Source organism: Cuculus canorus, chromosome 5 (assembly GCF_017976375.1).
Source record: "Cuculus canorus isolate bCucCan1 chromosome 5, bCucCan1.pri, whole genome shotgun sequence".
NCBI lineage: Eukaryota > Metazoa > Chordata > Aves > Cuculiformes > Cuculidae > Cuculus > Cuculus canorus.
The window spans coordinates 164,966-308,236 of record NC_071405.1 but is presented as its reverse complement, the minus strand read 5'-3'; the positions used below and the strand labels follow the sequence as shown (position 1 = coordinate 308,236).

The window sequence follows — 143,271 nt, the reverse complement described above, 5'->3', positions numbered from 1 at the left end:
ATTTGTAAGCTGGAGCTGGCAGATGGCTCTTCAGGAGGATGCCCTCTAATGGGCTGCACGCCCAAGGAGATACTCCTTTAATTGCAGGGGCTGATAGGACTTATCACACTACTTCAACCACCAAGGCAGAGAGGACTCCGACCTAAACCTGGCAATGCCGTGCAAAGTGTTCAGCCACAACCTGTACAGCACAAATCCGTGCAGTGCGTGCTGATGCAAGGCCCAGTGTGTGTCAGACACAGAAGCATCAAACATGAATTACATAAAACAAAGATAGAACCCCCAGCCCACCTGCAAGAACAGAAAATCACACTGGAGTGGTAATCAATTATGAGCTTTAGCTGAATCATAGAATCATGGAACGATTTGGGTTGGAAGGGATCTTAAAGATCATCCAGTTCCAAACCCCAGGGACACCTCCCACTGGATCAGGGGCTCCAAGCCCCATCCAACTTGGTCTTGAACCCCTTCAGGGATGGGGCAGCCATCACTTCCCAGGGCAACCTGGGCCAGTGTTTCACAGCCCTCAGGATCTCCTGTGTTGGCCTGGCTCTAGGAGAGCTAACGCAGGGTGAGGAGGAGAACTTGGGGGTTACACAACAGAGAGCAAACAGGAAGGGGCCCTCCAGCTCATGAAGGACACCATCGTTCTCAAAACTGGGAGAAAGAAGCTGAAGCAATCAAATATCATCACCACGTGGTTCAACAGCAACATTTGCAGAAATGTTACTGCCAGCAAGAACTGCAGTGGGGAGTCACGGGAGGACAGTCCATGGCCACCGCAGAGGATGTCCATTCTGCTTTTGGCTTGCTGAGCTGTGTTTGCCTCTAGATGTCAGCTATTTCCATTTGCTCATACATAGCTGCAGAGTTAAGCTGAAGTGAAGCCTCTAGGGAGTGCATCCCAGGGACTCGGTGACCCAGCAGACCTGTCATTTATGTCCTTAAAGCTGCTCAAAGCTTCTGGGAATACAGGATTTCCTCCTATGCAGCCCTGTAGGAGGGCCAGAGGCAAACATGGAGTCAATGGAAGAGTTTGGATGCTTAGCAGACTTTTACAAACAAAAATAGAGAGTTTTTAAAATAGAAAGATAAAGAATAGACAAAGAAAATGGCAGAAATAGAGACAGAGGTTAGTGAACAAAAGATGGGCAAGAAAATAGTGGTTCTGGTCCTAAGATGAGTATGGAGCAGGAACAGACCTGAAATCAGAGAACTCATTGTCCATGAGAAGGCCCCCACCAACTGTCACCGAGCTGATTTGTGTGCAGGGGACATTACAATCTACAGGTAACTGGTTATTAAAGACAACTTTTCCCAAAGAACTATTGAGCATCGACAGTGTAGTGAATCACACTGATCCTTGTTCACACGTTTGATTGGTTACAATAGCAAAAAATAGAGCAGAGCTTTCTGGATGAGGGAAAGAAGCTGAAAATCTGTTGTATAATACAGCAGAAGCAGAAGATACCCAGGGGCCACCACTAGCTGTGTTGCAGATCTCTCACCCATACTAGGACAGAATAACTCTGGGGAGCTGCAGGCACCAGCCCACTGCTCCTGCTCTTCAGCATGGTCAGATGGGGAGTCCCAGGGATACGGGAACAGCATGGATGGAGGTGCCAGTGTGCAGGTGAGGAGAGGCATCTGACACCTAAGCTGACCTGGTAGCTTCTCCCACCCAGCACTGGAAGCAAGAGCCAAAACCAGAGAGAGGTGAGCAAACCTGAAGTCCCACAGCCCCTTCAGTCCACCGCCTCCCACAGCCCACCGCTGAAAGCTGTTCCTCCTCTTACCTCATTTTCTGTTCTCTTTTCTTCTCCCAAATGACATCCAAATACTTCCTGTCTGTCTGAAAGACTTAAAAAAACCAACCTCTACCAAGTCAGATCTCCCCTCTAGCGTCTCACCACAGAAGAACCAGAACATGAAACTGCAAATGAGGTTGCTGACGCCCATGAGATAAGTGTTGCCTGCTGAAATCCTCCCCTCGCCTTGGCCTTGCTGGGAAGAGACAAGCACTGAGCCACAGAGCTGTGGAATAATGTAGGAAGGAGGGGACTTCTGGGGTCTCCAGCCCAACGTCCTGCTGGGAGCAGAGTGGACATCAAAGTTGGTTCAAGCAATCACAATTCCAATGCTTCCAGCTTTCCTTGCTACTGTTAACAGTAAGAAAACTCTGAACACTGATTCACACATTCGTTGTTGATGCTTGGCAGATTTCTTTTCAATCAGACAAGGTTATTTCCTGCACTTTACTGGCGAGGTGGTTATTTGAATGGTTCTCCAATTTCGTGCCCACAGCACTGACACTCTCTTGCTTGTAAACCTGAGCGGTGCTGAACAAGTCAGCCCAACAAAACGTGCGGGCAGCGTTTGCTGACTGCTTTCTCTTTACAGCTCCCTTTGCTCTCCCTGTTTGCATTTTGCTGGGGCTTTTTCCCTCTAGTCATGTATTTTATGTGTGAGAAAAGAAGGAAGTATCTTACTGGGATGAACTGGTTTCCATTTATAACAGAAACATGGCAGAGCAAGTCAGAGGAAGGTGACATTCTGTGTTTTTACATTATCAGAAGAGCAAGCATCAGCTGACTGGAAATTTAGTGATCACTCGCAAAGGAAGAAGAAGACACCCTTTAAATCCGACCTTGGCTCATCAAACACCTCCTTCCACAATTCACTCACTGGAGCTGTGAAGCTGTAAGAGAGGCCGTGTGTCAAATACTGGACAGAAAGCACTTTATTGCAACTGGGACACAGGGTAAGACTAAACACTGTCACTTCTGGAGGAAAAAAAAACCTTTTAAAAGGAGATAATGGACCACTCATTTCTTTAATTTTATTTTATGTATAACTACTTAACTTGCTAGATATTTTCAATTACTTCATCATTTAAAAATTGCTAAAGAGCAATTACACATATCAAGGCTTGCAGCTGTATCTGTAAAGAACTGCGCTGTGCAAGGCTCCTGTTCATCTCACCGACAGTTGAACAAGAATCTTGTCATGTCTGATATTGAACAGTGCTTACCTTAAATCTAAATGAACTGTACACTTGAGCATACTAAAAATACTGAGTTTAAAATGGTAAACGCAGTTGAGGCTGAATAAGCTTTGTTTCCTAAAAGCTTTCTAATTAGCTGACTGTGATTTTCCAACTTTCTCTGTGTGAGATTTTCATGGAAACTTGATTCTCTATAACTTTGTTGTAAGAAGAGAAAGCAAACAAGCTCACATTGTAAAATATATTTTCAAAGACGTTTTGTGTTCCTCTCCTTTTGTGGAAGCATTCTCGCACAATCAAGGCCCTCTGGGTGCTCCGGGGGGTGGGGAGACAAAGCCCTCGCCTGGAGATGCTCACCCCGTCCCCTCCTGCACATTTAGCAAACATTCATTTTTGCTGAATATTTCTCTGTGTGCGAGAGAAGCATTGGTGTCCCCAGTGCCTCCGATGGTTCCCAGCGCTGGGTGCGGGTGGCACGGCTGCTGGCGATGGCAGCGGCAGCCTGGGCAGGGTTTCAGCCTTGCTAAACAGTGGCCCAGGACTGAGACACAACAACCAGGAAAGGAAGGAGCTCCTTTGGAATGTGTTTCTGGTTTCAGACATCCTCACCAGCATCCTAACCGCCGCTGTGATGGACTGGGGCCAGGAGGAGGGCAGGGCTGCAGGGAAGGGTGATAAACTTCATTAGGCGGATTGAAATAGCCAGGAAAAACGGCTCAGCTTTCCAGCTCAATGTCTTTTTGTCAGGTCACCTGAACTGATGTTAAATATGTAGTGGAGCATGCCAGAGGCACATAACTCTAAGCAATGAAGGCTTTAAATCAAGCCCTGTGGTGGAAGGACGCCAAAGGAAGACTGTTCATTCTCCTGGAGACTGACGCACGCTGATGGATGTCCCTCTCGGTGCCAGGCGGCTCTCAGGGCAGGGCACGGCGGCGCTGGTGCAGCTGGCACAGCCTGCTCGGATCACCCCAGTCCCGATTCCTCCTCCTCCTCTCTGGCAGCAGGGTCCCATGCCGTTCCTTGCTCCCACCAGGTGAGGCTCAGGCTGGGCATCAGGAAAAGTTCCTTCCCCAAAAGGGCTCTGAGGCCCTGGCAGGGGCTGTCCAGGGAGGATTTAAAAAAAACAGGTAGAGGGAGTGCTCAGGGATGTGGTTTAGCAGTGGACACGTACAGTTGGACTTCCAGATCTCAAAGGTCTTTCCCAACCAAGCGATTCCACCATTCTATTGCTGCGCCCTATGGAGACAGTTCAGCTCAAAAAGACGGCAGAAACCCATTCACCTTTTGTTGTCTCGCTCACCTCCAGCTGCCAGAGGCTGTTCCCACCATCCCACGCGCCCCTGGCTGGGATGGAGCACCGTCCGGCAGCCCAGGTCTGCCCAGGCCTCAAGGGACGGGGCTGCAGTCGGCATCTGCTTTTTGTGTGAGAACATGCTCTCTACATTTTGAGAACACTGAAGCTCAACAGTCTCGCACGGGGTTTACTTCAGCACACGCTGTCAGAATGTTTCTCTTTTTTTTGTCTCTGAGAATCTGCTGAATCTTCACCAACACCTGGAAACCCCTGAGGAGGCTCCACCGTGGTTGCCTTGGCACCACACTCAAGGGAAGGCTGGGAGAAAACATGCAAGCGAATACTGTCTTTGAAATTCCTGTGAAGTTCATCAGGACTTTGGGCTTTGGCAAGGTGATAGTGCTCAATTTGTGTAATCCATCTAGCCAGCTATTAATTAAACTGTCTTGGAAAAGTCTGACTACATCCTTATATTAACAGCAAAAGTACTTGATTCTCAAGGCTGCGTAAAATTAAGTATAAAGGAGAACTAGATGATACATTATCCATGGGAAATAAGAAAACCTCTCAGCAGAAGCAATAGCAAAATCCATACAAATGTTCAGAGGAAGATGTGAGGGAATAAAATATTTAAATCAGAAAATAGTTATTATAAAAGTAAGTTTAATGATTCATTAAAAGTAGTTGGGCAGAATAAAGCCCATCCATGTACACTGGGAGTAAGACATTCCTGAGGGACTCGAAGCAGTAGAGGTGCAATAGGAACCTGGCAGCAGGACTCACGAGGTCTCAGAGGAGCTGGGAGGCTTTAGGACTCCAAAGGCCAAGAGCAGACCTCCCCCACAACAGCCACGCTCTGCTCTGCAAAAACAGATAAGAGGACACTCTCTCCACTTCCTACCATCTGTTTCAATAGCCAGGGTCAGCCACAACATATCTTGTAGAAACATCAAAGACGAAAGCACTTCTAGGAGAGAGGATCGGAAATAAAACGAGATTGGCCTGGGAGTTTCAGCAGTTTGAAGCTTTCCAGATCCAGAAACAGATTACAAATATTAAAACTGGAAAAGGATGGAACATTAAAAAGCAATTTTCGTTACTGCTGCTGATTACAGGGGACTGAACTTGAGGTTCCACTTGATGTCTCTGGTCCTCTGCACCAGTCAGTGCCAAAGGCTTCAGGTGCCCTTCTTAATATCATCATCAATAGCATCCTGGCTTGGATCAGCCAGGAGCAGGGAAGGGATCATACCGCTGTACTTGGTGGTGGTGAGGCTGAACCTCGAAACTCGGGTTCAGTTTTGGGCCCCAACATCATGAATCTTCCATCGCTCCTTTAGGGAAAGCAGCTATAAGCATGAGAGGTGGTGAGTGGCTCGGAGTCTGGGGGAAAAAAACGAATTCTGAAGCAGCTTTGTGCCTGTCTCACTACCACAGAATTTAGAAGTCATAAATGAGATATATAAAAGTGCATATTTTAAGCTGACCAGAAGATAAAGCCTTATTTAATGAAACAGCAGGGCTGTCTGCAGCGGTGTCAGGGACTCTCATCCACAAACAGAGGTGAGTGGAGGCACGTTTCAAAAGCTCGGTGTAGTAAATCTGTGCCGCTGCACACACCGTGACATTCATGGGGAGGTTTCCCCTGCAGAAGATGTGATAATTGCCAACACTGTGCGCTATCCTTTCAAGTCCACATGGCCCAATATATCAAAATGCATGCACGTCTCCACCTCCCAACAGCAGAAGTGAAGAGCTGCAGGGACACACAGTGCTCTCCAATTCAGTTTGCCATGGAAGCCAAATGAATTCATCCCTTACGTCAAGAATTGGTCCCTTCCATCACAGCACAAGCAATGCTTGCTGCTTTTTTAACTTCCCATACCTTCGTGGGATTTTACAGCCTGTGGCAGCGTACGAGAGGATTCCCTGCCAGTGCACATAAAACCATTGCACTTCAGAGTGGATGCTCTGTGCCGGAGCTGCCTCCTGATGCAGCTCTCAGCAGGTGGAACAGGGCACATCTGCTCACTCCGACTCCCTTTGCTGGGCACACAGCCAGCCCAGTCCAACCCAGTCCAGCACGGCATCCTTCCAGCAGGTGTCCTGGCTGGGGCTCCGTGCCACAGGAACCATCTCTATGTCTGGTCTGTCCTCAGAAGCCACAGGGCTCACGTTGGCCACCAAGCGTGCTCAGGGCTGGGATGAGAGCTGGGCTGGAGAAGCACAGCTTCTCCTCCAGCCCCTTCACATACAGGGGACGTGGCTGCAGGAAACACCTCAAAGTGTGTCCTGCCAGATCCCCGCAGCTTCTGTTCCTCTTTCCCTTCCTGCCTCAGTACCACAGGCACAGGATCGCTCCTCCTTGTGGGATCTTCCTCAGACCCACGGGGATTAACAGGTTCATCAGTGAGAGCGTCATTGCGTGACACAGCCATTAACAGTACACGAACCACAAGGATGTTTCCTTCTGCCCGGCAGAAGGCAACGGCCCTCTTGGTCACCAGGGGCCTCAAACTCTGCTGTTTTCGTTCTGAATGAGAATGAAATTATTGCTGAAAAATAAAAAGGGAGTGAAATTCATGAAGAAAAAAAAACAGGATATCTGAAAAACCCTACATGCACAGAAAAATTCTCTCATTTGAGCTTTCAAATCAATGTTCTCTGATGTCTCCTGCAAAATCAAGCCATCTGGCTTTTTCAAAACAATTACGACATGCATAATGTTATAGGTTTTTCACGTTTAACAAGTACGGTGAATCAAAAAGAAACACACATAGCTGTTTGCTGAAATTACAGGTGTAGTCTGTGCAAATAATAAACGTGCATAATAGGAACAGATATTGGCACATGTACAACAAAAGTAGAGATGAAATTTTCAAGTACAACGATGTTATTAAACATCATAAAATTCTGAAGAAAATGTTATGAAATAATCACAGCGAAACAGGAGAAAGGATAAGGCTTTCAAGAAGCCCCCACACCAGACGCCAATGCACATGCCTCGCTCTTGAGGTTTCCTATCAGCAGCTGCCTCGACTGCCTGTAGCCTCTCCTGCCTCCATCAGACGTCCATGCTCACCCTCGAGCTTTCAATAACTTGGCTGTCCTCAGGCCTCCAGGAAAAGGGCTGCGTTTGGCTGAGCATCCCCTGGTCCTCCAGCACGGAGCCGCTGACCATGAACGATGGTGAAAGCTTCTCATCTCATCCCCATCACTCTCATGTTCAGGTGTTCCTAGCGCTGTGCTCCAGGGACGAAAGGTACATGGTGCAAAGCCAGGGCGAGATCCTGGTGTGACGCTGGTCCCTTGGCAGGTCGTCAATGAGGAGCACATACACGGGGAGCCCAATGGGAGCTCCTCATGCTTGGCATGCTCTTCAGGGAACACTTTTCCATCCATTACTGTGTATGAATGGGTTTCAGAAAAAAAGGATAACCGTGCCCTACAGAGTCTTCTTCATGATGCCTGCCACCAATTGCTGCTAACAGCCTGGAGTAATCGCAGGAATGGGGTCTCCCCCACCCAAAACAGTTTATGAGAGCAGGAAGGATCATATCCTTTTTGAATGGAGCTTTCAGCTTGGCCAGGTGTCCAAGATTCTGATCTTCACACATCTACTTTGTGGTGTTAACCAGACTCAGCACAGGTTACTAATTTAGTTCAGTGTGGATACACTTATTTATCAATACATTGCCACTGCCATCCTCCCCTGTCTCAGCTGCACTGTCTGCCCACTGCTGTTAGCTCGGAACCAGGCAATGCCTCCCCAAAGCCCAACATGCTCAGGAAGGCTGGTCTCTCTTGCCGGTGGGTTTGGGTGCACTCGGAGGCAGGGAAGCAGGCTGACAACTGTCGGCACCAAGCAGCTGGTTCGTCTGCCCCAGAATCCATCAGGACTCTCAGAATGGTCTTGTTCTTTTTAACTAAGAAAATCATTAAAGCTGTTTGCCTTAAGATCCGGTTAATGGACTGCACGGATTATTTATTTATTTATAAATGAACCACTTTATTTCCCCAAAGTGCTGCTGCTGACTTTCTTTTAGTGCTGCCATCTGGCTCCTCTGCCTAAAAGGGAGAGATAGGTGGTGTAATAATAAATAAATAAACAAACAAACAGATAAATAACAATTTTTGATCTTTTGCAACTGGAGCATCACCCAAGCATTTGTATATGGCTGTGTTAAATTCAATAATTGTCTTGCTAATGCTTCTGAAAGAAACAAGTGCAATTGTGCTAACAGCCTGTAGATTGAGAATTGCAAAATCAATCTCCTTGTCTGAATGTCTCTCCTCACAGAGGAGACATTGCTGGAGACAACCCTCTCTGCAGGAATGCCATTACTACTCTGGGAATCTGCAGCCTGGCTTTTATTTCCCTTTCCAGAGGACGGCTGGCTCAGCGCTCAGAACCACAGCCTTGCTTTTCTTTCCTTTCTTTTCCTTCCCTTCCACCTCCCAAAGACCACTTTGTAGCCTCTTACACCACATGAAGCTTCACTTTCCAGAGCAACATGAGATGACATTTAGTGTCGGGGGGAGGTGCTCAGCAGCCTCAGCACCGCTTTGCATGGGCTGCACTGTGGCAGAGCCAGCGGCCAAGAGCCACGGAGAGGGCTCGGTACCAAGGAGGGCGTCTCTGTCAATGCTATCCAGTGGCAGAGCCCTGAAGACCCTCGGCGAGGGCTCGGTACCAAGGAGGGCGTCTCTGTCAATGCTTCCCGGCGGCAGTGCCTCTGCTCTGGCCAGCTTGCAGTGTCAAGGGCTGTGACAACCCCAATAACAATGCCACACATAGGCCCAACACAAACATAAGCTTTGAGATTTCACTGAGGAATTGTTTCATCTTAGAATAATAGCTTGCTGCCTTTCCCACCCCAAGACGGGAGCAATAAAGTGTGGAAAAAGTAGGTTACGGACAAGGATATTGTTCTAAATTACTAGAAAAACCACAGATCTTTCAGGTAATTGCACAGCAAAAGGGAGCTCACAATCCATCACTCTCTTTCTAGCTGCAAGAGCTTTGCACATTTTTACTTCCCACGTCAGTGAGACAGGTAATCCTGTGTAAGGTACCTGTGAAACCAATTAGGACCACACAGGGTATCAAAATGTACAGCGAGCGATATTGGAGCTGCTGACAGGCACTTTCTCTAAAAGCAATCCCCTGTAACTAGCTCAGGCACAAGGACAAGGGGACAAAAGTTCCTCTCCCAGAAAGCTGTGGAAGCCCAGCTGCCTCTGATCGAGCGCTCACTGCTGCTTCGAGCAGACAGAGCAATGCCATCTTCATGCCAGCATAAAGCTCTCATCACCTTTGAGCTTGGGCTGTGCAAGTCCAGCAGCTTTAGAGAGCACTGCTGACCAAAACCACACCAATTCTAATTCCCTGCACCCTCCATCAGCAAGAAGACAGGTAGGCAAAGCATCCTGGAATGCAAATGAAGTCACTGGAGGGTGCTGTCACTGTGCTTTGGCATCTGCTGGTGGCACCAGGCAAGAGGACAACTGCCTGGGAAGGGTGAGGTCAGGGACCTGCGAGCAGTCAGGAGCTGTGTCTCTGCCTGCACGGTGCTGGCTCCAGCTGAAGCCGATGCCGAGGGAGCCACCCTGCTGCCTGTGCTGCCCGGCCTTTCCCTCCACACCGGGCACCACAGCCGGCCCAGCTCGGCCGCCCTCCACCACCATCCTTCTCCGGCCATCTCCCGTGTTCCTGGCTGGCAGTGCACACCAGGAAGCAGAGCACTGCCGGGCCCTTGGAGGTCCTTGCTCTACTCAAATGCCTTGTCCTTCTCTCCCACCCAGTGCCTGGGTTTCTTCTGTGGGTTGGAGCTGGCTCCCGCCCTGCGTGGGGTGCTGTCCCACGGAGCACCACGTTCCCAAAAGCATTAGCCAAAGCTGTTCTCTGGATCAGCCAGACTGCCTTCTGGAGATGGCGTTCTTCCAGGGGCCCCACCAGAGGAGCCTCATGAGTTGATTTGTTGCCCACTGAGAGCATTGGCTGCTTTAATCTGGTGCAAATCTGTCTTGAGGAAAAGACATTTCACGGATGAGGACATTTCAGAACAGGGTTTAAACAGCGAAAGCACTCAATTGATGATAGAAGCTGTGTATTTAGAAAAGAATTGTGTCTCAGGAGATAGCAAGTACTTCTGGTATCTGAACTAGGGACCGCACAGAGCTGCGACCTACGGACTGTTGGGCTGGAAGAAAGTTGTGTCAAATCTCCACAGGTAGAGCAGAGCCTCTGCCCAGTGCTCCGAGCAGCAGCGCAGCCTCGGAGGCTACTCCTGAGGACTCCAAAGCCTCATCATCTGTTTTCAAAAATCCATCCCCTCACGCTGGCAGTGTAAATAAAATAATGATAGCCAAAGCAAAATAAAAACTGCCCAGTTACTTTGCTTTCCTGTAGGGCAGGTAAACAAAGCCTTAAAGGTTGTCAGAGGCATCATAAAGTCCTCTTCAGCATGACTGACACCTACCCTGGGAATGCTGCTCCCTAAATCATCAGCCTGAGGCTGCTCCACCAGCCTCTCCTCAGGTGAAGGCAGAATGGGCCGTATTTCCAGCAGAGAGGCCGGGAACACACATCCCCAATATTTACAGCAAGAGAGATTGGAGCAAAAGCTTCAATGTACTCATTGATTTGTGACTGCATTGCTCCTTCCTCTAACAGTTGTACAAATAAGGGGAACCATCATTCCTGTTTTGTTTTATTTGAAAGGGGTTCATAAAATCAAAGAATCAAAGAATGGTTTGTGTTGGAAGGGACCTTAAAGCCCATCCAGTCCCACCCCTGCCATGGGCAGGGACACCTCCCACTGGATCAGGGGCTCCAAGCCCCATCCAACCTGGCCTGGAACCCCTCCAGGGATGGGGCAGCCACCACTGCTCTGGGCACCCTGGGCCAGGGCCTCCCCACCCTCATCGTGAAGAAATTCCTCCTGATGTCTAATCTAAATCTGCCTCTCTCCAATGTAAAGCCATTGCCCCTTGTCCTATCACTAAAAGCCTTTGTAAAAAGTCCCTCTCCAGCTTTCCTGTAGCCCCTTCAGGTACTGGAAGGTCCCTATAAGATCTCCTTGGAGCCTTCTCTTCTCCAGGCTGAACAACTCCAACTCTCTCAGCCTGTCCTCGGATGGGAGGTGCTCCAGCCCTCGGATCATCCTTGTAGCCTCCTCTGGACCTGTTCCAACCGTTCCATCTCCTTCTTATGCTGAGGATTCCAGAACTGGGCACAATACTCCAGATGAGGTCTCACAAGAGAGGCATAGAAGGACAGAATCACCTCCCTCAACCTGCTGGCCACACTGATCATTAATCTTTAGCATTTCAAATTTATTATTGCTGGTTTTTTCTAATGATGAAGCAAAGTCGAGCACAGTGAGATGGATTGGCTTTAGCTGCCCTAGTAGCCCTAACACCGGCCTGCAAAGCAACCACATCAGTTGTATGAGCCAAAAACTACCCTTAAAAGAGCTTCTGGGTGTTTCTTTGAAGACTTTCTGGTTCTTTCTTCTTTTTATACTGGTGGCTGCAAATCCTCCCATGCATGTGCTCTTTTTACACAGATCGTGAGACATCCCCACTGAGACCAATGCACTCAGCTCCTGCATCTTCTGAGTCAATCAGCTTTTATGACTCTCAACATCAAGTTCATCCTCTTGAATGGACCCTGTGTCTTTGTTCCCTGCCAGGATGGGAGGTGTGGGGTGGCAGAGCAGAAGCAGTGCCTCAGCAGCACCTCAGCAATGTCCCAAGGGGCAGGATGGGGCGAGGATCCCCCACCCAAGGATGGTACTGCTGCCAGGGCTGCTTCCCACCAGATGCTCATGCAGAGCCAATCTTCTGGCAGGCAAAGAACATCGTTCCCTCTGCTCCACGGGCCGAGTCCCCCACAGACTCTGGGCACAGAGACCTCCTCCAGCCCTGGGTGGGGCACTGAGACAGCAGTAACCCAGATGGGGCAGAGAGCCAAGATCCCGTATTCAACACACGGGATCACTGAGGTGTACGGCAACCAGCCAGGTCAGAGCCTTCGATGCCAGAGATGCCCGCGCTGCTGACCAATGAGTCAAGAGCAAATCTCCGATACGAGTCAGAGCTGCAATTCAGAGTGCGTGGCTGCAGTGTTTCTGGCACCGCGCTGGCAGCAGCCCCTTGGTGTAGGTGAGGAAAAAAAAGCCATCCCAGGGTTTAATGCAACACTGAATATTTATATAAATATAAAGGCTGCTTCTTTCCCGTGACCTCTGCTGCCGGCCAAAGGATTCTGTTGAATTTTTGTGACAATTAACCCGCAAAAAGCCTGAATTATTTGTCTGATGCAACATTAGAAAAACAGCTGTCATTTGTTATAGATGTCGTGTTTCTGCCCCAGACTGGGCATTCTGAGTTTTTGTATGGCAGCAGTGGCTTTACTTACCACTTATTGATGATTAGGATCCATATAAAATATAATAGTTGCAATAATTCACCAATAGCCTATTATTCTTATACACGAAATCCACAAGTAAAATGTAAATGTGCAATTTTGCTATTGTTATTTCCATCTGAAAATACTTCTCACACTGTTTTAATAGATCATTCCACATTTTCTCCTGTTGTTAACGGCTATGTCATGCAATAAGCCACACAGGTTTGTTTGCCCGCTTATATATTTACCAGTACTTTTTAAATCAGTGTTCCTTATAAATGCTTTTTCATGCTTTATAACCTTAGCTGTATAGCTTTATCTTTAAAGAAACTGCAAGTCAGAGGTAAAGCACATAGCGATCATCACCTTTACAAGGTGATGAAGATCTCGCAGCTATTTTTTAACCTTTTATTTTTATATAGTGCTCTTTTTCACTGTAAACACTTGCTTGAGCATCTCAGTGATGGGCTGTACAATTGCCCATCTCCAGAGAAAGAGGAGAAGAATTACACTGAGCGACTCGGTGTCCTTGCAGAAGAAGATGGGATTTTAAGCCCCTGGGATTGCAGGCATTTTTCCTCCCTCTTATAAAGGGAGAGGTTCAGCGCTCTGCCACAGCAGCCAACATCCAAAGTTATTCTGGGGACATAATCAGTTCTACACTTAAATGCATTTTATCAGCTGGTTTCCTTAGTCAAATATTCACAGAATCACAGAATCACACAAGGTTGGAAAGGACCCATTGGATCATCGAGTCCAACCGTTCCTAACACTCCCTAAACCATGTCCCTAAGTACTTCATCCACCCGTTCCTTAAACACCTCCAGGGAAGGCGACTCGACCACCTCCCTGGGCAGCCTGTTCCAGTACCCAATGACTCTTACTGTGAAGAATTTTTTTCTGATATCCAACCTGAACCTCCCCTGGCGGAGCTTCAGGCCGTTCCCTCTTGTCCTGTCCCCTGTCACTTGGGAGAAGAGGCCAGCTCCCTCCTCTCCACAACCTCCTTTCAGGTAGTTGTAGAGAGTAATAAGGTCTCCCCTCAGCCTCCTCTTCTCAAGGCTAAACAACCCCAGCTCTCTCAGCCGCTCCTCATAAGACTTGTTCTCCAGCCCCCTCACCAGCTTTGTTGCTCTTCTCTGGACACGCTCCAGAGCCTCAACATCCTTCTTGTGGTGAGGGGCCCAGAACTGAACACAGTATTCGAGGTGCGGTCTCACCAGTGCCGAGTACAGAGGGAGAATCACCTCCCTGGACCTGCTGGTGACCCCATTTCTGATACAAGCCAAGATGCCATTGGCCTTCTTGGCCACCTGGGCACACTGCTGGCTCATGTTCAGTCGGCTGTCAACCAGCACCCCCAGGTCCTTCTCTTCTGTGCAGCTCTCCAGCCATTCTTCCCCCAGTCTGTAGCGCTGCATAGGGTTGTTGTGCCCCAAGTGCAGGACCCGGCATTTGGTCTTGTTAAACCTCATCCCATTGGTCTCGGCCCAGCAGTCCAGCCTGTTCAGATCCCTTTGCAGAGCCTCCCTACCCTCCAGCAGGTCGACACTTCCTCCCAGCTTAGTGTCATCTGCAAACTTGCTGAGGGTGCACTCAATGCCTTCATCCAGGTCATTGATAAAGACATTGAACAGAGCTGGACCCAGTACTGAGCCCTGAGGAACTCCACTTGTGACTGGCCTCCAGCTGGAGTTAACTCCATTGACCACCACTCTCTGGGCCCGGCCATCCAACCAGTTTTCAACCCAGGAGAGCGTACGCCTGTCCAGGCCAGAGGCTGACAGTTTCTGAAGCAGAATGCTGTGAGAAACTGTGTCAAAGGCTTTACTGAAGTCCAAGAAGACTACATCCACAGCCTTTCCCCCATCCAGTAGTTGAGTGATTTTGTCATAGAAGGTGATCAGGTTAGTTTGGCAAGATCTGCCTTTTGTAAACCCATGTTGACTGGGCCTGATCACCCGGTTCTCTTGCGTGTGCTTCATGATAGCACTCAAGATTACCTGTTCCATGACTTTCCCTGGCACTGAGGTGAGACTGACAGGCCTGTAGTTCCCCGGATCCTCTTTGCAACCCTTCTTGTAGATGGGCACAACATCAGCCAGCCTCCAGTCTAGTGGAACTTCCCCAGTCAGCCAGGACCTCTGGAAGATGATGGATAGGGGTTTGGAAAGGACATCCGCCAGTTCCTTCAATACTCTTGGGTGGATCCCATCCGGCCCCATAGACTTGTGGACGTCTAGCTGGGCAAGCAAGTCTCTAACCGCCTCCTCTTGGATCACGGGAGCCTCAATCTGCCCCTCTAACTCTTGGATTTGTAAACAGAAGGAACAACTTTCTTTGCTATTAAAGACTGAGGCGAAGAAGGCATTAAGTACCTCAGCCTTGTCCTTATCCCCTGTCACTGTTATTCCTTCTGCATCCACTAGAGACTGGATATTCTCCCTCGTCCTCCTTTTCCTGTTAATGTACTTGTAGAAAGCACATTCCAAGCATCAAACCTCACACCCCCTCAGCTAAACCTATGAGAACGGCTTCCCCGCTCTAGATTGATTTAGGTTGGAAAGGCCTTTTAAGATCATAGAGTTCAAGCATGAAGGTGAAAGGAGAGAGGAGCTCCGAGCAGAGCAGCAGGAGCCATCAAGCAGAGGCTGTCGGGACCCGTTCCCACAGGGGCTGTGGCGCGGCTGTCGCCCACAGACGGGAAAGGCGCCGCCAGGTTTCGACAGTCACTGCTCCGACGGGCGGGCGCAGCTGAGCTCCGGAACTCGCCGCCGCCTCCTCGGGTGTTTTTGCAGACAGCCTGAATAGTGTCACTTGGGTGTGTTTCAGCCCCCGAGACGGGCTGCCTGTCCTGGGGCACCAGGTGACACACGAGGGGCACCGTCCGTCGCGGTGCGCTTCCTCCCGAGCGCTGCCGAGCATCTCCGCCGCAGCCACCCTGCGGGGGGACGGGGATCCGAGCGGGGTCTGGGAACGCTGAGGTGGTATTTCTTTTGGCCTTTTATCTGAGCTGCTTCTCAAATTAAATAGGAAATGATAATATATTCGTGTTAACTTAAGAAGATGAAATGGGAAGTGAGTGGTGCGGGTTTTCTCCGGGCGCCCTCCCCGCCCCTTGCTCTGCAGAGAGGTCAGCGCGGTGTCCGGCCCAGAGGCAGCAGCCCCGGGGGAGGAAGGTGACATCCTGTGACTAAAGACCCTCAGCACACTTCAGACTCCACGGCCACATCCACCATTAATCCTTCGCTTCCAGAGTCGTCCCTCGCTGTCCTGCGAATTCGCCACCGCAGGGCAGGCTGTTTACATCCCGGGGTGCTGCCGTCACGGAAAGCCCGGGCTGCGCGATATTGAATTTTCCATTCATTCCAAGTCCGTTTGATAACTGCAAACCCCGCGTCTGCAGGGTGAGTGTGAGACGACTGTGTGACCTTCACACACGGTCGTGTCCGTGAGCAGCCACCGAGTTTTATGGCGGTGTTCGGCGGACAGGGCTGTGCCCCGGGGGCGGACAGGGCTGTGCCCCGGGGGCGGAGAGGGCTGTGCCCCGGGGACGGACAGAGCTGTGCCCCGGGGGCGGAGAGGGCTGTGCCCCGGGGGCGGAGAGGGCTGTGCCCCGGGGGCGGACAGAGCTGAGCCCCGGGGCGGACAGGGCTGTGCCCCGGGGGCGGACAGAGCTGTGCCCCGGGGACGGAGAGGGCTGAGCCCCGGGGGCGGACAGAGCTGAGCCCCGGGGACGGACAGAGCTGTGCCCCGGGGGCGGACAGGGCTGTGCCCCGGGAGTGGACAGGGCTGAGCCCCGGGGGCGGACAGGGCTGTGCCCCGGGAGCGGACAGGGGACACTCGCACCGCTTCCCCCGTGTTCTCGGGGCATGGCCTTAAAGGCAGCTCACAAGGGTGTCGGGAATGCCGGCGCACGGGGTGATGGAGCAAATCAGCGTACAGACTCACCCGAAATTCCACTTCCACTGCCAGCAAAGAGGTTTGACAGTGGGGTGCCCGGGATTAGGCAGGTACCTCACCAGCACCCTTCCTCTTCCAGGGCTGATTTTCTGAGCTCCAGGTTGCGGCACCGTAAAGCTCTGCAGAGCGACCCCGGGGCCTGGATCCAGTGTCCCACCAACCCGGGGAACCGCTGGGGCCGGGATCCGGGCCCACGCAGCTCCGTACCCCGCCGGCACGGACAGCCCCCCGGGTGCCGGCTGACCCCCCCCGGGCAGCAGGACCTGCTCGGCTCCCGGCAAGGCTTTCCCAGTTCGGGTGTTCGCATCGCGCTTTGCCGCAGTGGAACTCGTCCCGGCGGAAAAATCAAAGCCCTCAGCAGCGCTCAGGGCTCGGGACTGGGTCTCCGCATATTTCCTCACATTTCTACAAACGGCACTATTTTCGGTGCCAAGATTTTCATCAAAAAAAGACAGCTTTTCCTAATGTTGTTAGGGGTTTATTAGACATCTTGGGAAACGATACTCCTAAGTGTGACTCCATCCAGCTGAGGACACGGTGTTAAGCAGGGGCACTGCCAGTCCGGCAGCAAAGCCACGGGCGGCGTCAGACCGAGCACCAGCGCCTCTCTGCCGCGACCCAGGGCGGCAGCAGCGGCCCCAGCCCGGCCCCAGAGGGACTGCTGCGGGCCCTTCCGCTGGAGCGGTGCCCTGCGGTGCAGGGGACTGCAGGTGCTGTACATGATGTAAAATGATGTAAAATGATGTAAAATGATGTAAAAATATGTAAAATGTAAAATGACGTAAAATGTAAAATGATGTAAAATGTGAAATGTAAAATGACGTAGTATTGTAAGGAAATTGTGGGTTGTAAACAAGAGATAATTGTAGGGCAGTTGAGGTCGTCTTAATTGCTGCAGCTGTGGGATGCTGAGGAGCGGCCAATCCCCGGGGCAGCTGCGGACGAGGCGAGAAGGGGGTAAAAAGCCCGTCCGGGAGGAGCAGTTACTGAGAGTGCTCCAGGGAGGAGCTCAGATTGGAGCAGCCGGAGGGAAAGGGCAGGCTGTTAGGGTATTCCAGGGAGGAGCTCGGGTTGGAGCAGCCGGGAGGGAAAGGGCAGGCAGTTAGGGTATTCCAGGGAGGAGCTCGGGTTGGAGCAGCCGGGAGGGAAAGGGCAGGCAGTTAGGGTATTCCAGGGAGGAGCTCGGGTTGGAGCAGCCGGGAGGGAAAGGGCAGGCAGTTAGGGTATTCCAGGGAGGAGCTCGGGTTGGAGCAGCCGGAGGGAAAGGGCAGGCAGTTAGGGTATTCCAGGGAGGAGCTCGGGTTGGAGCAGCCGGAGGGAAAGGGCAGGCAGTTAGGGTATTCCAGGGAGGAGCTCGGGTTGGAGCAGCCGGAGGGAAAGGGCAGCAGTTAGGGTATTCCAGGGAGGAGCTCGGGTTGGAGCAGCCGGAGGGAAAGGGCAGCAGTTAGGGTATTCCAGGGAGGAGCTCGGGTTGGAGCAGCCGGAGGGAAAGAGCAGGCAGTTAGGGTATTCCAGGGAGGAGCTCGGGTTGGAGCAGCCGGAGGGAAAGGGCAGGCAGTTAGGGTATTCCAGGGAGGAGCTCGGGCTGGAGCAGCCGGAGGGAAAGGGCAGGCAGTTAGGATATTCCAGGGAGGAGCTCAGGTTGGAGCATCACCCAGGCAGAGGCCGGGGGTCGGCACGAAGCCGGGAGGCGGCGGGGAACAGAGCCGGGAAGAGGCGCGGCTGCCCGCGGCAGTGCCCGCTGCCGTGCAGGGATGTTGGTCTCTTCTCCCAAGTAACAAGTGATAGGATGAGAGGAAACGGCCTCGAGTTGCACCGGGGGATGTTCAGATTGAACATTAGGGAAAAAATCTTCACCGAAAGCATTATCAAGTACTGGCAGAGGCTGCCCGGGGAGGGGGTGGACTCCCCATCCCCATCCCCAGAGGTGTTTAAAAGATGGGCAGATGAGGTGCTCAGGGATGTGGTTTAGTAGTGGGCAGGTGTGGTTGGACTTGATCTCAAAGGTGTTTTCCAACCAAACAGTTCTATGTTTCCACAACGTCAGTGATGCTTCTCCCCACCTGCTGCTTCCCTTGCTGCGTGGCCCTGGGCTGGAAGGCTGTAAATCACTTTTGTGAGGAATAGTGGGTTCTTATGAAGGGACCTGACTGCATTCCCAAATAGATTTGGTGGTTTTGACTTCCAAATCAGGGTGCACAGGCATAGTTGCTCTGCAGTTCCATTTCAGATTTTGCTGGTTCGAACGTCCTGAGTGGTTCCCATACATCAGAAGTGAGTTCACACCCTACACGTGTGTGTGATGGGCTTTGCCATTTAAGCCAACAGCTCTTCTCAGTGGTCAGGGTTGTGTCTGGACGGTGCTTTTTGTTTTGCTCAACTGGCTCGCTGAACAGAAGAGCTCAGCCAGTCCCGATGCTTCTGCCCTCACAACAGAGGAGGAAAATAAATAGCGCCTGTGCTGCTGGCAGGCGGGGTCGGAGTGTTACCTGTGCCACTCGTGGGGTGAGGCTTTGTGAGCTTTGCTACTTCTTCCACACTCCAGTCTTTGAAGAGCACTGAATTCCCGGCCAGGAGAAGAAAGGGCAGTTCAGGATCAAGGTGTGATCTTGGAGCATTCAGCTGAGGTATTAAACATGAGCTGTACATACATGGTTTAGGAAGAAGGAGCCTATTTGACTTCAGCCTAAAGCCTAGAAGTGTCACATACTTTGTAATGTTATGCTTAAAAACTTCTGTTTTCCCTAAACAGAATTAATTCTGCAAGAGATCATATTGTAAGCACCATGTGTTATGGAGCCAGTGAAATGCTTGGGGACACCCTCTGAGGTGCCTGGTGTCCTCCTTAGAGTATGTCAGCACAAGGCTCGCCTAACCATGTTCTACGGGTCATGACCGAAGCTGCGGGACTGTGGAGGTACTCAAATGTTCATTTGGCTGCTCTTATCAAACCTGTAGGAGGATTTACTTCATCAGGCAGTCAAGAAGATGTTATTGACTCTTACCCAAATTCCTCTTCTTTGAGGAGCATTAGCAGAGGCAAAACACAAACAACATCCCAGCCTTCCTGTCTCTAAGAATGGGCTCTGGCTTTGGAGGAGGAGCACCGTCTCCTCTCCAGGGTGAAATCAGAGCAATAATTGCCATGTACAATGCTTGGAAATGAGGTAGCCCAGGAAACTGTCTCGTTAAACACTTCCCATGCTTCAGATCTTGTTTTCTGCTCCCTAGTGTGTCCTTGTCCGTAGCTAAAGGATAATCAATTCAATTCAGCATCCCTTCATTTCTGGTTGGAGTGTCTTCTTCCATGCCAGCTTTCTCCCAGGTGACTTTATAAAATGGAAGACTACAAGCATGGAGTGGTGATGAATCGTAGGAGAAAGGCAGCACAATAAATATTTGTTTAGGAGAGAGCGGGCATGAAATTGGGTGAGAAATCATGGAGTTGAAGGGGCGCAGGGAGTATCTGTGCCCTGGTGAAACTGCAGAGGACAAACTTGTGGTGAACCTCGCATCACGGGGAAGGGAATTGCTGGCCATGCATAGGCTGATGCTGTGAGATGAAGGAGTCTGGTGGAAGATACATAGTTCTTTGAAAACAACAGCACTTCTACACTGAACGTGGTGCCAAAGGTTCACTGAAGGCTTTCTCTGAAGTCTGTAGCCCTGCAGTACAACATCGCCGTGGTTTGTCACAGACCATGAGCTCTGTACTGAGTTGCAAGGCCTCAGCACCAAGACTTGACCGAGAGGGTTTCCAAGAGGTTAATCCTACAGAAGGTTTAATTGTAACTTGGGGGGGGAAAGAGAGAGTTCTAAGCTAGCAATAAGTAAATTTAGGGAAAGACATTGTACATCGGCGATTACAAAGGGGGACAAAAGGAATATGCAATAGCAGAGGTAGGATATGGGAGGATTGGAGCCCAGCATGGTACTGAGGTGCTTTGCAGAAGACAACATGAAAGGAGACCTTTGACAGAGCAGCCCTGCAAGGCATTCTGCTCCTGTTAGCAGGTGAATAAAGATGGGACTCTGCAGCTTGTTTGGACAATGGGACAGTCCAAACCTTACAAACAGCAAATCTGTTGAGTCGAGATATGTGTATAAAAAGGCAACAGAGAACCAACACGGAGAGCCTGTGCAAGACACAAGATTGTGCTGGAGATGAGGTAGCCATGGAAATAACGGAGAGAAAAGGACCCTGGTGTTGATGTTAATAGATTCTTTTCCTGGAAGCTGTTGCTGATAATAGGAGCCAACTCCAGAAAGAAACTGAGGCACCAGAGCGAGCTGCGCAGCGGGACAGGGACTTCGGGCCAGCAGAGGAGACCACATCACACCGAGGAGGAGGAAGCTTTTCCCTCACAGCCAGGCAGAACCCACTGTTAAACCTGGGGAGGAAGGGACCCTGGTAAGGGAAAACACAGCTCCTCGGCCATTTCTGAGATGGGTGAGGTAAGAAATAACATTTAAATGAAGGATGTCTTGTGTTCACCAGAAATATGTGTGCAAGGGGAAAGGTAGAAAGCAATGCTGAGCGGCACACCCCAGAGAGGCAAAGATCCCCGTTTCATTTGAAGAGGGCTTTCGCGCACCAGGGAGGAGAAACAGGAGATGTACAGTTCACAGGCACAGACCCATAAAGCCCATTCACAAAAGCACTTTCTGCTCCTGTCAAAAAATGCCATTGGATGTCAGAAATACATGTATTGTCTTGGAAAGCTCCGTGTGCATAACTTGTGATTCCGCCAGCAGTACTTTGATACACACGATGTTCCATCACTGCACACCTACTTGGTACTCATTTCAGAAACTACACTAATAATTTTGCAAGGAAATTTTCAAAATATTGGTCATTTTAGTAAAAAGAATAATAAGAGGAGGTATCTAAATTTAGTTTTTGATTTGTCTTTAAATAATACTGCCCCGAACTAGACTTTTGTGGAGAAATCCTCAGTAAAGGGAAGAAAGCGGGGCTTTTTTCCACTATAGGCTCTTACTACTCTTCTATTTCTAGACCTGGTAGTAAATACAAACAACCCACTAATGATAAATAAAAACATCACCTGAAATGCAGTATATTTTGATTTTCAATATGAAAGCCTTAAATATCAATTTATTCCCCTGTCTTTTGGGTGCTTTTTCTTTGTTAGTTGCCTTTGGAGCACAGAAGAAAAAGACATTTTAAGCAGCAAATCATCATCCTATCTTTGCAAGAAGAAATGTGTGCGCTTAGAGACAGCTGAAGGCTGTTATCACATCTCTCTCTGTCTAACAGGAGAATTTACTTCCTGCAGAATCACAGCATAGGCTCTGGTCATTGCAGACAGGTCGCTGGTGAGGATGCTGAGCGGGGTCCCACTGCCAGGTCCTGCTGCCCGGCGGGTCGGGGCTGAGGGAGGGCAGGGACACAGCATGATGTGCTCCTGCAGCTGCTGCTGCTCAGTGGTTGTGGTGGGGTTGTATGATTGAATAGTTGAGTCCCCATCCCCGGAGGGATTTAAAAGATGGGTGGATGAGATCTGGTTTAGTAGTAGATGGGTGCGTTTGGACTCCATGATCTCAAAGATATTCTCCAACCAAGCAAGTCTATGATTCTATGCTCTCCAGCATCCTAAATGCCCTTCCCAGCCAAGGGCTGGCCACCGCCTGCAGGAGGGCTCTGCCAGCCAGGCTCTCGCTGCAGGGCACAGCTGAACGATAAACGAAATGTTGGAGCAGTGTAAGAGAAGAACTGGAGGTTTTCAAGAGGCTGCGGGACTGTGGGGGTACTCAAATCCGGAATGCTCCCTGAAAGGGACCGGCACTTAGCAGGGGGTCAGAAACCTCTCAGAGCTCTTCTGGTACCCGCATTAATCTGAGAGAGCTGGTCACCAGCGGTGGGTTAGCAGGGACCCTGTGTTTTCCTTCAGGGAGACGGAGAAGGGAGGAACGGCTCATGCTCTTCAGTCAAGAAGGGAGAAAACTCTCGAAGCAGCCTGGCTCTTGCTGCAGCTCAGCGTGGAGTGTGTCTCAGCTGCAATTAAAGGGAAACTGGCACAGATCTCCCGGGGTCTCCACTGCACACCTTCCAAGCAGCCACCTCTGGAGTAGTCGCACTCCTGCTTTAAGCATTCCCTTTCTCACAGCTGGATGGGAATCATTGCTGGTTTCAATGACCTCTTTTGTTCTGCAGAAAACTTTCCCTTTTCTATCCCACTTGGAAATTAGCAGTGGAAACAAATCCTGACCGGGGTGGTGAGCATTATGGGAACGGCAGCGCAGGGCTCGGTCCTGGCAGAGGAGCCAGCATTCCACCCGGATCCTCCCAAGGAGACGAGGGCTGTGGAGGATGCTGACGCTTGCCGGTTCAAAGGGGACACCGAGGTATTTGTGTTCTTTTACCTCATGAATAGCTCAGCACAAAAGGTTCTTGCAGATGCTTTTTTTTGTTGTTGTTACTGAAATCTCCATTAGAGAGTGTTTCTTTCAAGCGCGCAGGCGAACTTCATTGGGTTCCTCTTTCATCTTTCCTGTTCTCTAGCATTTTTTCTAAACCCTCTGGGTTTCAATTAGCAGCCCTGGGAAACTCCAGGCGCCTCCTTCCCTCCTGCGCTGCATTGTAAAGAGGCGCAGTGCTGTGCAGCCCTCAGTCTCTCTTGTGAATAATTCACAGAGCTCTTCAGGGTAGGCTACGGTTTCGCATTAGTATTGTGGACTGCTTTTCCTAAATTTTTCATGCTTCGGGTGGAAATCTTACACGCGGGGCTGGCATCTAGGTGTGGTTGCTCAGCTAGGGCTGCAGGGCTGTGCTTGGGAGCAGCAGTACCTGTGTATTACCTGTGTAATGTGTAATACACATTACCTGTGTATGTACCGAACACTGAACATTTTGTAAGAGCATTTAGAGATATTCTTGTCAAAATGTTTCAGTTCTTAAAGATATTTCCTGCTCACTTTTAGCAACATTTAGATAAAGCAAACACACCAGAAGTGGTTTTGGTATTTGATAGGTGTGCAATTAAACCCAGAGCCACCTCTGCTGATCCACTGAGGTTGCCAGGGATGTGATTCAGAGCATGGCATGACTTTGAGTGTGAAATCATCCTCAGTGCCTGTCGGGAAGCAGAGTTGGAGGTACACACAGCTGGAGTGTTAAACTTCCCATCACAAGGCATCAAAGGTCACTCAGAAATGTGTATTTTCTGTTCAGTGATCAGCAGTGTTTGCTGCGCCGTCGCTAAGCAGCCGCTGCCTAAAGCTGTGGGTGCCGCTGGCAGCAAACACCGCTACCAGAGGGGTTTTCTGTTTGAGGAACACATTAACAGAGACAGTCACATGCACATGCCGTTAATTCATAGATGCTACAGGTGGAAGAGACCTTTTTAATCTCCCTGGAACAAGCCCAGTTAAGTTTAGGTTTCTCTTGGATCAAGGAGAAAGCTACAAGCAGAGGTGTGAAAAGCAATTAACTTCTTAAAAGTTCAAATAACTTTGACTGACAAAGGTAATGTTAAACAAACGTTGAGGATGCCCTGTGAAGTACTCTAAAGTAAAAACCATCAAATTCTAATTTCCTGGGGCCTACAGGAAAGCTGGGGAGGGGCTCTGGATCAGGGAGTGCAGGGACAGGACCAGGGGAAGGGTTTTCAGCTGAAAAAGGGGAGATTGAGATGAGATCTCAGGCAGAAATGTTTTGCTGTTCAGGTGGGGAGGCCCTGGCCCAGGGTGCCCAGAGCAGTGGTGGCTGCCCCATCCCTGGAGGGGTTCCAGGCCAGGTTGGAGCCCCTGATCCAGTGGGAGGTGTCCCTGCCCATGGCAGGGGTGGGACTGGATGGCCTTTGGGATTCCTTCCAGCCCAAACCATTCCATGTTTCTGTGATTAAATATCAAAGTAGCACAACCAACTGTGTACAGTGTCGCTGTTCCTCTGATTCTGGAACAGATTTTAAATGTTTCACAGTCACTCAACAAATAATGTAGATCAGGTGTGAGGTTGCTTATGGTGCATCATAGCATGAAGCTGTCTCTTTAGGAAATCTTTCTGATTTGGCAAAGAAACAGTAATGTGTCTGATATGAAGGTGGGAAGAAGCTCAGAGGAAGGCATGGGAAAAGCTCACCCTCGTGAGCAGAAGCCCTGGCCGGGCAGCACTGCTGGTTATTCTAACATGTGTCTGTGGAATACCTCTTCACAGGTGAGGGCAGGCAGTCAGGCACACGGGCAACACCGTGCCCCGAACTGTGGCAGCAAAGCTGCGCAAAGCAGATCACAGCTCTGGGTTTGGAAAGAAAAGGTGCAAAGGCACTGAGCATGGAAGTGCAACATAACCGCTTCAATGGGAATCATCAAACAGTGTGCAGAAAAGACATGTTTGATTGTTTGAGTATCAACAGCACAAGCTTGGATAACACACAAGAAAAGTAAAAACTCAGCTGCTAAACAGAACCCTCTGTTTGGTGACACCGGCCTCTGGAAGACGCTTCCCAAAACTCGGATGTTACAAATACACCAACTATAATAAACACAGACCTGAACAAGGCAAGAGGGGAACGTGGAAGGTGTCTGAAGACTTGCCCTAATGAATAATCACAGGCAAAATGCTAGAAGGCGTATGAACTGATTTCTGATGCAAACCACTGAAACATCGGTAAGAATGGTGTGCATGGGAAAGTTCATTCTACCACTACTGACTTTCTAAAACTAAACTATGCTGCACCTCACATGGAAAAAGAGATATGTGTATATATATAATGCAACACTGGGAGTTTTTTTAAGAGCTGGCTTAAAATCTTGCTGCGAATATCTGGCACGAAGTGAGAAGAAAGGAAGTATACTGGTATTATAAACCAGAATAAGCAAGATGGCCCAGATAATTATAGCCTTGTCAGTCCAATATCAATGCCGGAAAAAATAACAAAACAGCTGTTATGGAAGTTAATCAAGAGAGAGCTAAAAGAATAAAATATAATCAGGGCCTGTTTGCAAAACTAATTAACTTCTTTTCGAACAAGATCCCTGCCTCAAAGGTTGTTCGAGTTGATTTCAGCAGCATCCACCAGCCAGGCCAGCATCCTGGTGCCCTGTGGCCATCCCTGCAGCCACTGGCAGTGTTATTTCAAGAGTTTTAATCAGCTGCTTTTTCATCCGTTGGTTAAGTGCCGTGATGGGTTTTTTTAATTAATACTACTGAGTGTCCCACAGCGTGGTGCCACCATGTCTGTAGGTTCTCGGGCAGCGCCCAGGGTCTGCTGCCGCTGGATGCCTGGCAGCTGCTGCCGGTTCTGCCCCGTGTTGGGCTGACGCTGCACAGATTAGGGAGAAGTGACAAAAAGGTTGAGTAACCCATGCAGGGAAATCTGGACTGCATGGTCAGCTAATCACTTTCGTGTGTCCACGTGCAGCCCTGTGGCTGAGAAGATACCTGCCTGCATTATATTTGGATCTCTCTTTGGAATTGGCTCAGCAGGTGCTTGCTGGTGAGTAGCTGAATGGAGCTCCCAAGGCGGTACTGGGGACAAGGACAAAGGATCCTCAGCACACCCTGAGTCAGAGCAGAGAGGTCCCACCAGCAGCCCATCTCCTGATGGGAGAGGTAAGAGGAGATGTGACCATCTGGGGACGCCTGCCCAGGGAGCAGAAATGTGGTGAAAGCAGGGGGATCTGCTTCGCAGGGGCGCAGTGAGGTCTGTGGAGCCGCTGCCTGAAGCTGACCACGGACGGTGAGGGGCCCGGCACGCTTCTTTACAGCAAGAGTAATTAAGACTCCAACAAACTTACCCTGGACCTGGGAATTTCTAAATCAGGCTGAGATCGATTTTGCTGCTGTTCTTGTTCTTCAGCAGAACTCCGGTTCAGTCAGGAGTTCACTGAAGGACGTCTTGAGGCCTCAGTTAGGAAAAAGGTAACCCTGTCCCTTCTGGCTTGATAATCTATAAATCCATTAATCTGTGGATAAATCCCCAGCAGTGAATCTGAACTGTTAGCAGGCTAAGCAGACACAGAATTATTGTGATTTAATTGAGAATGAGGAAAGAGCACAGTTATTATGAGAATTAAACTTGACTTTGAGGAGAGCAATAGAGATTTTTCAAGGCGAGACAACTGCTCTTCTCTTCTCAGACTCTCTGCAGGCGGCGGTGCACCAGCAGCAAGGGATAGACCCACAGAGAAACCAGCACCACTCCAAATAAAATCCAGTTCCTGTTCGTGGGAAATGAGGAAAAGAGACAGAATGTGGATTAATGAGTACAGTTTCTAACGAATCAAGGTAATTACAAGGCAGCTTTCACATAAGGGAAAGCAACAGAGGGAAAAGTACAAGCCGAGCAGCAGTTTTCTTGGGCTCATCTCACTCCTAAATGCAAAGGCTCCTAGGAATACCTGTTTGCTGAGCACAGCACAAAAATATCACGACATTGGTGATGTCTTCAGCAGTACGCCCTGCTCAGAGCAGGCGGCGGGCAGGGAGCAGGGACTGTCAGCACCTCCCTGCCCACCAGGGAGGCATCACCCGGAGCCCCCCCAGAAGAGATGCCTGTGGGCCCCTGAGCTCCATCTGCATATCAGAAGCCACAAACCACAGGTTTGAACAGAGGAGGGAAGGGTAAGTAAGGAACAGGATTAGCATTTCAAATTGCTGTGAGACTGCAGAAAAATACCTTAGTTTTTATTATCACTATTAAGGAGAGGGGGGAAACAACAAAATCAAGGCAAAATAAAGCAAAACACTTAGCCTGGGATGTCTCCTCTACATTCTAAGTCAGTGGTGGATTTGTTAACCACTACTGGAGGGTCCAGAGAGCTTTTCAGGCTCTGCTGCACTGTGAACGGCTTGCCTGGCCAAACTGTGATCTTAATGAGCCAAGGGACAAAATGCAGCCTTGCTGGCTTGTAGTCGTGCCTCCTTATAAGAGAAGACCTTAGCAGACAATAGCCCAAGGAGGTGTCCTCCACCTTATCACATACACATGTGTTTTTGTAGCAGAATTCATGCAACAAAGCTTCTGGCAAATCCCCTATTTCTTTGTATTCCTGAGCAAAACTAAATGCGAGTCAGACGAGGTCACTGGAGGTAAAGCACTCATCGGAGGGTGCCCAGAACATCTGGTTCCCGCTGCAGTCAGGTGAGCATGGCACCATCAAGGCAGCCTCTCCTGCTCTCTGTGGTGTGCAGAGCCATCTGCTCGGTGTGCCAGCGCCTGCACCGGTAAGCGCCGCTCGGCACCGTGGCAGCACCGGCCGGGGACTCGCGGTGCAGCCACAGGAGTGCATCAGGCCCTTTAGTCATCCAGTTTGTGTCGGGGTGGAAAGGCACCATATGGATCCTGAGGACCCAGGGTATGTTTTTCGAAGTGTCCTCCCTCTTACAGTTTCACACATGATCAGAGTTCGGTGTTGGGAGATTCTTCTACTGGGAAAAACAAAATCATTTTCTCTCAAAATAATTATTAGGCTCAGCAATTTGATATAGAAGTTGTTCTGGTGGTTTGGGGAGGGATTTTCTTTTGTAAGTGAAAATCCATTGCAACAAAGTATTTTCCAAGAAAAAGTATTGGGTTTCCCCCTGTTCCAACAAAGCTCTGGAATTATATTGCAAGATCAGTGACTTTCTGCTTGAATAGCTCTACTTAACTAATGAAAAAAAACTTTCTGCACCAAATTCCCTTACAGCCTCACATCCCGTAGCGCAAAAGGACAAACACTCCATTCTGCCTTGCAGTTCTCTCAGTCACATTCCTGAAAGGGTTTTACACCATTACTAAACACACCAGACTTCCGGGCAAGAGCCTCGTCAGGAAACTGGGAGTCACTGGGGTGATGCCTTGAGTCTGATCTGCCTTTTTGGTTCAGTGTCCAGCATGAGTGGAGGTGTCTTAGTACCAGCACCATGGCTCGATGCAACTCCTGGTGTCTCGTCTCTCCTCTCCTCTCCTCTCCTCTCCTCTCCTCTCCTCTCCTCTCCTCTCCTCTCCTCTCCTCTCCTCTCCTCTCCTCTCCTCTCCTCTCCTCTCCTCTCCTCTCCTCTCCTCTCCTCTCCTCTCCGAACATAAGCCTCTCTGCAAAGCAGGGTTTATTTCTGGAAGCGTAATCAAGACACCTGCTAATCCTGTCTAAGTGCTGCAATTAAGATTTGACCTGATAAATAAAAGGTGTGGGGGTTGTCCTGTTGCCATGTTTGTTTATTTTGCTCTTCCTCCCGATGTCTGTTTTGCTCTTTTAAAATTTTAATCTGTCTTGGTAAATTATACCCAAATTCCCTTTTGCAATATGAGTAGAAAGGGTGGGAAGGCAGCACTTCCCAGATCCTAGGGCCTCCAACAGGGAAATTGCCATATATTTGCAGGGCTGAAACCCAGATCAGCTGAATAGCAGGGTGCAGAGAGAGCTGGAGGCCCAGAGGAGAGCATACAATCACAGAATCACCAAGTTGGAAAAGACGCACTGGATCATCAAGTCCAACCATCCCTGCCTTTCACACACAGCTGCAGGTCGTGCGTGGTGCTCCACAGCTTCTCATGGCTCTCAGAAGATGCCTGTACCCCAGCACACGCTCTTGCAAGAGGTGTTTTATCACACATCCTGTGTGTGACTCTGCAGTGACTTTGTCTGGGATGAAGGACAGTGTCCCTTAGCAGACAGACAGGACAGCTCGCGATGGAATGGTCCTGGCAGAAAGTTAATTAATCCTGTTTTACGGAGCTGTGCCAGCTGAATCCTCAGTACAATGGCTGCAGAATTGTCATCACCAGAGTTTCTTTTTATTATAGCCCCAGAGTAATGAAAACATAATTACTTCACTCATGCAAACGTGGATTGCCTCATAGTCTACCTGAAATGCCTTTCATTTCCAGCTGTTCTCCGCAGGCTGCGGGAGCGGCTCATCAGCCAGGCTTCTCCAACGATGTTGTGGGATATTATGGACGGGCTGAGGGTCAGTCAGGCTGGTTGCCTTTCCAGTAGATCTGTTATTATCACTTACTAAATTTGAAACACTCATTCCTTCACACTTGTGCTTGAATGAGACCTCTGAACTTGCAGTACGGCTTCAAATCAATAGCACAGCCAGCGGCGAGGATTACCTCCTGCCTTTTCACCCTTGCGCAGAAGCCGCACCTTCATTCTCTACTCAGAAGCCACAGGAAGAAATCAACTATGCCTTCTGTGAAAAACAGCATCAACAACAGCTGTGCAACTGCTTCTGCTCCAGCGCAGCACGTGGTTTTGCACCGATGGAAGGGCTCACACTGGTGCTGCTTTAGGTGCACATTGTCTGTGCTCGAGCGAGTGCTGAGCAGAACACCCACACTGTGCAGAACGAGCAGTTGGAGTGCTGAGATACTGTCGTTGATTTTCACTTCCTTGCAAAAAATGTTTTAGGATATTCACAGGGTAAAGAAGCAAAAATCCCACTTGGGTCCAGCATTTCTTTTCCAGTATTAGTCTGGGTGAAGTGTAGCTCTTAGTGCAGGAGCCCCTGTTGGCACACGGCTGCCCCACGCGCTGTTCTGCTGAGCACTGCGTGGCTCGGCACTTTGTACCTGCTGCACCAGTGCCGCTGCTGCATGTCTCGGTGTTGTCTTACCTTTGTGTTTGTGAGTTATTTTACCCCAGGAATCAAGCGCTGTCATTTTTCAGGCAGCGCTGGTAGATAATTGAAAGCCTTGCGGCAGTGTGACTGCATGTGCAACACATGTGGGTCCTTCGGAGATGCTCGGCGGGAGGTGATGCTTCCCAGCTGCAGCCTGGCCAGGCTCCCGCCCTCCGTAAAGAGCTGCAAAGATGATGGGCCACAATGTCACTGTGTGCTGAGCTCTGTTCATGGGGTGTGTCTGACACCTCATCTCCTGCCTCCGGTGCTGTGCCTGGGCTTGGGGACAGCCACCCACACCACCCATCTCCACCTCTCCACAGGGACCAAGACGGGCCAGCTGCTCATCCCACCATGCGCTGGCTCTCCCACAAATAACCACACCTACAAAAACCTGTTTGCAAACCTGGGGTTTCAGGCAGGTAACAAAGAGGCTCCTGAGCAGCTGCTTTAAAGGTCTGTGATTCCGCAAAGGCAGAACTTCTTAAATGGCACAGATAATTCATTTATTGCCACTTTCAGATAGACCTGAATTTTGCTAAGAAATTCAGATGACATACATAATAACCTCGGTGCTATACATGATTGAAAGGATCAAAGACCCTCAGGGTGAAAGGGAAAAAAAAATCAGAGTGAGCAAAAAGCAAACAGAAAAAGCTAAAGTAAATAAAGAATAAAGGAATGTTATATTTTCAACCTCATAAAGCACAAAGCATTCATAAATAGAAGCTTAAGGCTATAAAACAATAAAAAGATACAAAGGCACAGCGATTTCATTGCTTTTATAACAAAATAATTAATGTTACTATTCTATTGGCCTCAGCTGAACTTCCAGGGACTCTGGCAACCACATTCCTCAAGCTGTAACACCTTTCCAGGGCAAACAGGACAGTACCACCTGGCAAGGCTGCTGCTTCCTTTGTAAGCAATGCATCAGCTTCCTTGCATTTTATCCCCGGGTAATGAGACAAACTGTTGTGACAGCGAGACATATGCCTCTTGATTCTAAAGACTGAAAACCACCTGCTTGGGTTCCTTCATCATTAAATGGGTTACAAAGGAAATAAAATACAATGCTTTCTCCAGACAGAGTGCCTCGGAAGGTGTCAACAGTGCGGGAAGTTTGATTAAACACGGTGTTGCGATTCTAAAGCTGCACCAGATCAGATGAGCAGGGTCGATCACAGCTGTGAGGAGTGGAGATGCCGGCAATGTGGGGCAAGGTTGGGCCCTGCTGCAGAGCAACGATCAGTTGAAGATCTCAAGAGAGGTTCTTGGCCACGTTTGGAGAAAAGCAATGATGAAAAAGCCACCTCCATCTTCTGTTTTCTCCCTGGCCCAAGGAATAGTGTGTTCCGTGGAGCTCCGAGAAAGGGTTGGCGGGTGGCCAAGGACACCTCTGCCTGGGGAGTCCCCTCCTGTGGTTGCAGTTCACTGAATCATTGAGTGGTTTGGGTTGGAAGGGACATCAAAGCCCAGCCAGTTCCAAGCCCCCCCTGCCATGGGCAGGGACACCTCCCACTGGATCAGGGGCTCCAAGCCCCATCCAGCCTGGCCTGGAACCCCTCCAGGGATGGGGCAGCCCCCGCTGCTCTGGGCACCCTGGGCCAGGGCCTCCCCACCCTCACAGCAAAACATTTCTCCCTGAGATCTCATCTCAATCTCCCCTCTTGCAGCTGAAAACCCTTTCCCTCATCCTATCCCTGCAATCCCCAATCAAGAGCCCCTCCCCAGCTTTCCCAGAGCCCCTTTCAGCATTGGAAGCTGCTCTGAGGTCTCTTTGCAGCCTTCTTCTCTCCAGGCTGAACACCCCCAACTCTCTCAGCCTGTCCTCACAGCAGAGGGGTTCCACTCCTTGAATCGTCTCTGTGGCCTCCGACGGAGCAGGACCATCGCTGCCTTTGCAATAGCGAAGAGACACAAGATGGGAAAGTACTGGATTCGTTGACCTCAGGTATGATTTTTCACTTGGTCAGGCAAGGCCCAGGTATTCTAAAAAGGGAACGTAAATAAAATAACAAGAGATGGAAAGCATTCTCTCCATGATCTGTTATTGGTGCAGCTGTTCACCAGGAGAATGGTAGTGAGACATAATGCATCTCCTGAGAAGCCTTTAGGAGGATCTTCCAGGATGGCTGTGTCTGAGGCTTCTCTTTGTAGCTCACGTTCAGGCAACACAAATCATCTCATTGCAGGTAAAGAGGGACAGAGCCAGCAGAGGGACCTGCATGGGGTTCAAGGAACACATTCAAACCATCGGCCATTAGATCATATGTGAGCTTTCTTGGGTGAAACAGCCACAGGTTCACCTTGGGCTGTGGCCGGATCAGGGCTCTGCTCCCGGGATCGAGCCCAGGGGGAGCATGAGCAGATTTTAGTGGAATTAGTTGTATAATCAGCTCTACTGAGGATCAATTCTGCTTTGATATGTGATGTACGTATCCCTAGTGCTCATATATATGTGTGTATGTACAAGTATATTTATACACCACACATATTTGATGGCAAGAGCTGAAATTCTGCAGTCTGTGGTGCAGTGGGTGGCAGCAGCTGAGAATTTCAGAACACTCGAGAAGTTTCTATTCAGCAATCACTTTATTCCCTGTTTGGGATAAAAGGTCACGGGCCCAGACACAAGAATCATGTATTATGCATGCTGAGGCTTTAGCTTTTATTCAAAATATATAATTTTATAGTGAGTGACATTTTCTAGAGAGATTTATTAAACAGCAAAAGCAGCACCACTTGGACTCGTGTAGAAACACACTGGAGCAATGTATGGCTTTGAAGCAGGTTATTTGATTTTCAGCCAGAGATGCATAATTTCCTCCTGGGTGCTGAGCAGCCCCAGGTTTGGTTTAACTCTTCATTTCTCTTGCCGCAGCGACCTTCCCCCAATCTGAGCTCAAGGTTAGGTATCGCCTTGCCTTAAGGCTTTGCCTCTGGCTGCTGTGCTGGTAACTGCAATACAGTGCTGTACAGCCATCCACTGCCACTCTATTTTAGACTGGATATTAGGAAAAATTGTTCTGCTTGAAGAGTGGTGAGGCACTGGAAGCAGCTGCCTAGAGAAGTGGTGGAGTCTCCATCCCTGAAAGGGTTCTAAAAAACATGTAAATGTGACGCTTAAGGACATGGATTAGTAGACACAGTGGTGGTGTGTTGATGGGTGAACTTGATCTTAGGTTTTTTTTTCCAACCTTAATAATTCTATATTCTTTTCTCCGTAATTATGGATTAAAATATTCTGAAGCGGACATGAAGTATTAGAAACAGAGACTTGCCTGGTGTACGCCATGATTTTCAAAGAACATCAGACATATTGCAGCTGAGGGCATCTTTTCCATTCCCCAGTGACCAAATATTTTTCATAGCAGTGTTTCCTCCAGGGCCTGAGTTTCTGCACCATCAATTACTCTTGCTCCCACACTTCTCATCTCTCCAGCCAGGTCCCCAGCCTGGCCACCTCTCCAGCACGGCCTCACCAGCGGAGAGGGGGCTGGAAGGGATGTTTGCTCTGGCACGCAGACTGTGCTTCCCTTCAGAGGCACCCACGCACTTTTTCTCACCAATGGATTTTATTGAGTCCTATGAGTACAATTCCAATGAGCTCCCGGTTCCCCTTCTGAGCAGCTGATACAGAATCAGTCAGTCACAGCCTTACTTTTCATGTGGTTATTTCCTATTCCATTCTGTCTTTTTTCCATCAAAATAAGGAACTTTCCACGTGTCCCCAGTGAACTGCATACTGATTTTTCCATACCCTTTTTCCCATTCATCTGGTTAAAGACGGGCCAGAATTTTTTCCTCCAGAACCTCTTGCACCGAATTCGGTGAACCTGGCTGTGACAGAATGCACTGTTTCTCCCAATGACGTGCAGCCTTACATCAAAGACCTGCAATGAGAAGAATTCATTCCTGTCTCTGGATAAAGAGCAGATTAAGAGCACTTTTAGTTTATCTAGCTCTCTTCCGCATTGTGCTTTTTGTCTGTCAAACACTGAGCAGCAGTCGCGGGTGGCTGCCTGTGCTGAGCCTTGCACTCGTGTTACCATGCAACCCTCTCCCAAATACACTGCCGCAGACACAGATTTACCCTTTTTTTTTCTGAAATGCAGATTTCTCAGACCTCTCTGCGTTTTGCAGCTCTTTCTCAATCATTTATGTATAATTCTTAATTAGTCTGTGTAGGATACAAGTAGCTGTTTCTTAGTAATATGGAATCACTTATCAACTTCCTCGATAATTCAGCAGAGAAGGTTAGCACCAACAGAGGAGCATCTTGTCATTGACTTCATGGCAGCACCTTTGCTTAAGGTGCGTTCCTCCCACGTAACACGTGATAGGGTGAAAGGAAATGGCCTCAAGTTGCACTAGGTGGGGTTTAGATTGGCTGTTAGGAAATGTTTCTTTACTGAAAGAGTGGTGAAGCCCTGGCAGAGGCCACCCAGGGCACTGGTGGAGTCCCCATCCCTGGAGGGATTCAAAAAAGGTGTAGACATGGCACTTTGGGACATTGTTTAGTGGGCACAGTGAGGCGGTGTTGTATTGATGGTTAAACTCGATGATCTTGGAGGTCTCCTCCAACCTTACTGATTCTATGACTCTATGTTGAATGCCTGCTGCCTGCAAAGGAGAGTTTCTCCATCCCTCTGGCACACAATGTTGTGTTGATGTTAAAAAAGTTACAGGAAATTCTCCAAAAAATGGATTTTTCTCAGCATGCCTGAGCAAACTTGTACCCACCGTGTTTCCCCAAGATCCCAAGGCTGAGCAGGCAGAACGTGAGATAGTGCCACATTTACATTCTTCCTGAAAAGATAAAGATAGATTAACGAGTGACTGCATTTAATCCCCAAGGATTCAAGCTTTCTGATCATCAAAACAAAGATGGGGGTGAAAAGGGAAACAGTTTAAGGGCAAACTCTAAGTGAGTGACAAACCCACTGCAGAGAGGCTGTTCAAAAGTAGTCCTACAAATCCGGAGGTTTGTCTCAAGGAAGGGCTGTCATTTTTGTTGGCCGAGGGCGTAGCTGTTCAAAGAACCTTTCTTTCTCGCAAGGGTTACACTGTGATAGAATTATCGTTCATTTCAGTGCAAAAAGATTAAGATTTTCATCCAATTTGCAGAGTAATTAGCAGCTGCAGGTCCCGCAGGTGGTGCTTCCTGTACTCACTATGCCCCATTTCCTCTGAGCACTCTTTGCTGCGCAGCATTAATCTCACCTAGTTCACCATCTCAGGCAGCTTCAATATATCTGCTGCTCTCTTCCCTTTCCCCAAATCTGCAGTGGCGGAGGCTTTCACACTGGTTTTGCACGATGTACCACGTCAGTGATTATTTTCTTACCCACTCAGATTGTGTTGGTTGTCCTTAAAAATCACTTTAATCAATCCACTCTTGACAGAAGGCGTCTCTGACGTCTGACTGGATCAGTCAAGTGAACCAGCAGAATAATTGTTTGTGCTGAATACTGGATATTTCTCCAGGACCCTGACGTCTGGACTCACGTCCTACTAATTTTCACTGCAAAGACACGAAGACAGCAGGGAGTAGCTGGTGGAGACACTGATTGCAACATGTCCTAAGCTCCACGAACAGGAGACAAGTGGTGCTGGAACCCTGAATTCATGGTCTCCAGAGCATCCTCCCAGATATCTTGCTGAAACCTCCCCAGAGCTGCACTCTTATTGTCTCCAGCTGCCATTCCATCCTGGTAGCCATGGTGGTATAAGGTGTCCTGCTGCCATGGCAGTGAAATCTTCTTGGAGGTTTTTGTTACTGCATTTCAAAGCACCGTTCCGGCTGACACAAGTTCTGCCAGAGCAAGGTGGACACAGTACCACTGCTCTCGTTTTGGTGATATTTGAGTCAAATCTCTGATCCAAATCACCATCAAAATTATTAATAGTGTTCTGTAACGCTCTAATTTATGCACAACCAAAGCGCGGTTGCTGCCAACCGCCCTTTTGTAGAACAGCAACGCTGTAAGATTTGCGTTAGCTCTAAAGAGGAGGGCTGAAAAGCTCACCCTTGACAGTGCGATAAAACTTAGCATCTTTGATTATTATCTCTAAATGCATCACAAGCTGCTGCATGGAAGATGATAACTGAAGAACAGTGCATGAAGAAGCCTGTCTCCATAATATTTTTAATTATGAAACAGTTCTGGTGTTGCCAGGCTCTTGTGAGGTGATGAGCAGTTTTCACCAGTGGGTTCAAACAGCCAGATCTGTGACAAGAAGTTTGATTTTCTCAGATGGCACTACTGTATCTTGTTGGTTTGGTTGGATTTTAAGCTCACCCTGTCCCTCGAGTGAGCTTGGCCAAACCAGTCACAGAGTTACAGTGCAACTACTCCAGAAACTGGAAGAAGTAACAGCTTGCAGGGGTTGCGTCACCCACCTTTGCCATCTTTTGTTTCAACAGTGCGACAATGCCTGTGGAGTGTTGAGTTCTGAGAAAGCATCCCCTGATGCCAACAACAACCAGTTCTTTGCTTTGGCCACAAAGACGGAATACGTTGAGAGGGATAAAACTGGTGTCCGTTGCCCCACTCTGTGACACTCACCCAACAATCAGCAATCCAGATGGATTGAAAAATCCATCTTCAAATCCAGCCCCCAAACATTTTGCAAGGGGGTTTTGCCAGCTGATAAGTTCCAGCAAGAAGAGCCAGAATCATAGCAAGTGGGGTCACAAGCCAGAAGGGCCATGCAGCTCTCCAACCACTGTCAGGAGGAATTTGGAGACTACATGGTGTAAACTTCAAACTGCTCCTCCACTCGGTGCTCTATTTGCACCATGGAGTGACCCAGATGTCCAAGACTGTCTGGATCGAAGCAAAAGGATGCATTTATGAAGCATTTTTAAAGATACTCCAGTGGGAAAAACAAGGCTGTCTTTGGTCCTGCAACGAAGGAGTGTCCAAACTCAACTGTGTCCCCAAACCAAATGCTTGCAGAGATTACTCCTGCCTGACTTGTCTGGGATCGGAAACCTCAGCAGCAAGGTCTGCCCTTTGCCATTGCTTTTTCATTGCTGGGGCACTTCAGCTGTCAGAAGGCTACAGGCACCACAGTGCTACTGAAAACCCTGCCCATCAGTTGATAACATCAAGATGCCTCTGCACAGTGCTGGATCTATTCTCCCGCCTGCAGCTGTCAATACTTGATGGTACAATTGATTCCATCAGGGTGATGATGACATATATAGATCGTTCCCAAGAGCAGCAGATGCATGTGATCTAGCAGCTTTCATACCAGATTTCCTCTCCCAAATCCGAACATAGCTTGTTTTTAAAAAAGAGCAATGCAGTGAAGAGCTGAACAGCCTCTTACAAGCATAGTCCCTGCGTGGTGGCATTGGTGCTCAACCTTCAGAGCTGCAAACAAGCAGGTAGCAAGATGTCCACATCAGGACAGCAGGTGGGCACTTTGGACTTGCCTCTGTATTGAAGACAGTCATTATATTTACATATTCAGAGGGACATTCCCTAATTTGAGTTTCTAGGTTTCATGTAACAAATTCGGTACAGAGACCAATTAAAGTCAGGAACCAGAATCATTTATTGAGGTCCTACCTTCTGTTTGCAAACAAGGTACGTACAGGTCCTCAGTTCACTGCAGGGGAAGAAAATGGGGGAACCCCATCCGTGCCAACAAAACAATTTTCAGAGACAAGTCAGCCCACCCACCCATTTTAGTCCCCTTCTTTCACCAGACCTATGATCACCTTGGCTCTGTCACGTCTCCTCCTTCCCACGCAGGAACCGGCCCTTGGGGGAGGTGTGCATCAGCAAACCTCGCCACTTCTCCAGACAGCTGAGTCTCAAGGCTGGCTGCCTGTGACCAGGCAGGCTGGAGACGGGCTCCATGCATCCTTTCCAATGGTCTACAGAGAGGAACGGCAGCCACAATGGAGGCGATCCCATTCCACGTTCCTTTGGCAGATGTGGCCCCAGGATGCAGACACAAAGCACTCTATGTGTAGCTCCACAACTGGGCTGTCTTCAGCCTGCAGGGTGGGAGCCAAGATAAATGTCCACTCTACACTCTTGCAGAGTCGCCGCATGTGACTTCTGGTTACCAAAGATTGCCTTATGTTTTACTCTGCCTTTGCATTTTTCTTTTTGCCCATGTGTTTGCTGGTTTGTTTTCTTCATCATTAATGGAACCACCTGAAGACTGAAAGGAAATCTAAAAATTCATTTAAATGACCTTCAAGGACACATGAGCTGCTCCAGCAAATCTGTCTCTTGTTTCCATCTTATGCCGGTGAGCTGCAGACGAAGCACCGGTATCTACATGTTAAATTATTCATCTTAATTGGCATTTAAAGCTTTGTAATATTGGCTAATTTTATAAGAATATATTCAATTTTTTCATGAAAGCAAACAACATTGAAAAATTATGAAATGAGATAAGAAAAAGGAAATGTTATGCTGCTTGTTGTAAAAATATTCACTGGAGACACACAAAGTTTTAATGTTAATGTCTCTGCATCGCTACTCCCTGCATGCTAAAATAGGTTTGGAAAAGCTTGAAAGGTTAAAGCTTTTGCAAATTATGAAACCAGAGCATTTTGGAGCTATAAATCCTGCTCATCTGGAATAGTTGTTCTTGTGTAAAACCTCATGTTTTCTTGAGAGACCGAGTTGAATATTTATGCTTAGCACATCAAACACAAGGAAAGCACAGAGGTTCACTTGTCTGCAGTGGGTATTTAAGAGTTTACTGTAGATTATTAAATTTAGACATTATAATGAGTCACTTATCAATTCTGGGGTGCCCTGTCTTTCCTCGTTCACCTTTCCAGCCTAGGACCGGTGTTTGCTCACTGGGTGCCCTAGAGCAGCGTCTTTCTACATCCAACCGTTATCATTTACAATTTGATTATGCCCTGGTGGCTCCCGCGGTCCCTTTTCTTTGCTGGCACAAAAGCTGCCTCAGACAGGAGCACTTTCTGGTACCAGAGCTGACAAGCCAAGCCGGGAGACTTTGGAAAGCACCTGCCAGCAGCGTACGTGCTGGCCAGACCCCACACCTTGAGGAAAGGGCCAGGCTGATGCACCAGCAGAGGATGGCTCACGGCCACACAGGCGCCGTGTCTGCAGCCGGGTGGTCTGTTCCCCGTGGTGAGCCGGCAGCCTCGCTACGCCTTACCCCAGCGCTACACAGGAAAATGGAAGTACCTCGTCCAGAGGAAAGGGAGGCTGAGGAAGGGGAACACAGAGAATCACAAGTGAGATTGTGAGCCAGCAAACAAACAAAGGGAGGGGATGAGCATCCTGACCAGCGACTGGAGAGATGTTTGAGGATGGCCTTGGTGCCAGGCGTGGTGAGAATATGGCTCAACGTATTTGACAAGCGTATGGATGGTTTTGGGCGGCAGTCAAAGCACAACCAGCTGTGATCAGCAAAAGGAGATGGCTTGATTTTCCAGTAAAACATTTGATAAGGCAACCGTTCTGGGGTTTTGGACATGCAGAGGCAGAAGCACTGATGCATCGTCAGGGCTGGTGTTTTGTCCGGCTGCAGCAATATCCCACAGCTGCAAATCCAGCTGGCCAGGCAACCAGACACGTTCCGGGGCTGTGAGAGCCGCTGCAGCAGTGCTGCTGGGCAGCCAGACCCAACACAGCCTCAAAGTCAGGTCAGAACCGCTAACAAAGGAGAAACCTACTCGCATCAGGAGGATCTGGTTGTCAGTTCAGGCTGAGGTATATGAAAGAGGAAGAAATGAGTCACACAAAGCTCCAAATGCTCCAAACAGCATTTGCTGAAGGCTCGGAGGAGACCCAGCGAGTGTCCAAGCCCTCCAGCACATGGCCTAGAAGGCTGCACCTGCCTTGCTACCAATACCTCCCTTCCTCCCATTGGAGCTGCCGTACAAACCCAGTCCCCCCCGTCAGCTGCATCTCTCCAGCTCCAGCTCCTACCCACCCATCTCCCAACGCCTCTGGCTGTGCTCCACAACATCTCAGGAGGTGTCATACCCACACAACCCTTCTCATGGCAGCACAGACCGGCCCCACACAAACAAGCTGTTGCCCAGACCTCTCCACCGCTGTCTGAAATGCAGCCCCACTTATCGTCTGCCTCACAACTCTTGTTTTCATTTCCCAGGTTGTGTCAACACCTTAGCTCTCACAAAAGCAATTCCTTAGAAACCTGCTCTCACCAAAGCAATTCCGTAGAAACCTGCGCTCACCAAATACAGTTTTGTGTGTTTTTCATTTCTTCTTAAATAATCACCTTCCTCATGTAGGGAAATAAAATCCAGAAAGAGAAAAAAAGAAGAAATAAACAAAAAGCCACTTCTCAGACTCTCCACAAACACTTCCAACAACTGGTTGTGGGTCCTGTGACTCTGCAAAGTCAGAGCAGGATACATAGATTTATCGATTTGGTTGTGGCAGGGGGATTTGAAAACATTTTCTTGGCTCAGAGCAGGCTTCCACTGTCTCTCTTGGTCTTACTGTTGCTTTCCAAGTCAGAAACAAAATAATTCCATGTTTGGAAAAGCCCATGTTTGGGAGTTTAACCTGTCATTTATCACCCTGGCCCTTCTGCTACACTTGGACTTTCTGATTCAAGCAGGTTCGGAGGATGCAACAGCCCATTTCTCCCTGCTTTGCCTTTCATGTCCTTCCCTTCTGTCTTAGCAGAACATGAGCAGAATGCACACATAAAAGCAACTGAGCACTGAAAAAGTCACACCTACATCTCACACTGAGAACAAGAGTCTCCTGTAAAAATTGCATTCACCTACCTGTGGAATAAATTCCAGTGTTGTCTTCTGAGTCCTCACTTCTCTTTCACCTGCAGGGTGCAGTTCAGCAGCTGCTGGCGGCACTTCTCACCGTCAGCCTGGTAGATAACACTGACCAGCGATGGAGCACCCAGAGACTGACACCGGAAGAATATTTAATTCACAAAGTGATAATCAATACCACTGCCAGAGATGGAGTCATTGTTGTACTGCAGGACACCAGAAATGAAGACTTTTATTGTTATTGCTGGGAACAGAAATGCCCATAGCATCTTGTCAGGGATCACTTCTTTCCAGCTTGGTCTCCTAAATATACCACGGCACAGAGCCACTGTACAAGCTTCAAAACCCCAGATGCAAAGGTCCTGCAGTGGGCCCATCTCTTTGAGCTAGGACGCAAGGGATGGGGATGCAGAGAAGTTCTTGAGCCGCACGTCCAGGAGACCTTGTGACGTGAGAAGCACCCCAGCACCTTACCTCAAACAAAACTGATTGAAGGTGTCACTGCCACAGGCAGCTTCTCTTCATTGGTAGCAGGAACAAATAATAATCTTCAGACACATCCTTTCTACTCTGCAAACCTGGAGTGACTCCTTTCATGTCAAGAGAAATCCAGTCTTGTCACATCAAGATGGAGAACAAAGCCTCACACAACAGCTCTGAATGAGCTCAATTCCTCCTCCCTATATAAAATGAGTGGAGAAATATTTTCTCTGGTGGAAGGTGAAGTCTGGGCTGTGTGTGGGAAACCCAAACACCTGAACCACTATGGGATCCCTGCTCAGCAGGAGCTGCCAGACTGCCTCCACCTCCCCTCTAAACGAGCATCCTAACAGCACTAAAAATAGAAACTAATGGCCAGGTTTTACACAAACAACACCTGGAATTAGGTGCTTTAGTCACAGAATTTTAAACCTCCTATAGGACAGGAAATGGATTGGAAGGAACCTGCTTCCCCACTGCTGGCCACCCTTGTGACGCTGCTTCTCTTCTCCCATGTTGTTTAGTTTCCCAGCATCAGCAGGCACTTTGCGCTTTCACTTTGGCAAAGCACAATTCCTGTTTCTTTCCCATCACCACACAATGGGCATGAAGGGCTGCATTCTTTGCTTTTGTGAGAGTTTAACAAATTGCCTAAATTATTACAATATCAGACCAAACTTTCCCAAATCAAGATGCTGGTTTAGTGAAACAATTCATGCCTCATGAGATGGGGGAAGCAGGCTCAGCCACCACAGCAACAGTATCCGCAGACCTTGGTCCTCGCAGGGACAGTTCACTATTCCCATCACACTGTGTTTTCGCTAAGGAACCCTCCCAGCTCTTCCAATGGTAAAGGCAGAACAGCAGAGGCTCCTCGCTTCCTCGAGCGTGCAGCGCAGCACCCACCACCTCCCGAGCCTGCCCACGCCGCCGGTCTGTGTTGCTCTCTCGTGACTCCACCAGCAGCACAGGGCTCGTGGGGAGGGAGAAGCTTCACAGAGGTGCGACAGAGAACACATCGGCTTCACAGCACCCTGGTTCTGCACACAAGGGCACCCCCTTCACCTTGAGGGGCCTCCCGGCTCTTTCCAATCAAGGCAAACTGTAAACAGAGGGAATGTGCAGGTCTGCCTCTGAGGAGACACCTTCTCATCTAGTGACTCCGTCAGGTCACATGAAAGGTGGCTCTGGTGCTCACCTGACAGCTCAGATACTGCCGATGGTAAGTGGAGTGGGGAGAGCCTCCCTTGGTACGGACGGTCAAAGAGCTGGCCTTGCATTCTGCCCGCAGCGTGGAGACCTCTGGCTCCACAAACAGCTGCTAAAAAGCAACCAAAGGAAAGGAGAACAACCAGAGAAAATAAAAAAATAAACACTGTATAAGAGCACAGGAGGAAAAAATGCAGCTGTGCCCTAAAGTCAGAGATGCTCAACTGTACCTACTAACACAAACACCTTTGCCTCTTCCCTGCTCCTGTCTAGCTGAGTCTGAACACCAAGAGTTCTTCATGTCATGAGTTCAGATCACCATGTGTGGGTCTCATTCCTCAGCTCTATCTTCTGAGCAGTTTCCGGAAACCACAATCAGTCTGAGGGTCAGCTCAGTCTTTTTTGTCTGAGCTTAGATAAGCATTGTCAGTGCTATCTCTGCATCCACCAATTTTCTTCTGTCCTCCTACAGAGGACACCAGGCAGATAGAACCACAGAATCATTAAAGTCAGAAAAGACGTCTCAGCTCACCAGTCCAACTGTCAGCTCCACCCCACCGTGCCTGCTAAACCATGTCCCAAAGTGTCACTGCCACACGGTTTTTTAACCCCTCCAGGGATGGGGACACCACCACCGCCCTGGGCAGCCTCTGCCAGGGTTTCACCACTCTGTCAGTAAAGAAATTTCCTAATGTCCAATGTAAAGCTCCCCTGGTGCTACTTGAGGCCATTTCCTCTTGTCCTATCACTTGTCACCTGGGAGAAGAGCCCAGCACCCACCTCACCACAGTCTCCTTTCCAGGAGCTGCAGACAGCAATGAGATCTGGGCTTCAGCTCCTTCCTCAGCTCTGTGCCCTTCCCAAGCTTCAGCAACTCAATGTCCTTGTTCTGAGGGGCCCAAAACTGAACTGAGCACTCCCCAAAAAGCACACAAGGGGCACATGCTCCCCTCTGCACTGTCAGAGTGTGGGAGCCCAGCAGTGCCAATTAGCGGAGGGACACACTCAAGCTCAAAGTGCTCCCCACAAATGTGCAGCCACGCGGATGTCTGAAAAACAGCGAATGGAGACAGAGTTGTCCGGGGACTGGAGGCATCCACAGGGCATCCCTGCCTGCATCCTTGGGTATTCGGCAGGAAAAATTCCACCCCCCACCTGCCTCCCCCACCCCACCGTAAGCAGGGACACCTCCCACTGGATCAGGGGCTCCAAGCCCCATCCAACCTGGCCTGGAACCCCTCCAGGGATGGGGCAGCCCCCACTGCTCTGGGCACCCTGGGCCAGGGCCTCCCCACCCTCACAGCAAAACATTTCTGCCTCAGATCTCATCTCAATCTCCCCTCTTTCAGCTGAAAACCGTCCCCCCTTGTCCTATCCCTGCCCTCCCCAGCTTTCCTGGAGACCTTTTCAGTGCTGGAGGCTGCTCTAAGGTCTCCCTGGAGCCTTCTCTTCTCCAGGCTGAACAACCCCAACTCTCTCAGCCTGTCATATTATCTGAGGAAAAAAAGAACCTACATAATAGAATTGCACCTCTGTCTAGGAACAGAAAGACAATACTTTAACATGCAAAATCAATTACACTATGGAAATAGCAAAGCTCAGGAATGCAGCGTTGTTGCGAAGTGTTTTCACATGCTGTGTGAAGTAGCTGTAAAAGCAGATTGTGAGTTTTGGGAAACATGGCTGGTAGCAGATGAAATCCCAGCCAGTAGCCAGCAGCAGCCAAGAACCGGGAGCATTATCACCATCGTCCCTAATTTAGGAAAACAGTCTTGAAGAAATAGCTCCCGCCAAATGTGTGTAAAGTTTGGCTCCGTTTTGAATCTCACCTAAATCAGTATGTTACAGGCAAGGCAGAGTGGAATCTGAAATCTTTGGTCTTAAAAATACTGAGTTTAATTTTCTCTCAGTTTGGCAGCCACCCTTTGCAGCTTTTTACTGGGATTCTGTGAAGTGAAGGATTCATGTGTTCTGGGGGGATTCTTTCCAGACCTCTCCAGCCAGGGTGAGGAGTTCCAGCCCCAGGGAGTCCTTCCAGCCTTATGGAGTGCTTGGTTCTCAAAAGCCGCCTTGTCCCGGAGTCCTTCAGACTGATTCTGTCAGCGTTGCACCATACGAAACGGCTGCCCCAGCTCAGGCTCTCCCACGGCTCACTCTGGCTTTCACCTCAAGCTCTGGTTTTGGGGCTGTCCAGCAGCTTCTACATCTTCAGAACAACTTCAGGTTATATCAAGCTTTGTTATGGAGATTCACCTGGCATTCACCAGGCAAGGAGACAGGGTCCGTCACCCCGGCTGCTGCAGGACGTGCAGAAACCTCTGTGCTGCGACTACTGAAGGCTTCCTGTGAGCAACGTGCCCACCAGCCCCGCACGGAGAAGCGCTGGACAAGCACCGGACCGAGCACCGGTGCTGCTGGCAGAGGCAGAACATGGGCAGCACAGCTCTGATGCACAGGTCCTGGAGACAGCCAGGACTTCTGCTCCAAGTGGTCTCATCCAGAAGTGAAGAACTGGACAAACACTGACCTCTGAGCTTGGAGCTGAGGGCACAGACTGCACGTTTCCCTGGTAATGGGCTTCAGCCCACCTGCTCTCGGCATCCCACGGCTGCCAGCGTTCCTTCATCGCAGTTTCAGACAGCTGCTTTTCAGCGAGGATGGAGAGACACAAGTATTAATACATGCCTGTGGTCAAGGCAAATATTACAAGAGGCAGTAAAAGCATCCTATGGCACAAAATTTCAGGAGGAACCATCTTGGCAATTGTGTGTGGGAATCACACATATGAAAATCAGAAAACTGAAGAACTTCACCTCCACCAAAACCACAGTTTGTGCCTGTCCATCGTACCAGGTCCTGCCTGACATTTTTGCTAAAATTTAATTTAAAGCCACAGCATCTTCGCATACCTCAATAAGAACTTATTTCTAAGGGCAGGGAACAGGTTCTTGAGTGTTAATGCCTACGAAGCTCTTTGTGACATAAAAATTAATTTGTGCAATGACTGCATAATTAATACTCGGTCTCATCTCATTCTCTTTCAAATGTATTCCCACATTGCCTAGAAGTTGTTGGCTAATGAATTAAACAGTTTGATGTTGATGAATCACAATTTTGCCTATCAATATTAAAACATTGCCAGAGGTATGTTTTCCAGTTCAGGTCATGAAAGTTTAAATTGTAATACTGTCAAAAATGTAGACATCAGGTTTTCCCAAGCTTCAGTGCAAAATCAGGAGAGTCCAAGTTTTTGGTTTCCAGATTTGGGGTTTGGAGACTATTTTTATTTGCTTTCTTCCACTCAAGCAGTGACAGGAACACACGGTGTCTTGCAAAATTTCTTAGTTATCAATAACAGCATCTGAAAGAGAGAAATCCAGTTACCCAGGAAATCTCAAGTCAGAACTAGTTTGTTCCTTGGACTATGATTAATGTGGTAAGCGATACCAGATGGTAAATGCTTTGACAAGCCTCTGCTCTCAAAAGAAGTGTTAATTACTTTCAAAACTGCAGCAAAAGGAGAATGGAGAAAGAACTGGTGCCCACCCAGGGCTGAAGGGACACGGGGCAAAGGGCACGTCGGCACGCGGTCTATGCCAGGCACCTCGGCGAGAGACCCAGTGGGGCCAGGTGCTCTGATCCAACTCTCACCATCTGGGAAGGACCAGGGTCCCCGTGCTGGGTTTTCTGGGACAACCAATGGCATCCACACCATCCTGTGTGATACCTTCATCCCACACTGGTCATGTCGTGCCTCCAGAGGAGGAGGGTAACTGCCAGTCCAAACCAGCTCACTATGAAAAGAGACAGAAAACACTGACCTAGGAAGACGTAAGCCACATACTGCTCCAGATTCTGGCATCACAATGCCTTTCAGGCACTCTGGTGACTGGCAGTGTTCACAGCTCCCACTTTGGTGGCCGGCGACCCTTCTCCATTCAAGCCAAGCTAAACTGGTGGGCCAGGCTGGCGCCGCAGTGTTCTCCACACAGCGCTGCGGGCTTTGTGCTGTGAGCTGTTTTCATCAAAGGAACTGTAAGAGGAGGAAATTGTATGGCTGCTGAAAGTGATTCGATAGACAACACACCTTCCCAGGAGCCGAGTGTTTCTGCAGGAGAAGGAAAATGGGATACACTGCTTTTAATAGACCACAGAGGGGTCTTCCTTCTGTCTGTGTCAGAAACCACCTGAACACCCCCAGCACAGCCCCTTGCACACCCGTCATGCCTCGTCTGGTTTTGCAGCCCTGAACCAGAACGCAGCTCTATGACAGGTCCAGCAGCACAAGGGCATTTTCCTGCACCCTTGGGAAAGCCACGTCCCGTGTGCCATTCCTGGAGGTCCAGCTGTGCCGCCTTTGCTGATCTTTGCTGTGAAACCACTGCTGGGCTGCCTAAAGGAGTGTTTGCTCACTTATGCTGAGCAGGGAAAAGCAGAAACAAAGGCAAAATGGAAGTTTCCGAGTCACTAATAGTAACCAGCTCAAACGAGAGATGCCTGTGTGAAATCCCTTTCCACTCCGGCGTGGGGGAGCAGAGCCTGGGCATGCCGGCTCAGCGGGACAGGAGCTGTCATGCAGGCAGGGACACAGCCACGGGTGCCCACCTGGCCCCAGATCAGCAGGGACCTGAACCGAAGCTGTCGGCTCATCCCCACTCTGCCCTCTCATGCTGACAGCCCCGGCTGCCTCAGCAGCAGCAGTTCAGTGGGCGATAGGCTTCTTGCACACCTGCAAGTCACATCAGCCCATTTCCAAGTCTCTGTGCGCTGTAAATTACCCAAACAAAATCCACAGGAGGGACTGAGTTAGAGATGAGAGCCCTGGGGAGGGAGGTTGGGACAGCGGGAGCCCGGCGTGAGCAGGTCTGAGCTGCAGAGCTCGGGCACAACAACCGCAGGGCTGCAGCCCACTGGGCTGAGAAAGAGACGGGCACAGGGAAGGGGAAGAGCCTGGGAGTGCCTGACCCCTGGGAGAGCTCAGCCAAGGCAAAACCGGGGTGGAGGAGTGCAGTGAGAGAATGATACCAAAGGCAAGAAAATGTGTGGGCTTTGCTGAGATTCACCACCACTTCAGCACTGCTGATGGCACAGCCCTTGCTGAGACGGCCAAAATTCAGCAAGGTCAGCTGTCCCACAGTCAGACAGGGCTTGTGGAATGCTGCTTCATTTCATGGATTAAAGAGATAAAAAGCTACAAAATTTTAAAAGATGAGATTAAGGACAGTTAGAGAGCATCACCACTACCTTGCTGAAGAAAGCTGACGTAGTACGTTGGGTGGAGGCTTCTCAGAGGTACAAAATGAATGTTCCAAAAATGATTACAAAATAAAGCAGATCTGAATCCCCAAATCATCATTTTGTCACGATTTCCCTCCACAGGAAACAAAAAACCCCTGCAGCTGCATCATGAGGTGCCACAACCAAAACGCCAGCAATAAACAAACTCTCTGTGTGGCTCAGCAGCCCTCAACATCTGCGAGCTTTGGCTGAGATCACCGTCACAACACACACCAGCAATGGATGCTTTGCAAAGGGCAAACCAAGGAGACCTCCTGGTCTGAACAGGAACACACCAGGATCCGGTATGGATGATAAACGTAGGTCTATCAGGTTAGCAGCACACAATCCATAGGGGATCGGGAGGGCTCCTTGCAACTATTGACTTTAAGATAGTGAGTGAAGACTTACTTGGATTATTTCACAAGTAGAAAGAATTAGTCTTAAAAGGAAGGCTGATGAGAGGTCATCTGCTTCTGGAATTTCACTGCTCTGAGGTCACATTGCAGGAAAGTCAGTTCTGAAACACGTCCAGAGAGAAGACCCAGAGTAAGTGGGAAAGGGGAGTGGCTGTCAACACACACTTAACCTCCACACCACTGAGAAGGTGGTAACAGAGCAATGGCACCAACAGCAGGCTTGGACAGTGTGAATCCATCACCACAAAACATTAATTAAAATCTGAACATTCCAAGTCGATGGCTTTGGGGACTGTGGTATTGGCCCAAAGCTTCTAATGGGTAAAGCTGCTTCTGGAGAAAGGGTCAGCTCTCATGTTTCACAAACCTCATTCTCTTTCTTCTGCAACAGAGTGGAAGACAGACCCAGCTCCTGCCTTGTGCAGCACAGCTTCCAGCAGAGCTGAAGCCCTTCAGTGCTGGCGAGAATGATGCTCTCTGACCTGCAGTGATTCCCAGCCGGTACTCGCTCACATCACTGGGGCCGCATTGGCTGGTTGCTGTCAGGAATATTCAGCACCTGATTCCCTCTGCAAACCCAGCTCTGCAGCAGAGCCTTCTCAGCAACAGGAATCAGTACCCATAAATGCTTAACCAGGCGAACACCAGCAAATCATTTTCAGAAGGATCAAGGATCTCTGAGCTTACTCTGTGGAGTATATCAAGCCTTGAAAATTTTACTCTTAAAGATATAATAATTCATTTAAAACTACATATAAATTTCACAGATCAATGTAGGAGTGACTATTCAATTTTTAGTTACTTCAGGGATCACCTTGCATTGAAGCAATCACCAGCGTACAAGGTAGTGGCTGGATTCTTCAGCTGCATCAAGGAAAACATTGTCCCTGGTAGTGACTATGCTCAGTAAAAGGCCATATCTACCCCAAACTGTTCACCATTTAAGTACATCAGATAGAATACAGGCATGGGGCTTTGACCCTCTTCATCCAGTGGGAGGTGTCCTTGCCCATGGCAGGGGCTGGAACTGGATCAGCATTGAGGTCCCTTCCAACCCAAACTATTCCATGATTCTGTGTTTATCAACAACAATGCTATTGATTACTAAACCCAAGGAAAGAGGGAAACAATAAAAAGTCAGGATATGGATTCCACTGCTGGTACTCAAGTCCAACAGCTCTGAACCCCACTAAAACAAAGCCCCCTCCTGCCCATACACTGGACTGAGAGTGGTCACTGCCCACCAGTATCCGAGGGGAAATCACTCCCGATGGGCATGGGGAGCAAGTCCCCCTCAGACCCAGAGATGCATCTTTTGTGAACCAATCCTCCTACGCTCCAGCTCTCAGGTATTCAGAGAGACACCCAGCTTTGATGTAAAGACTGAAGTGAGCGAGATCCCGCTGCACCAGGCGAGCTGCCATTCTAGCTAATCACGGCCAGGCGTTGGGACCTCTGTCTTATGTCTAGTCTGAGTTTCTCGGATTTTAGCTTTCACTGCCTGGTTTTGCTAGACTTTATTTCTGCTAGATTAAGAGAGCTGTTAAAAGATGATTCATTGCTAGCTGCCAGCTCTGCAGACCTCTCAAGACACTGACAATTGAGCCAAGTTTCTTCCTGGGGATGGGAGAAGTATGAGCTCCAAATAATAGACTTCATGTGATAAACCTAGTCCTCAGTGGCACCCATGCAAACAAAATGCCTTCAGAAACATTGCTGAAATATAACTGACCAGCCATGCAAGCAGAAATCACTGAAGATGCGGAAGGAGAGGACTTGGCTCACTGCTCCCACCGCAAAGGGTCTACACAGCAACAAGGTTAAAAGCAGTGCAGGCAGGTTTCACATGACTGGGATATGACAGAAGTCCTTGTAGAAGAATGGCTCTCTGAAAACTGTCCTTTTAGCTTGTTAGTGTATCCATTCCTACCATCAAGCGGCAAACCAGAGTGGATGAGGACGTGGGATGAGCCCCTGCCTCCTTGCACCGAAGGTGACAGCCCCAGAGGGACAGTGCGGTAGCGGTCACTCCTGCAGACAGCGAGGGGATAGGGCACAGGGTAGTGTGGGTGCTGCCAAGGCAATTTCCAGACACCTTGCCCCCAGTCTGGCCTGGACAGACAAACCACGCTGGTCACCCCAGCACTATCCAGCTGGAAAGAGCAAGGTTCTCACTCCAGAGCCACGTGCTGCTCACCTGCAGCATCACCCCAGCAAATTCAGCTTCTCTCCCACACTGCAGTTTCCAGGTACACATACAGAAAAATGCAGCGTAGCCAGTTATTTTGTGTTTGTGCCTCTGTGAAATGCTCTGCTCAGTTGACAAATTGCCCTGAAAAACAAGCAAGGCACTTCAACCCTCCCCATGCCTTTGAGTGCCGTCTCGCTCCATGTGCTGAGCTCTGCTGCAGTAGGGGGAGGAGATCCTTTGAACAGGGAGGGAAGTGATACCTGTATCTAGAAGGAATCTTAATTGGATATAAGAAAAGATTTTGTATATTCAGTGTAAAGAAGACTAAGCCACTTAGAAAAGGATCAAACACATCCTCTGAAGTGGGCTGGTATCATTTGATCAGTACGCGGTGTCTTCAGACTGAGAAGGGATTTTTTTTTCTTTAGCTTGAGACAGAGATGCTGTAGTTCAACCACAGGTTTGGAGCCTGTTGTGCCCCTTTATGTAAGTGGGAGAGTATTTATTGTGCCCCTTTATGTAAGAGGGAGAGCATTATCCCCGCTGGAGGAGTTGCACGCCTCTCATGCAAAAGCTCTCCAGCAAACAAGCGATTCCCATGCTTTGGAATGCAGAGTCGGGGGATGCACTGCAGGCTGTGAACAGAGGAAAGGCTGCTTTCATCAGGCTGAGGACCTGAGGGCAGCATGCCCTCCTTTCCCTCACATCTTCTGCCACTCAGACAAGGGAACCACAGCTCAGCTTTCAGGATGACCCACAGGTCTGTACCTGCCAACAGCACAGGCACTTCAGCCTCCAAAGCACCCCACGGCACTGTGCACCCAGCCCTGCAAGACCCCATCCCAGCCTGGGATGCAAAGTTGAAGCTCCTCAGCTGAGTAACAAGAGCACTGCATGGCTGGCACCATTGCAAAAGTCCAAGGAATATTATTCCAGCATCCTCAGTTCTGCCCATGCTTTGCCATCGGCCTTTCAGCACTCAGCCCCACAGCCCCTGCGCAGAGCTGGGCCCCCCAGCACGCAGGGCTGCAGAGGTGGCAGGGGGCTGGCAGCCCCCAGGTGTAACCAAGATGCCTCTTTCCAAAGGACCTGTCACCAAATGCAAACAGGAGCATATGCGGACATCACCAAGCCTCATGGCAAAACTACTTTTTCTCTAAAGCAGCTAGAGCTTTGTCCAAGACCTCTGCTTCCTGGCTCTCCAGCTCAGCTCTCCTTCAGCAGAGTTGGGTTTCCTTCAAGAAGACTTGAGCTCTGCCCATCATTGCTGGTTACCAGCCTCAAAAATCCTGGCAGGGATGCAAATCAGCAGCACAGGAGACAGAAAATGCCCGTGCAAGTTTTGCCAGTGTGAAAGTAGCTGCCCTGTGCCTTTGCAGAGGGAGGAGTGAGGTCTCCCTGCCCGACAAGCAGTCCGGGAGCAGCCCAAGGATGACCAAGGGACGTGCTGAGCCAGGCTTTGGGTGCAAAGCTGCCAGGCTGACACCAGGAGCACCAGTGCAGCATGAAGCACAGAACTGATGTGGGACCAACCCACCCAGGAGGATCACCAGAGGTTCTTCTGAGATTGAGAATTCAGCCAAAAAGCAATAGAGATAGGGAAATACTAGAACAGAGCTGAGGGTGTTCAAGCCTGCAGGAGAGAAACTTGGCACTGCGAAAGGAGAACAAGCCTGAGGCACTGACACTGACCCTTCTTGTGTCAACAAGTGCAAATGGACCGTGCCTAAGCAATAACAGAAGGGAAGCAGCACGTCTCTGCATATGCAGAAGGAAACACACTGGCTGAACTCCAGGTAGTTTTCAGTAGACACTGTCTTTTCTGGACACACTGGCAGCAGGTACCACAGAAGATCCCAGTAGGACCTGCCTTGCAACACACACACGCTTCCCATCCACATAGGCAGAAGCCCTGCCTGGCACAGCCCAGGTCATTTATGTTCATATGTGTCCATCCTGCAGCCTGGCAACTCACCAAAGTTCTTGTTTCCCGGGCACACTGACTCTCCCAGGAACCAGACCCTCTCCCACCTAAAAAATCCTCTTTCTACATTTCCTAAGAGCAAGCAGATACTAAGAAATTCTTTTACCAGCATAAGGCATTCTGGAATGCACAAGCCTCACTATCATCACCATCTCCAGCCTTACCTGATACAGGAATACAAAAAGGACCTGGAAAACTGAAGGAGAGGGAAAAGGCAGCTGGACCCAGTTTTGTAGAAGGTCTTTGTGGCTGGCAGTTACTGGGTTGGTGGATGTGTGGTTAGCTGGTTTAGCCCACCTGTGAGCCACTTGGCCTCCACCTGCCTCTCCTTAGCAGCTGAGAGGGCATTCATGGGGTGCCGGAAGCCCTCTGTGTGCCTAAAAGCCAGTTTGGGTGGGGCTGATCCTTCTGAAGGATGTGCTCCTCAACAAGACCTTCTTGCGAGGTACCAGCTCCACACCGCCAAGTCCAGGGCAGGACAGTGCCCCAGGACTGATGTTCCTGTGCTGTTAAGGACCCCGGGGGTCTGTTGCACGACCCTGATTTTGGATGAACACGTTCTCAGTGCTGCAGCAGGACTTGCACTGCCCCACGGCCAGGATAGAGAGCAATGGTGTCCCCTGCACTAGGGCCCTGGTGTCAGAGTTGGGGCGCACCAGTGGGCTTTGGGGCAGCTGCAGGGGGGCTGTGCTATACCTCAGAAGGTGTCTGCGGTGCAAGCCTTTAGCCCAGCCCGGGCAGAGCACGAGCCCAGGGGCAGGGCACGCAGCCACATAAGCAGTGGTGTGAGCACACTCCTGTTCCTCTCCTGGCCCCTGCGCTGCCGGTCTCCCCGTCTTTTCAGCCCTCCACAGCCAGCGCAGGAGCGCACGTGGTGCTCTTCACCTTCCAGAAGCCTCAGCAATAGACAAAGCGTGTCTTTGTTATGAGCTGCCACAGAACCTGGCTCTGCACCACTATCCGGTAACAGAACATCGTTTGCTTTCACACCTGAGCTTCGCCAACTCGTGTGGAATGGCTTTCCTTGGTGGGGGGTTGGTTTTTGAGAGGCATATGCAATGCTCTGTAATTCATTGCAGAATCTGATTTCAGACTTGCATTGCAGTCTATTTTTAGGATTTGGAACGTCTAAAACTACTGTAGTTAAATGGTAAAGTCAGTGTTCGTGTACCCAGACCTATCTATAATCGTTCAATGGAACCAGGGTGCAAATGATTAGAAAGATAAAACAATGCAGAGGTTTTAATTAAAATGCCCTAAATTACAGAGCTTGGCAAATCATTTGTCGTGAGTGCAACACTTACCTGGGTAATAGCACAATGAAATGAAGCTGTCCATGAGGCTCAGGAAAGGACCGAGAGAGCCTGCTCTGCCTACTGCACAAATGATTAAATGGCAGCACAGTGCTCTCAGAGTAAGTGTCCAAGTTTATTCCGGTGTAGGAAGGCCAGAGTGGAGGATGTCTTTCCCCTCCTGCTCTGGTCCAGTTGGGTGCTCGCCACACCGGGTATCTTACCTGAGACAATCACCTTGGTGCTGCATCCAACGTTTCTAACCTGCGTGTTGATTTTATAGGTGTCAGGCTCCGGTGCATACAGGAACTCCTGTGGATTTAATGATGACTAAAGGCAGTTTTACTTAAGTTGTTCTCATTCTGGTTTTATAATTCAGTCCATGATACCAAAGCACTGTGCAGAAAAGACCTGGGAGAGGCACCAACCCCCAGATGTCTGACAGAATCCAGGCAGGTAAAGGGAAAGTCAGCAATGGAAACCCAGACCCAGGCAGCACAGAGGAAGTGTTTGCACTGGAATTGGGGACTCGGTCTTCCAGTAGTCTCTGCAAAGCCCTCTGGCATGAGCCGGCCTCCCTTGGGCCAGATGTGGCACCTGTAGAATTACTGGGGAATGCATGGTCTGCCTGCAAAACACCCCGATTAAAAAACAGGGGAAAACAGTGATTGCCATTACTGTTTCTCATTATGGGTGGGAATAGGAAATGAAGTTTGGCAAGGAATCTGGTGCTCTTCTCCCACCTCTGTTCCCAAAATGAGGTTCCCCTGCATCCTGCGCTCCAGGGCTTAAATCTCAGAGCGTTTGTGGCAGAATTCCATGGCTGAGCTGAGCCTCGAGGTTTCCCTGGGTTTTATCTGCACCATCACTGCATTAAAAAATGCTTATTTTCATGTTATGAAGATTCTGGAGCTGTGAGATGAGGCCCAGGGAGAGGTGAAGGCAGTGGGGTGGAGCTGGCGAGGCTGCTGCAGGGCTGCTCATGGGGTCGGGGGGATGCAGCCCCCCTCCCCATCACCCGTGGGCTGGTCCCACTGGCCACTCCAGCGCTGGGCCAGGTGCCCATCTTTGCCATGGCTGTCTAGGCAAGTTCACCTTCATCACAGGAGGAAGGATGCTCGGCAGAGCAAGCCCCTGCGCCAAGATCCAGATAAAGCAGTTAATTTTAAGAAACACTCCGGTTTGTGTGTCTGCAACAGCCAAGGCGCTGGGCCATTATGGTAATGGTTTCATCTGGAGGCTTTTCCAAGAGAGAAAGGAAAATGCTTTTCTGTACTTGCACTGTAAATGTGAGCCGCAGCTTTGGAGCGCCTCTGGGGATTCCTCTGCCAGAGCAGTTACAGAAAAAGCTATCCAGCGCCGGACACTCGCTGAAAATGCATTCGCTGGGCAGAGTGCCTCATCTCAACACCAGCTGGAGACCAGATTCCTGCAAGCAGATAAACTACGCTCAGAGGCTCCTGCTTTCTAATGGCACTGCATCAGGCACGGGCGATTTTCTGATCTTTCCTGGGTTTTTTAATGGACACTGTGGCAAGCCATCTCTTCCTGCTAATCTGAAAAACAAAGATGTTGAGCCTTTCCTTCACTTACAAGAACGTTAAAGCCCCCATTTTCCCAATACTGTTCTGATGTGAGCCTGCCATCAGCCTCCGCCTCGGGTCTCAGCGCTGGCCCTGCCCACAGCGCACAGATCTCTTTTCAAGCACTGTGGTTTGCTGCTCTTCCACCTATGTTTTACCTAAAACGCTGCTGAAAATCAGCAAAGTTCCTTTAAATTCTACGAGAAAATAAATTCCTTTTGCCTAGTCTATTTTCCACATGCCCAAGGGCATCCACAGGGGCTCTTTCATGTGCTTTAACTCCTCTGCAAGTGTTCCTAACACCCCACCAAAGCCCCTCCAGCACGCGCCAAAGCCCCCGCAGCAGCGATGGAAAGGTGCAGAGTGACTGCGAGCCATCGGCCCTGCCTTTGAGGATGCTCTCCATGGGGGATCTCCACCCCCACGCCCCATTCCCTGCACATTCCCCATGGCACAAACAACGCCCCTACCACCAGCAGGGACCCACCAGCCTTCCACCAGCTGCAGCCTCCCCGCGTTTCGGACAAGTGGTGCTCACCCGTGCAATGGCACACAAAAGGAAAGAACAGGGGGTGAGAGGTGGGGACGAGACATCAGTCCTTGCTGCTGGTCCCAGGGAAGGACACACCTTGTTCCTGCCCCAATGTACCCAGAGATGGGACCTGCTCCTGCCAGCAGAGCTGCACGGGGGCTCAGGCTGGGACGGCCGTTCCTGGAGACCCTTCACCCCTTCGTGGGATGCTGCTCCTTTTTCTGGGAGCAGCGCTGGGAAGTGGGCCATCACCTAAAGGGAGATGGGGCAGATCTTGCAGCACCCAGGCTGTGCCCAGGAGAGCAGCACCTGCCGGCCCGGTGTGGGGACAGCCATCCCCATACCGGACACCAGCGAGCCCTGCAGCCACCAGCACCCACTTCGATAGTGACCCATCCTGACCTCTGTCTGTGCTTCACCCTGCTGCTAGCAGCATGACGGCGACGGCGAGGAGCCATCCGAACAAGCACAAAAAGAGAACACAGGCACTTTCTCTTCATGCTAACAGTGAAGAGACGTTGGCACAAACTGAAGAAAAGCAATGCCGGGCATCTGAATTAAGCACAGACGAGTTCTTTATTATTCTTTAAACCAAACTGCAAGGTTTCGAATGGATTTAGACACAACTTCAAGTTCAATTTCTGCAAAAGAGATGTCCTGCATGCCAGGGCACAGACAGCTTCTGAAGATGAACAAGGATGCTCTGAGAGTACAGAGGCCCAGGACTTGCCTCTGCAGTCGAGCTCAGCTCTGGAAGTGTGGAATACAGATGGTGGGAAGTGGAAGACCACGGATCTGCAGTCAGGGAGCAGCTGATCATGAGAAACCAGTGTTTTGCCCAAGCTGGGGTGTATACTTGGATGGCTGAGTGCTCTGCTGCTTTGGTGGATCCAGGCACCTAAGGCTGAAGTTCCTTTTCAGTTCAAAAGTGAGATTCTCCAAGGCCCCACCTGCTGCCTCCAGTGGCACCAGACAAGTCCCCACACCCGCACTTAAGCATGGTCCTGACACAGCCAGAGCGCTGCATTCTCTGCCCCATTGATTTTGCTCCCTGTCCTGAGCACCACATGGTCACTCTCCAGCTCCCGAAGTGGGAGCACAGGTTCCACGGGCGGCACCACAGGTTTATTAATCCTCACTTTCACTTACAACCAGACCTCTGCTGTTTCCCAGATGCCACTGTGTTTGACTCACTGTGTAATCTCTTATGCTCTTGACAGATACTCATGGCACAGAAGCGTATGTCAGACAGTGGTGTGGTCTGATCACAGGTTTTACGTCAATATAAGTAGAAAATTTTAAAGGATTTGCAAAACATCCACTCCGTGACTGTGCCGGCTCCTTACGTGTGCTCTGCTTCGCATCCATGTTCCTATCAAAAAACCTCCAACAAAAACAGGGTGAAAGAAAACCTCAGATGAGAAGATGACTTTCCTAAGGTCTCAGTCTTTACATAAACTAACATAAATCAGTGAGAATGATTATTCATACCCTTAAAATATACTGCATTTTAAATCCTTTCTTCACTGAAATATCACCAAGAAGTAAAAAAAAACCAAACCCCACATTTCAAAGAGAGATGCCCCAGTAGGAAGTATGGCTGCCACACCAACCACTGCAAATCTCATCCTCTATTTTGTACAGTCCGTGTGTGTATGCAATCACATAAATGTAATTGCAAAATAACTCCAGTGAATGGATTGTAAATTATGAACCAAAGCCGCTGGGGCTGAAGATAATTGCCCATGGAGAGGGTGCTGGTGCTGCCACGGCTGAGCCCTCAGCATCGGGCACCGCAGCTCTCTCCTCGGGCCAGGTCCCTGCAAGGCTCCATCCCTTCCTGCCACCATTCAGCTTCTCCAGCTCAAAGCATTCATCCAGCAATTAGGGAATCTTGAGTTCCTTTTCTACCAAGGGAAGTTCAGAAACCAAGCTCCACTCCAGGTAGGCAATGCAGTAATGACAATGACACCAGCAGAAACAAAGGAGGAATGCCAAGATACCAAAAACAAGGCTCTGCAATAAAGAATTACGGGCAGTCATCGCCACTGAACAGTCACTTTCCCTGTCTGAAAATCTCGGTCAAGGCAAACAACAGCAGAGTTTTCACTGTAATGAATTCAAGGACAATTAGCTGGGATCATCCAGTGAAATCTAAGCTACCTCAGAGGAAGTATTATGGCTTGCCATAAAAATATATACACTTCATTTTTTATACTCTAAACCTTGTTACTGGCCAAAGGGAGTGTGCGTCTGAGGTGCATGGGATTTATTGCTGCCGTAATTACCGTTCTACCACCCTAATCAACACACGAGGAGCAGTCACTGTTAGTCCGGTAATGACAGCACTAACACTTACATTCCAAATTATAAGATCTCTCTTTAAAAAGTCATTAAAAACACAGCTAAAACCTTTATAGATAAATTCACTGATGTTTCTGCAAGGGGGAACTCCCCTGTGCTGGGGCTCTGAGCTCACCGGGATCTGGGGGGACCCTGGGCTGCCGACACTCTCCTGTGCCCTGTGGGGGGTCACAGGGCACTCACACCGACCAGCACTGATGGTCATTAATAAAAAACGAGTTAGACTGCAGCCAAACCCAACCGCGGCCCCGGGTGCCAGCAGCCCCTGCTGCAGGGTGCACACAGACACCATCACCCACCACCCAAAGCCCGTGCAGGGCTGGAGCCTCCTGCTCGGCACAGAGGCCACCGCACGGCACCAGCAACGGCAAAAATAACACTCGAGGGATATTGGTTAGTCAATGCGTTGAGCAAAAGCATCGGGAGAGGCTGAGCCATTACCAGGCCCCGGGGAAAGGTGCCCTGGAGGAGGAGGCACCCAACGGAGCGCTGGCTGGAGGGAACCCCGGGAGGGGCATGGGCGAGAGGCTGGGACAGAGCGGAGGAACGGGGAAAAGCTGGTGTGGCAGCAGGAGGCATCCCGCCCGCTGGGGTCGATTCACACCAGTGGTGCTCGTGTCTGAAGGAGCCAGCCAAGCGCTGGGAGATGGGTCAGCAGGAATTCAGGCAGCTCCCACCCCGGCACGTCCCACCCCAGCGCTGCCCATGACAGCTAAGCAGGTCTTTGGGCTCATTAAGAATTTTCTTTGATTTAGCAATGTTTTAAACACAGTGCACTCGCGCTCCTGGCCCAGCTGTGTCGGCAGCAGCATTTCTCAGAATGTACCTTGTGCCAACAGGCTCGGGCATCCCAAGCAGAGCCTCCAGAGGAACGTGCTCAGACCCCGGGTCCAGCAACGAGCTCGGCTCTGGGCCATCCACAAACCCAGGCGGAGCAGATAGAGTTTAATTTTGCCTTTTAAGACCTGCACACAGTCCGGTAACATTGATATCAAAGCAACTGGATGTGTGTTTGATACTCAGTATGTATTTTCTTGTGGAAAATAACTCCAAAGGGATGACTAAATTACTATTCATTCCCACTTGGATTTATGACTTTCTGAAACATCACATGAATGCATTTGCCTGCCTCTGGCTTCCCCCCCCCGCAAAGTCACAGAATATTTTTACTTCAATTTTACTTGTGAGCAGCCATGGACACAGCTTTTTTAGTGTTTATGGCAAGATATCTGTAACGAACAGCGTGACTCTCAAAAGTTTCTGAATAGAACGAAGAATAAAATATTAAAATAATCCATCACAATGCATTTCCAGCCCAGAAGAGCCCTTGGTTCCACCCCACGTGAGGTATCAAACCAACCAATGACCCCAATTGCCACAGCTCAGCCATGAGCAGCCAGGACCAGTCCTCTGTACAGGTCGTGATCCTGAGGACGCAGCAGCTGCTCGCCCTGCGCTCGCCTGGCCTGGCTTCAGGACCAGATGGTGACTCGCAGCACAAGATCCATTTACTGGACTTGGATGCAGTAGGAAAAATGAGCCTGTGCAGAATAACGGCTCCACACGTGCGGTGACCTTGCTTGTTCCCTTCATTAGAAGTAACCTGGTACCTTCCCCGTAACAATCAAGAGCAAGGAGCGGGAAGTTGGCTTGTCTCCATGCAGGCTGGATCAGGGGGTGTGATAGCACTGGAAACACAGCCGGAGCATGTAAGTCACCACCTCAGCCTTGCTGAGGCTCCCGTGGGTGAAGTGTTTCACATAGAATCATAGAATCCCTAGGCTGGAAAAGACCTTTGAGATCATTGAGTGCAATCATACCTTTCTACTACTAAATCATATCCATAAGCACTTAATCTACTCGGCTTTTAAACCCCTCCAGAGCTGGGGACTCCACCCCCTCCCTGGGCAGCCTCTGCCAGGGCCCAAGAACCTTTTCTATGAAGAATTTTTTCCTGATGTCCAATCTGAACCTGCCGTAGGGCAGCTTAAGGCCATTTCTGCTTGTCCCGTTGCTGTCACTTGGGAGCAGAGCCCAGCACCCACCTCATCACAACCTCCTTTCAGGCAGTTGTAGACAGTGATGAGGTCTCCTCTCAGCCTCCTCTTCTCCAGGCTGAACAGCCCCAGGTCCCTCAGCCGCTCCTCATAACCCTTGTTCTCCAGCCCCCTCACCAGCTTCATTGCTCTTCTCTGGACGCTCTCCACAACCTCAATGAATTCTTGTAGTCACCAGCTGAGGAGAACTGCATCTTCCTCCTCGTCCCAGTGTTTGGTTCTGACTGCTCCCTGCCCGCCTCCCGCCCAGTCCAGCACCCAGGGAGGATGCTGAGCTCAGCCCCGCTCCTCCAGCAGCTCCTGCCCAGGCTCATGGCCAATAAATGTCCATTCCCTGGCACACTGATCCCCACGTTCGGGGTCTGCAGAGACCACATGTGACACAAAGCACAGATGACAAACTCAACGCTTGGAGCATTTTGTCTCTCCCATCCATCACTATTTTCGGCAAGTTTGAGTCTGCTCTTACCAGAAGAGGAGCCGAGGAATATCACACTTGAGCTGAGCAAAGCCACTGAAGGCGAAAGCCCACACATGGAAAAGGCGTTCAGTGGTGATTAATTTTCTTAATACATTCTGATGGGAAAAATGTATTTGCAATGACTTTGGTATCAGTGAAAACAGAGGGTCACGTAAGAGAACTGAAGATGTTCCAGCCAGCAAAGGGACTGAAAAAAAAGCAGTTTTGTTTTTTTTAAAAAAAAAAAAATAAAATGCAAATGAACTGGTAATCTGACTTCTGAAATAACCCACGGCCCTGTCAGGGGGAGGCTCTTGTACCCTTGCTAAAATATACAAATTGCTTCTCATGTAAATCCCCCTTTTTCACTGCCTCATTGACTCTGAATAAGGTGTAAAGAGAATAATGCTAAGATAAATTTAAAGCAGAGGAAGTTATATCAAACAGGAAAGAACTAAAAAAACCTTCTGAGGAGAAAAAAAATACATAAAATGAGATTGGAAAGAGAGCTGTTAAAGATGACAATTTTGCTTTTCACATCAAATAGTTGCATTCACCATAGAGATAATCCAGAAAAGCAGAAAGAAACATGAGTTCCAACTGCTCACTCTATTATTTCTTCAATATTGTTATTGCTTCAGACCCCAGCTTGGAGCTGGGCAGGGGGGAAAGAGGAGGGGCCGGGACAGCAGCCGCATGGGCTGTGCCTGTTCAACGGCAGCTCTTAGCAGGAAGAGGCCAAGCACCAACACCAGTCCTTGATGAGGTGCTGAGATGGGGTGGGTGCTCCAAGGGGGCTCCAAGGCAGGGACCAGGCACAGCAGGGCTCTGCCCTCCCTCGTTACACCCGGTGAGACCCTGGGCACAGCTTGGGCTGGACAACAGAGGAGCAGTGGAGAATGCACAGAGATACCCCCTTCTTTACAGCCCTCTCGGCATCATTGGGACACATCCGGGGCTTCGGGGTCTCGCCGTGGTTTTGGTGCGCTCCAAAGCTCGGCAGACGGCAAAAGCGGTAGTGTCCCATGCCCCAGGGGAAGAAAGAGCGTGGAGGTTTAGTCTAAAATCATACTAACCGCAGATACGTGCCGCAGCTACACCTATCTTCCTCTTTTTTGTCTTTTGCCCCTTAAGACATCAGTGCTTGGAGCCTGGAATGCATTTGCCCAGGTCAGAGGTGGGCAGGGCTTTACTATTTATGGCTGGACTCGATGATCTCAAAGGACTGTTCCAACCTAGTGATTCTATGATGCTACAATTTCACCATGCAAGGATGGTATCCAACAGAGAAATACTCTCCTTTCTCCATCCCTAGTTCCTCCATATAAAAGATAACCAAAACACAGCTTTCCACTGGCTTCTAATTAGCTCTATTCAATTATTGGTTTTCTTAAATGATCTTGATTTTTATTTTTTTAAGGACTTACAGGGGTTTGGAGTTTCAAAATCCCTCCCCAACCCCATGCGACACAGCCCCCGCAGCGCTCCTCTCCTTGCGCTGGTTCCTTCAGGTCTGCAGCCTTGCTCTCTGGATCACGGAGACACTGTCTGGGATAAGCCAAAGCCCTCTTGCTCTCCACCCGAAACACAGGCAGTGTTCACCAGCCTCAGCAACCACCTCCCAGGAACCGGCCCTTCCTCTTCTTCCCTACCAGAGCGAAGCCGGAGCCTGGTCTGGTGCACAGCCGAGGGCTTTGTGCCCGCTATTGCTTGTGGCAGCTCGGGGTTGGGTGGGGGTCATTCTTTTGGAGATGAGGTGCAGAAATGTCCTTCTCCAACCACCCCTGCTTGTGATTGCCCACATAGTGCTGGGCACGGAGCAGGGACAGACTCCTGCATCCGTGAGGGCAGCCAGCAGAGCATCCCGCAGGTGCCTCACACCCGGTCCCACCAGCAGCAGAAGGCGGATCCCAGGCGAAGCCTTCACCGCACAATCTGAGGGCTGTGTTTTGCCAGCCGCGCCTGTCGGTACTCCAGGAACACGGCAGCAACAAAACCCACACGTTCCTCCAGCACAAAAATACCTCTGCGTGGGCTGAGCTGCACCAGCGCTCCTTCCGCACCACACCCATCACGACAGGCAGGCAAGACACAAAAATAGTGCTCCCCGTCTCCCACTGCTGCTCTCCAGGCTGAGAGCTTGGTCTGTCGGAGGGTTACATGTGCTGAGCTGCCAATCCAGCACTGCAAGAGGGGACGCTGGCAATCCTGCACCCACCCGCACATGGTTCCCAGTGCTTCTGCTCCCGGCGAGGCAAGGCTGCAAGCAGGCAGCAGACACCAGCACCGCAACCAAACTCTGCTTGACATGAGCCAACACAGGGCATCTCGGTGGTGTGGAGACAAAGGAAGTACTTAACACCGTGGTAGGAAGCCAGGTAATCTCCAAATTGCACCAGACATTGGCTAAAGAAAGCAAAACAGCATAGAAAGGGAGGATTGTATTCTGATAAGCTTCAAAACCAGCATTTCATTTCTGTTCCAAAGGCGAACGCTGAGCCTCCCTGGAACAAGTTTGTGTTACAGCAGGAAAGCAGAGTCAGATGGAACAAGGAAAGGATGAAGAACCTTTTATCTAAACACACACACACCCCCACCCCTCTCTGCACCTTCAGCAAGCCTCTGCCTTGCCAACCTACGTTGCTGTGAGCCTCGTGGTGTTTCAGACCATGCTCGAACGCTCTCAGATGCTTTCCTCGCCACGAGGAGCTGCTGGATACTGGTGCCCCGTGGAGCCGCCGAGCTGCTGCAGCGGTGCTGCTGGCCCAGGTGTGACAGGCTGCCAGGGCAGGAGGGGTCAGTGCCGGCCACCGCCGGGACACACTGGGCAGCACCACAGGAGCTCAGGCAGCGGGGCAGGCGCTCGCCTCTGCAGAGCTGGAGCACACCAGCCTGCGTGCCCGTGTCCTCAGGTGAAGTCAGTGTGCGATTAATAATGCTGCCTCTATTTCCAAATGAGAAGCAAACACAGCTTCAGCTCCTCTATATTGCAAAGATTTTTTAAGTTCAGTTTATTGCAGCCTGTCAAAAACGTTCCTTGCAATTTGTACCCCACTGCATCACTTTGAGGTACAACCTGCATCTCCCCATACAAGCTAGGCTGCTTGTTCATTTAATGTTTGGGAGCAACAGGGACAGAAAAGATACTTTTGCACTCCATTTATCTACTACATCAGCAAAAAATATACAAATATCCTGTCTTCCAAAGCAGCACTGGTGTCCAGCAAAGCTACAGACAAAAGTTCATTCAGCACAGGTAACAGCAGTGACAACGCAGCATAGTCTGAAATAGCAGCCTTCACCGTTGTGTTTTATAGCACAATTACTCACTAGAGATGAGACCAATTGTGGTGTCAGATATAGTCACTATTGAATGACTTCAAAGGCTTCACAGCATGTCAGTGGTGAGGCACTGTGAAGCATCCAAGCTCTGAGCTGAGACCCCCCGGGGCTGTCCCTGCACCCCTGGACAGTCCCCAGACCGGGATCCACCAGTTCTGCCAGTGCCCAGCCCAGCTTTGCCTTTTAAATGAATTTTATGAACTGCTGGGCTGCGACCCACAGGTCAAGCTGCACCCCAGGTTAGATTTTATAAAGTAAGAAGCCTTCTAAGAAAGCCACAACTAATCTTTTTTTCCCCACTTTGAAGAATGATTTTCAATGTAATCACAAATAAACGTTCTTCTGTTTGTGTTCCACCTACCCGCTGTAGCTGGTTTCAGTCTCACCAAAATGCTGGCCACGCATCTTTGATGTTGAATTCTTTCTGGTTTCAGTGAGCTGCACAACAGACAAAGTACTCACAAGGAAAGAAACCTGTCCTGTACGGGGTTTGAAAGCTGCAGGGGTCAGGGGGAAGCACGGCACAGAGCCCTGCACACCCAGGCGAGCGCATAGGCAGACCGTCCTGGGGCCAAAACACTTCAGAGAAGCAAGCCACGGACTGCCCTTGGTTTTGCAGTTCCTGTGGGATGCAACCAACATTCCAGGTATGAGCGGAGGGATCTGACGCAGGAGTGGATCCCTTCAGGACAGTACACCAAGATTTGCTTGCCAGGCTGGGCCCCCTCGCACACCATCCCTGCGAGCCCAGTGCCTGCAGAGCCTCAGCAATGCCACCTCCAAATGCTAAAGCAGTGAGATCAGGGAAAGTAAAAAAACAACCCAGACACAGGACAACAATTCCACACATCCCTCTTTTACAGCCAAGGCAGCAATAACTCAGCAGGCTGTTTGCTCAGCTGGGGAAAGCACTAGGCATCAGGAACCCTGCGTTCCTAGAACTGAACATTGCCTGGAAAGAAAAGCTCAACGGCCTCAGACATTCCATCAAAGAGGGGAGCTGAGCCCACCCAAGGGCACAGACCAGGGGCAGGCAGAGCAGTTGCTCTTGCACAGCCCCATTTTCCTGTACAGCACCTGAATAAGGCTCCAAACAGAGCCAGGAGCCCTGATGCCCATGCGAGAAACCACACTGCCGTGGATTTCAGCTTCCTGTAATCTATTAAAATCCAAAACCACAGAAGGTTTGTGCTTCTGCGCAGAAAACCCAAGCTACGGGCAGCAGAGTGGCTCTGACCGCTGCCCCAGGAGGAGCTCTCAGCACCTCCCAGCAGGGCTCAGCATCACCGAGCTGCACAGCACGAGGAGTCACCAGCACGCCAGGACCCCTGCGCCAGGGCACAGCCCCCGCTGTTTGTGGGGTCACAGCTTTGCCAGCACCAGAACACAGGGAGGGAAGAGGCTGCTGGCAGGGAGCACAGGGCACAGCTGCAGAGCCTGCTCTGGACACGCAAGCAAGCAAGGCTGGAGGCAGCTGTGCCAGCCACAGCAGGGTTACGGAGCAGCTGGAAGGCAGCTGTGCACACAAGCCCATCCCAAGCACCCACACGGGCTGTCCTGCTTGCACAGTACTGCACAAGACAGACCCCCTCTCGGGCTTCGGAGCTGCTTTTCCCCCCACCCCCCCCAGCACGGGCAGCACTCGTGCAGGGCCCCCGCCAGCTGCACCTCTTCCTTTTTATAGCCCACCCTTTCAGCCCAGACAAACCTCTTGTGTGTGTTAAGCTGCTCCTGGGAAGTCCCTGTAGCTTAACTGTGGTGCTGCACCCAGCCCCGCTCCACAGCCAGAATCCCCCACGGCCTCTTCACCCACCCCTCCTCCTCGTTTCCCTCCCCAGCCCCAGGTGGGCCCCTTTTTATCCCAGCTGCTCTGCAGGCTGGCAGTGGGGCAGCTGCTTTCTGCCATCCTCACCTCTCCAGCTGCCGTGGGCACCGCTTTCAGGCTGGTGTTGGGCTTCAGCACTTCAGGACATTTGGTATCACGAGTTTCTGTGGGTGTAGGACGTGCTTCCCCTTGCAGAGGGCTTGTCGTGACCCGTGCCTCTCTGGGAAAGGATGTGCCCAGACCCGCTGGTGCTGCGGAGGAGCAGGCGGGGCAGAGAGGGACACCCATGTCTGCTGCAGGCGGGATTAACCAAGAGCATGGGTCACCTGCTGAGGCAGGGGGTGACAGAACGGCAGCAGATGTCCTTGGAAAGCTGGCTGTTGGCTAGCTGTATCCTAAAGGGCCTGCCAGGCTCCCCTCTGTATCAGCAGGGCCAGAAGAGACAAACAGCAACGCAAGGGAAGAGCCCCCCTGCCACAGGCACGGCTGGTGATGCTGCATTTGCCTCCCTGCTCAGACCCAAACTCACACCTTACCTAGGCAGGACTTCAGGAGGTGAGAGAAGGACTTCTGAGAATTCCTCGAGGCTGTGCTGGCCCAGGTGAGGCTCCTGGCTCCACACCAGCCCTGTGATGCCCATCATCCTGCTGCTGGCAAAGGCTGCTGTTGCCCTTTCTCTCAACAAGACCCTTAGCAAAGGTCCTGGTAAAAGGCACCTGAGATGTATCAGCGCTGATTTACAGCGTAGGACACATGGATTCTTCCTGAAAACCACATTCACCTGGACTCACCTCTTCTCTGTGAACAAGCTGTGGGTGCAGGTTGGTCACCACAAAGAGCTACCAAGGGTGCTGTTGCCGAGCACAACAAGCCGATGTGAGAGAACCATTACTGCTTTACTCGCCTTGGTAAGAAAAGTGCAGAGCTTCAAGCTGGAACGTTGAACTAGCTCGTGTGGACAGAGCAGCGGCAACAGTGGGAGCTGTTCCCCAAAGGCAGGGGTGTCCTCTCCTCTGCAGGTATGGTGCACTGTCCTTTCCTGGTAGGCCCATGTCACTGCAGGGCAATGCCTTGGCCAGAGCATGGCTCTCCCCTGCAAGGTCAGCGTGGAAGCAAAGTGAACCCAACCAGCATAACCATTACCTGTGGCCAAGCCCATCCCCAGTGTCCTGTGCCGACTCACAGAGACGTGGAATTACCCAGCTGGGATGGGACCCCGGGGGTCTCTGCCCCAGCCCCTGCTCCGGGCTCAGACCAGGTTGCTCAGGGCTTTGGCTCTCGACAGCCTCCGTGGGCTGAGATCCCACGGGCTTTCCACCGTGCTCCACTACTTGTAGATGGGAAGGTTTCTCCCCACATCCAGCCCAAACCACTCAGTCAGCAGCTGGTGAGGCAGCACAGGACCATGCAAGACCCACCTCCCCGTACCTTTTTCAGAGACCAACACTAACACACACAATCCTGTCTCTCAGTAATGTTCAGGAAAGGTTCGATCCTGGCACTGAATTTCCCACTGCCATCACATTTGTCCTCCAAGACAGTGACAGGAGAGCAGCCCAGACACAGACTGCATTCAGTGTATCTTAAAATTCAGTAGGGCTTTAGGACTTTAAAGGTCAGGCAATTTTTTAGGGATGAATAATCCTAAATAAAGGAGATGAGTATTAGACCACTTAGGAAAGAATGGATATTAAGAGCTGTGTAATTGCTGCCATTCAGGAGCACCAGCACAGCCACACAGTGGATATTGCAACCTGAAATAATTCCAAAGGACTCATTATTTCCCACATAACTGGAAAAGGGGGTTGCCTCATCATTAATCAAGAGTTGAACATCTGCACCAAGGCAGATGAACAGCATGTTGATGTCCTCCTCACCTCACACATCCTTTAGTGTCCCATAGCCAGGTAAGGTCTCTCCTAGGAGCCTGACAACCATCACCCAGTGGCTTGGGTCAATGCTGAACCAGCCCAGCCCAGATCTCGTGTATATGTAATAATTCATAGAAGAAAGCAACTGAAAACATGTGGTAACAATCCAAAGACAAGATTTTCCTCACTGGCCCCAGGACTCCCAGTGTGCCTTGGCTGTGTGGGAACTGGAGGGTGCATTCACCACCTCTGTTCATGCAAGTCCCTCGGAAGCGCCAGGCACAGCGACAGCCGAGAGCTCAGCCCTGGACCCCGAGCCCACGGCAGCGCAGGAGGAGCTGCAGTCAAGTGGTGGGACTCCTCCGAGGAAGGCACCTTCTTGGATGATTGCACCTTCCTTCTGATGCTGGGAAGTCAGTGCCACCTCTCCTAAAGCCTGCTGTCACATGCTGAAAAGGATGAGCCCAGCTGGGAAGCTTTTTGATCCCCGAGCCCTCACCTCAATGCCCCTGGAGGAGCCTGCCCTTTGCTGGAGTTTCTGGCTCGGTCTTTCCTGGGCAGCACGCGTGTACCACGAGTCCAGAGACACGGCTAACGGGGACTGAGAGCATCTCCTGCCCTCCTTCTGGAGGCTCTAACTCACCCCCTGACTTCTCTGGTGGCACCTGAGACCTGGGAGAGACCAGCTGGAAAAGCAGGCACGCGAGAGGGGCTGTTGGCAGTGTGGGAAGTGGGGGTGCCCTGCCGGGGAAAGGCTCTGCTCAGCACCAGCCGTGTGGCACGGGAATGTGCAGCTGGGCTCCTGCTCCTTGAGAACCAATACTTCATCATAAAGGTTTGCCTCCAGTGCCAAACCAGCGCCCAGGGACGGGACTGAATTCCCGGGCAGCAGCTGCCACCAACACACCAGCATGTGCCTGGAGCGCGGCGCCCTGCTCCGGTTCATCCTGGTGCGGCACAGGGCTGCGGGCAGAGCCGGGGCTGTGGGATGGCGCTGGTGCAGCCCACAGAGCCAGGGCACCCCAAACCTCCTGGAGACCCCCACCCTGCAGACAGCAGGCTCCTCCGGGACCCCAGCCTGAGCTGCCAGAGGTGTGAGAAAAAGGGCAGGACAAATTTGTGGACACTTGTCTCTGTGTCTTCCAGCCTTCCTCAATTCTGGCCATGTTTTTGTGTGTTTTTCTTCACCGTAGAATCACTGAAATACTTCTTTAACAGATTAAAACTGAGTTTTCACCCCTGGTTTCCATCTCCATCAGCACAGGTAACACCGCCAGTCATGCCCGGTGTCAGTAAGCTACAGCCACGGTTTTGCTGGAATAGTTTCTTTTCAAAGCTTCGTTTCCTGTGAGGTCACAGCACTGGGAACGTATCAGGTTACCAGGAGCCATTTCCACATTCCCAAACTCTTCACACGCTTGGTCAAATGACATTTTCTGAATATTCTCAATGTTGTGATCATCACTAAGAGTAAGCGGCAGTTTCCCTTTCCTTCCCCCTGCCTCGTCTGGCTGTCGGGGATGCTGGACATGTTTTCTCGCTCCCCACAGTCAGGGCCAGGTGCAACGGATGCTGATTCCAAGGGAGAAGGCAGCAGACGGCTGGTATTCTGGTAGAGGGACAGAGCCTGCATGGTGAACATCCCCTGCCCAGGGGGAAACACACTGGAGGAGCCAACTCCTTGCTGCTCCAGGACCTGGCCATCCTAGGGCAGGTGGACAACCTGGAAGCTCAGCCTGGAAGTGCTTCCATAGTCTCTTCAAGTTACCGGGGGATTAAAAGCAAACAATAAACCCCAAAACTGAACAACAACAACAATAAAAACCACAACCAAACAAACAAAAAAACCCCCGAACAACCGAAAAAGAGAGAGTCAGTTGTTAGCAGTGCTTGCTAGATTTGGTGCTTCTTAGCCCTACGGATGATCCTCAGCACCCGTGGCCGGTGCCTGGCTCCGTGCCTCCTCAGGCGCTGCCTGGTCTGCCCGGTGCCGGGGCTGTGGAGGCCGCGCTCGGCCCGCGCTGTGAGAGGAGAACACTCGCAGGACACAGACTCGGGGAGAGTCGCCTCGGAGGGGGCGGCTGTTCCGCCGGGACAGCCAGAGCAGTGCTTCCGACGGTTCAAATTCACGGCTAAAGTGGGGCACCTCGCGGGTCTCACAGCGCGGTGGGGTTAAGGCCAGGATGCTCCGCAGGCAGGATACGGCCTCACGCTCGGAAGCGCCATGCAAAGGCACTCCTGCGGTCCTCACTCTGGGAACAGCAGCAAACGGAACCTCGAGCACCACAGGTGAAGGGCCATCCATCACACGCTAGGAATTCCTGGCAGCTGAGCAGGACCAGAGCCCTCACCACAGTCCTTCGGTGGCAGAAAGAACATGATAAGGCACACCCTTCCTGCCAGGAGCAGAAAGGACGAGGAGGAAAACTGCCCACCCTAATTTGGGGTTACAAGTTGAGGCCTACATTGACTGACATTGGCGTCAGATATAGAGAAAGGAGATTCAGATCCGCACTGCACATCCTAGTCAAATTTCCTGGTTTCCTGCTTCCCAGGAACCGATCCTCTACAGAGTGCTCTGCGCTTTAATTTGTCTCTGAACAGAGATTTGTTCTTCAATTAATTTCCCCCCCCCCCACAATGAAAAAGAAAGAAAACAAACCCAAGAAACAACAAAACTGGAACAAGACCATGATGGATACACGCATTTCTGTGAAAACAAGGTTTAATCAGAAAACTCCAGACTAGCTGTCCCTGACGCGCTGCAGCACTGCAAGAGCCAAGCGCACGCAGCAGCGAACGCTGGCAGGCTGTAACCTCCAGGCTTTCCTCCCTGCAGAACTCAGCCGTAACCCACCACCCCACCACCACCTGGGGTTCCCACAGACCCCGTCAGCAGCGCACGGTGCTTGGGAGCCTGAGTCCCCCCAGGAGGCTGCTGGGGCAGAGGGTGCTGCATCCCTATCTGCCTTCTCCGGATCTCAGCCTCGCCCCTAGCTCCTCACTGCCTACAGATGTGTTCTCCTGACTTTTCCCAAACTATTAAGAAAAGCATTTCCCAATATTAATCCACTCGTTCATTTTGGTGAGCACCAGTGGTAGCACCAAGATGTTGATGACCACGAAAGAGAAGCTTAGAGAAAGCCTCCAAAGCTTTACAGCCTGGCGAGAAGCCCACTCTGCCCATGTCCCCATCTGGGCAGATGGTGCTGATGCACAGCAGCATCAGCAGGTGCAGTGTCCACCAGCATTACGAAAATGCTGATCGTGGGCCAGATTTTCCTTCAGTTTTATCAACTGAGATGACTTGTGGGATTCTTCAGTAGGTATCCAAGTTCTGGGTCTCTTCACTGTTGAAACAATGGTATTCCTCTATTCAATGACTGTATGGATGAAATCATAGAATCATAGAATCATTTGGTTGCAAAAGACCTTTGAGACCATTGAGTCCAACCGTCCCTTTCCGCTGCTGAGCCATCCCTGAGCACCTCATCTGCCCAGCTTTCAAATCGCCCCAGGGATGGGGACACTACTACCTCCCTGGGCAGCCTCTGCCAGGACCCGAGAACCCTTTCAGTGAAGAAATTTTTCCTGGTGTCCAATCTGAAACTGCCCTGGTGTGACTCGAGGCCATTTCCTCTCATCCCATCACCTGTCACTTGGGAGCAGAGCCCAGCACCCACCTCGCCCCAACCTCCTTTCAGGCAGTTGCAGAGAGCAATGAGGTCTCCCCTCAGCCTCCTCTTCTCCAGGCTAAACAGCCCCAGGTCCCTCAGCAACCCCTCATAACCGTGTTCTCCAGCCCCTTCCCCAGCTCCGTTCCCTTCTCTGGACATGCTCCAGCCCCTCAATGTCCACAACCGAACCCAGGATTCGAGGTGCAGTGCTCCTAAAGCCACCCCAACAGAGCACTGCTGGCAACACACATCCAGCATGCTCCATCCCGCAGACATTCCAGGGGCTGAAGGCACAGCTGCCGGATTGCTAACGAACCCCATACTGACAGGTAGAACTTACCTTGACAATTAATTAAAGGAATATAGAAAGAAATCAGCAAGGGACAAGCAGCTCTGCTCTGTGCACAAAAGCTTGAAATTGGAGCCACCGAATGAGGGCATGGTATTAACGAGGAATGAGATCCTGAGGGCTGAGCGCTGTGCAGATGGAGTTTGGGCCTTGTTGGTGTCATCAGGGTTTCGGCAGTGGCACAGCCTGATGCAGGGTGTCAAAGGGAAGTAGAGGCTTCCCAGTTCTTCCTGTAGCTCACACTTCCAAGCCATGGATTCGCCCTACCTGGCTGTTTCACAGACCTGAGCACCAGCAGTGGCACCAGGGAGTCACTTCAGTTTGCAGTAAGAGAGGTGATGAGTTTGTGGACTGTTTCCACCAAACATTTTATTGAAAACTATTTTATTTTGGGTTCATCCTCTTCCAGAATTCAAGCTCAAATTACACTATCCGGTAAGGAAAGGGAAGAGCAATGCATGCTGTTGTTATAATCCACATAAAATCCAGGCTACGTGCAGCACCAGAAAGTTCCCCCGCCGTGCTTTCTGAGAACTAGAGCAATGAGTCCAACTCCTGTTCGAAACCAATCTTTGCTCCCTTGAAATCTCCATTTGGCAGTGGAATTCTTGTGCACTGGATGAAACGCATCCCACTCATCTCCAAGATCTGTGGTGTTGAACCAGCACTGAGTTTTCTGCCCATGCACAAGACCTCGGCTGTTGGGCCCACGGGGAGCCTGGGGTCTCCATCACTGATGCCTTGCGAGCCCTGGCTGTTACTCTCGGCTCCCTGGTGCTCGGCTCCAGAGCCATCAGAGGAGAAAGTGTAAGAGGAAAACCCAAAGGGGAGGCTCCTGGCTTAGCTCGGACTCTCCTTCCATGGGCTGCCTTGTCCTGGGGAGATGTCTGTGTCTCTGGTGTTGTGGGCAAAGCATGGGCGCGTTGCTCAGCTGCCCGAGCTGAGTTCCTTTGTCTGCACAGTGCGCCAGAAACCACCGGTGGGAGCATCCCCATCCACGGGGAGCAGCCAGGCCAGAGGAGCCACGTCCGGGCAGCTCCATCTCCTGCCCTTCACAGTCAGCCAACAATAAATATTTACACTCACTGTAATCTGTTCTCAGAAGTTCTATTGAAGCTGGTTGATTCACTGTGGTTTTCGCAGAAGCTATAATTATATCTGTAAGCCATATGGGATTCTTGACAAGGAAGGAAAGAAAAAACACCACCCCCCCCCGCCTTGGTGTTGTTTGAGAAGCGAGGTGTGACGGGGAGCCTGGCCGGGCTGGCGGTGCCACCAAGATACTGGTGCAGCTGTGGGAGGGGGGCAGCCCCGTTCCGTCCCCAGCCCAGACTGTTCCCTGTGCTCCCACGGCACAAGAGCCAGCAGCAGCCAGGGCTTGCCCACTTGCACAGCACTCCTGGCACAGGAGCCTGCGGTGCTGTGACCCCACCACATCCCAGCTCCCCGCTGGTGGCAAGGGTTCCCGCAGGGCAGCATCACTGCCACCCACAGCAGCAGCGGCAGACAGGGCTCCCTCGCCACTCAAACCCACGCCTTGCCCAGCCTCGGGGTGCAAAGCTGGGCAGCTTCTCCTGCCCCATCAGTGCCTGCCCCAGCCATCACCCCAGGCAGGTGGCTGCTGGGCTGCTGCTCGCCCAGCAGAGCCCCGGCCCTCTGCCTGCACTCGCCTGCGCTGCAGACAGCCCGGACCTCACCATCACCTGCAGCGCACACGAACCACGAGCAGCGCAGGGCCCTGCGGCGGGGAGAAGCAGCACCACGCCCCAACTGGAATGCCTGCCACCTGCATAACCCCTCCGGATCAACCAATACACCCACGCCATCGTAGTAAAACATTTATTAGTTCAGGTGATGTAAGCTACCATGTTTACAGTTTGTGAACTCACCACTGGCGACACGTACCATGAGGGGACTGCAGCTGCTGCCACCAGATTGCTCATCACTATTTTCAGTTTTATATAAAACCTTGGACACCAGAAAAAAAGGGTATTTAGACTGAATGTGGCAGATGGGAGATGGGCAACCTGTGAAAGGGAGAAGAAAGTCTATCTGATGCAGCCAACATCAACAGCCTCCCGGCTTCAGCTGCAGCTTCGAGTGGGGCCAGCACAGTGTGACATGTTAACCTTCAGTGACTTGGAATCGTATTGTTTTCTGCAGAGCAAGAACGTCAGTGGCAACGTTTTCAGGCGATGGAGGAGGGCAGGCGTCCTGTGGATCAGCCCCGGCTTCTGTGCAAAGAGACAAAACAGAGACAGTGAGGGGACAAGGCGCAGGATCTGGCCCTTCCCCACAGCCGAAGCTGACCCCGGCAAGGGCAGCAGTGCCAGGAGGTGTTTGGTGGGACAAGCCCGAGCACAACGGGTGCACAAGCTCGGTGCCTAACGGGATGTGCCTGCCCACAGCAGACACGGAAGGAAAGACAGCACCACTGCCCGTGTGGGGTGGGCTGGCACCGAGCGGACCCCTCTGCGGTGCCTGGATTCAGCTCAGAGGGCAACAACAGCAGCGGCAAGGTGAGGCACGACGGAACAACCGGCAGAAAGATCCGGCACTTCCCGGGGCGAGGCACTGTGGAATGACAGGCAGAAGGGAAGCCCCAGCTGAGCAGAGGTGCTGTGGTGGGCTACACACCCAGCACAGGCTGGAGCTCTGGCACCAGGTCCAGACACAGGCATGCGGAAACACACTTGCAAAGGAAAAATATGGGATACACATTTTCCGTAAGCAGGGCCATACCGACTTTGCTATGGTTTGCTTCCTTTACACAAGGACTTTGACCGACATCAAAATGAGTTCCTACATCACCCAGGGAAAGGCACTGTGCAATTTTGGGACTGTTTCAGGAGCGCAATTGCACAGCCCTGGTCACAAGCAGCACCTTAGAGGAGGACAGTAAATGTTCTTGAGCTACTCCAACACCAACAAACGTTGGCCACATTATGAATGGTACCTCCCAGACTCCAGTTCCTCTCAATTCATAGCAAGAGAAGCGACAGTAAGCAATAGCAGGTGTCACCATCACTTCTTCTGGTTGGACTGCCTACTGGGGGAAGCCACATGCTCCCTCTCTGTGCAGGGTGCCTGGTGTGGCTCTTGGTGCGGTTTTCCAGCAGCACAGAAGAGCCACGCTGCACCGTTTCAAGGGCACACAAGCAGTGAGCATCGGCTGCTGCAAAACTGCCGGCTGCACGGCTCAGTGTCACTCTTGTCAGCCAGGGGTGCTCAATGCGTGTCTCGGTGACCACGCTCAGGTGCCCACGGAGTCACCAGGAGATGCTTTGTGCAGTCCCGAAGCAGTGGCCAGCAGGGCTTTAATGGTCCCCGGGAGGCAGGAGCTGCTGGCAGCGAGCCCCATGCCTCCAGCAGCGTTGTGGACAGCAGGAATGGGACCACCCAGCAGCCGGCTCCTCTGCACCCGAGAGCTGCATGCCCAGGAGTCAGCTCCCCTCTCCCAAGCACAGGACACATGGCCATCGCCTTCCCATTCACTGTTCCCGCAGGGCTGCCCAAGCACGGCTGCCACACTCAGGGGAACTCGCTAGCAGAAATAAACCCACAGGGGCACCCAGAGCGGAGCAGGACCATGTATTCACCAGAAAGAACATCCCCAGCAGACAAGCCGAAAAGCAGCACAGAAATCAAGCCAACACAATGTATGTTTCACCCAACACAGCCCTGCTTCTCCATCTAGCACCACTTGTACCAGCCCTCTTTAACACAACATGTACACTCGGAGGAAAGGATTCTGAAAAGGCGCAAGAGAAACCATGTGCCAGCAATTTTAATACAAGTAAACAAATCTCTGCAGTAGTTTCTCCTCCATCTATAGCAAACACTTTGGTTCCTCTATTTCTGAGCACACGGCGCACATGCACAGGTTGGGCGATGCTGGGGCAGGTTTGTGGGTTCAGGTCTCTGCAAGCTCCCGTGTGCAGCTGCGGTGAAGCCAGGGGGGCAGCGCCAGCCCAGCCACCCATCTCAGCATCCACTGCCCACCACAGGGAACACCCTGCTCATGTTCCTGAACTCAGACTCATTCCTGAAGCATCAGAAAGCGCTGCTGCACTTGAAGACAGATGTAGCCATGTTATGCCGATCAAGGAGCACCACAGCACTTTCTGCCTCGAACAGCTGGCAACCTTTGGTTTTGCAGAACAGAAAGGACAGAGAATTTCCTCCTCCAGCAGGCTTTCAATACTCTGACAGAATTGAGCTTGAATTAGCGGTCCTGCTGCAGTTACTCCAGTGGGAACAGCCAGTTTTGTGCCTGTGCACTCCCAAGGGATGCTCCTCTCTGCCAAAGGGAGAAAGTCGCATGAGGCAAACCCTCTGCTATCCAGGTCTCACCGCTCCTACACTATTAGCAGAGAATTAAATCAAATGCAGGGACATATGTTCCTCATAAGCTGCTTACACAGACGCACCACAGACACGCAGCTCCACAATGCTCAGAAAACGATTCCTTAGGGTAAAAAATTAAAGATACAAAAATAAACCTCCCTAAACCCCAAGAAGCCATTAATATTTTAGCACTTCCACAAAACTTTAGACACATTTACGTCCAATTTTAGACAACACATTAACCATTTTCATTTGATATTCTTAAAATGCATGATCAAAACAAGCACTTCAGCAAAAAACCCTACAGCAAGCTCCACACCCTGGAGCAAAGGGAAGGCGCTGCCCATGGTTTCCCATGCCTGACAGTGCCTTCGCTGTGTGACCACCAGAACCAGGACAAAGACAGCATGGCCTCGGACCGGGCACCGCTTGAACAGCCACCTTCTGAGCACACAGCCCCGCAAGAACTTCCAGAGACGGCTCAGGAGGGATTGCTCTCTTTTTAACTTTCCAGCAGGGAGCGGGTGTTCTAATTTTGAGGCTTCGTTTCCTTTTCGGTCCCTGCATTTCCCAAGGGAAGTAAAAGGGCTTTCTAAAAAAGAAACAGCCTCCTCTTTTAATGTCCTTTACACCGCCCCCACCCAGACTCTGTTTTTCCACGACAGGCAGTGAAACTGCTGAGAGCAACCCACGACGGCTGAGAGCACCAGGGCTCTTTGGAGGCAGAGACCGGGGCTGCCGGGAGACGACATTCTCTGCTACGAGACGTTCCCTGCCACAAGCCATTCCCTGCTACGACAGCTCTGGGCCGACCAGCTGTCCTGCTGAGAGCCAGGGTGTCCGCAGGCACCTGCCCGGGTTTCACTGCCCTCCAGAACAACCACACGGGGTGTAAAATTTAACTGTTCTGTCACTTTAATGGCCGCAAAGCCCACATAAAACTTATTATATGGCAGCTGAGAATGCACTCATGTTGCAGAGTTAAGCTGTCTGTAATTTAAACATGATGACCATATCAGTTAATTAATATTAATCACAGCCTTCATTTTGGAGCAGCAGCAGAAGCACGTGTGCCGTCCTCACAACGTGGGGGTTTCAGTTGCTGACTCCTAATGCCACGGGCTTCTGTCCACACGTAGTGCCCTGACGTTATCCCGTCCCACAGGCACGGCACTCGGAGAGCAGGTTATGGATGGGACCGTCTTCCAGTCCCTCCACTGTGCACAGGGGTGAAAGGGAACTGGGACAGCCACAGAGTTTACAGGACATGTGGTCCAAACCATCTTGGAAAGAAGGAGACGGCCATCACCATCATCCTGACCACCACAGAGAGCCGCTGAACAGCAATGCGCCCGCCGGCTGCCCCCTGCCCCACAGCACAGGGTCGAGCCGCCAGCTCTGCTCCCTGCCCACACCCTGAGGTGCCCGCAGCTCAGCCGGGTCACCTCTCCCTGCCCCAAATCAGCTCTGCGTGACCGCAGCCAGGCAAGCCGCTGCGGCTGCTCCCACCTCTCCCCTCGACCCCGTCACACACCTGCATGCACCTGTCCTGACGGGACGGGGACAGCCTGCGCCACACCGATGGCTCAGAAAACAGAGCAGCAAACCAAAGCTCTGCCAGCGCCAGCACCAGGCACAGCCAGCGCCACGGGACGAGGGTGTTGGGGCAGTGGGTCGGGCACCAGCCCCAGCTGCCAGACCCCAGCACAAGGCGGGGGACCCCTCGTCACAGCACCCTCCTCCTCCTCCTGGCTCCGAGCAGGCAGTCACCGCGAGGCGGGCTGGTGTACGGAGTGAATATTTTATTGTACACAACATAACAACACAGCGTTGTTGTTTCTGTACAGCATCTGCCTAAAAACAAAGGCAACACCATTGTCACGGAAAAGAAATGTACAGTCTGACCGGTTTAAAAAATACCATTTTACTGATTGATCCAGGAGCGGTTATTTGTTAGCTTGGAGGAAATTGCATTTCCTTTATAAAAGGCTTTTTCTGTGAAAACTCTCTCTTTCGTTTTCTGCTGCTGCAGAACCAGGAAGCCAGTCCTAGAGTAGGGAAGGCACTGGTGCTGTTCCGTGCTTTTTTTCACGCCTTAATCTTTTTTTTCCTTTCTTTTTTATTTTTTTTTTTAATCTCTGAATGTTGCCTTCGGTTTTAATGTTAAAAAAAAAATCAAATGCAAACTAAATCAAACCCCATGTGCACTGGGTGGCTTACACAGAACCTCGCATGAACAAGCCATTAATCAGCGAGACAATAGTGAACTTCCAAATCCAACTCCCCTCTGGGACAGGGAGTTTCACACAACGTTTGGTGCTTTGTTTGTCATTCAAATAAAAATTAAAATTAAAAAAAAAAAAGAAAAAAAGAAAGAGAAAGAGAAAAAAAAAAAAAAGCAGGTCACACAGTGCTTTCCAATATCCACTCAGAACTGGAGAAAGTTGCTTTTCCGCTATCCACGTCAGAGCTGTCTGACTGGACTAGCATCCCGTTCATGGATACGCTCCGCTTGGACCGCAGTCCGCCTGCAGCCCAGGCGCTGCCGGGGCAGCGGGGCTCCATCAGCTCGCCGCCCAGCGAGAGCCTGCGCTTGGCTCGGGCCACGTCAGCCGGCAGCGTGAGGAACTTACTTGGCTTTGATTGTGCTCTTTTGTAGGTGGGGGTGGCTCGGGGGGAGCAGGGGGAGCGCGTGGGCAACTGCAGGGCAGTGGAGTTATTTCGGTTACTGTTCTGGGACTCGATGCTGCCAACAGCTTCGCCCTGCAGCTCGCTGCCGGGCTTCGGCCCCAGCTTTCGCTTCTGCTTCTGGGAGGCAGAAGCACTGGAAGTCCAGGCGGGAGGCAAAGCGGAGGTAGTGGTGGCCGAGTCCTGGCTGGAGACGGCCTCCGGCGACTGCGTTGCACCGTCGCTGGCAGCCTTGCAGCACTGGATGCCCTCCTCGTGCCCGATGGCCTGCTTGGACATGGACTGTGACAGCACCCCGCCACAGCCCTGGATCTGAGCCCCATTCGTCTGCGAGTAGACATTGCTGACCTTGGTGACCTTCTGCTGCCCGTTGTTGTTGCACACCTTGTAGCGGATCATGAGGATGATGATGAACACAAGCACGGACGCCACGATGATCCCACCAATGATGATAATCATGGTCCCGCCCAGGAACTGGGACTGCATGAAGTGGCAGCGCACGTAGTCCTGCTCAGTGGTGAACTGCGTGCAGCCCACCACCCTGGTGGCGGTGAGCGAGGTGATCCCATCGTCGTAGATGGCCAGGACACACAGGTCGTACACAGTCCCAGCAGCCAGGTTGTTGACCAGGAAGGTTTTGCTTGTGGGAGGTATCATTCTGGGGGAGAAGAAACCAGCATGAATGAAGCCGGCAGACCCGCAGCCCCCACCCATGATGAGCCTAACCAGGGCTCGGTTCCTCTGCTCCTGATGCTGCTTTTGGCGGGGCCAGCTCCTGCCCTTGTTTTGAATCATAGAATCATTAAGGTTGGAAAGGACCTCTGAGATCATCAAGCCCAACAGTAAGCCCAACACCACGGTGTCTATTAAACCATGTCATCACATGCCATGGCTACACACTTTCTGAGCACCTCCAGGGAAGGTGACTCCACCCCTGTCCTGGGCAGCCTCTGCCAGGGCTTCACCACACTGTCAGTAAAGAAAGTTTTCCAAACCTCCAATATAACCCTCCCCTGGAGCAACTTGAGGCCATTTCCTCTCATCTTATCACTTGTTACTTGGGAGAAGAGCCCAGCCCGCACCTCACCACAACCTCCCTTCAGGAGCTGCAGACAGCGATGAGGTCTCCCCTCAGCCTCCTCTTCTCTAGGCTAAACAGACCCAGGTCCCTCAGCTGCTTCCAGAACCCCTGTTCTCCAGCCCCTTCCCCAGCTCTGCTCTCTTCTCTGGACACACTCCAGCCCCTCAATGTCCTTCTTGGACTGAGGGGCCCAAAACTGAACCCAGGATTCAAGCTGCCACCTCACCAACATTGAATGCAGGGGAAAATACCTTCCCTACTCCCGCTGGCCACACCACGGCTCATCCGAGCCAGGATGCTCTGGCTTTCTTGCCCAATTGGGCCACCACTGGCTTGCGTTCAACTGCTGTTGACCAGCATTCCCAGGTGCTTTTCCACTTCCATTTGGGTCATCAGCAGTTGTTGCCAAGTCACTGGCACAGCTTGGCAAGGCAGAGTCTCCATCTGCACTGAACCATAAAAGTGTCCAAGCAAAGACAGGTCTGAAGGGTGCGAGTGTGACCCCGGCAGCACAGAACCTCTCTGCACTCTGACAGCACACCAGCACGGACACCGCCAGGGAGCACTGAGAGGAGTGCCTTCACAGACACCCTTCTCCTTATGTTGTCATAAAACTGTGCGCATTAAGATCCATTTCATTCTACTACCTTTACAACCTTTCTGCCCCTCACATTAGTTCAGAGGATTAGAGGTCCATTTGGGTTATCTAAAAACACCACTGGTCAAGGTAATTTCCCTGTTTGCAAGGTAGAAAATTGCACGAGTCCTTCCCAAGGCTCCCACCATCTGCTGCCACGGGCAGGGCTCTGCTCAGCTGGGAAGCGGGCACTCCGGTGGAAGGGGCTGCCCGGAGCCAAGGGCAGCATGTCAGCACCGAGCAGGGCCCCGCACGGTCGGCTGGGGATGCCTTACCTGTAAACAAGGGAGTCATCGTAAGTACCGTTGTACTGGATTTGGAACATACGGATCCCAGGTATATTCCTCTGAAAATTGAATTTCAGCAGAGCAGTAGAGGATGTTGCTTCTGCAACGACCACCTTCTTATCTTGGCTGACTTTAGTATCCCCGTTGCTACTGCTCGCGTTGGAGCCTGACTTGGTGGAAGTCGAGATATCCGAGGAGCCGGGGTCAGGCTCGTGGATGTGGTTTGTGCTGTTCAGCAAGTGGGGGAGCTTGATTATGTGTAGGTCCACCGTCTGTGTGGCCTCCCCAGCAGGGTTAGAAGCGATGCAGGTGAAGGAGCCTGTGTCCTTCACTGTTGTTATAAGGATGTCGAGCGTCCCGTTGTCGTACACCACGGACCTCGTTGCGTTTGAAATCAGTTTACCCTCGGGTGAAATCCAATGAATCGCTGGTTCGGGGTCCCCCCGGGCCTTACACCTCAGCGCTGCCCGCTGGCCCTCCAGCACCCGCAGCTCATGGGTGTGCCGGGTGATGAGAGGAGGCTCGCACAGGAACTCCTCCTCAGGAATCGACCAGAAGTACCGGCCAGACAAAAGCGTGGGAGAAGCACAGGTCTCCAGGTCGTCTTCCCTCGAAAGACGCCTCAGCCACAAAAGCTCACAGTTGCAATGCAAAGGGTTCCCACCAAAGCTCAATGCAAAAGTCGAGGGGCTGATAATTCCTGAGGTTGCCAGTACCTGAGCTCGCTGGAAGAGAGGATCAGGTGGTAGCTTCTGCAGTTTGTTAGATGTAACGTCCAACCTGGTCATCTTGTGGAGGTGGGAGAAGGTCCCCTTAGGAATATGGTCAATCATGTTGTGGTCTAGGCTGAGCGTGTGCAAACTCACCATCTTCTCCACTGCATCCCATGGGATGGTTTCCAGATTGTTGTAAGACAAATCCAATTCCTCAAGAGCTAAAACATCATCAAAAGCTGTAGAAGAAATTAAAGTCAGCTGGTTGTTGTTAAGTATCAAGTGGTGAAGGTTGGAGAGTCCGCTGAACATGTCATTAGTGATTTTAGTCAATCGGTTGCTGTTCAAATGCAAAGCCCGCAAATTGCGCAAGTCGGCAAACGCGTGAGGCGTAATAAAACTGATTGTATTCCTGGACAGCGTCAGGTCCACCAGGCTGGTCATGTTGGCAAAGTCTTTCCTTTTAATGTTTGTAACAAAGTTGTCTGCCAGCCGTAGCTCCACAGTCCTCCTGTCAATGTTGGGAGGAACGAACAAGAGCCCTTTCTTGGCACAAAGGGTGGCAAGGTTCGGAGACAGAATCTGACAGACACAGCGCTTTGGGCAGATCTGAGTTCTCACCGCTACGCCAATGAACAGCAGAAACAAAAGCAGTTTTTCCATTGTAGATCAGGTTCAAGAGCCTGCAAGGGAAAGCAATCGCCTGTTAGTCTCTGCAGGATGAGCAAATCGCACAATAAAAAAGCAAAGACAAACCGCCCGTGGTTAAATCATGAAACCAAGGTTTGTGTGTGCCATCCTCATCTCATTACCTGACGTCTTTATCATTCTCCGTACCCTGACAAAAGAGCTTCTATGCTACCTTCCAGAAGAAGAGAGATGGAGAGAGAGAAAGGTTTGCATGCACACATAGATCCACACCAACTCCCAGACTCTTAGATAGAAACGACAAAGCAACCTGGAAGCAGCCGATGGCACTGCACATGGTGTCAGCAATACCTTTTGTGACTTGACAGCTCATCCCCGCCACACAGCACACCTCCACTCCAGGCCCTCAGCTTTCCAACAGATGCTCCTGACTTTACAGTCTGGATTTACTTTGCCATGATGCCAACACAGGCAGGCTGAGAGACTTGGAGTTGTTCAGCCTGGAGAAGAGAAGGCTCTGGGGAGACCTCAGAGCAGCTTCCAGCACTGAAAGAGTCTCCAGGAAAGCTGGGGAGGGGCTCTTGATCAGGGAGTGCAGGGACAGGATGAAGGGGAATGGTTTTCAGCTGAAAGAGGGGAGATGAAGATGAGATTTCAGGAAGAAATGTTTTCCTATGAAGGTGCAGAAGTACTGGCCCAGGTTGCCCAGAGCAGTGGTGGCTGCCCCATCCCTGGAGGGGTTTAAGGCCAGGTTGGATGGGGCTTGGAGCCCCTGATCCAGTGAGAGGTGTCCATGGCCACTGCAGGGGGTGGAACTGGATGGGCTTTGAGATCTCTTCCAACCCAAACCATTCCATGACTCTATGAAAATGAAAGATGTTTCATGTGCTTTACTGGCTAAGCTAAGATTCCCAGGAGCCTCTAAAACATGGCAATTCAAAGGGTTTGTAGCCATCTCCACCAAACATTTAAGCTCATAATACTATTTTCAGAATAAACTCAGAAGGAGCTATTTCTATGTCATTCAAAACCCAATAATGCAAATAAAACAAACAAAAACAAACAAACAAACAAAACCAAACCAAGAAAAGCCCCCACAACAACAGAGATCTCAATAAAAATGGAACATGGGCTAATTTTAGATCATTACTGTTTTCCAGGCTGCCACAGCCAACAGCGCTGCACTCTTCTCCCGGCAAGCCTGACAGTTCAATTAGCCTTATCTCTTGCATTGCCAGATCCAGGATCCTCAAAGGGTATGGAAACAAAGAAGATAACGACAGTGCCCACACCAGCTAAATGAAATCATCCATCAGCAGCTACACCCAATGCTCCATGCGGGCAGGAGGGAGCACAGCCCTCTCTGTCCGAGAGGGAACTTGTGCAGACATAAGCATTGGACCTCAGTGGGATTCCACGGTGGGAATGAAGCACTTGGCTCCCTTCGGGACTGATAATATTGTACATGTGTGGATCGGATTCCCTGGATGCACTATCATCCCAGCAATGTAGTAATGAAGCTCATCTGAAATAAAATGATGTTTCACAGCTAGCCATGAGCAGGAGTCTTCAATCACCATGGGTGTCTAAAGACATTTAACATCAGTCCAATAATCACTGCTCCTATCATCCAGTCCATCCACAATCCATCCGCAGTGCCATGCGAACTACATGAAGCCAACAGGCTGCAAACAGAACGAGTGAAAATCCCAGCTTCTAAACCCTTCTCATCAGCACTATCAATTTATTTTTTCCTGATACTGGGGGCTGTAGGATTTCAGTATTCCTGATTCCAACTCTGAAGTCCCCATTGGAAAAAAATCCAAAGGAGGCCTTCAGCTGAGCAGGCTCAGCAGGCACAGGTATCGCTGCCATCGCCGAGAACCATCTACATTGCCGTGACCGTTACCGCTCCCTTTAACTCCAGCAGAAAGCAAACTTCCCAGGCTGCGTTCAAACACATCTTGTGGATTCAGTTTCACCCATCCTAGCACTGCAGGTCAAGGTGGTCCTGCACCTGGCACTGGGAGGAGAACGGTCATCCCAGGAGCGGAGGATGATGCACGGCAGAGCAAAGCTCACACTCCAACTCCAATCCCCACTGACGACACCCGCCTGGTCACCTCCTGACACTGTGGCCGCAGGTACACACTCTTTCCAGGCAGGGCTTCCCTCTTTTAGCCTACACCTGGCACCTACTGGATTCCAACAGACTCAGCGGCTCAAGGCATCTGCAGCACAACTGCCGGGCTCCCAGGCGGTCCTGGCTGGGGACACCATGCTCATTTACATTCGCTAACTTAATACTGCTAATATAGATTTGTAGCTGTGATTACAGTAATGTGCTTGGCTCCAGCCAAGTTGATCTGGAGAACCATACAAGACGAAAACCAAACCAGCGAGGTGCATTTACAAGTTTGGAAATACTGTTACAAGATGAAACAGTGACATAAGGAGACGCAGCATTAAACCAAATAGAATGATAAGGCAATGGTGAGGGGGCTTGGGGATTTCAGCAGAGCTTTCGATGCTGCCTAGGACAGCATCCTCTGGACAAAATCCCAGCATGCGACACGGGCTGGACACAATGCAATGCCCAGCATCCAGCTGCTCCTGCTCAGCAGTTCCTTACCCACCCTTAGCAGTTTAAGAGTCACATAACTTGCAATAGAAACACCAGCAAAGCTTTAAAAAAGCTGTGTGTTTGCAGACATGCTGACAAGCACTCTAAGATTGGAATGCCATGGGAAGCTGTGCTGACATTCGCAGCTGAGGAACAGTGCCGGACACTTCAATTGATCGAAACAGCAAACCCACACTTGGATCCAACTGAGCGGGCCGCTGCCTCAGCCCCTGCGGTACCCAGACAGGGATACACCATCCTCTCCAGGCTGGATGTCACCCCCGCAGGCAGGTGCAGCCGGAACGATTCACCGCCTGTCTGGGAGAACGTCGAGCAACTCCTCGTGGGGTGCTCAGTGCAGAACATTGCCTCATGGCAATGGCCCACCATGGAGATATTCCAGAAGACAGCAGGAACCGCAGGATCTGGTGGCTTAGAAGAACAGTCACCATAAGGAGGCACTGACAGTCAGCCAGGCTGGCTGGGCATCTTCTCCCTTCCCAGCACACCTTGTCCCCTGTCCCTCGCCCAAATAACTCACAGCGACAGCGGTGCTGACACAGCCTGCAACTCGTAACAGAAAATACCTTTTCAGCTGAGCAAAGCATTATCTGATTCTCATTACTAGCTTAAAAAATAAGAACAAAGAAAGAGAAAGCACATTATTACAACAAAGCAAACAGAGAAATGCCAGCTTCCTTGGAAGGCGCGTGCTGCTTCTCTCTATTACTTGGTGCCTGCAAAAGGACAGGGACAGCCAAGTTCCTCCTGTGACATTTGTGATTCACCCAAAAAACAGCTCTCCTATACTATTTTTTAAACCAATTCTGTTGCTGCATTTGCTAGTTCGAGTTATTCAATCTGTGTCTTAACAACTGACTACAGATACGGGGGCTGCACAGCTCGCTGCCGTACAGATGTGGAACCCGGGTCTGTGACGAGCAAGCAGCCTTGCCTCGCACGGGACCGCGCTGCCTCGGAGCCGGGCAGTCCTGCCTGCTGCTCTCCCATCTCCAGAGATGACCAAACGGAGGCAGACGGCTGCTTCCCTTACTCACCTTTCCCAGCTACAGAGCAGGTCCGGCACTGGCTTGGCAGAGCCTGGGCTCGAGGCAATGTGGACCCTCCTGTCACCCCCATTCCACCTCTGCCCTGGCAGCTAGGATGTGCTAAGGGAGAGGCAACAATTCCACATTTCTTCTCCCGCCATGGGTTTCTCACGTGGCTTCTGGCTCCATCTAAGCCATGCTCCCAGTACAGACCTGACGCTCCTGCTGCCCCAGTCCCACTGGCTGTAAAGCAGCTATCCCAGCAACCAGGACATGGTGGGATGGAGCCTCGTCCATGGTGGCAGCGCCCGCACAGGGTGCCAACGGACCAGATTGGCCCGGATTGGGCTATGGAAATAAATGACCACTCACTAGTTCTAGCAACAAACAGAGGTCGTGCAAAGAGCTAATGAATCTGAAATTCCTGCCTGGAATTGATTCAGGGGACACGGGAATGAAACGCCAGGCTGAGATTGCTTCTTTTTGCCAATGTGCAGCTTGCTGGGGTTGCTTCCCTGCCTTCTTTGGGACCAGTAGGTTTTCGTATGCCGTACAGCATCTGCCGGCGTGTCCAGTGCCACAATGGGCTACGTGCATATCCTGAACTGCAGAACACACAGAAGCAGAGGATTCCAAGGACAGCGATTAATTAGTGAATGATTCCCACTGCATCCAATTCTATTCAGACCATAGGTGTTACACCAATCCTGCGCGCCAGGGTGGCCCAGCACAGCACACTGGTGGCTGTTCAGGGCCAGCTGCCGACACGGCGCAGGGCTTGGGCATCACCGGGCACCGCAGAGGTCATGGCAGGAGCTGTGGATCACCTTCCCCGCCCTCCAGGCTGCAGCACAATCTGGGATTTTCAAGATCTTCGCAAACAATTCCATGGTGGGGAAAACAGAAGTCCAGAGGTCGATGCTATTCACCCGCTGGGGCTGTAGGACGGGGAAGGAGCTGGCACAGGCTAAGGATCCCTCCGGCCATGCTGGGACAGGTGCATGCGAATGAAGGTGACGTGATACAGGGCCCAGCAGTGCCTTGAACTGCTCGAGCAGAGAGCAAGCAGCTCCGGTTTCACAAAGGTCAACAGTTTGTATGCGAGCCTGGGTGTTCTGCTGACTTGGGAAAAAAGAGCTAGAGAAACCAGAAACACTTGGACTGAAGACTGCTCTCAGAGGTTTCCCTGAGGACTCCGCTGGCCGCCTGGGACCCTGGCCAGGACGTGACCACAGGCCAAGACCTCGTCCAGAACCTCAGCCAGAACCCTATGCCAGGACTCCATGCCTGGATCCCAGTCTCTCACCCCAGCTCCAGCCACAAAGCCCTCTCACGCCACTGAGGAGCAACAGCTCTGGATACGGGCGGCAAGGAGCCCTCAACTGCAAGGCAGCTCCTCTGAGGTCCCACGTCCTCTTTGCTCTGTGGGGAGGAGCTGCTGGTTTGGTTCTTTGACGCTTGTAGTCCTTGCTATAGGACTGAATAGGTTGCTCACCATGGGGAGGGATGCTGCGGAGGAAACAGTGCAGCCCACTCCTTGTTACAGGGCTTCAAACACTGCAACAAATATGGCTGCACTCCCTCAAGCCCCTGGGAATTTTAACAGCTACAGAACACCACGCAGTGCCTGCTCCAGACCTCCTCCGGTGCACACGATGCCGCCGCAGAGGTGGTCAGGAGCGCTCCAGAGGTTACGCCCCTCCACGCACAGCGAGGAGCAGCCTGGCGCCGGAGGCACGCTGGCTCACCGGCTGCTTCACATAGCTGCTCTCATTTTCCTCCAGCCCTACGCCGCAAAGGATACGCGTGCAGAGCAAGGCATTCTGGGAGGCAATTTTTCTCCCCATAATGAGGTCTAAACTGGCAGGATTAAAGTGAACAATAACAATTATTACAATTAAGGAGATTTCTACAGAAAGCAGAACCGGTATCAGTAAGCCCTATACCGCGCCGCGCCTGGCTGACATCAGAAATCAAAGCTCCTGCTGTTTCTACAGCCAGTGTCAGGGCACGATGCCGAAAATAAGGGGTGAGGCAGCCCCTGCAGAGGAGCTCGGGGGTCCGCAGCCCTTTCCAGAGCGTGCGGCGAGCGGGGGCAGCAGCCGGAGCGGTACCCCACGGCACAGCTCACAGCGGGACAGGGTCAGCGCATGGCACTGCACAGAGGCTGGCAGCAGTGCCGGGCACCCTCCATCAGCTGCCTGCGCACGAGGAGAAGGTGCATGCGCCCTGAGGAAGGACCACATCAGCACATCCTGCTCACCAGGGCCTTCTGTAGGCGTCTGCCGAGCCGGAGCTGAGACACAGGTCACACTGACCTCTCCTCCGAGCCACAGAGGCCCTCTCCAGTTCTGTCAGAGACAGAAAATCAACTTGTTCTCCAGGAAGAAATAAGATGACCACAATGCTGCAGTGTCGACAGCAATACTGCAGAGCTCCCAGGAGGCAGAGGATGCTTAAATCAGCAAGGAGGGCAAGGCCAGGGGAAGGCAGGGTGTGAGGGGCGGCGAGGCTCCCCACGCTGTCTGGCCCAGAAGGACAGAGAACCCACCCTGTCAGTATAACAACCTCTTAATTCCTTTATTAATCAATTAACCATTTACTAAATCAGCATGGCTAAATTTCTGAGGAGGAACACAACTAACCTGCTAGAAAACACTGGCTGCTGTGTAATTGCACAGGCAGTGTGTGCCAGTGCACCTGCTTCCCAAGCCCTGTGTGGGGATCCTGGACACACCAGGAGCCACACGGATGAAACAGTTTGCATTAGGAAGGGATAGGCAGGAGAACAGTTACCACATCACCCAGAGCAGTGAGTACAGAAAGCAGCCTGAAACCTCGGACACTAACCCATGGAACAGAGCTCCCTCCAAGTGATTAATGCTTCCATTATCAAACACAGCATGGTTTCTCGCATTCCCACGTGCACATCCCCAAGCGAAGGAGAGCTGATGCAGACTACCAAGGAGCCTTTCACTCAAGCTGTGCTAATGTCCCAAAGACACTATGTGGAAATCTGTACAGTGAGCGCAGGAGGTTCCTGAGGACCCACAGCTGTGGCAGGTCAAGGCATGGACACTTGGGGACACCACACATGAGCACCCAGACCAGTTGTCCAGAACAGGGGGTATCCCAACCAGACGGAGCCATAACCCAGGAAAACGGCATTCCCGGGGGAATGGCCAGAGCTGGAAGGTAAGGGACACAGAACAAACAGTGGCAAACTACAACGAGCTTGAACAGGAGCCAACAAACACTTACTGGGCACGATGGATGCATCTCCTAAGCCAGGGGTGCCACCTGCAACAGGGGACCAGCTCCACAGCTCACAGAATCCCAGAAGGGTGGGGTTGGAAGGGCCCTCTGGAGCTCATCCAATCAAACCCCTTGCTAAAACCAGGTCTCCTCCAGCAGCTGCACAGGAGCCCATCCAGGTGGATTTGGATCTCTCTAGAGAAGGAGACTCCACGTCCTCCCTGGGCAGCACTCCGTCACCCTCACAGGAAAGAAGCTTTTCCTCATGTTCAGGTGGAACTTCCGTGCTCCAGTTTGTGCTGGGTGCCCCTTGTCCCATCTCTGGGCATCACCGAACGGTCTGGCCCCATCCCCCTGCCCATCAGACATTGATCAGCACTGACTGGGTCCTCACTCAGCCCTCCGCTCTCTAGGCTGAACAGATCTAGGTCTCTCAGCCTCTCCTGCAACGACAGATATTCCATGTCATGTGGGACTAATGGAAACGACAGGGACCAGTGGGACCCCCCCAGGGACCGCTCCCTCACGCAGCCCCAGCACAGATGACCCCATGCCGGCTCCTGGCAGCCCCTCGTGTCTCCAACCCCTGAATCGTCACCTGCTGTGCTGAGTGACAGCACGGACGGTGCCAGCCCCCTGTCACCATACCCTCTAACACACCCACTGGTGTTCGAGCACGCAGGACAGTAGGGGCATCCCCATCCCAACACCTAGTACGGCACTGGGCACGACGCTCCCTACCACATTTTGTGTCTGACGTCCCCAATTACACGCAGGTCAGAAAGTTACTAGTGGGTTTCCACTCCACATTCAGCAAAACCTTCACACAGAGCTGGTGAACGTTTTTGTATGTTTCCATTATAAATGTGCACACAGAGCCACAATCACCTACCGGTCCTCACAACCTGAGTCTCCCAACTTAATTTCTTGTGACTGTCAGCAGCCGGCAGTGTCTGCCTCGGCTCAAGAGGCCGATCCGTTTAGACCTGTCCCAGAGGGATCTGGATCCTCTGCTGAAGGACCATCCACAGGACGGAGCCATGTGCCCTGTGCAGACGAGAGGACTGGCACAGACAGGAGGGGAAGCGCTGGCTGTTGCGGGTGTGCAGCTTCTCATGCACCCAGAGAAACACACAACAGCCAAAACAGCCTCGAAGTTTGCTGCAGGAGGAGGGAGGCTGTGCCTTGGACTACATTAGAAAGATACCAAACTCACTATTACTGTTAACTTTACACATCCCTCACGGTTCACCTGCCCCAGAGACAGCCAAGCAGTAGGAGCTCTCACGTGCCAGAAGAGAACTGAGGAATCGCACCAGTCTGGCTTTTCAGTCCCCACGCTTCACTCATTCCATGAGTAACTTCATTGCTTTCAACTGTTTGTAATCTTCAGCATAATTCACACATCGTTACTCGCACTTATTTTGCCTGCTGATTTCATTACAGCCCACAAGATGAGGGTGTTCTGACCCAACACTTCGTTTCCAAGTCTTGTTAGTGTCAAACAGGCCCGTGATGCACCACGGGCACCAACCCCATTGCAAATTCTCGTTGCCCTCGGGCACGTGCCCTGGCCTGCGATCCATCCTGCCCGCATGTCTCTGGGAAAGTAGCCGCTCTACCTCCTTCCACCTCTGTCCCTGTGCAGGGCAACCCTTTAGAGTGGTGGGAAAGGTAAGCAAACATTTGTTTCTGCTTTAAGCCAGGATCACAGAATCACTGAATGGTTTAGGTTGGAAAAGACCTTTAAGATCATGGAACCCAACCATCAATCCAGCTCTGCTGTCCACCAGACCATGTCCCCAAGTATGACATCTACTCATCTTTTAAACACCTCCAGGGATGGGGTCTCAATCCCCTCCCTGGGCAGCCTCTGCCAATGCTTGACAACCCTTTCAGTAAAGAAATCCTCCTAATATCCAACCTAAATCTCCTCTGGCCCATCTTGAGGCCATTTCCCCTTGTTCTGTCACTGGCGACCAGAGAGACGAGACCAACCCCCACCTTGCTACAACCTCTTGATTCCAGTCTTGGGGGGGCACAACCAGCCAGCAGGACCACCAGACGCAGCTTCTGTGGGATCACAGCCCTATCCAGGGCACCTGGCTGGCACTCGGAGCAGCAGGAGGGAGAGCTGCAGCCACTACCACTGCCTGTGCCCCAGCCTTTGGACCGGCTGCTGCAGCAGCACACCTCCTGCATGCTTCCAGCACCCTCCAGCATGCTTCTAGCATGCCTCCTGCACATTCCCAGCACGCTTTCAGCATCCTTCGAGCACACCTCCTGCACGACTGCTGCACTCCTCCTGCACTCTTCCAGCACATTTCCAGCACACCTCTCCTGCATGCCTCCAGCTCCCTTCCAGCACACCTCCTGCACTCCTCCTGCATTACACCAGCACGCCGCCTGCATGCTCCCAGCATGTGTCCTGCACTCCTCCTGCACGCCTGCTGCACGCTTGCTGTGTGGCTGCTGCTGATGGGGCCCTGAGCCCACAGCCATGCGTGAGAGCTACATCAACACTGCCCAGCCACCACCACTGCCGGCTAAAACAAATGCACTTGACATGGAACGACTTCAATGCGGAACAAGACCTGGAGGAACCAGAGCTCCAACCGCGGGGCTGCAGCGAAGGCAGCTCATTAGGTATTTGTATCACAGCTAAGGAGCCGAGAGTGATACCGGGATGACTCAACGCAGCGATGAGGAACACGACTGCAGGTCCATAATTTATTAATAGCTGTACCGTGAGAAAAACTAGCCGGCGATCCCCCACAGACCCTGATACACGGGGCTTTGGGGGGGCACCTCTTCCCAGCTCCAACACGGCCTGGTGGGATGGATGCTCCACCAAGAACAAACCAGAGAAAACCCCTTCCAAGAAAACTCTTGTTTCAAAGGTTGTGATGAAGACCCAGACGAACAGTCAGAGATGGAGCCCGGTGACAGGTGGGCTGTGGCCCCACCCCGTGGTGCTCCCACACACACTGCCCCTGCAAGGTCATCCCTGAGCAATCACTACATTCCAAAGCCTGCAACACCAAGGGATTGCATTTTCCAGCTCTTGAGGTGTTGCCGCACAAAATATCAAACGTAAATATGCTAAATGCTACCTGTAGTATAAGCATTAATTGTGCAGCTTAAAATTGTAAGCAAGCCTAAGCGAATAAAGTGAATAATTTTTTAAACAAAACAGCTTTTAACTTATCAAAACATTTTTTTATTGAATGAGAATATCATGGCATTTTCAAAACTAAGTGGTTTTGCAAAATCAAAACACAACACAAACAGGAAGGGATTTGCTTTGACACTTCTCTGTCACCACGTTTGCCAAGGCTGCGCGTTCCAAAGCAGCACTGGAGGTGAGGTGGCTGCGCTCACCTCTGCAAAATCCACCCATGCCACCCCAGCCAGGCCGTTCTGATCAGAGTGGCCACGCTCCGCCGCCATGCGCGTGCAGGGGAATGGGGAAGCTCTGGTCCCAAGGGGACGAGGCTTCCTGGGGCCACCACCGCCCTGGACCCTCTCCAGGCAGAGGCACCCAACGCGGACTCGAATCGCTGTCTAACTGCTGCGAAAGGACACAGAGAGCCGAGACTCATCTGAAACAGAGCATTCTGGGACTGGCAGGAAGCTGAGAAGGGAGAGTGCCACAGCGCAGGATTCCTGGCCAAGGAGCTGCTGCTCTCCAAACCAAGCCCGCGGCTCACGGATACGCCTCCTCTGCCGGTTGCCCTGGCACTGCCATGGCCCGGTGTGGGCACCGGCTCCCGCGATGCTGCTGCACAGCACGAACCTCCAGGGCCATCCCAGAACACACACTTCCAGCTTTCCCTTTTCTTTTTGCTTTAAAGGAAGGGCAGGTTTGAAAACTCAGAAACGCACAAAGTGATTGCTTCAGAAATGCCCAGGCAGCACAGGTTGGAGTAAAGGTGCCAGGATCTGATCCCAGGCATGCCAAGCTGCAGCTGGTGCCACTCAGCTCCCTCCTGCTGATGCAGCACCACAGGCATGCTTGGGACTTGCCGAAGGACCCTGTCCTGTCGAGGAATCATAACGTCTGGGGCCCACCTGGTAATCAGCTGTTTTACCTGGATTGTTCACTCATGGCATCAGCATTTATTTCCTGCTCACTGCTCCAGCCTTGCTCCTAAGAGAATTATCTTCTTCTTCGGCTTTTCTGAATGATGCCCAACAACACCCACTATTTTCTCAGCTCCCCTGGGAGGGAAGGAATGCCATCCCCTCTTCACACGCAGGATGTGGAACCATGGATTAGCAGCAACTCTCCTGCTCCTGCTGCAGGCCCCTAAAAAAATGCCTTGGACCCTGCAGCCCAGCTGCTGGAAGCAGAGGTACGGGCACCTTCCGATGGTACAGAAGAAGAGGGGACGTGTCCCCCAAAGGGCACCCACCCCAGCCAGGCGAGACCGTGAGGTTCACAGCACACAACACCAGTGATGTTCTTCCTCATTGAGGGCTTTCCTCCTGCCAAAGCCCTGCTGCAGATTCTTAATGGCTATCAAACACAGAAGATGGCAAAGCCCTCCCCAGTCAGAGCTTGTTTTCTACTTAAAAATAAATTAAAGGCATCTCAAAAACTGCTGAAATGCACGGTACCAGGTCATGAAATGATCTTCAAAGGTCCCTTCCAAACCAAACCATTCTGTGATTCTACATCTCCGACAGACAGACCTCAGCCAGAGGTAGGAAATCAATACCCAGGGCTTCAGCCTCAACCAGCCTGAGTGCTTGATGTGTAGCAGCATTAGAAACTAGTGAAAATAAGGGAAAGATGTGGGAAAGACTGACAGCCCTACTAAAAGGCACAGTTGTGAGGTTTTTCCTCCACACAAGGAGTTTTGAAGTCAAAATGTTAAAACTGTTCTCAAGAGAGCAGAGTTTGGCCCAAGCTGCAGATCCTTTCCTAGAGTTTTAATCTCAGATTCCAAGAGTCCATAGCAAATTTAACCAAAAAAACCCTCAATGTAAATATCTCCAACTGGCTTTTTTTGGAAGCACACAGGAATCTGGTCATTCATCTTCCAGTCAGGAGAGCAATTTTATTCAGGCACCCACATAGATCTGGGGTAGAAAAAGGGAGCGTGAAACTTTGCATCCCAGAAACGGGGACACCAGAATGTCCCTTCTTCCCTCCACTCAGGAGGAGGCTCAGCCTGAAAATCACCCAGGAGGATTATTCCATCCTTGATCGGATCCTGATAAAAGGCTGGCACTGGCACCACTGCACGGCAGCACCTGAAACAGCGTGCCAACGCCGGCACACGTCACAGCGAACAGACACTGGAAGCAGCAATGCCAGAACAATGCCTACTGGTACCGGCAGCTCCCAGCCACAGGATCCCACAAGGGAAGCGGGACACCTGGCCATGGATTCACCTTGGAGCTGCTGGCTAATTCCTGGAAGCAAACAGGTCCCATGACAGAGCGGTGGATGTCTGACCTCCACCTACTCCACTAAGGTGAACAAATGGGTCCCAGGACAGGGAGGTGGATATCTGACCTCCAGTTGCTCCAGTAAGGGGGAGCAAATGGGTCCCAGGACAGCAATGTCCAGCATCGGCAATTTTTAACTTATTGCTGTGATAAAAATGTAATAGTATCATTCCTAATGTTTCCTTTACCAAACACACCCTGAAGTTTTTAATACACCACCACCCATGGTGCCCAGCAGCCACAGCCCGGACACCGACGGGGTTGGCATGAAGGGGGACTCGGGCACTGGGCGCTGTAGCCAAACCCACCGTGCACACTCAATCCATGTGCAAGTTAACCAGAAGAACCCAAAAGCAGAGAGAACAGCACTGACAAGAGGGACGTCATCACTCCAACACACAAACTTGAAACTGGGGGGCTGCGTCACAAGCAGATTTCATCAGAAGCCTGAACAGCCTGCAGGTTTTATCAAGCTCTGTAAAACTAACTCAGTTCTTCCACTTCTGCACATCTACAAAACCAAATGAAAAGTAAACTAACAAAGATTTACTCCAGATGGACATTTATTATCCCAGCAATAACACCCTGCAATCGCTGCGGGATTAACCGAAGCCAATTCTTTTCTTAGTCACAGCTCTCCTACACAAACATATAGTAAATTAAATGCTTTAAAACCAGACAGGCGTTGATCGGGACTGCCTCCACACGTGCCTGAACATCACTGGTGGATGTGACTCATAAAACATGAGCCGGATTTTAAGTCTTAAAGTTTCATTTAACATCAAGTAATCACAGGTAGAGACCGTAGATCTCTCTCGTGGAAGAGTACCCATTGAGTATGGAGGTCTGGCCCGCTGACTGGTAAATCAAAACTGATGGGGCCAAATTAGCTACCAGAATGATAGACGATGCACCACACCTACGGCAGCCTCTACACTTCAAAGGCAGAACCAGGGAATCTCAAGGAGATAAAACATTTTCGTCACAATAACGAACGACGCACTCTGGCAGGATCCATGTAATAAAAGAGGGGCAACAAGAGCTGAAATGGAAATTTGTTTTGCAGAAGCCAAGAATAGTAAATGATTTATATGCACTTATTTTAATTTATTTTCAAGCTGAGCGCAATTTATCTAAAGTCATCAAAAATTAATAGGCCATACAGAAAGGAGTTTTAATAAATTCAAACTTGGGGGCATACAGCGAGTACATCTCTCCTCGATTGCTGTTAGCACTTAACTATCTAATTAATCCACCACGTTATCTTGCCTGGGAGTCCAAGCAATGGAAGGAGGCCGATGGCCGTGGCCCTGGCTCGGCCCCCAGCGCGGAGCGGTCGGAGGGGGAGGATCCCACTGGGTGCTCTCCCGGCAGGCGGTGCTCTGCCTGCCCCAGAGCGGAGCGCCCAGTGCCGCTCCCACCTCTCCAGCTCTGGGACAGCCCCGTTCTCACCATCCTGGACACAACATCATCCAAATGCCATGCAAAGCTGAGGCTGCCTTGAAGCACGGGCCAATGCAGAGGGAAAGTGCTTGGGAGCACTAAGGAGATGGAGACTGAGACCCCGCTGGCTGCCCCAGGAGTGCCACCCCCCGCCTGCCTTGGGCACAGTGCAGAAGGAGCCTTCCAACACAGGGCAGCAGGACGGGTGCCCCAGGCACGGGAGCCATGCCACGGCACCCCCAGCCTCCCCGAGGAGCCTGGCACATCCCTCGCACATGCTGAGCACACTGTCGGGTCCTTCTCCAGGGAGCAGCTGGCCAGACAGCACCAAGAGTCAGTAGGAACTGCGTGATCGGAGAGACGAAGCCCATCACAGGGGATGGTGGAGCTGCGGCACTGGGGTGATGATTCCACTTCAGCTGAGCACCTCTGTGCGAGCACAGGCTCCAGCAGGAAGCAGAGTCCTGGCAGAGACCTGCTTCCCTGGGAACTGCTGGCCCCCAGGCCACCAGCCTCTTTGGCCACCGATTGCCCCAGGATCTGATGCTGTCATCTGAGCACAGTGCACCCCAGGGAAGGGAACTCCCAAAGGGATGGTTTGAGGTGACGATGCCCCAGAAGGGGAGTCGCTGGCAGAGGCTTCAGCTGACCACAGAGTTAATTCTGAGCTTTTCCAGGAGGTGGGAAATTCCTGGGATGCAGGAGCACCCCACGACTTGGCAAACACCCAGCAACTGAAAACCCCATGACAAATACCACTGGCTCCATCACCACTGACAGCCTGCGTCCAGCTCCAGCAGGGCCATGCCGTGCCGTGCCATGCTGTCCCAGCCCCCAGGACAGGCTCTCGGACACTGGCAATGCAGCTGGGGCAAGGGAGGCAGCGCACATCCCATCCCAGAACCCTGCCCGACAGGGACACAGGATGAGGCTGAGCACAGGGGCTGCCTCCCCTCGGCTGAAGGTCAGGGAAGAAACAGAGTTGATTTAGTCCCAAAAAAGCCAGCACGGAGCAGAAAGCCCTGCCTTTCCCCCAGCTGATTCAGAGTACGTGCACCGAAGGGGCTCAGAACCACAATGCAGGTGGCTGATGCCCAGACCTCTGTACGGGCTGACACAGCCGCGAGAGTCCCAGCAACCCCTCTGGCTGCACACAGAAACTCAAAGCGGAGCTCAACAGCAGAGCAAGCCTGGAATAGCACTGCTGGGAACATGGACACAAAGGCTCATTGACCAACTACCCATAGCTGTGGAAAGGAATGGACAGATCTGGGTCTGTGTTTGGACCCAAAGGAAATCAACAGCCCTTTCCTTTACCTATCAAGGACGAGAGTTTCAGCAAAATACTGGGACCCATATTTTTTAAAAATTTGAGATACATCTGTCAAGATGGGCAATTTTGCCTAAAAGAGAAACTTTCAGTGTGCCATAAGGGAGAAACTATTTTTGCAGCCTTCCCTTTGGCTCAAAATCTGCTGCTGGGATTTGTTCAGGAAGTTTTGCTCCATGTGCTTCAAGATACTGACGGCTCCAAAATACATATTTATGGTTTCCTGATATGGGGAAAAACAACAGAAGAAAGCAATAATAAGGGATGCTCAGCTGCAGAGATGCTCGGTTGCAGAGATGCTCGGTTGCAGAGATGCTCGGCCACAGGGCACCATCCCAGTGGCGCATCCCAAAGGCCAGCTTTGCAGGAGCAGAAAGGGCAGGAGATCCCACTGCTTTGCATTGCCAGGTGTGCAGGGAGAGCCTGTGGTGGAAAACGTGAGTGTGTGTGAGTGGGAGGAGAGCAAAGCCAGCGAGAGGCTGGCAGGGAGCAGCGGGATCTGGCCCAGGAGGAGCTGACAGCACAATTCCCCCCGGACCCAATCATATTTAATTTTTCTATCAGTTTTCATTAGCCTTTTCCCATTCCTCTGGTTTGTCCATAGCGTCCCAGGGTTTGTTAAAAATAAACCATTACTGTCTCGGGGAGCGCCTCGGCCAATTATCTCAATACTCCTGGGTACCAGTTACCCAGCACTGCCACTTTCAAAATGCCTCACTTAAACTGTCACTTTTTAACCTTTTCCCTATTTCCTGTAGAAAATATCTCCCTGTCTCTGTGAGTTTGCATTTCTCTGCTGCTTTGCAAATGGTGAGCAGAAATAATCACTGAGAACCCCCTTCTCCTCTGCATCCCTGTGAGGATGCTCCTCCCTTTGCCTTGAGTCAGGTCAGTCCTACCACAGACTTCCATTTCTACCCAAAATATAATTCTCCTCCTGCACCCGGTTCCTGACCCCGGCATATGTCGCAGTTTAATTAGGAAACTTCCACTGACCACAGGAGACAGAAGAAGCCCCTCAGTGGGCAGCAATTCTTCTGAGAGCAGATTGGGGAACAGAATATGTGGGCTGGCAGAGATGTGGCTCACGGACTGGTGGTGAGAAGGGCGGCTCCTGCAGCCCCTGCTGCCGGCACCCCATGGGAGAGCCCACGCCCACCAGCCTGGCATCCCGACTCTACTGCACCCCAAGTGCACTCTGGCTCCAGTGGCATCCTGAAACCCCAGCTCCTCTGCACTCTGAAAACCTCCCAGCTTTGCTGGCACCTCGAAAACATCCCAACTCCACTGCACCCTGAAAGCGCCCCAGCTCTGCAATCCCCCAAAAACATCCCAGCTCCACTAGCACCCCGAAAGTGCCCCATCCTGCTGGGACCTCAAAAGCACTCTGGCTTCCAAACAGCTGCTTGCAGTTCCAAAGACACCATCACCTAAGCAGGTACATCATTACTTCCTGTGTTAATTGGCCATTCCTCCACACTCTGTTGCTTTGCATTAATAAACTGCATTGTCTGGGCCACTCGGGGCACTGTCAACACAAGTGTTTGCTGGTCATTAAGCACCTAGCTCTGCTAATAAATAAAGCCTACAACTTAATGCAAGGCTCTTTCTTCTAACACACCGCAACTCAGAACCTGCAAAGACACCGGACCACTGGTGGACATCACCACTGAGTCCTGAAGAAGCTGCATGGTGATTAGTTTTACAACCTTACCTCATCTCTCAGTTAAAAGTTTTGAATAGTTTTTGAGTCCAATGATCAGGGACCATTTTAATTGATCAAGGAAGGGCTGACAGCAGGGCTGTGCGTTGTCTTTTTCCAGGAGACAGATCAAACACCTTGCAGGGTGGAAAAAGTAAAGATACACAAACAAAGCAAGTCTCCCTCAGCTGGACAAGATCAGAAATCTCTTGCACAGATTTTCGGGAAAAGCAGAGGAAATCCTTAGCCACCTTCCAAACTTCTGGCCCAGAGGAATTATTCTGAAAAGTCTCTTCCCTCTTTCTCTACATCTGCGTGTACAAAGAAGATACCATCAAATCTGCAGCATGAGATGCTGTCAGTTCGCAGGTTTTAAAGCTCTCTTCTGTGTCAGATAATTTAATGGGTCTCCTGGTCCTAATGTTCTTAACTCAGCAAAGTGTGAGCATGGCAGATAAGAGACAGACTTAAGGCTTTGGCAAAGAAGTTTGGATCTTAATTGCTGCTTCAAGAATTGATCAGCCGTGAGGCTGCTGAACTCACGAAACAGATGCTGATAGAGGGACACCCGCATCCCACTCGAATCCATCTGTATGGTAAGGGGTGACTCATCCTGGCTGAGCCCCCAGGCACACCTCCCAAGGGCTGCGCACTGGGAAGCACTGGCCTTACACCATAATCCAGCATCTCCCAGCTGTGCCAGAGCCTGTGCAGCGGCAGCCAAGGACCATGCCAGGCTCTGCCCACCGCGCCGCAGGCCCTGCAGCCGTGCAGTGGTTTCTCCTGCCTGCATCCCATCACTGTTATCAACAGTGGCTTGGAGAAGGCAGAGATCGTGGGAGATCTCGATGACCTCTCATGCCTTCCTGCCCAAGCAGTGCTTCCACCGTGCAGGAGCAGCGCACTGCTCTCCAGACCAACAGTACCAGCCACCTCTTGCATTCTGTCAGGTGGGAACAGAACCAGCCAGAAAGGGCTGCAACCTGCGGTTTGTGGCTCAGAACAACAAAACCCTTCCCTAATCTGCAAAAGAGAATCCAACATGCGGAGCACATCCGTGGGTGCTGCCCGTTCCACTGCATAGGCTCCAGAGCTCTCCCAGCTCCCAGGGAGCAGAGGTTGAGGGGCTGGCACCTTCACCCCTCTCCGGGCAGGCTTCCTGCCTCTGCCAGGCAAAGCGGTGGGTGGAAACCTCACTCCCAAGCTCCCAAGGATCCACACTAATCCCATCAGGAAGCAGGTAGAAGCCAGCCATGGCAATGTGTCCCACACCAGGACAGCCGGCAGTCCTGCAGATCCCAAGCAGTTCCGCACCTCACAGCCTTGGCTGTGTCACCATATCCGCTGACCACAGAATCACCCGCTGCTCGGGATGCTGGAGCTCAATCACAGACCAGGCCACCGATTTTAATCTGGCATGGTTTAAACTTATTTTTTTCCATCTAATACATTTAGGTATAATTTCCTCTTATCTTAATTAATATCAGGAAAATTACGCAGTTCCTTTTTCACAAAAGGACAAAGAGACACATTATGCAAGAAAATGCTTGTAGAAACAAGGAACCTCAAACTTTTACCCCAGGTAAATCACTGTGACTTCACCGCCGCTAATTGAGTTATCCTTAAATTATCCATAGAAATCAAAGGAGGCGCTTTGCTCTCCCTATAATGCCTTCTTGAAAAATGCATTGCTTTTCCTCATTTTGAGGCTTCCAGGCACAGGAATGTACCTTTCTGTGATGAGATGTGTATCACATCCCGCTCACCGACCCCAGCAAGCAGTCAGGAAGGAGCTCGAGGAGGGGAGGGGTGGGGGGGACACGAGGAAGAGCCCATTGCCCGTCCTGGCAGGCTGGGTGCATCCCCAGTTTCCCTGGCACAGGGAGCAGCACCGGCCACGATTCCCATTTACTCCAGGTCTCCCGCGCGTGGCTCCTGCTGCTCAGATGCCCACCTTCGTGGGGAAGTGAGCAACAGAAAAAGACAAACCCACGCGGGGCTGCAGCACCCGCAGCACCCGAGCAGCCATCGCCAAGGGGCTGTGGGGGAGCAGGGTCTGGCATGCGGCATTGGCCCTTCTCATCCTTCACTCTTGCAGGTATCCAGGGGTGAGGAAACACTCCATGCTTGGAGATTCAGCAGATTTTTCATAGCTTTTCATTTGTTTGTGTTTGCTGCAGAAAAAAAAAAAAAAAAAAAAAGAAATAGGCATCCTCCCCAAATCAGCTCAGGCGAGAGGGAGACAATGAGGGGTTTGCATGGGGTTTTTGACTTTTGTTCCACTCCAAACTGAACAAGAATCAAACATTTTTCTTCATAATTATCACAGGGGAAGTCAGACACCTCAGCCTGCCCGGGGCTGTATCACCAGGGTCTCCACGGTGCCAGTGGTGGCCATGGAACAGTGCAACAGTCCACGGAGCCGCAGCAGGCTGCTGGCACCCTGGCTGCGACACCACACACAGAATCACGGAATCATGCAGATTAGAAAAGACCTTTAATATCATCAACCCTTAATCCAACACCGCCAAGCCCACCACTAAACCATGTCCCTTAGCACCACATCCACACAGCTTTTAAATCCCTCCAGCAATGGAGACTCCCTGGGAAGCCTCGGCTAGTGCTTGACAACCCTTCTCATGAAGCATTTTTTTCCCAATAACCAATCTGAACCCCTCCCCAGCACAACTTGAGGCCATTTCCTCCTATTCTATCGCTTGTTACTTGGGAGGAGACACCAGCACCCACCTCACCACAACCTCCATTCCAGGAGCTGTGGAGAGAGAGGTCTCCCCTCAGCCTCCTCTGCTCCAGACCCTCACAAAGCAGCCACACACCGACCGGCTACACTCAGCCACGGCAGATTGGGGAAACGCGCTGAGGAAGAGGAGAACTGGTTCCAAGCAGCACAAGCACCATCTTAACCACCAGGCTCTGGCATTTAGAGGTGACACGGGGCAGAGCGGTTCCTCACCCAGCAGAGCCACAGCATGAGGTACCCCACACTGGTACAAAAACATACTGCAATCCTTCACTCTGCTTTACCCACTTAAATGAGAGGAATGTGCTACTTCGCTATTTGCAATCAGTTAAATTCTCATTAACATTTGCACACAGAAAAACAAACAAACAAATCCCCAAAGCACTGAGCAATATCTCCCAGCGATTCCGCAGCAGCCTGCCTTTCACACCATCCCTCAGTGAGATCCGACTGTCCCCTCTGCATCTTCTCAGTGTAAAGAGCTGCTTTGATATGCCATTTGCTTCTGACATACTGGCACTCGGCATGGGCACCCACCACGGCACAGCTGGAAATACAATGGAACGAGCTTCTTGTAGAGCAAAGTGATTCCATTTTGAAGTGTGGTGCCCCTCGGTACCCAATCCTAATGAAACCACAGAGCGGCCCACGCCCTCAGTGGAAGGCTTCAGCCATCAACTCTGTCCCATGATGACAAGCAGGAATCACAGAAGCATGGAACACTTTGGGTTGGAAGGGACCTCAAAGCTCATCCAGTCCCACCCCTGCCATGGGCAGGGACACCTCCCACTGGATCAGGGGCTCCAAGCCCCATCCAACCTGGCCTGGAACCCCTCCAGGGATGGGGCAGCCCCCACTGCTCTGGGCAACCTGGGCCACGGCCTCCCCACCCTCACAGCAAAACATTTCTGCCTCAGATCTCATCTCAACCTCCCCTCTTTCAGCTGAAAACCCTTCTCCTCATCCTGTCCCTGCACTCCCTGATCAAGAGTTCCCCTCCCAGCTTTCTTGTAGGTCCCCATTAAGAGCTGGAAGCTGCTTTAAGGTCTCCCCAAACCCTCTGTGCTCTGCGTGGGACACTAGCATCGTCACCTCCACAGAAGTGCCGTGATGTCACAGCCTGAGAAGCAGAGGTTTCCCGCAGAAGGATGCACCGCGCACTCATCCACATGCGTAAGCAGGACAGGGACATGGAATGCACCACACCGAAAGGTGTGTCCACACAGAGGTCTCCAGCCCCGATGGCTGGGCTCAGCACAGCACGCACAGGGAACGAGGGGCCAGGGGCAGGGACCAGAACCCCCAGACAGCTGTGCTGAAGGAGCTGCCGCAACCAGCACAGCTGGGACCAGCAACCCAGAGACAAAGCCACGATCTGCAAGGATGATAACATCAAACTACACCAGATCAGGGACGCAGGCAGGCTGCTGTTTCCATTCCTGCCCTCATTTCCTGGGAAGCAACCTCCCTCTGTTGCCTTTCCCCCTTCATTAACCGGTAACGGTAACGGTGTCCTTCCCCCTCAGCCCCTCCAACTGCCGTAACTCGTTCATGCCTCGCTGCGTTGGCTGCAGGAGCACTGGTTGGTCATTGGGAGCACCGTGGAGACCGTTGTTCCCGCATGCCCAGAGATGCTGTATTTGCAATTAATTTCGTGGTGAAACAACACTCCTGAGTCAACAGGAGCTGACATATGGAACTATGTCCATACCACGCCACTGCAATGTGCCTGTCCTGTAGGAGCATACAACTTCTTTACGGGAGCAGGTGCCACACGAAGGTTACAGCCTTGACCAACCACATGCTTTGGAGGAAGCAGCAGGGCACGGGTGAATGGAAAATAGGACACTGCAGCACGCAAGAATGGGAAAAGGAAAAACGTCAGGAGAGCTGATCACTGCCAGTACGCGGAAACTCCCATCAAGCACCATGGGAGAGCGGCTGGGCTGTGGCTGACCACCAGGATCCCGTGATTTCATCCTCCGAGGGAATGGGGTCAAATCTTGTCATTTTTGAAAGATTTGGAAGAAGCTGCCCGAGTTTTGTGGAGAGAAGCTGCACCCAGGAGATTTAAAACATTACAAATATTGCATTAGAAGGCGTCAGTCCCAGGAGAACCAGGCTGTGGTGAAGGTTGTATGTGCTGGGCAGACGTGCCGCAGCTGCTCACCACGACAGTGCCAGTGCCAGCATCCAGGCTGGGAACAGGGAGAGCCATACGTCCCTCCTGCTCCCCCAAACCAGCATCTTGGGAGGAACAGGCACGGAAAGGACGGCTTCTCTGCTGGTACCAAAGTTGGGAAATCTGTGCTTTAACCCCTCGTCTTTGAAGCCTGGTTGCCATGGTTACCACAGACCGGCAACCGGGAAAGAAGCACTGATCCCCCCTGCGCCCAAAAAAAGTACAGGCTCTCCTCCAGTGATGGGTTTCCTACCAGGAGAGTCAGGATTTTACCGTCCAATATCTCACAAACAGTAAGGGTGGAAATAGTCTTCATTCCTCGAGGCAGGCAGGAATCATCTGCTGAGGGCTTGGGCACTCCCTGCCCTGCGGTGGGCAAGGGCAGCTCCTCCTCTGCAGCGTCCCCGGTCGCCCTGCTCCGCTCTGCACCTGCACCCAGGGCCGCCCTCTGCTCTCCTCTCCCTCCTCCTTTTCCCAGATGGGGGAACAGTTCACTGCCAGGCCCTTCTTTATTTCCCTGCTGTGCCCAGCCTGCCGGAACGCTGCTGCCAGGCTGCTGGCAGTGCGGGGTTTCCTCCTGAGGAGCAGCATCCGGCAGACAATCCAGCTCCCTGCAACCTGCATCCCAGAAAGCCAGTGCTACAGAGCGGAGGCAGCTTATCTTGGGCTTTCCAAGCCAGTCTTTGGTCCTTGAGGATCTTCCTCTTCCATGGTCAGGTGCTTCTATTACTCCAGCACTGACAGGCTACACGAGCTGCTTTCATGTCTCCATTTGCACGTGTGTGGGGGTACTGTGGTCCTCAAGGTACACAACCCCTGGGACTTGGGTAACAATGGAAGGAGCTCACAGTACCCCTTTTTTCAAACATTTGCATTCATCCTGTAAGGAAGGCAGATGCTGCCTGATGCAAACTGAGCACCGTTTGGTCAGGGGACTACATGAGAAACCAGAGCACGCTTCCAAATGGTATTCATTATTCTGCCCAGTGAAACCCACTGGTCTCTGCAGTCTGGAAAATTCTGGTAGTCTGGAAATGACTTTTGTGCCTGGCTGTGCTCTGGAGCCAGGCTTGCCAAGTTCCATGGTACATCTCCCTCCCACTGAGATTCAAACCTTAATGCAACCTCCAAAGCCACAGAACCGGCCACTTTCTGCTCCTGAGTTTCTCCTGTGCAGCCTTACTGGTGTAAAGGAGTTTTCACACTGCTATTTCCCCACCCCTCCATGCCGGCAGAGCTGTGCCTTGCCTGTGTGCCATGCTGATGCCAAGGCACCACAAGCCACAAACATCTCCAAGCTCCCCTTTTCAGAGCCAGGCCATGCCATTGCTGTGGAAAACACCTGCAATGCTCTGCCTTCCCCGGACTTCTGGGATGCAATCACACAGCCCAGACCTGAAGGACTCCCCTGTGTGTGGGACTCAGAGCATGTAGGATCCCAGCAAAGGGAACAGAGGTTTCAACCCCATTTACGACACCATCTGCATCGCAGCACTCAAGCAGTGGTTCCCAAGCCCACATCGCAGTGCCAAGGGCAGATGGAAGGCGGCACAGCACCCACGGCAGAGCCAGGGATGTGGACAGGGAGGGGAACGCGGTCACCCAGTGCTACTCACATGCGGTAGAGGCCAGAGGCCATGCCCTCAGATGGCCATGCTTCCAATGCCGTTTGATGAAACGGTGCTCTCTGAGCCACATTGAACATTAAACGCGCAGTCCAGTCTGAAAACATTTCATAAAGGAACTCTGTAGTAAAGGCCTTAATGAAACCTTCTGGTGTGACCAGTGCTCACCAGTAACCCGGGGCAGCTATTTTCAGAAGCCGTGCAGATGCATGTTTGTGCTCTGGAAGCCTGGTGAGCCACATCCTGCTCTCCCCACTGCCATCCAACACATGGAATCAGAATCACAGAATCACTAAGGTTGGAAAATCCCTCTCAGCTCACCCAGTCCAACCAGCAGCCCAACCTCACCGTACCTACGTCCCCAAGTGCCACGGCCACCTGCTTTTTGAACCCCTATGTGGATGAGGACTCCACCACTGCCCTGGGCAGCCTCTGCCAGGGCTTCATCACTCAATGTCCCATGCCTGGGGCACCATGCCTGCGGCTTGTCAGCCCCACCAAGGGCCTGGGGCCGGTGCCACCAGCAAACACTGCGTTTCACCCCCCAGCAGGCAACACCAGCGGCCGCAGCAGTTGGCATGGGCACAGTGAGCACCACTGCTGCCTCTGCGCTCAGCAGAGTGGGCGTCTGGCCAAGTGCTCCCTCCCCAGGCTTCCCCCACCTCTAGCCGCCAGCTCTGGCCCCATCTGCCCCCTCAGCTCCTGCCTTTCTGGTTCAGAGGGCAGACGGGCGCACGCCACCGCACCGGGAAGCAGAGCTCAAGACTCTGACCTGGCTGGCATCCACATCGTGACATCAGCAGGTCAGATTGTCAGTAATTGAATTATACCTGCATTACTTAAAAAACAAAGAATACTCTCCACATTAGAACGCTGTAATCCTTTAATTGGTTTATGAGCGCAGAGTCCCACAGGGAGTGTCACAAATCCATCAGGATGCCCTGAGCACTGTATTTCTGAGCTGGAGAGATAAGGAGTGTCATATGCCGGTGTTCAGCTCCGGGCTGAGCCGGCATGGGAGCCAAGCCAGCATTCTGCTCTGCTCCAGTCCTCACTCCCTGGCACCGGCACTGCTCCTGCAGGCTGTGAAGCCCCACTGCACAGTGGCCCCATCCAGGAGAAACACAAGGGGAAGGTGAGCACTGTGACCTCCTGGGTGCACTCCAGTCCCTGATCCATACTCACCAAACTCATCAAGCACGTCCTGCCTGACTCCACAAACACATGCAGTGAGAACATCGGGCCCTCATCACCCATTATCTCACCACAGAAATCCTCTTCTGATGCACAACACAACTTCCTAATATTGAAGGAAACCAAGACCACGTCCGTGAAGGTTAGCGTGCTTTGAAAAGGCAGTGGAGCCCAGGCAGAGAGAGACCACACTTAGCAGAACTCAGATATCCTGCTCCATGTGGCTCCACCCATGCAAACATCAGTTCAGGATCAAACCTCTACTGTGAAAACCCACTTTGGATCTCAATACTAAGCTCTACTCCCAACATTTGCACTGCTGGCCAAACCACAGGCTGAGGAGGGTACAGGGCTATGCAGTTGCAGCTCGTACCCTGCGCTCCTATACACCAGCTGCCCTCCCTGCTGCGCTGCACTGCACTGTGCCACGCTGAGCAGGGTGCCGTGCTGAGCAGGGTGCCGTGCTGAGCAGGGTGCTGTGCTGAGCAGGGTGCCGTGCTGCGCTGCAATGCATTGTGCTGCCCTGCGCTGTGCCACACTGAACGAGGTGAACCAGGTGCTGTGCTGCCCTGCGCTGTGCCGTGCTGCATGCAGCGCTATGCTGCCCTACACTGTGCCGTGCTGCCTGTGCTGCACAGGTGCCATCCGCTTCCAGGACTGTGTGCTGCTCCAAAGAGACGTTTAGATTTTCTGTGTCCACCACTACAGAAGAAACACTGCACATTCAGAGAACAAGTGATTCTTCTGATCCATGGAGTACCTGTAACACTGCTGCCCTTCACTCTCATCTTCTATCCTTCCCCGCTCTTCACATTCTTAGTACCAATCAAGGATGCATTACTGACCATCAGGGAACCACCTGGGCATCCAGTGTCATCTATGGCCTGAACAGCAGCTGGCAATGAGCAAGTCCAGCCTCTCCACAGCATTCAGAGTCTCGCATCCTGCTGGTCACAATTTTGCCCCTTGTTATTGTTATTTGGTTTTTATTATTTTTGTTTTCCAGGTGCAACTTAAATACAGTCACATGATCTGTACGTAGGCTTCTTTAATGCCTCTTAGAAGAAATTAAGCTTATTGAGTGCAGCTTTTTGCACCTTCAGTGACAATACCGCAGCCGTACAGGAGCAGCGAGGGGCTGCGATGCTCGAGCAGAGCTGCTGCGGATCACACGGCTGAGCCAAGCGAGCAATCAAAGGGCATTTACCAAAGCAGTTTATCTTTTACTCATTTTATATACTGCACAGCACTACGCCAGTAAAGCTCATTTAAAAACTATGTTCCTGATTTGTTCTCTTAGAAATTAGCACAATCTTCATTTGGAACTAGCAGGCAGCTGTAACCATCCATTCTGAGCTACCATGTCTCCTTCCACAGTATTTATCATGCTTTCCTCTCTGAACAGGGAAGTAGATGGGGATTCCTTCAATCTGCCAAGGTGTTTGTTTGCAGAATGCTTCTTAAATAAAACAAGTTAGAAACAGCGCCTCTGACCCAGGGCAGTAATGGGCGATAATGAGTACAACAGAAATGTGCACCCGGGGGAAGCAACCTCCCGTTTCCACTAACACATCAAGATGTCACAGGGCAGGATGCTGGAACAAAAGCAGCCAGCCTGTGCTCTGCTCATGGACAGCTGGCGCGAAACTGAGCCTCTGCCCGGCTGGCAGGAGAGACAAGCCCATGCCACAATGCACCCTGCTGTCCCTGCACCACAACGTGCACAGCCATCCCTGAGCCACGATGCACGCAGCCATCCCCACGCCACAACACCCATTGCTGTCCCCACATCACCACTCCAGCTGCTGTCCCCACAGCGTGACGCACCCTGCCCTCCATCCCTGCTGTTGTCCCCACACCACAATGCATGCCACTTCGCTGCGCTTCAGAGGGGACACCCCAAGACCCTGCGCCTGCAGCAAGGTGACCTCAGCTCCAGGCTGCCCAATACCCTGCAGCTGGGTCTGGAGGCACTCTGGGAGGGGAGAAGCAGGAGGAGGGCAGAGGCCAGCTCACTCCTGGCCGTCCCCCCTCTGACACTCTCCTGGCAGCGGTGCCCCCAGGCCCATCCCCACAGCCCCAGGACCTCGAGAGCAGGCAAGCACAGCCCCCCGCTGGCAGAGCCCAGTGTGCCCACACGCAGCGCGGTGACGGCAGCCAGCCTGGCAGGCCACCAGTGCGGCACCACCGGGGCACCCTGCTTGGCCCAGAAATGCCCTGTCAGGCTGGCAACCACATCAGGACTCCAAAGAGTCAACACAAACACCCAGCACTCACTGACGAGTGCTATACATCACACACAGAAATGCAAACCTCCCCTAAGGAGTATGTGATGCTTCTAGATGTGGTGCTTAGGTTCATGATTTAGTGGTGATCTTGGCAATGTTACATTTACAGTTGTAGTTGATGATCTTAAAGGTCTTTAAAATAACATGAGGCACTGGCACTGGTTGCCCAGAGAACTCGTGGCTGCCCCATCCCTGGAGGCGTTCCAAGTCCAGGTTGGATGGGTCTTGGAGCAACCTGATCCAGTGGGAGGTGTCCCTGCCCATGGCAGGGGGTGGAACTGGATGGGCTTTGAGGTCCCCTCCAACCCAAACCATTCCATGATCCTAAGCTGGCAGCTCTGCAGGGATGTACATTACTGTAAACTTCTCACTCCACACAGAATCGTGATGCACAGCAACTTGTTAAGACTTTCCATGCAACGTTTAAAAGCCAGTGGTTTGCAGCATGCACAATCCCTCCACTACTGCAAGGAGCTTCTCCATGCCCAGGGGTTTCAGAGAATGCCTTGTGCCTCAGCAGGGGCACATCTGCACTGGCCAACACACGTCTCGCACCCATGGCCTACCCCATGCTGACGCTCAGCATCACCTACACACCGGCAGCAATAAGGATAACGGCACAGCAGAGAGGGCCCAGACCCAGGAACAGCCTGTGGCGCATGGTCAGTCCTACCGACTGCAGGATTACTCATGCATAGATTTAAGTCTCCATAAGTATGTTTAGTGCCAGTCTGGAAGAAGGACTACACTGCCTGTGCACCAGCCCTGGCCAACAAAGAAGCCATGCTCAGCTCCTCACCAGCACAGCTTTGAGATGGCTCCAGTGGAAGTGCTCTACTCCTGCAGCACTACAGCTACCAGACTCGCACCCTGGGGCACCAAAGCTTCCTAAAGAAACTATTAAAACAAAATTGAAACCGCTTTATAGTACCAGGATAAGACAAAAGCATTGCTCTGCAACTTTTAAGTGCAAAAAAAAAGCAAGCACCTCCCGTACGAGGACAGGCTGGGAGAGTTGGGGTTGCTCAGCCTGGAGAAGAAAAAGCTGGGGAGGGGCTCTTCATCAAGGAGTGCAGGGATAGGATGAGGGGAAGGGTTTTCAGCTGAAAGAGAGGAGATTGAGATGAGATCTGAGGCAGAAATGTTTTGCTGTGAGGGTGGGGAGGCCCTGGCCCAGGGTGCCCAGAGCAGTGGGGGCTGCCCCATCCCTGGAGGGGTTCCAGGCCAGGTTGGATGGGGCTTGGAGCCCCTGATCCAGTGGGAGGGGTCCCTGCCCATGGCAGGGGGTGGGACTGGGTGGGCTTTGAGGTCCCTTTCAACCCAAACCTTTCCGTGATTCCATGACCCCCAGCCCCACAGGGCCCCTGCAGTGCACCTGTGAGGACACCCTACCCATTGTGCACTGCCAAACACCACCGGAGCCGGAGCCGGGGGCTTGTGCCCTTTTTGTCTCATTTCCCTGCACCGCAGCAGTAGAAGATGCTCATTGTCTGTGTCAGCTTGCCCAGGTTCAGCAGCAGCGCCCGGGGCCCCGCCGCTCTCCCAACCAGGTGCCACCAGCTCTTTGGAGACGTCCCCCACGCTCGGCTGGCAGGAGAAACAGCAGCGGTTGCTGCTCTGGAGCCTGATTTCTGATTCTGGAGCCTGAACTACAAAGCTCAGTTTGTAGCCTGATCCTGACCCACGAGAGCAGCATTGCTGCAGCCAGGCTCCAGCAGAGAGGAGATGCAACGCTGACGTGTCAGGAGTAGCCCCAAGCACAGCAAATCTGCCCACAGCGCAGCAAAAACAGCTTCGTATAGCGCGGCAGAGCTGAATCACGGTCCCGAATAGAAGGCTCTCTTGTGAAACGCCACGTTCCCGGCAGAACCACTGAGTCACAGCTGACAAGGCGACAAATCCTGCTCGCCTTACTCAGACCTGCTCCCACGGAGCCGTGCAAGGGGGTCTTTACATCAAGTATTTTAGAAGTGCGTTGGTGAAAACAAAAACAACGCAGCTACTGCAGCACCGGCTGTGCTGCCGGCTGCACCTGCCCTCCCTTGCTGGGGCAGAGACTTTGCCTAATGGGAAAAGTCTTAACCCTGGATAAAACCCAGAAAAACGTATCCCACACCTCACCACATGTAGCACAACATCCCTGCGTAACGCAGTAATCTCTGTGTCACCAAAGAAATCCTACCCCAAAGGCTGGGACCAGCAGCACCATCACCGAGGTACTGGAAACAGACTCTGGGGCTTCCTCTCGGTGTGGCTTTTTTTACCATGCTTCGCCCCCCGCACATGTTTTCCTTGTACACCCACTGTATCACAGGCAGTGGCCAGTCCTTCTGCTGCATGGGGCATCCAGCTGGCTCACCTCGCTGCCGTGGGCACTGGTATCACGACCAGGCCTCCAGCTTCTCCACTCCCCTTGGCCAAGCACAGATGCTGGGTAGCATGAAGAATTAGAACTAAATACCTAGGGAATATCATCTATCTGGCAACGTAATGATGCTGAGGCAATGAAAACCAAAGGGTTTTGTCTGTCTCCAATCCAAAAGAAGTCCAACGTCATCCTGACAGAGAAGCCTGCACAAAAACTTTAATGGGAAAAAAGGAAAAAAAAAAGCAATTCTACTTCAAAGTAATGCTAGCTAATTGTGTTTTCATGGAAATGGTTTGCTAAGAGACAGTTCCTGGTGAAAAACTTCATCTAGAAGAGCAACCTCAAAAGCACGGTGTTAGACATGGGTTTTGCAGCTTCCAACACAGAGCTACCGCTGGGCACATGCTACACAATTAGAGAGGCATTCACCCGTATGCCCATTATTGCCCAAATTAGCCACTCAACAAATCACCTTTTGCATTTTACAGCTTGCTTGGGGCAAACATTATTTCTAGAGTGATTTATTCCATGGGCACACAAGAGTCAGCGCCCACTCAGGTCACAGGCACGGGCACCCAGCCTGCAGCTGCCCTGAGGCAGGGGACAGCGGGACAGCCGGGATGGGGCACACTCGCAGGGAGCCCTTCGTACATCCCAGACTCCCACAGACCCCTATAAAGAACAGGACACTTGGGCAGTCAGACCGGCTGCCACATACGAATCCAAGCCCGCCGGTCCTCGGTAAGGCACAGCTCGGGGCACCACACCATTCCACCACTCCTTTGGCCACTGGAGCCCGGACCCTGGACCAGAGTCATCCTGGTGGACACAGCACCTGTCCTCAGGCCACCCTGGGCACCTACTAACCCATCCCAAGGGGCTGCAGGCCAGGACCTCTTCCAAGAGCCCTGCCTTCACCCCACCTTCTCCTTGTGAGTACCATTCCCTCTCCCTGCCTCTGGAGCTGCCTGGTTCCCCTGGCTCTAGCTCCAGCCACGGCAGCTGCCATGCACCAAGATCACAGCTCTATGGAACAGACTGTTGAGTCCATCCATGAAGGACAATCCCAATTATCCTCTCTGAACCCCTCCCTGCTTCCACTGTGGCATGGGCCACCATGGAGCTCCTACAGGATGGGGCCACCCATCAGGAGCACCAACACCAAAGGCACCTGCCGGCTCACATCCGAGCAAAGAAGATACTTCTTCAAGATTTGTCATCTCATCCCCAAATCAGTGTCACAGACTTTGGGGTACGAGGAGGTAGATCTCACTAATGAGAAGCAGATGTCTCTGTCTCCTTGCAAAGACCATGGTTATTTCATATGTAGTTTTAGAAAGAATGGTTCACTCTTAAGCAAGGAAACCTTGTACTGGTTTGGATTTGACTCTCCAGGCTTGAGTGGGTCTCAGGCATTGCTGCTGTTCACTCACATCTCCTTCTGCCATCCATCTACATGAACACAGGCTTTTACTTCCAAAGCATTCCACGTTAAATTTTAAGCATTCCAGGTCATGTGAAACAAACACACACACGTTCACAGAGACCCCACTCTCTTAGCATAAAATTCACCAAATAGTGTCAGCAGGCACATTTTAATAGCATGATACTGAAAAGTAATTTTACTACCAGCTAGGAAAGTCTGAGGACTGCAGAGGATATATTTAGCTGCGTATAAATAGACAACACTCAGTGATGTCTGGTCAAAGGAGTACAAATCTTCCCTAATGCATGGAATATGCCTGGCCCCAAACGCTTCAATAGCACTTAGACAAGCCTTTTATACTCAGCTCAAGTTCTGCAGGCCTGTTAATAGCAAAGCTATTAGAATGATTTTCTGGACCGGCTGCTCGCTCGGAGAATGTTTGAAAGATGGCTCTGTACAACCGAACCCGTTACCACATCTGCAAGCACAGGCAATATCGACCAGCAATGGAAAGCCATTAGCCCTTCAGCATCTGAAATACCTCTGTGTGCCTCGGAGTACGATCGAGCCCTCCCCGCACCTCAGGGTGCTCCACCTTTCCAAGGTGCTTCCATCCCGCAGGCACCCCAGTTTGCCAAGCCCGTCTCTCCTGGCACAGCCACCTGCACACCCCCCTGCTCTGGGGGAGGAAGCACAGGCTGGGCCACCACAGCGGCAGGAGCCCACAGGAGGTCAGCTTGGGGAAGATCTGGCTCCTTCCTGCCATGCTGCTCTGCCACATTTCTCCTCCGGTTCCCCGTCTCTCATTCCATACACTCAGCAAGCCTTCACCATCCTGCCCTGTCCCACGACTGCAGTGTGTCACCGTTTACACCTTTGGTGGCAAAAGGCAGCCTCTCCAGTCAAGAGTTGTATGAAAAGTTCAAATCAAGCCTCTTGGAAACCATCCTGACCAGTGCTGAACTGGAGTCCAGCCCCTCTCCTGGTCACAAGCAATCCGGAGCGCCCAGCCCGCCAGCTGCCGCTGGGACAGAGCAGCTGGGATGCAGCCACATGGGGTTGGGTAAAGAGGTGACAAGTGCAGCTCTGAACTTGCACGAGGCACCTGAAACAGCCAGGGCTCATTCCACTGACTGCACTGCCACGATAAAGCCAGCAATGGCTCTTTCTGAAAGCAGAAAGGCGAGCTCGTACACCGGGAGCAGCTTCGCAGTGAGGCTTGCGACTCCAGGCCTAACCGGGGAGCTCTGCTGTGCATTCTGATACAGCCTTACGCATCTGAATGCATTTATTATGCATTTAAACAAATGCGTAATCCCTTGAGTACAGTTTATATTTAGAAACGTAGCCCGGGAAGGTGTTTGGGCACTGCAAACACTCAGGCTGTGGTATGGCTCAGTGCTGACTCCCAGGCCTTGCCCTGGAGCCCACCCACACACCTCCACCTGCCCAGAGAGACCGCGGCAGCGCCGCGAGCCCAGGGCGCACACCCAGGCGAAGCCTGCACGCAGCCCACCACGCCTGGGGAAGGTCTCCAAGGTGCCAGGGAGCCCAGCAGAGCGCCGGAGGCAGCACAAGGTGCACACAGCCCCCAGGTCCAGCCCCAACGTAACACGGCAAAACCGGTCCCAGCACATGTGGTCAGCCTGGACATCACCACACCATGCTCCTGGACATATCTGCAGCCAGGACGGGCGCTGCCACCACAAGCCAGGTCCCCTCCAAGGACAGGCAGCCACCACAGACGTGCAGCTCTATGGATCCATCACGACTCACTCGTTTGGGATGGATCACCCCATCCCACTGGTTTGTGATGGATCCACCCCTTCTCACTCATTTGGGATGGATCCATCCCATCCCACTGTTTTGGAATGGATCCACCCCACCCCACTGGTTTGGGATGGATCGACTCCATCTCACTCATTTGGGATGGATCCACCCCGTCTCACTCATTCGGGATGGATCCATCCCGTCCCACTGGTTTGTCATCTAGCTGCACTGGCTCGTACAGCCCTGGGCTCACTCGAGGATGCTCTGAAGGAATGAACCAACACCGCATTGCTTTGGGAACACGTGAAATGTAAGCATGGATGGGGAAGACCACTGCCAAGACAGCGCGATGGCCGATGTGCAGGGGCTGCCGGCGGGCCCAGCGCCGCGATCAGCCGGAGGCTGCGAGGGCCTGGGCTGGGCTGGAGGCACCCACCCCCCAGCGCAGCCGGGGGATCCGTGAGGTCACGTTCACACCCACCACCGAGACCAACGCGTCCTTCTGCTCCCGACGCTCGATGAGAAACCGTCCCTGCCCGGAGACGCGACGGACCAGGAGAGAGGGAGCAGGCGAAGGAGCCGGAGGGGGAGCACGGCTGTCCCGCGCCACGGATGGAGAGGGGGCAGCGCTCGGCGCGCCCCGTGGCGGAGCTCCAGCCTCGCTCCCGGCCGTGCCCGCTCCGCACCCGCTCGGGGAGCCCGGACGTTCGTGCGCTCCCGACACCAACATGGCTGCGAGGCTCGTGCGGCTCCCCTAACGGGAACCTTCCAGCAGGAAAAACCCTTTATCTCGTCCTACATTCGCTCTCCCGCAGGCGAGAGGTGCTCGCCGCACGGAGGGCGGCGGGGAGGGGCAGGGGAGCGGCGCGCGCACCCCGGGACGCCGGAGCATCCCTCCCGGACAGCGGGGCGGGGGGTGCGGGACCCCGCATACCGGCTCTGTCGCCGGAGAACCCCGCATCCCGCGTCTCCCGCCGGCGGAGCCCGCATCCCGCCGCTCCCGGCGGAGAATCCCGCATCCCGCCGGGCTGGCTCTGCGCAGGGCGGCGGCTCCTGCTCCCCGCGCCCCCGGCAGCGCTGCTGGCCCCGCCGAGAGCCCGGAGCGGCGCTCCCCGGCCCCGCCGAGAGCTCGAACCGGTGATGCCCCGCCCCGCCGAGTGTCCGAACCGGGGGTCCCCGGCCCCGCTGAGAGCCCGAACCGGTGCTCCCCCCGCCGCGATGTCCGGCCCCGCCGAGGACCGCACGGAGCCCCCGCACCGGCGAGAGCCCGACACGGGCGCCCCCGGCCCCGCGCCCCCCCGCCCCGCCCCGTCCCCGCGGGGCTCGCCCGGGACGCGCCCCCCCTCCCCGCGGGCTGCAATGCGGCTGGTGCGGGCGCGCAGCCCCCCGCGATTACCTGTCGCCTCCCGGGGAAGCGCGGCGTCCGGAGCGCTCGCCGCGGCGGAGCGGGGCCGGGCGGTGGGCAGGCAGGCTGGCCGCCTCTCCGCCCTGTGCCGGCGCTCAGCAGCCGCATCCTAGAGCGGCGCGGCGGCGGCGGCGGCCCCGGCCGGGGCGGGCAGGGCGGCCGGCGCGGCGGGCAGCGCTCGTGCGCGCGCGCGGGGGGGCGGGGGCGCGCGGCCCGCGGGCATCGCCCCGCGCCCGCTGACCTTGCCGCGTACCTGCGATCCGCGCCGTCCCGGGCCGCCGCCCCCCCCCTACCCCCCAGCGGGCACGCGCGGTCACAGCGCGGCGGGCGGCGGCGCCACGCGGCCCCGCGCGGGGAGCTCGGCGGCGGCGCCCATGCCCCGCGCCGCCCGCTGCCGCCCCGCGCCGGGCAGCCGCGCCGCTCGCTGCAGCGTGGAGGCGGCCGCCGCCTCCGCCGCGCCGGGGCTGGGCTGGCACCGCGCGCCTCCCCGCCCCGCCGCACGCACGGCGGAGCCGCAGCCGCCCGGGCGCCGCGCAGACGTGCAGCCGGGCCCCCCCCCCCTCCTCCTCCGCCGCGGGAGGGTGCGCTGCGCGGGGCGGGCGCGGGGGTGCGCCACCGGCACCGGGACCGCGGGGAGCTGCAGCGGCACCGGGACCGCCGGGGAGCGGCAACGGGAACGGGACCGGGACCGCCGAGGAGCGGCAACGGGAACGGGAACGGGACCGGGACCGCCGGGGAGCCGCAACGGGAACGGGAACGGGACCACCCCGGAGCGTCACCGGGAACTGGACTGCCAGGGAGCGTCACCGGGACCGGGACCGCCGGGGAGCGGCACCGGGAACGAGAACGAGAACGAGAACGGGACCGGCGGGGAGCGCTACGGGGAACGGGAACGGCACCAAGCCTGTGCCTGTGCCTGCCGAGCAGCGCCACCGGCACCCTGGAATGGGAACGGCGCCGAGCCCGCCTGCCCCGCCCGGGAGCGACACCGGCACCGGGGATGGCACCGAGCCTGTCCCCAGCCGGGACGCGGCCCCGGCTGCTGACCCGGCAGTGCGAGACCGGCCCGCGGCGCCGGGAGCCGGATCTGGCCGCGTGGGCACCGGGAGCTGCGCGCCCGCCTGCCCCCCGCCTGCCCCCCGCCTCTGCCCTGCAGAGCACAGGCAGCCCCCAAGCGCCGGGGCTGAGGACACAGGCTGGGACACTTGACTCGTAAGAGGGGATGATCCCAGCAGGAAAGGATGGGTTATCTCTGAGGACAATAAATTTGGGAGGTTTTAGGGATCTGTATCTGGCCTCGGGGATGCCTCACAGGGAGGAGAGTGCGTCGCCTGCTGTGGAACACTGACGCCTTTCTCTGATGCTCTTTGGTGAGAACGTGTCGGTGATGTTGCAGGGCCGAAGCGGAACGTCGAGAGGAGCGGTGCCTGCGGAGCCTCCGCGAAGAGCTGAGCCCTGTCAGCTGCCAGCGCCCCGACACCTGAAGGGAGCGGAACGTGCGCCCTACCCCGTGGGGCAGCGGGCCCCTCTCCTGGCACGCTGCCCTGCGGGATGGCAGGCAGATGCTGCCCGGCTCTGCTTGGCTTCTCCAGCCCGAGCGCTCGGCATGCTGCCCACAGCCGGGCCCGCGCGCGGATGCAGGGGAGAACTCGGCCACGCTGTGCGCTCAAAGGCAGTGGAAGCAGCGCCCCGGGAACACGCTGGGGTTTTGCTCGGGACGCGCATGAGGGCACCCCTTCCCAAAACTGGAAAGATGCAGCGACAGTCCCACACCTCTCTTCTGACGCTGTGCAAGAGATGTTCGTGCCCTGGGATGCAGTGTCTGGCGCCAGCGTGGGTGAGAAAAGGACCAGCACTGCTCTCTGGTCTGTCCATGCGACCTGAGGAGTTTGCTCTCCTTGCAAACTCTGAGGTGGAAAGGGAGTTTGGTTTTGTGGTCCCCACAGCAGCATGTGAGCCTGCTCCAGGGAGGAGCACACCTCCCGGAGCAGCCGCCGTCCTCCGCTCAGCCAACAGCCTCTGAAACTGCCTGGAGCCTGGCTGCCGGCTGGGTCTCGTAAGGCAGTGTTTGTGTCCACATCCCAGCTGCTGTTCCGTGGAGCTGGTTCCAGTTGTTACAGGGCAGAGAGGCAACAGTGCCAGCAGGCTGATTTTTCCAGGCTCTGTTTCTCAGTTGTCCTTCAGAGCTGGAGACAGTCTCGTCCTCAGCCCTGGCTCAGCTTTGACAGTTTGCTCTCCTCAGGAAGGAGCAGAGAGACAAGAGGATGCTCCGTGGTAAAACGTCTGTTGTCTTGGCTGATGTCTACCAGAGCAGACAGCGTTCCTGGGCTTCATGTTCCAGCACTGACTGCTCTGTCAGTTCTCTGCTGCGCCGGGAGCAGGATAGCTGGCATGACGGTGATGCCAGCTGCGCGGCTGGCATTGGGAAGAAAAGAAAGTATTCGGGTACAGCTTTCCTGGCAAAGGGAAATGAAAAAGCCCAGTGGGAACTCATTGGAAGTCTGCACTTGAAGCCTTGAGTATTCTGGAGGGTGCATTGGTTCGCCACCATCCAGCATGAACATCAGGACCTCTCTGAACTGGTACGGTAACAGCAGAGTCCAGAAACTCTGCACCCTTGAAGGCAGCTACAGGAACATCCCGCACACTCTGCCCTTAGTGGTCTGAGCAAGGGCTGCAAGCAGCGCCATTGCCAGCCTGAAATCCGCATTGGATATGGGACTGAAATGGCACCGCTGCCTTTTCCACCATTTGCCAGTGGAAAAACTGCTCCTCCCTGATATATCTGAGAGCGCGAGGAGCTGTGGATGGACTGAGGAGGTTCACTCCCTGCTGGGCGAGATGAACAGCCCCTCTGTCAAATGTGTCTACCACAATGGCTCCGACTTCAGGTGCTCACAACGTGTCTCTTCCAGCTCTCTTCCAGGGCTGGTTGTGGGATGCCTCACGGGTGCTGTCCCACAAGCAGCAGCACGGCAGATGCTGGGGTCTTCGTTTGAAAGCAAAAGCAGCCCCAAAGGCACGAGGATGCTCCTGGCTGTGATCTGCTTGCAGAAAGCCAGCCACTCCAGCTGCAGAAGACGGCGTGTGTCCCGTCCTGGGAGCACAGCAGCAGTGACAAGCACGTGCTCTGGATGTGGAGGACCTGGGGTTGTAGGGTGCCTTGTCTTCAGCTCAGCTGCTCGGTGGGCGATGCTGCTGGGCAGTCCAGCTCCTTCGGCTGCCTCTGTCCTGGAGGCTCTTTGTGCTGGCATAACTGGGCACTTACCCTCCTGCAAGCAGAGCTCCATGGCGAGTTAGAATGAGTGAAACCCTGACAGTTTTCAAACAGGAGTGGTCAACAGCACATTTTAATCCATGTTTGAACAAATAAGTGAATACTGGACCCATGCCTAAGTGACCGTGTGTGACTTGTGCTGCTGCAGGTCATACCCTGACATCGTTCCCTGCCCTCTGGTTGGCCCTTCTGCTGTGCTCTGTCCCTGGGGTGCTCCTGGCCACAGCGGGGTGGGTGTCTGTGCCTGCACTCTCCCTTTGGTGCCCACGGTGGGACTGCTTGGGAAGTACCTCAGTGTCCTAGGAAGAGGCAGGTCTGTGTCCAGGGGACCCACCACACGCCAGACAGCGAGCCCCAAGTGCAGGACAGTGAACCCCATAGGAGGTGTTGGCCTGTATGGTCCCTAGGCTGGAGATGCTCAGTGTTACTCAGCTGAGCCCCTGTCCTGGGGACCTCCAGGGCTCAGCCAGAGCATTCCTCACCCATTACCCTTCCCAGGAAGCACTTACTGTCAGGTTTGTCTTACTCCAGCCCCGAAGCCCAGTATTAATGCCTTTTTCCTGGTACAGTCTTTTAACTCCTTCGCTAAAATCTTCACCCCCTCAGAGGTAACATTTTAAAATTACTTCATCCTTTCTATTTTTGACTGAAACAAGGAAAGTGCTTTGTACAATAATACATAGGGCTGGTTTTATGCACTCTTTCTAACCCTTGGTGCCTCACAAAGGAGGGACCCAGGACCTGGGCACAATGGCCCCTCGCTGCATCTGGGTTGTGCGCCCACCAGCCTGGCTCCTCACACCCTCCAGACCCACACGTGTGCCCTCACCGGGGGCTGCTTCCCCTCCGAGTCACTTCAGACCTCTTCCCTGGCCCTACCTCATAAACCGGAACCGTCCCTCGAGCTGCGGCCGAAGCAGGTAGCATCCTGGGGATACCACTGGCAAACACGGGGCAAGCAAAACTGAATGCTTCCACAGGGGCCAGAGAGGAGAAACACCCCTTTTTCATGGTGGCAATGGCTGTGCTGAGGTTTGAAGGAGTGACTAGGTATTCGTCTGTCACTCCACACTGAGCAAAGGGCTTTACAAGCACCTCGGCGCCCAGGAGCATCCGTGCAGCGGGCTGCGTGTACACCCTAAAGGAGGCCGGCAGCAGCGCAGCCGGAGCGGCAGGCGCAGCTCCTGGCATCTGTGCTGAATCACTACGGCAAGAGACAGTAAATGTTGCTTGTTCAGACAGACTGTTGTACCTCATCAAAAAGTATTTGGATGCTGCAGTGTTTACTTATCCTTGCAAGAAGGAAATTCCATGCCTTAATCAGGGAGATGTCAGGTGCTGCGCCGTGTGGAGTGGATCCCCCTCCTCCAGAGCACCTGGGAAATGGGGATCGCACAGGCGCTGCCAGCCTCTCCCTCCAGAAGCAGCAGTGAGGCATGCTGCATTCCTCTGGAACTTATTTCCCGGGGAGTTTTCCCATTTTAAGTTCTTTAGTCCGTAAGATGGGGGAGCTGTTGCATTGTACAAGAAATTGCAGAGAGCGATCCTACCAGTTCTAGGCCTTACATCTCCTCGTAACCGAGCTGCAGCAGGAGGGGGAAGCCTCCTGCGCTGCCCGGCAAGGCTGCAGCAGGTGCCAGCGCTTTCCTGAGCCCCGGCATCGCCCTCGCCAGCCGGGAGGGCATGGGGCGAGCGCTGTGTAGTTCTGGCCAAGGCAAATGGGGTTTGAAGAGGCCCCTTCCTCATCGTCACATCTGATTTCATTCGAGGTGAACTGGCGTGGCGCTGCCATCCAGGCTACGCTGACGGTCAGCACAGCAGCGGCACAGATGGAGTCATCGCTCCTGAGGTGCTTCCCAGGCACCCTGCTCTGCCCATCCCTGCCGGGGAATCGGTCCTGGCACCCAGAGCCGCTGCAGGGAGCAGGGCCTGGCACTGGGTTTCTTCTCAGGCAGGCTCTGCTCAGCCTTTGAGACCAAAGCAAGTAAAGACATACTTCATAGCTGAAGTGCATCCTTTTTTGGCACTTTTTAAATATATTTTAAAGACCCAGCTCAACTTGCATTTGAATTCATGACTACAGAAATTGCACTGGCTGTTCGCTTGATCTTCTAACAGGTAGACTTTTGAGGAAGGAAATGAAGCACAAGTATATTGTGGATTGTTTTGAAATCTCCTCCATCATTATATGAAGATTTCTACCAGCTGCTGCCTGGATTTTGAAAACGTGGTTTGCATCTTTCTGTTCTTTTTAGTCTGTAGGGAGAAGCTGAGGAGGACTAACACCAGTTAATGCTGGATGTTCCACTGGGGTCTGGCACGTGCAGTGATTTTGTGTTGCACGAGCACGTTTTTCCTGGGAAAGACCTTGAGGTGCCACTGGGGAACATTTGCTGTGCCAGCCCAGAGCCTTTGCCCTCTGCCGCAGACCTTGCGCGCAGGGCACTGCCCACCCTCTGAGCCAGTGTGGGAGCTGAAGGCACGGGACTGGCCGCGGCAGCTGCCTCCTGGGGAGCTGCACACTCCCTGCCGCGGCTCTGCTCACCCCACCAGCTGCCTGGCCACATCCAGCCCCGTGTCCAGCAGGCTGCTCTGTGGCTGGGACCCAACTCCTTGGAGTGTGCTCCTGAGGTTTTAATAACGTACTCCCTTAACACTCACACTCTCTTTATGGTGTTGGGTTTTGGTCTTTTAAAATTCTTTCTTATTCACATTTCTTTCTTATGAAAATTATTCCTCTGTTGAGGTGACTTGTCAGTAGAAAATAGCAAAATCAACACCACCAGCCTGCTCAAATTCCCTCAGCATCCTTGCTGCTCTGCAAAAGCCCTGCAGAGAGCTCCTTTCCGTAATAGACTGAAAAATTGTTTGCTCTTCTCCCAGTTGCTGATTGAAATGTTTTCTTTAAAACTAAATCTTGTATGGAAAAGAGTATCCAATAATTCAAGCCATTTGCACTTCCTTCCCTCTTCTGCATGTCCCTTCTCCTCTCTTCAATCCGAGCAACAAGCCGAGGGCTCATAGTCACCTGGGATGGGAGAACGAAGAACTGTCAGAGGCTTCATTTGTGCACACAAAGAAAAAGAAAATCATAGAATCATAGAATGGTTTGGGTTGGAAGGGACCTCAAAGCCCATCCAGTCCCCCCCTGCCATGGGCAGGGACACCTCCCACTGGATCAGGGGCTCCAAGCCCCATCCAACCTGGCCGGGAACCCCTCCAGGGATGGGGCAGCGCCCACTGCTCTGGGCAACCTGGGCCAGGGCCTCCTCACCCTCATCATGAAAAATTTCTTCCTAATGTCTAATCTAAATGCCCCCAGTCCAATATAAAGCTATTCCCCCTCGCCCTATCCCTCCACGTCATTCTAAAAAGTCCCTCCCCAGCTTTCTTGTAGGCCCTTTCAGTACTGGAAGGCTGCTCTTCTCAAGAAAGAGCCTTCTCTTTTCGGGAAAAGAGATAATTTCATTTACAATCTTTAGTAGACAGCCTTACAGTCACAGGTTAAAGGCTACCAAAGCTCACCACTGCCATAACCGCACTGAAGGTAAACAGCTACACCAAAAATGAGTCAGTTGCCACTGCAAAATATTACTCCTGCATGCAGGCAAGGTCTAATTCTGTCTGACGGTTTGCTGCCCAGACAAGGAATGCAATATTCCATTGGAACAGGCGGAAAAAGCAGATTTAATAATTATTAGGCATAAGCATCCCAAACAAGCAGTACTGGAAAAATAATAAGGTAACTAATATTTTGGGGAAGTTGCTAATTGGAAAAAAATAAAGACACACAGGCAAAAGAAGCCTTGTAATCACTCTTCAGCAGAAAGTGAGCTGGAGTCTGGCATGGATCCCCGCAGCTTCTGAGCTTGTTCAATTAAAATCAACAGTGAATGGGGTTTCTTTCACTTCCATTGCTCAAGCTGCATTCTTCAAAGGGATGGCGAATGAGTGATATGCATATGAAAGAGCCATGGAGTATGAAATTACTAAATGATACAGGGTTTGGATATTTGCACTTTCAGATATTACATCTTCTGAAGGAAAATATTTGAGCAAATTCTGAATAAAGAACCCTACAGAGGAGGAAGGGAGAACGGCGAGATAAATCTAATAACGAAGAGACTAAGCAATTTCCAAGCACTCTTGAATTACTTGGTTTAACCACGACACAGTATTTCCAGTCTAGGATTTACTCTTCTGTCTGGTTGGGACAGTGAACGCATTGTAACGCCCTTCAGACCATTCTTTCTGTGCTCAGCTGTCGTGGGGCAGCCTGTGGGGAGCACTTGTGCCCTGCCCATGCAGTTTCTCCTGCCCCCACGGCGCCACTGAGGCAGGGGACACCCAGCTGCCCCGATGGCGCTCCAAGTTGCTTTGGGGACAGCCAGGTGTGGGGTTCTGCATGCTGGGGCCGTGCCAGGCACTCGGGATCGCTTGCTGCCCTGTGTGCCCCTGCCCTGCTTGCTGCCTTTGGGCCAGGCAGAGCATGGCTGGTCTGGTCGCACATAGCCGTGTGGCCCCTGCCCACGCCAGCAGCGATGCCGAGGGGCTGCACAGGGACATGGGCACTGCCTTGGCATGGGTTGGCTGCGGTGGGTTGCAGTAGCTGACGTTCACTGTCTGGGTCTCCTTTATGTTTGTGACGAAAACTGGGTTCAGGGTCCTAAGTCAGAGCTGGATTTTGCCCTTCCCAGAGGTTTAGATTCCCTGCTCCCTGGCACCCACCCTCCTTTTCTTTCAGCAAGATGTGACATTGCTGCAGCACCTCTCCAAGGAGATGACACATCCGTGCCTCCACATGGTCCTGCATCGCTCCACAGGGTGGAACAGGCTGGTGGCAGTGTCCTCCCCTGCTGCCACCTCTGCTTTGGCCTTCCCAAGGTTTTGCCCTGTATGGCTACTGACATGGACATGTTTCCCGACAGCTGGCAGCTGGTGAGGAGATTTCACGGAGGTGTGTCATGGTCCACCTGGATCTCTCAAATTTATGGATAAAGTACTCTGTACATTAAACATCATTTTATGAGCTCATTAAGAAACATAACAAACCAACACGACAAACAAGGGCTCAATCCCCTTCATCCAGAGCAGTTTTTTGCATAAATTCACTTATTCACCACTCAAATCACGAGGTTTCATAACTTAAACATATAACTTCTAACTGAGTGAAACAGTTACCTGGACGAGGGGAGAGCACCCGTCCTCCCTGTTCCATCGCAGTGTGCCCATCGTCCCTCCTCCTCCTCCGGCCTCCCCTATGTCACACCAGCAGCCTGAGCAGCCAAGCTGCTGTTGGGTCCCCTTCAAGAGCTTTCTGGGGTAAGCTGATGTTTCATACCTTCCAGCTTGGGGGTTCAGTCTATGCCATTTCCAAGAGTAAGCAGGTCCTGGTGAAGCTGCCCAGCACACGATGTGCGAAGATGCCCGGCAGCCCTTCCCACCCACCTCTCCTGCCTGCCCCGTGCTCAGTGGCACAGCTCCCAGCTCCCAGAAGACTGTGGCATGAGCTGTGCTAACCAAAATCTGAGGAAGAGCCCTGTGAACAGGCACAGGTGCCAGCTATTCCCATCATCTGTTTTTTTGAGGGCACACAAGGGGAGAGCTAAGGCTGCCTGCTGGGTAGCTATGCCTGTTCTTTGCCTCAGTCTGCCAGCCTACCTTATTTTTAATATCACGTACAGATTAAAAGTCACCTGATTAGCACTGAATCATCTACTATTTGCAGAAACTTACTGCATGGAAAACACTTAAGACAATTGCCTTAGAAAACTCTAGCCCTGACGGTCTTTCTATTCACTCAAGACTTCCACGCTGTGTTTAAAAATCTCAGAATGCCGTGACTTGATGGTGATTAGTGATAATTGTTTCACACACAGGCTCTGTATTTGACTAATAACTCCCTATACAGAAGTCAGGGAGATCACGGACACCTGGGTCAAGAACTATCACTGTTAATTACCCTTTTACTCCTCCTGCTAATGAAAGCTTCTCTGCAGCTTCTGCTGGTGTTGATCTTCCAAGGAGTGTAGGCTCAGTCCCAAGAGGTGCTGAGGCACACAGCCCCTGGCCACGCAGCAATGAGTTCAAGCACTGCATCCCAGGTCCCATTCAAAGGTGGCAAACATGGATTTTTATTTCTTAAGAGGCAGGATAATTCCCAATCTGACCCACCACAGCCAGAGCTGTGTGCTCCTGGCTTCTGCTGCTGTTTGAAGTCCTTCTGGAGAGGAATCCAGGCTGGGCTAAAGAAAAACAACTTCAATAGAGAAAACTCGAATGGCCCCTTGGGTAAGTCACTCCGATAGCTTACAATCCTTATTGCTAAAAATGTGCATCTTCTACTTTTAAGTTCCTACTGTAGCTTTCAGACATGGGTATTTTTCCCCTTTTTTTAATGTCTAGCCTTAAAGAGAAATGCTCCTCAGGCACTGGTGACGTTTTCTGGTGTGCTCTGAGTGGCAATGAGATAACGGGAAGGGGCCAGGAGATACTAGGAAATGTGCTGCCACCTCCAGCTGAAAACTCCACTCTTCCCACTCAAAGCCTTCCTGCCCTGCAAGGCACCTGCATCTGCCAGCTCTTGAATTTCTCACAAGGGAGGGTGGAGAACCAAGGCTCTGCTGATAGTACCACGCGTGCTTGGCAGGATGTGGCTGCAAGAAGAGGCCAGTCATCTGAAAAGGCTGAGACACTCCGCAGATCAGAGGAGTTTTGTTCTCAGATGGTTTTCCTCTTGTGTCAGTACTACCAGACTGCGCGGAGGTCACACCATCATCCCCTCTGGAAGAGGGGTGTCCACTGCATGGCAAGACCCCACTCCAGGGCACTTTGGTCCATCTGAAAGGCACAGCGTCTGCTGGGCAGAAGGCCACCCCAGCCCTCCCATGGTCACCATGGCCTCTTAGAAGAGGCTTCTTGGGAACTGCTGCCCTGGTGCAAGGAGAAGCCGGGGGTTTGCAGGCTTTGCCTCGCTATGATACCTGGACCTGGTGAGACATGGTGAACACCCAGCCCCACCACCAGCTATGTCCCACACTGGGCTTGCCCATGGTGTCTGTCCTGGCTGCTGCTCGGGAGCCTGGGGGCTCCTGGGGCAGAGCCGAGCACCCTATCCTGCTGGCAAGTGGTCACAGAACCAGGCACCCACTGCACCCCTGGATGGGGGACAGCCTCTTCCCCCTGCTTGGGGCTGGTCTCCACAGCCGGGTGCCCGTGCTGGCTTGTGCCCGGCTCCCGGTGAGGTCCAGAGCCGCCGCCACGGTCCCCACTCCTGAGCATCACCCTCCTCCGCTCGCACTCTCGTTCTCCTACCTGGCCAGCAAAGCTATCTGAACTGCCCCGCTCTGCTCCCCAGAAGGAGCTGTGGGTGTGTCAAACAGTCGATCAGATGCTCTGACTTCTATAAAACAACCTGCACAGCTGTTATTTTACAGGCTTGGAAGGGAAGATTGCAAAATGCTGTGCCCTGCTGAAGTCAGTGAGCAATAAGGATATGGAATGTGCATATGCATGCAGTGTATGCGGGAACATGCAATTATCCAGGAAATGGGAGCCATATCTCCAGAAAATGTCCTTTACGCAGCAATGACCAAGCACTTCAGATAGCTGCGTGGAACAGCAGTTGTCCCAACGCACCGCGTAAAAGCCAATTCTGGAACCACTCCCCTCTGCGTTAGAGGTAATACCCTTCAGAAATGCCTTTTCCAGTACTGAGAGACTGCCCTGTCACAGCAGAGCCTCCCCGTCGCAGCCTCTGCACTCACAGAGATACGTATGTGTTTCTGCAGCTTGACGTGAATTCTGCATTGCTGGTGGCAGACATCTTAATGAAAAGCATCTCCCTGTCAGCAGCGGCTCCAGCCCGCTCTCAGCAGTCCTCCTGATTAGTCCGTGCGGGAGCTGTAGCTTGGCGCTGACCTGAAAATCTGCTTACCTGATTTCTGGGTAGGAGGGAGCTCAGGGCTGCTGGCGGCTGAGACGCAAGCACTTGGCACAGAAACCTCTGCTCAGCACAGCACCTTGCTACCCTGTCGCAGCCCGGCAGCCTGGCTGTCAAGGTGCTGGGAGCAGGGGGATGTTTGCCCACGTTTCAGACCACGGTGGGTGCATTCTGGGGTATTCTGGTTTCTTCTGTTTTGAGAAGATGCATCCTTGGATTTCCCCTGGGTTTTTCTTCTAAATAAAGCCCCAGAGGTGCTCACTGTGACCAGGTTTCAAGGTGCCACAGAGAGATGGCATAGGAGCACCCAAGGCAGGCTCTCTTGTGCCTGCTGAGGTGTTTCTCTGTATTTAACACCAAGAGAGTCCTGGTCCTCACCTGTTTGGTCACTAGGCAATAACAGCTGCAGGTGCTTTTTCTATGTCAGTGGTAGAAGTTCCCATTCCCACTGCAGAGGGATGTGAAGGTGCCACCAAGCACCTGTGTCCCCATGGCTAGGTGCTGGGCAGTCATGGTGGAGAAGCAAGAGTCACCAAGTTTAACTCCCAGTCTATTAGATACGGCTCCCAGGGAGCACAACACTACCAGGGTTGGGAGCTGCATTTACAGCAAGGCTTACACCTGCTCACACTGTTATTCCCTAGTAGAAAGTGAGACTGTTTTCCATGTTAGGACCTTTGGGAGTTATTCCCTGCCACTGTCGTGTCCAAGACTTCTTGTACACTTCAATTCTTTGTGGTCCAAGCACTCTGACCCTGCAGTCCTGTAAGAGCATCCCACCAGCCCTTCCCCAGGCCAGCCTCCCTAGCTCCTCAGCTACCCAGCTCTTTCTAGATGAATCTCCCTCCTGCCAAGTTGGAATCAGCATTTTCCCTCCCAATGGCCATGTACATTAAGCCCATAGGTGCCCAGTCCATGGTAATCCTACCTGGGGACTCTGTCGTTAAGACAGTGTTACGGGCAGGGGAGCTCCGCTGCAGTTTACCTCTCTGAAACCTGGCTTGTCAGAATCCAAAATCACCCACACCTGCTTTTCTTCGGCTGCTATTTCTTCTCAATTTCTCCTGCAGCTTTGCACACTGAGATCTGACCTAAAGATTTCTGTTTTCCCATCTCACTTCAGCCTCTTAAAATACTGGAACAAGGTCAGCATTTTTCCCCACTCAATGAGACCATTTCTGATTTGACAGTTATTAAAATCATCACTCCTAGTCTGTCACAGCAGTGCCAGGGGACGAAGGCCTGGTTTCTGTGCATAGGAAATAGTGGTCGGAGATCATCCTCATCCATTTCTGCAGCCTCTCTCTCCATTAGCTCATTTCCTTTCCCCATCACCTGCCTGCATCAGTGTTCAACGCCGCAGCCTTACCAAAACATCACCAAGAGGTGAACTGGCCCCTTGGTTTGTGTGCCATGTGTGGATTTCCCTTCCTCTTTGCGCCAGCCATCACACAGAGCAGCCGCCTTGCTCTCCTCTGTGCTGCTGACAGACCTTTTGCGTGGTATCACACGTGCTTGTAAAAACCTCTTTTTACTTTCCTTCTGGAACTCTGCTTTCTCCAGGATTTTCACTCTCTCCAAGATATAGTTCCTGTCGGTGGAGAATCTTCTCCCTCCCCACTCTTTGCAAGTCTTCTCACTCCCTATGTTCTCTTTAAAACTGTTCATCCATTTGGGGCAACTTCACTCAAATTCTCCCTTTTGGGGAGGAACTTAAAGAAAGTAGCACTCAGCTCTGTTTTCAGAATGGCATTTTTTTTATATTCAGGTGGGGGTTTTATCTTTATTCATTCCAGTGAAAGAGCTCAAATACAATGAAGAAATAGGTGATATTGTCTCCATTTAGGTTTCTCTCCCATCACTCCCCTCACCAATTTCAAAATCCATAGTGAAAGGAGCTGCTGCCAGAAAAGCTTTTTACCTCCTGGGAAATGACAGATACTCATGGATAAGATGTTTTCAATTAGCAAAACCAAAAATCTACTCCACGTGTGACCATCAAATACCTCTTCATTTCTGAGACCATGTTATTGAACCACTGGTCACTCCAGGATGGGATTGGATTGCCAGTTACAAATGCGCTGTGTTTCAGGGAGAGCTCCAACTCTGAAATAAGAACAAGGAATTAATTTTCTTTGCCAAAAAAACACAACAAGAAAAAAAAAAAGAAATATTTTTTCACCATCCTCATCTGACTTGAAAAGCATTTCTGGAGATTTTATTAACTCTATCTGGTTTCAGATTATTTTGTAAAGCAAATTTATCATGGGACTTTCAGTACAACTGAGTGCATTTCCAGTAGAAAAACAGACAAGACTTTTGTCAATCCTGGTTTTATCTCCAAACATAAGAATCTGCAAAATGAGCTAAAGAGCTCACACATGAAATACCACATGTAATTTTTGCAGCATTTCCATATTTAACAGACGTTTAACAAAAAATGAGTAAAATTACCCTGCTGGCTACACATGGCTTTGCTGCTTCCATTGTGCACGTCGAGGCAGGCGTGCCAGAGACCACACGCTCCTGGGAAGGCAGAAACAGCTCCCAGCTGGACCAAGGGCTCCACAGGCCCCGAGCCCCCTCCTGCTCACCCCTACCAGCAGGGATCACTGCCACCGGCATGGGCGGAGGAGCCGTGGGGCCAGAGGGACCCCGGCACCAGCCACAGGGCCCCTGAGACAGAGGGATGCAGGCTGTGCCTCTCCTGCTGCAAGCCATGAGTCTCAGGGCAGTGACAGGATCAGTGAGCCATAAATAACTGATCAGCTTGTGCCATGGCACGGTGCACCTCCAGCTGCCAGCCCCGCTCCAGGGCACGTGAGGGCAGGCAGCCTTGACATGCCTGCCTGTTGTCGCAGCTCAGCCCACCCGGCTACTCGCGCACGCACCCCTGGGGGGTGTGGAAAGAATCGGGAGGGTAAAAATGCAAAAACTCGTGGGTTGAGATAAAGGCCTTTCAACAGTGAAAGCAAAAGCTGCATATGCGGGCAAAGCAAAACAAGGAATTCATAGAATCATAGACTCATAAAATCACTGGGTTGGAAAGGACCCAGTGGATCATTGAGTCCAACCATTCCTAACTATCCCTAAACCATGACCCTCAGTACCTCATCCACCCATCCATTAAACACCTCTAGGGAAGGTGACTCCACCCCCTCCCTGGGCAGCCTCTGCCAGTGCCCAATGACCCTTTCCGTGAAAAATTTTTTCCTGATGTCCAGCCTGACCCTCCCCTGGTGGAGCTTGAGGCCATTCCCCCTTGTCCTGTCCCCTGTCACTTGGGAGAAGAGCCCAGCTCCCTCCTCTCCACACCCTCCTTTCAGGTAGTTGTAGAGAGCAATAAGGTCTCCCCTCAGCCTCCTCTTCTCCAGGCTAAACAACCCCAGCTCTCTCAGCCGCTCCTTGTACGACTTGTTCTCCAGCCCCTCACCAGCTTCGTTGCTCTTCTCTGGACACACTCCAGAGCCTCAACATCCTTCTTGTGGTACTGAACACAGTACTCAAGGTGAGGTCTCACCAGTGCCAAGTACAGAGGGAGAATAACCTCCCTGGACCTGCTGGTCACACCGTTTCTGATCCAAGCCGAGATGCCATTGGCCTTCTTGGCCACCTGGGCACACTGCTGGCTCATGGTCAGTCGGCATTAAGTCAAGACATTTGGGCTCAGAAATATGTTAGTAAGGGTAACATTTGAATCTTATGACCGTCATGACTGAAAGATCTGGCAGGCTTTATGGGACTGTTGTGTTTCCACCCTGGGGGGCAGCTCAGCCCACCCAGCCGCTTGCTCACTCTTCCCCGTGGGATAGGGAAAGAATTGGGAGAGCAAAAGTGCAAAAACTCGTGTGTTGAGATAAAGGCAGTTTGACAGGGAAAGCAAAAGCTGCACATGCAGGCAAATCAAAACAAGGAATTCACCGACTGCTTCCCATTGCAGGCAGGTGTTCAGCTCCATCGTGTGTGATGGTGATTTGGGAAGACAAACGCCATCACAACCCCCTTCCTCCTCCTTCTCCAGTTTTTATGGCTGAGCACGATGCCCAATGGTCTGGGACATCCCTTGGGTCGGTTGTGGTCGGCTGTCCCAGCTGTGCCCCCCGCAAGCTGTGCGAGCACCACTCAGCAGTGACGGAAACATCCCTGGGTTCTCAGCACTGTGTTCAGCACAGGTCCCGCACACAGCCCAGACAGGCTCTGAGGAAGATCAACTCTCTCCCAGCCCAACCGGTACATCGGTAATTCACATACAGATACTCCATAATCTCCAACAGGGCTCCGTGTGATTGGTAAAAAACATAGGCTTAGATTAACTTTGACGTTAAGTTCCCAGAAAGGGAAGAAAGGACAGAAAATGGCACAAAAAAGTTGTCTGATCCCGTGAGGGGAGAGGAGCCCAAAGTCCCTCAGTTCCGCAGTGCGTTGGAAACGCGGGGAGAAAACACGCAGGTCCATAAAGGCAAAGCGCTGTATTACCGCCCCGTTGAACGGCTGAGGCGGAGCGCGCGGCCTCTGCCCGCCGTGCCCCTCCCCGGCCCTGCACCCCGGGGCGCCGCCGGTGTCTCACGGATTGAGGGACGGGAGGGCCGCCGGGGCCCTGCTCGGCCCCGCTCTCCTACACTAACAGCCCGCGGAACACAGCACGGCCGGGCGGCAGCAGGAGGAGGTTCAGGGCCCGCGGGGCGGTGGCTCCGCTCGGCGCTGCCACCGCGCTGCGTACACGGCCTTTTCTGTCGAAAGGCGGTGATTAGGTGCGGTCTGTAAATCATTAAAGTGTTTGTATAGTAAGCAATTACCAAACTCTACATCACAATGCTACAGTTCGCAGCGCTACAGCGCTAACAACTTAAGGCTTAACAACTCTCAAAGGCTTCCGATCCTCCTGGAAAGGGCACGTTTAGCGCTGCAAAAGCAGCCTCGGCGCTGGCGTTGGAGAGCTCTGACCGTTCAGCAGCGAAGTCAGTCTCGATGGCCGCTTCTGCTCACCAGCGGGAACGGCGGCTCCGCGGCAGCGGCGGTGGGGAAAGCCCCGGGGAGGGCGAGAGGAGCCTCCAGCGAGGGGGAAAGCCCCGGGGAGGGCGAGAGGAGCCTCCAGCGAGGGGGAGAGCCCCGGGGAGGGCGAGAGGAACCGGCAGCGATGGGGAGAGCCCCGGGGAGGGCGAGAGGAACCGGCAGCGATGGGGAGAGCCTCGGGGAAGGCGAGAGGAGCCTCCAGCGAGGAGCGCGGGCCCAGGGCAGGGACTGCCGGCGCCCCCGCTGCAGGGCGTGGGCTGCGTGAGCTCCAGAGGGACCTTCCAACCCCACCGGTATGGGATTCTGGGGTCAGCCAGGCTGTTAGGTGGAAAAAAAACCCACTTCTGGGACAGGGGGAACCTTGTTCTGAAGAGTGGGGGGAGCGGTTCCTCAAGGGCTTTCCACTTCCGCTGAAAGATCAAATACTCATTTTCCATCCCCTCCCTACTTTTTTTTTAATGCCTCTTTTCCAGTGGAGAAAGATGGGCATTAACTGAAAGGCGTTGGGAAGGGCAACCTGAAACTGCAGGTGGAAAGGGCCTGGAATTAAAAAGTGTTTCCAGAAAAGAGGAAGATCTTCCCAAATGGTTGTTTCTTATTTAATAGAAAAAAATATTGAAGTATCTGTTTACACATTATTTGTGTGTTTGTTTTGCAGAATTATGTGTTTATCCTGCAGAAAAGCAGGGTGTATTTCTGGGCAGCCGGGGTGGCTGTGAGTTATGGTTAAGGCAAACACAAGACAAATGCGGTACCTCCAGACGGCTGAACACAAGCCAGCAGGGCTCACTGCCAAGGGCTCCAGTGATAAAAAATCACTGCTGCTCAGGATAGACTGAATAAATGCATAAAAATCAGGGGAAAGAAATAAATCATGAAGAGGACACCTGAAGAGGTGAAACAGCACAACATTGCGGCTCATGCACTGGAGGGTGAGATGGAGAAAAGTGTGGAGGACAAGTCTGCAGTAAGGAATAGTTCCTGTGATGTGGGTAATACATCAGGTCTTGTTTGATGTGCCGTGTGAGAGAAGGCATGCTTTGTATGCCATTAATTATGTCAGCAGTCGAAAGCTTAAAATAACATGTGTATCATGATAAATGCCAGTTTCTGGAAGCCGAGGCTGCCAGCTCCTAACCTCCTTCAGTGTCCAGACCTTGCAGCTCCCAGCAGGAGAACCTTTGCAGGGGCAAGTGGTGGCCCTGGGACCACCACGGTCACAGGCACTCATCCGCACTCAGCAGTCCTTGAAGTGATGATAATTCCTTGCCAAGTGCTCCTGCAGAGCCGCACAGCCCTGCCCCACGCCCCAGGAGGAGGAGTGCCTGTGCTGGGCTAGGGTGCTGCGCCGTGGGGATGTGCTGTGGGAATGTGCAGTGGGGATGTGCCGTGGGGATGTGCCATGAGGATGGGCTGTGGGGATGGGCCATTAGATGTGCCACAGGGATGTGCTGCAATGATGCACCATGGGGATGTGTCATGGGAACATGCCGTGGGGGTGCACCTTGGGAATGTGTCACGGGGATGTGCCATGGGGGTGCACCTTGGGGATGTGTCATGAGGATGTGCCGTGGGGATATGCTGTTGGGATGTGCTTTGGGGATATGTCATGAGGATGTGCCATGGGAGTGCGCCTTGGGGATGCGGCATGGGGATGTGCCACAGGGATGCGCTGTGGGGATGTACAATAGGCATGGGCCATGGGGATGTGCCACAGGGACATGCCATGGGAATGTGTGACAGGGATGATCCCCAGGGACTTGCCACAGGAATGGGCCACAGGTGCCCATGGCCAGCTTTCTCTCCTTGTGATGCCTCGTGGCCCAACAGGCACATGCCCACCCTCTGAGTCCCATGGACTGTCCCTGCCTACATGCAAGCTTCAGCAGGCTCAGGCTGCTGCCTTCCCATTTTTCATGCCCAGCTGTGGAAGTGCTGCTCTGCGGATCAGACTCGATGAGCTGAAGCTGAAGCTGATACATTGGATCACCAACCTGCGCTTCCCTGCAGATTTCCAGCCTGCCCCATTCCTATGACTTCTGCAGTATCTGATACTTCTGGGCAAGAGCAGAGCCTTCTCCTGGGAAACAGCCAGGAACAGTGGCGAGGGCAAGGTACGGCATCGCTCTGGGAACTGCAAGTGTCACTCCGTGACCATTCTGCAGAGCTACGTGTGCAATCCAGCAAAGTGTGCTCACATTCAGCAGATCCCCTGTTAGAGCCATACAAAACAGTGCTTCCGCAGATATTGGGAAACTCCCTGAAACGTCTTATCTTTGTGGTATTTCCACTTTTTATCCTTGTTTGCAATTAAAAAGAGCTTGAAGCATGTAGTTAGCTGGAGTAATCCTTGGTATGTGTAAGGCTTACAGCCATTATCAACAGCTCAGTGCAGCACCAAATGTAAAAGGTGTTTCTGCCTGTGTGCGCAGTGATGCGAATCTAAAGAAAGAGAATACAAACATGTCTGTCTTATAGGGGATTTTTTATCAAATTAAGATTTACATAAGCAGCTCCTTGAGTCTATTTTAAAAATCATTGATTGAGATTCCAGACCTGCCATGTTTTTCCTCAGAGAACAGCAGTGACGTCGCTCATTCCACGTGGTGCAGCAGTGGGGCTGCCGCAGCCATGAGGCTCCAAGGGTATGAGCAAGGGAGATTTATAGTGGAGACAGGATCTTTTATCTTACCACCTGCTACAGCTGGAAGGAAACAGGCAGTATTTCAGAAACAAAAGCTCTTCAGGTCTGAAATTCCACCTCCCATATCAGTGGTTCTATTAAAAAAAAATACAACCTCTCTCTACAGATTTTTCCTTTCTTATATATTTAGGTTATCTGGAGAATAAGTTTATTATTTCTGCAACATGGAATGATAATCACATTTTCCACTATGAGAAGTACCACAGAGACACAAACAGCCACTGGGTCCAACCCAAATCCCATATAACCATTTATCGAGCATGGGATGTGTCAGAAAGCAATGTACTTTCCAATCCCAGATCCTAAAAATCTATACACATCAGTGCACTCTATCATGATGAGGACTAAAACCTGATGGGAATAACAGAACATTGGTCTGGAAAACACATGCTGACTTTGCCAATGAAATCCTGAAGACAGAAAACCTGGCAGTCTGGTTTATAAATGCAGGGCACGAGGAGATCCCAGACGACGTTATTGGAGTGCCTGGAATCCTCAGGGTCTCGCTGGTGTTAGTGCAGAGGAAGGAGCGATGCACACAGGCTGCGGCAGCCGTGGCTGCTATGTGCACGCGGGGTTTCTGCCCTTGTTCCCAGCCTCCTGCTGCCCAGCCCCTGGGGGTGCTGCAGCGAGGCCCCAGGACTGCCCTGGGGTGTCCTTCCCCAGCAGCAACGTGATGTCCATGCAGATGGTTTCTTCTTCCTCACTCCAGAAGTTGGGGGGGGAGGGTGTCTTTTCTATCTCTTTGCTAATGTCCTTTACATGTTTTTCTCCCTCTTCAGTGCTCTGCAGCTCCACATTACATGCAGTGCCTCAAGATGTGGTCGATGCCGTTCTCTCTGGTTATTGTCTCTGCTAGTCCAAAGCCACGTTTGTGCGGCTCCAGCTCTGCCTTTCTGTGGGTGAGTTTCTGCCCGGCCACGGCAACATCCTGCTGCTGGGCCTCATGGCTCTAAGGTGTCACGTTAGGAATAGCATTGTTACTGGATTTTGTTTGTCTCCTCATCTTTAGTTATTCAGCTTTTTGAGATCTTGCTTCAGGTCATCGTAACAGCTTCAGATTGAAACAACCAGCTGATAAATGAACTGGCTAAGTTCAATACTGCTGGAAGGCAAAGCAAAGGCGTGAAAGGATCTGTTCACTGTGCATAACTGGGAGCTGCCTATTTCTGCTTAGGAATAAGGGAAAATGTAGTCCCTGCGAATAACTGGCATCAGTTCTGCTCTTTGGGACAGTAAAATAGTAAGAGCCTGTTTGAACTGGGACAGAAGTCAAACCAGACAGCGTTCTTTGCTGCCCTCCCTGTGACCCATGGTGGGCTTTGTGCAGTAGTGGTCCCTCACAGAGAGGACATCCGGGAGTTAGAAATCCTCAGAGCAGGGTACCAGAAATGGCTGCAGGCTTTCATGTAAGGTGTAACCACAGACACTGACACTGCAGTGTGAGGAGGAGCTGTCTGCATGAAAGATAGGGTAGTATCCAACCATGGGATCAAGAAGATGCATGAGGAGTTATTACCTGCTGTTCCTCACAGTACATGAACTAGGCAGCACATCAAAAAAGATCGGAACAGTGGCAGCTTCCAGCGTTGGCCACCTCGGTCTTCCCAGTTACATGGTCTGAGGCACCGCAGCCATCCCCAGGTGTGGGGCAGGGAACCACAGCATCCTGGGCTGAGCTCAGATTGCTGGGATTTCATGGTTGTTGAAGAACACACGTGGCAGGAGGGGCTTTGCTCTCCCTCGCTGGGCACTAACAGCAACCCTGGGTGCAGCAGTGGCGAGAAGGAACGGGACAGAGACCTCTATGAGGGCAGACCCGCAGCATGGAGCCTTTGCAGGACCAGGCTTTCAGAAGGTGCTATGGCCCCCGCTATCCCAGTCTGGAACCCCAGTCTACATCTGAGGCCGCAGGCAGGTTTATTCCAAGATGGATGTCACATCTTTCCACCGCTTGTGGAACGTGCTGGATGCTGGCCACGCTCAGAGCTTTGGATGTTCCTAAAGCCCTCCAGTCAGCCTTTAATATTCACACATGTAAATCACATAGCTGAGGAGATACAGTCTCCTGGTGGAATGTCCGGAGGAATCTATAGAATTATTGCAGCTAGAGTTAACAGTTATATCTTAAACAGATATATTTTTAAAGTCATAAACTCAATTTACCACAGCTTGCCATCAGCAGGGAACTGCATGCTCTTGCGAGCAAATGGAAAATTGAGGAGGTGAAAATGAAGGCAGGATTCAATGTTATAAAATTAAGGAAGAATTTTACAGTGATTTTCAGAAAAGCTTGAGATTTTGCAAAATATTTGAGGTTTTCACTGGTGATTGGAGGAAGCTATTCCAGGTAACCCGTCAGGGCTCTGCATTCTCAGCAAATCTTAGAGGAACCTGAGATTTGCCAGCGGCTGTGGTTTTCAGCAGAAGTTTTATCACCTCAGTGAAATGTCACAGATATCAGGAAGGACACTTTACACGTGAGAGGGTTTGCAGTCTTCACACCAACCATACACTTGAAATTTACAAACGCAGATGAGGCAGGGTCATTATGGAAATTCATTAAGCTAGATCTGCTAGAAAACAATGAGACAGGTAATTTTTTCCTCCTATTCCAAGCCAAAATGAACCACTAGTTCGAATTCCTAAACTTTTTCTATGAGGTTATTTTCTTTACTGTTTTTACCCTCATTCCTCCATTTTTTTTATTCTAATTCTTCAAAAAAAAATAAAAAAACCCCTATGAGCAGGTTGGGTTGCTCCATTCTTGAGGGAATTTTGGCCTGTAAGAGCCCAGGGCTGTGGTGTTCCTGCTGATGCCCAGGATGAATGCTCTTCCGCCCCCAGGAAAGCCTTTTCCAGAGTGGCTCAGGGCTGAGACTGTTTCTTGGAAGCTGTTCCTGTCAGACCCTGAGAGTCATAAGACGTATGAGATAATTTCCCTCAACAAGTGTTTGCAGAGAAGAACTGCCGCTCCTGAAGCGGAGTGAGCACTGCCTGGCCAGGGGCTCTGCTTCAAGTGCCGGCACTAGCTGTTCACAGGGAATCAATCCATCACCTTTGGGTGTTGGATGTTGTAAGGGTCCCCGAGCCAAGTGCCTCCTGAGCAGGGGGACTGGAGCAGCCCAGGCCAGAGCCCGCGGAAGCACCTTATGTGGAGCTGGCAAACAGAGGTGACATGGATCCCTTTCCTCTCTTCAGGACTCTTTCTGCTGCTGCATTATTTATGGCTTGTCAGAAATAATAATAGCAGGATTGTTCAGTGAATTATGTGTCGTGAGGAATGCACATTCACTGTTTCCTCAGTACTTCCATCTTTCTTACCTGGAAAGAGCAGTTTGCTGTTTGCATTCATTTACAATGGCAGGGTTATTTTAAGGGACACATCTAAGTCTTCTTGCTTAAGTGCTTCCCATTGTTATTGCCTGACAGCAGCCCACAGTTTCCTAAAGCCCATTTATACACCAGTATAAATCCCTTGGGGGGCATCTGAAAGGACTTGCCCCTGCACAAGGAACCGGGCAGCTGAGCCATGGGAGAAAAGGCCATCAGCCTGGCCATCCCTGGGTGCCCACGCTGCCGGCGGCTTTGCCAGGCTGTCCCCGTACCTCCAGGGCTTGGCTGGGTTGTGCCAGGAGCTTCCCCAGCACCGGCAGCCAGTGCCACTCTTAGGGCAGTGACTGACAAGATTCAACCACTATTGCCTTTACTTTGGCAGGGGGTCTAGGGAATTTCTGTTTCTGATATTTCGGGCTTATGTATCGGGCAGTTGCTGAGGTGAGGCAAGCTCGCACGTGTGGTTCTTTAAAGCCGTGGCGGCCGGGCTGCATTTGTGCCGTCCATGATCAGCTCCCTCCTCGTCCGAAGGAGCAGTGATGGATCACCATATCATCTTGTTGGTACTTCAAAGGTTATTAGCTTGTTTGAAGTCACAAGGTCACCTACACAGGATGCAATTGGTTTTCATAAACACTGTTCATTATGCAAATTCATTATTTACAGACACCATTAGGTAAAACTGGATGTGAGGAACAGAGTAATAGGAGCTGCACTTTTGACACAAGGCAATAATATTTGACAGAAGACGAATTAGGACTTGGCCAACTGAGTAAAAATTAATGTGGAGAATGGGAATGCAGAACCTTTTTGTTGAAGACACAACAGAGAGCCCTTGGCAGGAGTCAAAGCTGGAAGCAGGGTGAAGGTGGAAGCTCGGGCTTGGCAGGGCTGCCCGCAGAACCACTGCTGCCGTAGTGGCCTGGGACAGCACTGGTCCCCACAGGAGCCCCTCCCTGAGAATGCTCCTGCAGCCTCTGGCTCCCCACCGCCTCACAAGGGCGGCCTGGCCGGGTCTGCTGGGCCCCAGCGGGGCCAGAGCAGGAGGCTGCTGGCGCTGGGCACTGCCCAGAGTGGCCGTCCCTCTCCCGGCTGTCCCTGGTGCAGACATGGCATCTGTACTTTGCTGTGGGGCAGTGAGTGTATCTGCCAGACCTTCCTGACACTCGTTCAGAGATGAACATTTCAATACTCACATCTCCATGAAGGAAATATATAAACCATTAAAAATTAATTTAATTTGAAGAAGCCTGTAGCTTCATGGTCCAGAAACTTAAGTCGTGGTTTCCATTCCTTAAAGCAAACATTTACTGTTTTGACTTTCTTATTTGTTTTTTGGCTTCTTATCCACCTTTTTTTTGGGGGGGGGGGGAACCAGAGTAAAACTTAAAAATTCACTCTGCACAAAAGCATCAGCTGGAGCCTTGCAAGCAAGGATGGCAAACACACAGGCTGTTTGTGCTCTGACTGTGGTTGTCATTAGACTCAAGTGTGGGTCGCAGCCCCTCAGCAACACCAGGGAAGTCTTAATCTGACACATAATTCATTTTAAGTCAGGACACTGCATGGATGTGGCCTGGTGTCATTTTTCCAGCAGCAGTCAATTCAGGCTTGCATATATTTTTAATGCATTGCACCATTCCAATGGCTGTTTGTCCCATCAGCTCTTGGATGGGTCCTGGGGATGAAAGTACAGATTTCCTGGTCTGTCACTGGTGTAAAAACCAACGTGTCAGCTGAGCATGGACTGAATGAAGACAACACTGTTATTCAGCATGATGCTTTAATACCCTGGTCTTGTCTTTGCCACCTCTCTTGGCATGGAGGCTGACCCTCCATCTCAGTCCTTCCCTGTTCTTTTCCCTTCAGATGTTGGTTGTCACGCAGCTGTTGTCACAGCTGCTGGCAGGCATGTTTAGGTGGACCAGGCTACCTGTTTGCCCAGTTCTGGGCCCAAGACACAGGCAACTAGTGCTAGCAGGGCTGGGGCCAGTCTGTGCGTCCCTTGGGCATCGGACCAAGCACCTCTCAGCAAGGGGCGCTGGCTGCTGGTGCCGCTGTGCTGCTGGGCAGAGCCAGCCTCTGCAACAACACAGCCATGAACAGGAGTGAAGGTGATGGAATTGTTGATAATTGCTTGTTATTAAATCCATAATTAACTCCAGAATATTTTTGTCTTGCCAGGTGCTAATTGGATGACTGGGAGCACTCCCTTTACCTGTGCTGGCAATGCCATCGTGGTTTTCCATTGCAGGAAACTGCAGGCTTTTAATCTCCAAGGGAAAACAAAACACTCTTGTTTAGATAAATGTCAGTGTTATTTTTGAAAACTTAGTAAACAAAGAAAAACAAATCTCTTCCCCAGAAAATCCCCAGCACCCATTACAGAACTGTTTTGCATCTTCTCTCTTTTCCTTCTTCCCATGTGCCTTGGAAGTGTTGGTGTCAACATGCATTACAACAGTGTATGCCCAAAATCTTGTTATGATCTCTTCTTTAGGATTCACTGGAGAGAGGCTTTCCGTCTGTGCGTGCAGTGTGTGCGTGCACTCAGCTGAAGAGCTACCCGATGATTCACTTGTTCGCAAGGTTCTTAACCCACCGAGGTGAACAGCGCCGCTACAAGGGAGTACCACAGGCAGAGATGTTCCTTAACTCCCTTCAGTGAGGTACTTGCGTTTCCAGCTAAACCAGTAACCCGTCTGTGGGTGCCTGTTGGGCAGCCAGCTGCTGCGCTCATGGAGAAGAGTGCTGGGAGTAGATCTGGGGTGGGCAGCGAGCTAGCCTTTGGCCAGGAGCCCTGGGGGGCTGCCAGGCTGGGGGTGCAGCTCGCCCGGAGCCTGTGTCAGCACTGAGGAGCCTCAGGAGTGCACTCGGCCAGAACGACTTTCGAGGGGAGCTGGTGATTAAAGTAGCAGGCTGAGGAAGTGCTATGGCTTGTCACGGTTTATGAATCTCTTCTAGCACAAAATAAATGGGTAATTTCCAAGGAAGCTCCGAGTCTCAGAGGAAGGGCAGAAGAAATTTGCCCATGTTTCTGTTTTAACCAAAATGTGCTCTTCTGTTAAAAATGAGAGTACAGAAACCAGGAGGTAGCGTTCACAGGAGCTCTTCTGACCCTGGGACACGTGGATGGCCAGACAGCCCCTTTGTGTAATGAGTGGGTTACAAAACTCTCGGCAGTGTTTGCAAAGTCACAGATAACTCTTGTGGAGGATAAATGTGAGCATGGATCATAGGGAACCACAGGTTCATGATGTCCAGGGGAGCCATCACTGCTGCATTTCACAAGCCGCCACAGTGGGTTCTGCCAGGCCCCACATCCCTGGAGATAAAGCCTTCTCCTGCCCAGCTGGACGGATCACAGCACAGCGGGAAGGACCTCCTCCCTCAGGCACACTGCCTGCGCAGCATCACCCCGGAGCAGAAACAGCGCCTGGGCTTTATCCCATCTCTCGTCTGGAAAGCCTCACCTGGTCTTGGTGGGTTCGTTGCAGGAGCTGTAGCAGCTGCCAGTCACCCAGATGTCACCCAGAGCTGGTGAACAGCACTTTCAGAACTCACGCCTTGTTGCCAATGCACTTAATTTTGCTTTAGCTTCCAGTCAGGCTTTTCTTATTGTTTCTTCAAATAGATTAAAAAGTTTCTTAGTACCAGACACTGTTTCCCTGAAAGCACTTACTCATGTCAGCATTTTGTTACATTTCAGGCAGGATAAGCAGGTGGAGCTCTTTAACTCTTGCCAGATAAGGATTTTTTTTTCCCACCCCTCAAAGCACTTCGGTGGTTCATTTGAACCATTGCTCTCCGAAGCGCAGGGAGCGGAGCTCTGTGCCATAGCCCAGTGCCGGTGGCACCGGAGGAAAACCACCCCCTGCTGCCCCCCACGGCCCCTGGGTGAGCCCGAGACCCACGGCCGCCCCTCCTGCACACCCACGGGCGGCAATGCCCACTCCCCGCGGCTCCGCACCGGACGCGGTGCTCTCCTCTCCACTGCAGGATTGGCCAGCCACCCTCCAGGAGAGGAGGGTGCCACCCGCAGGGCCACCCCAGCCCACGATAGGGGCTGCAGCCCCATAGCCGGGGGTCAGGGCTGGCCTGGCCGCCAGTGCGGGGGGACTGCGAGCCCATCCCAGCCCATTGCTCCTCTTCTGGAAAATCACTTGGAAAGAGGGCAGCCGCTCATAAATCTTACTAAGGGCCAAAACTGTGCTGTGTGATGGCCTTAACATCTTTGTGGCTCAAAAGGACTGTTGCTGAGGCTTAACATTGCCAAGAATCTACTTCCCACCTTCACTCAGTTTTCACCTGTAATTGTAACTTTAGGCTTGACAGATAAATTACAGTTTATCACTGGAGCAGAAAACACCTCCTGTTCATTTTGTGTATTGTCAGCGCAGGCAAGTTATGTGTGATTTAAAAAATGCAGTTTTGCCAATGAGCTTTAAAACTACAGTGGCACCGTTGGGTTTTGTTTAGCAGTGCTGCAGCCGGAATGGGATGAAGGCAGGAGTGATCTTTCCCTTCATCAGAAAGCATGTGGACGAGGAGAGTAGCTCCCTCTTAACCCTGCTCAGTTCTGTTTCAGGGATCCAAAACCAGCAACCTGAAAATGCAACCAGATATAATGGTGATGTGACAAGAAGAGAAGGGTTATTCTTTGTCTGGTTACCAGCGGTATTTCTCAATGACTGGGGACACACACGGCGAGGCTGAACCAAGAGGAATTTCTCACAGCCTCTCTTGTGGATGTGGGAGGTGGCAGCACATGAGCCCGTATG

General features: G+C 52.0%; 1 protein-coding gene across 2 annotated transcripts; it reads right to left on the bottom strand.

The window, feature by feature from the left end:
* Positions 1-73,780: 73,780 nt before the first annotated feature.
* LRFN5 (leucine rich repeat and fibronectin type III domain containing 5) lies at positions 73,781-116,394 on the bottom strand. Of its 2 annotated transcripts, XM_054068858.1 has the most exons (4): positions 116,210-116,393; positions 80,968-82,375; positions 78,920-79,632; positions 73,781-74,173 (listed from the first exon to the last, which is right to left on the bottom strand). In XM_054068858.1, the coding sequence occupies exons 2-4, from the start codon at positions 82,353-82,355 to the stop codon at positions 74,064-74,066; spliced, it is 2,211 nt and encodes a 736-aa protein (XP_053924833.1). In that variant the 5' UTR covers positions 82,356-82,375; positions 116,210-116,393; the 3' UTR covers positions 73,781-74,063. The 2 variants fall into 2 exon arrangements, with proteins under 2 accessions (XP_053924833.1, XP_053924832.1); XM_054068857.1 differs by lacking the exon at positions 73,781-74,173 and having other exon boundaries at positions 74,367-79,632; positions 116,210-116,394.
* Between the last annotated feature and the right edge of the window lie 26,877 nt (positions 116,395-143,271).

Coding starts and splice junctions, on each gene's coding strand:
- LRFN5 (XM_054068857.1), bottom strand. CDS start 82,355: ATGGAAAAACTGCTTTTGTTTCTGCTGTTCATTGGCGTAGCGGTGAGA. Junction 79,633..80,967: donor GATGACTCCCTTGTTTACAG/GTAAGGCATCCC, acceptor CTTCTCCCCCAG/AATGATACCTCCCACAAGCA.